Source organism: Rattus norvegicus, chromosome 3 (genome assembly GCF_036323735.1).
Source record: "Rattus norvegicus strain BN/NHsdMcwi chromosome 3, GRCr8, whole genome shotgun sequence".
NCBI lineage: Eukaryota > Metazoa > Chordata > Mammalia > Rodentia > Muridae > Rattus > Rattus norvegicus.
In genome coordinates, this window is record NC_086021.1 from 88,355,155 (window position 1) to 88,499,333 (window position 144,179).

General features: G+C 37.4%; 1 protein-coding gene across 2 annotated transcripts; it reads left to right on the forward strand.

Annotated features, from left to right (window-relative positions):
- Window positions 1–14,063: 14,063 nt before the first annotated feature.
- Fsip2 (fibrous sheath-interacting protein 2) lies at window positions 14,064–84,602 on the forward strand. 2 transcript variants are annotated; one of them, XM_039106443.2, is made up of 23 exons: window positions 14,064–14,282; window positions 14,542–14,667; window positions 17,252–17,413; window positions 18,545–18,634; window positions 20,418–20,557; window positions 21,666–21,807; window positions 22,454–22,564; window positions 25,881–25,998; window positions 28,727–28,813; window positions 32,856–32,971; window positions 33,777–33,813; window positions 34,327–34,430; window positions 37,701–37,761; window positions 39,990–40,047; window positions 49,391–49,424; window positions 51,142–60,079; window positions 60,819–70,387; window positions 74,951–75,445; window positions 76,721–76,812; window positions 78,591–78,637; window positions 81,250–81,293; window positions 83,117–83,186; window positions 84,406–84,602. In XM_039106443.2, exons 1-23 carry the CDS (start codon window positions 14,184–14,186, stop codon window positions 84,540–84,542), a joined length of 20,877 nt encoding a protein of 6,958 aa, XP_038962371.1. In that variant the 5' UTR covers window positions 14,064–14,183; the 3' UTR covers window positions 84,543–84,602. The 2 variants fall into 2 exon arrangements, with proteins under 2 accessions (XP_038962371.1, XP_038962372.1); XM_039106444.2 differs by lacking the exon at window positions 14,542–14,667 and having other exon boundaries at window positions 14,077–14,282.
- The last annotated feature ends 59,577 nt before the right edge of the window (window positions 84,603–144,179 follow it).

Below are 144,179 nucleotides of genomic sequence, written 5' to 3' on the forward strand. Positions count from 1 at the left end.
AATAAATTTGAATCAGGCCTGTGAAATGACAACTTGAGTTTTAGAATTCCTGCTTTATCTTGCCACTGAAAGACTTTGCCATTCTTTATCAGGATAACATGCTCTCTGCTACCAATGTCGCTAATGTTAAATGTCATTAACAAAGTTTAGATGTTCAATGCTTATCTAATTAATCTATCAAATATAACCGTTTTAAAATTTTAAATTATTTGGTGCTTCAATAATATAGGAAATTTATACGTGAGGTTTTGATATATTTTTCATCGTCTTGAATACACAAGAGTAAGTTACATTCATTTAAGTAATACATTGTATTATAGCTGTTTCTGTGACAGTAGTCCATTTATGTAACTTCGTTGCTTTTGTTACAAACTCTTTACAAATTTTAGTTCTTTGAAACTTTAGATTAGCCAAGGAAATCTTGAGGAAAAGAGAAGACAGTTGGAGACACTGTAATGTGGAATCCATGGCAACCAAATGCTATGGTACAGGCATGAGAACATGGTAGACAAAGAGAGTGTAAAGGAGAGTAAAGACAAATTCATACATCCACAGTCAATTAGTTCTTGACAAAGTTGATAAAATCATATGTGCTAGCCTTACATATTTTATTAAATAGGATCATATACATATTTTGTAACATTAACACTTTTAATGCCAGATTGCTATCAAATAGAAAATGTGTCCTTCATGTAAAAAGTAGGAATTTAAATGATTGTCTCATGTCTGAATATCTTCACAAAATTAAAACTTCACAAAACTGTGAAAGTTTTCTCCACAACAATAACATAGCATTCTCAATGGAAATAGGAACATTCTCTCTTAAGTTATTTTGATAAAACTGGAGAAAACTGAAAGTCTGATTTATTTGAGTACAGACTCAGTGAAAAAAGTTAAGAGCATTCAAGAAAATGAGTATTCATTGAATTATTTTGGTCACGGAAAGTATAATATATTAAAATTAATGCACTAATGCTTGATTCCATAGATAGATAAAATGCTAATGAAATGAGAGCAAGAAGTAACATGTACTAAGTCACATCTGTTAACAACTGCACAGAATCTTCTTGCATATTATTAAAATGAGCTATAATAATTCCAAGTAGTTTTATAATTGTTACCTTTCATAAATTGAGATTCTGATGTCTAGTACTCATTGGATTAAAAATAGGCTCTGATGTTTGAATTCTTAGTTTCTCTGACAAAGATACCTACCATATAGGGTTAACAACTGAAAACTGTGTGACTAAAAGAGGATTTTGAGAGTTTAAAGACTCCAGCCAATTCTAGTTTGTTATCTCTGCTTTGTGCTTGCAGTTAAAGATGTGCCTAATGCCACACTAGTAGCTTCCCAATGATGAAAATAGGCTCTTCTCCCTTTGGAACTGTAAAACTAAATAATTCAACTCTTCCTTATATAAGTTGCCATGGTGTCTTATCACAGACATAGAAAGGTAAATAACACATGATATAAATTTACAACCCTATTATATAAATGCCTAATAGATTTTGCTTCGCTTTATTGCTTGTTTTTGGTGTAACAAAGAAAACTTGTTTTACTGAGATAACATACAAGAAATCGGAAATATGACAAACATTCCTTTTCTATTCTGTGACACTGTCCGATCTATTAAGTCTTGAGATAACTCTAATGCTTAGATTTTCAAATAAAGCATACAGGATTCGTGAACCTTATTTATTGTAATGATGTACTAGGAATTACAAATGTATACACAATTAATAGCACAGGCAAATCAGATTTAGTATTTATCTGTTTTTACTTTAGTCTTGTTTTATATAAAACCTTCCAATTAACTATAAGCTAAGAGAGACACTAAAAAAACTTCAAATTGCAATAGAAGTTAGGGAGTAATTGCAAACATGATCCAACATACAACAAAGACACTATGTTCATAGCAGCCTTATTCATAATATCCAGAAGCTGGAAAGAACCCAGATGCCCTTCAACAGAGGAATGGATACAGAAATTGTGGTACATCTACACAATGGAGTATTACACAGCTATCAAAACAATGACTTTATGAAAATCATAGGCAAATGGAATGAACTAGAAAATACCATCCTGAGTGAGGTAACCCAATCACAGAAACACACACGGTATGCACTCATTGATAAGTAGATATTAGCCCAAAAGCTCGAATTACACAAGATGCAATCCACAGAACTCAGGAAACTCAAGAAGGATAAGCAAATAAGGATGCTTCCACTCCTTCTTAATAGGGGGAACAAAAATATCCATAGGAAGAAATATGGAGACAAAGTTAAAAGCAGAGATTGAAGGAAAGGCCATTCAGAACCTGCCCCACATGTGGCCTATATATACATAGCCACCAAAACTAGTAAGATTGATGAAGCTAAAAAGTGCATGCTGACAAGTACCAGATATAGATCTCTCCTGAGAGACACATCCAGAGCAAATACAGAGGTTAATGCTAGCAACAAACCACTGAACTGAGAAGAGGACCCCTTTTGGGGGGGGAATTAGAGGAAGGATTGAAACAGTTGAAGGGGCTTGTAAGAACAACCATGCCAACCAACCAGAGTTTCCAGGGACTAAACCACTCCCCAAAGACTATACATGGACTGACCCAGGGTTCCAACTGCACATGTGGCAGAGAATAGCCTTGTTGGGTCACCAGTGGAAGGGAAAGCCCTTGATCCTGCCTAGATTGGACCCCCAGTGCAGGGGAATTTCGGGATGGTAATAAGGGAGGTGGATGGGGGAAGGGAACACCATTATGGGGGAAGGGGAGGAGATAGGTGGCTTATTAACAGGAAACCGGGAAAGGGAATAACATTTTGAAATGTAAATAAAGAAATATATTCAATAAAAAATCATTACACACATGTTATAGTTTTACTTATACGTCACAAGGGTGGTTAGGAGAAATGAAATATATAATAAAATTAATGAAAAAATTTAAAAAATTTGCTAAGAAAGCTGCAATATATCACACAACCCTTTCAAAGAATGTATGACAGTCCTGTTAAAACATACTAGGTTGCATTTTTGTTTTGCTAACTTTTTCTTTTTCTTTTTTTTTTTCTTTTCGGAGCTGGGGACCGAACCCAGGGCCTTGTGCTTGCTAGGCAAGCGCTCTACCACTGAGCTAAATCCCCAACCCTGTTTTGCTCACTTTTAACCTTTATTTATTTTTTAAATTTAATTATTTTTATTGGATATTTTATAATTACATTTCAAATGTCATTCCCTTTCCAAGTTTCCTGGCCATAATTCCCCTATCCCATCCCCTTATCCTTCTTCTATAAGGGTAACCTTTATTTTTATGTAAGTGTTTTGCCTGCTTTAGTGTCTGTGTGCCTTGCAGGTGTAGTGGCCCTAGAGGTCAGAACTAAACTTACAGAAGTTTGTGAGCTTCACTGTACAAACTACAAATTGAACCCAAGTCCTCTGAAGAAGCAGCCAGTATTATTCTTCTTCCTCTTTTTTTAATTGATCCTTTGTATTTTTTTAATTGGATATTTTTATTTACATTTCAAATGTAATCCCCTTTCCCGATTTTCTGTCCACAAAACCCCTATCTCAACCACATTCCTCTTCTTCTAATGAAGGTGTTCACCACCCAGCCACACGCCCCTTCCCACCTCCCCACCTGAAATGACCCTACACTGGGGAATTGAGCCTTGGCAGGACCAAGGGCTTCTCCTCCCATTGGTGCCCAACACAGCCATCCTCTGCTACATATGCAGCTGAAGCAATACAGACGATCATGTGTACTCTTTGGATTGTAGGTTAGTCCCTGGGAGCTCTGGTTAGTTGGCATTCTGGTTCTTATGGGGTTGCAAACCCCTTTAGTTCCTTCAATCCTTTCTCTAACTCCTCCAATAGGGACACTATTCTCAGTTCAATGGTTGGCTGCAAGCATCCACTTCAATATTTGTCATGCTCTGGCAAAGCCTCTCAGGAGACAGCTATATCAGGTTCCTATCAGCATGCACTTCTTGGCATCAGCTATATTGTCTGGGTTTGGTGGCTGTATGTATATGGGCTGAATCCACAGGTGGGGCAGTCTCTGGATAGCCTTTCCTTCAGACTCTGCTCCAAATTTTGTTTTCATATTTCCTCCCGAGAATATTTTTGTTCCCTCTGCTAAGAAGGATTGAAGCATCCACACTTTCGTTGCCCTTTTTCTTGAGCTTCATGGGGTCTGTGAATTGTATCTTGGGTAATTCAAGCTTTTGGGTTAATATGCACTTATCAGTGAGTGTATATCATGTGTAGTTTTTTGTGATTGGGTTTCCTCACTCAAGAATATATTTTCTAGTTCCATCCATTTGCCTATGAATTTCGTGAAGTCATTGTTTTTAATAGCTGTGTAAATGTACCACATTTTCTGTATCTATTCCTCTGTTGAAGGACATCTGGGTTCTTTCCAGCTTCTGGCTATCATAGGTAAGGCTGCTATGAACATAGTGGAGCATGTGCCTTGGTTTTATGTTAGAGCATCTTTGTGTATATGCCCAGGAGTGTTATACTGGGTCCTCAGGTAGTACTATGTCCAGTTTTCTTAGGAACCTCCAGACTGATTTCCAAAGTGGTTATATCACCTTGCAATTCCACCAAAAATAGAGAAGTGTTCCTCTTTCTCCACATCTTTGCCAGCATCTTTTATCACCAGAGTTTTTTATCTTAGACATTCTGACTGGTGTGACATAGAATCTCAGGGTTGTTTGATTTGCATATCCCTGATGACTAAGGATGTTGAACATTGCTTTAGGTCCTTCTCAGCCATTCGATATTCCTTAGTTGAGAAATCTTTGTTTAGCTCTGTACCCCAATTTTATAGGGTTATTTGATTCTCTGGAGTGTGACTTTTTGAATTCTTCGTATATATTGGGTGTTAGAGTTCTATCAGATGTAGGATTGGTAAAGATCTTTTTCCAATTTGTCCATTGCTGTTTTGTACTAATGAGAGTGTCCTTTGCCTTACAATAGCTTTGAAATTTTATGAAGTCCCAATTGTCAATTCTTGATCTTAGAGCATAAGCCATTGGGTTCTGTTCAGGATATTTTCCCCAGTGACCATATGTTCGAGACTCTTCCCCACTTTTTCTATTAGTTTGAATGTATTTGGTTTGATGTGAAGGTCCTTGATCCTTCTGGACTTGAGCTTTGTACAAGGCAATAAAAATGGATCAATTTGCATTCGTCTACATTCTGACCTCCAGTTGAACCAGCACCATTTGTAGAAAATGCTATATATTTTTTCTATTGGATGGTTTAACTCTATTACAAAAGATCCAGTGTCCATAGGTGTGTGGGTTCATTTCTGGGGCTCCAAATCTATTACATTGATATTCTATTCCACTGCCTGTCTCTGTACCAGTACCATACAGTTTACACCACTATTGCTCTGTAATACAGCTTGAAGTCAGGGAGGGTGATTCACCATAAGTTCTTTTATTGTTGAGGATAGTTTTGTTATCATGCTGAGAAATCAAGATGTTCCAGGACAAAACCAAATTTACACAATTTCCACAAATCCAGCCCTACAAAGGATAATAGATGGAAAACTCTAACACAACAAGGGAAACCACACTGAAGAACAAGCAAGAAAGTAATCTGATTTCAACTAACCCAAAAGAAGATAGCCACACAAACATAATTCAACCTCTACAACATAAATAAGAGGAAACAACAATCATTGGTCCCTAATATTTCTCAACATCAATGGGCTCAATTTCCCTATAAATACATAGACTAACACAAAGGATACATAAAAAGAACACAGCATTTTGCTGCACATAGGAAATACAAATCAGAGACAAAGCAGACGCCATCTCAGAATAAAAGTCTGGAAAACAATTTTCCAAGCAAATGGTCCCGAAAAACAAGTTGGGGTGGCCATTCTAATGTCGAATAAATTGACTTTCAACCAAAGTTATCCAAAAAGATAAGGAAGAACATTTCATATTTATCAAAGGAAAAATCCACCAAGATGAACATTCAATCCTGAATATCTATGACCCAAATGCAAGGTCACCTAACCTTACTAAAGCTCAAAGCACACATTGCACTTTGCACACTAATAGAGACTTCAACCCCACACTCTCATCAACGGGAAGATCATGGAAATAGAAAATTAACAAGGACATAGAGAGACTAACGGAAGTTACGAACCAAATGGATGTAACATATTAATAGAACATTTCTTCCTAAAACAAAAGAATATACCTACTTCTCAGTACCTCATGGTACATTCTTCAAAATTGACAATATAATTTGTCTCAAAAAAGCCTCAAAAAATACAAGAAGATTGAAATAATCCCATGCATCCTATCAGATCACCAGGGACTAAGGCTGCTCTTTAGTTAACAACAAAGATGACAGAAAGCCCACATACACATGAAATCTGAACTATGCTCTACTCTGTGATAACTTGGTCAAGAAGAAATAAAGAAAGAAATTAAAGACTTTTTTAGAATTTAATGAAAATAAAGGCACAATATACTCAAACTTATAGAACACAATGAAAACAGTGCTAAGAGAAAAACACGTAGCTCTGAGTGCCTCCAAAAGGAAACTGGAAAGAGCATACACTAGTACCGTGACAGCACACCTAAAAGCTCTAGAACAAACAGAAACAAATATACCCAAGAAGAGTAGACTGCAGGAAATAATTAAACTCAGGGATGAAAGCAAACAAGTAGAAACAAAAAGCACTATACAAAGAATCAATAAAACCAGGAGCTGGTTCTTTGAGAAAATAAACAAAATAGATAAACCCTTAGCCAGATTAACCAGAGGGCACAGAGAGAGTATCCAAATTAACAAAATCAGAAATGGAAAGGGAGACATAACAATAGAAACTGTGGAAATTCAAAAAATCATCAGATCTTACTATAAAATCCTATACTCAACAAAACTGGAAAATCTGGATAAATTGGACAATTTTATCCAGAAAGACAGATACCAGATACTGAAGTTAAATCAGGATCAGATAAACTATCTAAACAGTCCCATAACTCCTAAAGAAGTAGAAATAGTCATTAAAAGTCTCCCAACCAAAAAAAGCCCAGAAAGAGATGGGTTAATTGCAAAATTCTATCAGACCTTCAAAGAAGAACGAATACCAACGTTGTCCAAATTATTCCACAAAATAGAAACAGTAGGAACACTACCCAATTCCTCTGTTAAGCTACAATTATGCTTATACCTAAACTACATAAAGACCCAACAAAAAAGAGAGCTTTAGACCAATTTCCCTTATAAATGTTGATTCAAAAATACTCAAAAATTCTCGCAAACCAAATCCAAGAACACATTAAAACTATCATCCATCATGATCAAATAGGCTTCATCCCAAGGATAGTTCAATATACGGAAAACCATCAACATAATCCAATATATGAAAAAACTCAAAAGAAAATCACATGATCATCTCATTAGATGCTGAGAAAGCATTTGACAAAATTCAACACCCATTTGTGATAAAAGTCCTGGAAATATCAGAAATTCAAGGCCCATACTTAAACATAGTAAAAGCAATAAACAGCAAACCAGTATCCACCATCAAACTAAATGGAGAGAAACTTGAAGCAATCCAACTAAAATCAGGGACTGGAAAGCCTTCCTACTCTCTCCTTACCTAATCAATACAGTACTCAAAGTCCCAGCCAGAGCAATCAGACAACCAAAGGAGATCAAGGAAATACAAATTGGAATGGAAGAAATCAAAAATATCATTATTTGTAGATAACAGGATAGTATACTTAAGTGATCTGGAAAATTCCACCAGAGTACTCCTAAAGTGGCTGTGTATAAAATTAACTCAAACAAATCAGTAGCCTACCTCTACTCAAAGAATCAACAGGCTGACAAAGAAATTAGGGAAACAACACCATTCACATTAGTCACAAATAATATAAAATACCTCAGTGTGACTCTAACCAAGCAAGTGAAAGATCTGTATGACAAGAACTTCAAGTCTCTGAAGAAAGAAATTGAAAAAGATCTCAGAAAATGGAAAGATCTCCAATGCTCATGGATTGGCAGGATTAATATACTAATATTGGCTATTTTGCCAAAAGCACTCTACAGATTCAGTGCAATCCCCATCAAATACCAACTCAATTCTTAATATAGTTAGAAAGAGCAATTTGCAAATTCATCTGGAATAACAAAAAACCCAGGATATCGAAAACTATCCTCAACAATAAAAGAACTTCTGTGGGAATCACCATCCCTGACCTCAAGCTGTATTACAGAGCAATAGTGATAAAAAAAGAAAGAAACAAACTTGTATGATATTGGTACAGAGACAGGCAGGTAGATCAATGGAATAGAATTGAAGGCCCAGAAATGAACCCATACACCTATGGTCACTTAATCTTTGACAAAGGAGCTAAACCCTCCAGTGGGAAAAGACAGCATTTTCAACAAATGGTGCTGGTTCAAACTGGAGGTCAACATGTAGAAGAATGCAGATCAATCCATTCTTATCACCCTGTACTTAAGCCCAAGTGGATAAAGGACCTCCACATCAAACAGATATAGTCAAACTAATAGAAATAAAAGTGAAGAAGAGCCTTGAACACATGGGCACTGGGGAAATTTTCCTGAACAGAACACAAATGGCTCATGCTGTAAGATCAAGAATCGGTAAATGAGACTTCATAAAATTGCAAAGCTTCTGTAAGGCAAAGGCAGTCAGTATTTTTTTTTAATTGTATTTTTTTAAATTTACATTTCAAAAGTTATTCTCTTTCCCGGTTTCCCAGACATAATCCCCCTATCCCTAGATAAGATTGATGAAGCTAAGAAGTGCATGCTGACAGGAATTGGATATAGATGTTTCCTGAGGGACACAGCCAGAGCATGTCAAATACAGAGGCAGCCAGTATTCTTAACCACTGAGCCTTCTCTCTGCCATGTTGGTGGTTTAACTCTGCTCCAAGTTCCCCATACCTAAGGGGCCATTCCAGGGAAACACTACCTGTTTATCTGGGGAGAGCTCAGTTATTTACATCTATTTTACCTAGTAAGATTTTAGGAATCACTACCTCCTCCCATAGGAACATTTACCACTTTTACTCTTAAATGAAAGGGAGATAGATTTACTGTCGTTATCTGCTTTGTAAAGGTCTAGTGAAATAATTCAGGCAAGGAAGTTAACTTCGTACTCACCAAAATTAAAAGTACAGTTAAAAGTTATGACCATGCTGTTGTGATGCAAGCTTGAAATCCCAGCCACTCAAGGAGTTGAGTCATTAGAAGTGTACCCACAAGGATGATGCCTGCATCCACAAGGCTGGCTTAGGTGGGAGTTGGTGAATCCTGGAAAATCTGTAACTGAGAGAGCCTGCCACAAATAAAAGCTGCAAGTAGCAATAATTATAACCATGAACTACCTTCCTCTATTCATTCACACTTTACAAATGATTGGCCATAGTGTAGGTAAAACAGTCATATTTAATGTGAGAAAACAGACTTGTTGCTATCTTTCATTCACTTTTCGTTTAATCACTAAACAGAAAATATCCTAGCAGCAAGCACGGTTCTCCTTTTTAAAGATACTAACTGTAAATAATTGTCCCGATACCATGAAAGTATAAAAGGTAACAGCTTAATAGTAATACATTTAAAATATGATACTGATCATCATTACCAGTTTTCTGATACAGACCACCAAAGCATAAAACCAAGTTTTCTAGCACATCTTTGTAACAGAACAAAATCATAGACTTGCTTTGAATTTTTTTAAAAAAAATTTAGTTTAAGTACATGAGCCTTAAAATCAAATTTATGAAAATCAGCTATCTAATTGTTTCTGTTATAAAAGCAAGGAAAAGCACTTGGGACAATTAGTTTAAGTACAGTATTTTAAGTCCTCCACTGTAAGAACTGTTTCATAAGAGATAATTGTTTCATAATTAAATTCACATCAAAACAATGCTCAGGATTTGAAGGGTCTCTAAAGCGTAACAACTTCAGTTTTAAATAACAACGGATCTGAAACAGCTGTAGACGATATTTGAGATGAAGCACCTGTGTGGCATGGGCAAACATACAGGGTATTTAACCTTCAAAGGACACATTTCCTCTGAGCTTTCTTCAAGAGAAATTTTACTTTTGCATCGGTAAAATCACAGAATAAAACCCGATGCTTCTAATGGTCCTTTAATAGAATTTTTTTAATAGTTCCTAACTTTAATAATATTCACTGAACTGGCCAGGACAGGAAAGAAGTCATTAAGACTATTAAGATGATTATACCATGAATGGTAGGGTAACACATGCTATAATCCCAGTCCAGAGACTGATGCTGGCTTGTGAGTTCAACAGCCTGGGCTACAGAGTCAGACCCTTTCTCAAGTGCACACATGTACACAAACAAAAGAGCCTATCTTTAGGAGTCGATATCTTTTTATTGTGATATTTTTGCATACAGTTCTCAGAAATGCAGGCAGTATTTGTAGTTCAACTAAGATTCTTTCTAATGAGAGTGAGAGAAAAAGAGAGAGAGAACCGAAGATATACAAAACCCAAGTGGAGCAATGTGAGGGTGTATGTAGTATTTACACTAATGAGTGAAAATGAGTGGCAAGGTAAGTTACGAAGACTCAGCGTGCACTGTGAAGCAAAACCCATCAATGCTCTGCTTGTAGCTAGCTAGTTAGGGTGTCCATCACTGTGATGAAGCACCATGACCTAAGGCTGCTTAAGGAGGAGAGGAGTTGTTTGGCTTATGTATTCTGAGTCACAGTTCACTGAGGAAAGCCAAGGCAGAAATGCCAACAGGGAGGAACCTGGGGAGACAGAAGCTGTGCAAAGGCCAGGGGGAGTGCTGTTTCCTGGCTTGCTCTCCAAGATCAGCCTAATCTTTTATACAGCCTCAGACCATCTGTGAAAGGGTGGCACCATCCTCAATGGCGTGGATCATCCCACATCAATTATTCATTTTAAAAATATGCACCCCTGGCTCGCCCACAGGCCAATCTGGTGGGGCACATTTTCTCATGCGATGTTTCCCTCTCTCCAATAGCTAATGTGTGCCGAGCTGACATTAAACTAGGCAGCGCTTAGGGACTATATCTAAAATAACATGATTGAGAAGAATTTTTCAAGAAGGAAATTAGAAAGGGTATGAAAAACATACAGAGGTACTGTACAACAGAGTGAATAGCTGACAGCTGACAACGTATTTCTTTTTATGGAGAATCAGCAAGAAGAGGGTGGATTGGGTTTCATCATTTTCTTCAGGTTTTGTTTCATTTTTTTTTCTTTGTTTGTTTCTTACAGAATGTCCCCAAAGATTCATCTTATTTTCAACTTCATTACACGTGGTGCCACGTTAAAGATAAAGCTTTTCTCAGACCATTCACTAATTAGGTGAAAATATTAGCAACAATATAAGACCAAGCCATAACTGATAAGGAGCTACCTTAAATAGCACTGTGATCCCCTGCAGTGTTAATATAAACAGCCAGCTGGCAGGAGATGATAAGAATGTAGTAATATTTTAATTGGCACTTGTTCTGAGCACATGCATTAAAATGGTTACAATACCAACTACATGAATCAGTGACAATTATTCCATGTTAACAAAAAACAAATTTCCTTTAATTTAGTATGAAGATTAAAAAGTAAGGAAATTACAAAACCACAATTAGAGACACTTTACTTAACTGTTAAAATGAATGTCTATTCTTTGAAAAGTGCCACCTTGTTTCTGTGGTAGCTGTACCTAGTATAATGTGGTTTTGCAGAATAAGACCAATAAAAAAAACCTTCTGAACTAAATACTCATTTCAATTTAATAAGAATAAACTTAAACTTAAATAATTGGATAATTAACATGAGCCTCTGCTCTGTTAAAATTTATTTGAGTTATAACTTTAAACACTATTGTATTTTTATGCTTTTAATTTTTCATATAATTTGATCATAAATTATCCTCCCAACATCCTCCAAATCCTCCCCATCTTTCTATCCACCCTGTTATGCTCTTTCTCTCAAAAGAAAAATAAAAAATACACAAAAACAAAGATCAAAACATTCAATGAGCCAATAAGACAAAAAAAAATTCCAAAATAAAGCAACAGTCTAAAAACAAAACCATTCACTATGGCACTCATTTTGACTTGGTCAGCTACTTCTGAGCATAGAGGCATGAGGCCTCCTTGGAGTGTGATTGATATAGACCTCTCAGTGTTGAGACTCTGTCTAGCTTAAAACTGTACAGATCTTGTACATGCTTGGCCCATTTTTGAGTTCATATGTCTATCAGTTGTTGGGTCTGGAAGACACTGGTGTCTTTTTCCCCTCTAGCTCTTTAATCTTTTCACTACTCTTAAAGTAGATCCCTTAGCCTTCCAAAGGAAGCTTGATGTACATATGGCATTTAACACTGAGTGATCCAAAATCTGTCCCTCTCTATCTATTGCCCACTTGTGAGATTCTGTGTTATTATCTACTGTAAGAAGAAGCTTCTCTGATAAGAGTTGAACAAGATACTGATCTGTGGATTATCAATCTATTATTAGACGCCATTTAACTGCTGTGTTCTTTTAGCAGAATAATAGTATAGGCTGTCACCTGATGCCTATGACCTACCTAGCCTCAAGTGTTTGGACACTTTAGCAGTGTCAGGTATGGGTTCCATCACATGGAATAGGCCTTACAACCACTAAAAAGTGGTTAGTTACTCCCATAACTTTTGAATAACCACTATTGAACCACTATGTCTTGCAGGCAAGTTGCTGTTGCGAGTAACAGAGTATTGTCTTTCCTCTCAGTGTGTAAAGTGCACTCCTGCACCACAGAATCTGGTCAGTAGGAATGGAGTTTCTATTAGACACCAGATCTGTTTCTGCTTGATCAATGACAGAAGTAATGTCATCAACGGTAGGGCCTTACCATCAGGTTGTAAAAATCAACCAACAGCATTGACAACAATCGAGGATATGTGGAAGTTTCCATAAGATTCTTTTGGTCAATTATTTTACAAAATATAATCTATTCCTGCACTGGAAGTTTTACTTGTTGGTGTAGAATGTCATTAGGGCATTATTGCCCCCCCCAACCCCCTTAGCTGTTATAATTTTCAATTGTGAAAGGAATTCCATTTTCCTCAATCTCTGGATCCTTCTTATACAAGTATTCAGTTAAATGATATACAATAGGAATTTCTATTGTCACATTTGGAAAGATGTTGGTTTTTGAGTTGTCCTTCCTTAATCTTTGAAAATTAAAAGCTAGCTCATTGATGAGGTATAACAAATTTATGGAATAATTTAAATGTGGAGATAATAATTTTAAATGGCCCAGAAAGAGTAACAGTGGGTCAAGGAACCCAGACTCAACAACTGATAGACATATAAACTCAATAAATATGCCAAGCATGGTCAAGGCCCATACAAGTTTAAGCCAGATGGGGTCTCAGCACTGAGAAGAGTATATCAACCACATCGCAGCAACTTTTGAAATGAAGACCTAGTTCTTGACAAAGCAGATCAGTGCCTAGTACCTACTATTGGATGTAGCTGCTCAAAGATGAGCACTATATTTTATAGTTACATTTCCCTGTTCAATCATGACTGACTCAAAGCTGAGAACGTTACAAAATTTGGTTGGCTGGTTATCAACTGAGGGAAGAAGTGTAAAATAGAGAATACAGAAAGAGTTAAGAGATACTAAAGGAAAGGGGAATGGTAGAGGAGGAAGGAGACAGAAAGGAACAAGATTCTCTGTGGGATGTAGACATGACATTGAAAGGTATGAGCGTTTGGGTATTGGGTATGAGGAGGTACAATGTGTTCATTGGGATATGGATGAATAGGCAGGCTTCTGTGTGCATTGAAGCACTGTAGATTTTTGGTGAAGGAGATATTAACTACCTTGGCTCTCTTATCTCATCCCCTTACCCTGCATAATTTTTTGTTTGTTTGTTTGCTCGTTTGGATTGTTCGAGGGAGGAGGGTTTCCAAGAGAACCAGACTTTGGATAGAGGTCGTCATAGTCCGAGTCTCTTGGCCGAATTTCCCAATTGGAGGCACTCTATCTCCTACGTGCTCTCCACTGTTCCATGTGGAACGTAAGCACGTGGGTCCGCAGAGGGCCGGCACCGGTCATTCGGAACTGAGGGACCAAGGCGAAGGAAGCCAGGAAGCATCAAGGGAAGACTTGAGCCCAGGCTGCTATGGAGCTGTACCTCAGCGCCTGCTCCAAGACTGCCAATGTGGCTGCCAATAAGGCAGCCTCCAGCACCGTGGCAGACGACAGTCAGCAATGCGGAGATGTGAGTGGGGTGGCCTCACGGTGGTGTGGATGTCCTGGCCTCAGGCTCGAGTAGCCATCGTGGGCTTGGGAGCAGTAATCACCTCATCAGCTCTTGTATTGCTATAACAGGCAGTCTTAGGCTGGATGGAGACAGGGACTATGCAAGCGTGTATAGACCTTACACGTTGATTCTTGGGTTTGTGTCCTTGTTGTGTGAGAATTTGTGTCGAAGCAAAAGACTATTACCGAAAGACAAATTCTCTGATTATATTTGACAGGGAGCACACAAAACCCCAATTCCAGGGGTAGGAGCTGCTCAGCTCCTAGATCTTCCTCTTGGGGTCAAGCTGCCTATGATCCCAGGAACTGATACTGTATATTTTACTACGAATATCAGTGAAAAGGTAAGGCAGCTTCTTATAATTATGTTAATTGTCTTATATTTCTGTTCTCTTTTCTCCTTGCTGTTAGAGAGTATAGCAGAGTACATTAGGAGAACGGGTACTAACGGAAATCTTACCACAAGTACTGTTCAGATGATATATAAAGCGATTCCACCTAATATGGTTTTAAAGACTCATGATCCAAAGGATTTAGACACTCGGCCCTGTTTTAATTTATGGTACATAGCAACACATTAAAATTTAGTTATTAGCCCCTCTCATGCCTATGTATTAAGTTTTTCCTTAGAAACATTTGATTCACTATTGGCTACTAATTATTGTCTTAGATTTTTAACCAATACTAACTGGTTTAATATCTCTATGAATGACTTTTGTGTTGGCTTTGTTTTTTCCTTTGAGCCAACTGCTATTCCATGTAATAAGCTTTTTAATATAGATTTGAAGTCATTTTTCATGTTTATTAACTTTTGTAAATGGGAAAAGGACCTGATTCTATGAGGACAAAGACCCCTGATCATCTTTGCCCTCTTTCTACTATAGCTTCAGAATGAGCTCTTCCAGGACATGGTCTTGATGCCCAGAGAACAAACAAACACTCCTTTTTTATCCAATTTGTCTCCAAACTTGGTTTACTCCCTCTCTTTTTTCTTCTTCTCCCCCCCTCATTTGTTAATCCAAGTCATTCTATAGGATCTCCTGTGAACTACATCACAGTTACCAATTTAGAATTCACTTTAGGTTGAATGCCTATACTCATCACTTACAGTAGATTGCATGGTGTTGCTTACTTCCCTTAAAATACTTGGCTTTTTGTCCCAGTCTTAACTAAGTGATTCTGAAGAAAGCCTAATATATTTTTGTTGATTGGTTACTTCGATTATTACTGGGAAACATGTTTGTCAACATCAAATTAACAGCCAAATATTACTACCATCTAAGAGAAACAACAGATTCCTTTGCTTTATTGTTTCCCTCAGGATAAAATGTTTACTTCCTATATGGTCTAATTTACACTGAATTAGACTTTGTGCTATAGGATTTTGGGAAATGGATGTTCTCTGGGAAGCTTTGGTAGTCATTCAATTTACCTTTCTAATTTGGCCCTTTGAAAGGTATTAAAATTTTGGCAAGAGTTCAGGGATGGAGGGAGGAGTACTCTCTCTGAGGCAAAGGGGAAGAGGAATTAGGGAAGAATTCTGCTGAGGGGGAACTGGGAAGGCAGCAACATTTGAAATGTAAATAAATAAAATAATTAATTAAAAAATAGCTCAGGGACTTAAAGGTGTATTTTCTTCAAAGGAAGAGCCATTTTGTTTATCTTGCTTCCTGGGACTGCTCCTTAAAAGCACTTCTAGTTTCTAGTTTATTTTAGAGCCCCACTCTACCCAACTCTCCAATATTCAAGATGTGACCTGAACTTGTAGTCTTAGGAAAACTGAACAGAGGTCTCTCGCTGGTATCTTCAGAACCTTTGGATCAGTGCAGAACGTTGTGTGGTAATGTGCATTGAATTAGATGCCTTAAACAGGACACATGCTCTCTGCTTTTTTAGCTACCCCTACACTTCCCACATCCTCACCCACCCCTTTGCAGTCTTGATGTTACATTAGTAACCCTTAAAATACAGAGATGACATTAGCACATTTTCACACAGTCTTCTCTTAATCTGCCTTCCTTTGCTTGTTCAGAAGCCCTGTACACACTATTATCATTCTCCCTTTGAAAAACAGAGCTGAGAACTCGCACCAACATCTTAATCTGATAATGAATTAATTGATAAATGAGATTAAATATCAGGTATTTTCTTCATGATACAAGAATAGTAATAAACATTAAATGAGTGTTTTTCCATTCTTTTATGTGGCTATGTTTTATGGTATTTATATGGTAATATTTATATTTATTTGGCAAAATTGTATTTATAAGATAGTATTTTATTGTATGAGGTTGTGTTTGGTATTAATGTATATGATGAAAATCCATTTTCTTTAAATTTGCCTTAAAACTAATATTTCAATATGTTGACTTATATTACTTTCTAGATGACTATCATCTCAAAGTGCATTTGCTTTGTTCAAGTCCCTAAGACGCTATGATTCTTTATCCTTAGTCCTTAACACCTGAGTTCTACTTCTATTGTTATATGTATTATTTCCATTTAATCATAGTAAAAGATTTTCCACTTTAAGATTGTTAAAACAAAATAATTGCTATTATCCTTTTTCCTTCTGAGTATAGTGTTTCAATTTAGGGAGGAAAAGAAAAGACAAAATCCTGGCATTGGCTTTATTTCGTACAACAAATTATACACTATTTCCTTCTTTTTCTTCCTCTCTGTTCTTGTCTCATGGCCAGAGGCTGATACATCAGGGAAAGAAGTGATTTAGAGAGGCCAACTGTTTAAATTACTTCACGTGGGCAGGGGAAGAGGGAAGCCTGCATGAGTAAATCCTCCTGTTGCTTGCTTATTCCCAGTTCAAATTTAAATTTCATGTCTGATTTTTCTAGTCATGTCAACAGGTTAATTAAAAGTGAAAAATGCATTAATTTATATTTGTAATATTTTAATATCTGCTTTTTGCAGCTTTTTCGACCTTCCTATGGTTTTAACCTGACTGATCCTTACTGTCGACTTTTGGAAACCCAATATAAAAGTCTCCATGATCCACATTTAAGAACATATTATAAGCGCAAAGATATTCTGAGGAGACTAAAGAAAGGTGGCTATATCACCAGCAATAATAAAGTAAGTTGAAGGTTGCTTGCTTGTTTTTTTTTTTTAATGAATGCGATCTTATACTATTTTGTGTTTGCTTTTTATTAGAAGTCAGTCTCTTGATGCAAAAACACAGCTCTCACCTCAAAGGGAATAAGAAGTAATTCCTTCTAGAGCCAAAAATGAGTGACCGTAGCTCAGAAGCACAGACATAAGTTACCCACAAATTCCATGATCTAATGTAGAAGTAACTTTTAAAATAACCAATCAGAGAAATCATAAATCAGGAGGTTTTTTAGAATACATTGGTGGAAAAATCCAAAAAGTTGTTATAGCCAAACTACAAAATCTCAGCCTTACATCCCGAATGCAATACGGATAATAACATCTTAGCCCTTTGTTGAGTGGAAAACTGGGTTTCGTTAATACATTTAAAAAGGGATTTATCTATTAGTGAGAGTAGGTAAGGGGAGCCAATACAGGTGGGCAAGGAGCGTGTAAGAAAACAATGTCTCCATGCCACTCAAGCTGTAGTCACTAGGTCAGCCAGTCACTAGGTCAGCCTTCACAGCCTCACAGGAACTGTCTTTCAGAAGTGTCATCATTAACTCTTACAACCAGGTACTTCTTGGTCAGATTTAGAGAATACTCAGGGATCAGACAATGAGAGCTTCCACATCTGATAATTTCAGTCACCCTCTTCTTTTTAATAAAAAAAATTGATGAGTATTCTGAAGAGGCAAAGGTAAAGTAATGTTTCCAGCTGAATCATGGCTCTCTTGTTGTGTCTGTAATGATACTGTTCTCTTTTTTATGATTTATATTTTTAAAAACTTGAAATAGGAATGTAGGAAATTTAGTTGCTAGCATCCTGCAAGATTAATTTTACTGCATTTGAACATTATATTTACAGTCATAATTCAGGTATAATTATTGGAATTATTTTAATAATTACAGTTATTTATGAATAATAATTTTTAATACAGTAGAGTAGTGTAATAATGTAAGTAATAAATTTCATGTAGAAATTTCTTTCTTACTCTTCACACCCAAATGCCATCGCATTGTCATTGCTTTTTTTGTCCTCTAATAAGCAATTGTCATGACTGATTAATCTTCATGTATATGTAAAACATTTATATGACATGGGTTTTGTTTTAGATTGTATGCAGCTTGAGGGAGCTGAATAAATATCGGCAATACCTTACCAGCCTAAAGTTAGACTTTGAAAGAAACTACTTAAGAGAACAGGTAAATTATTAATTTAAAATTAGTTTAAATAGAAGCTAACATTTTACTTACACGTGTAATATCCTTATAGTATGAAGTTTAATTGCTTATTAAATAATATTGCATGTGAAATTTGCAGCCAGTAATGAACAATATTTGGAGCTTGCAAAATTTGCCCAATTAAAGAAAAGGGGTTAGATCATATCATCAGTATACTAATATTTAGTATTTTTTATATTTAGCTGTTAATTTAGTAAGTAATTCAGTAAACTCAAAATTCAGTAAAGCAGATAAACTACTGAGTACCTGGCACCAGAAACTGTCTATTGTATTAAAAGATTTAAAGCTGAAAACAAGCCGTTTTAGAAATGGGTGATTTGTTTTGTCTCATCTAAGATATCCTATGCAATATTTAAAACCAGGTAAACTGTATGTTTGTGTCTATATACATACACCAGTATTCATTCACAAAAAGTCATAAAAGTGAAGAATTCTTAGATTATAGACAATGAATTTCTTTTAGTCTTGAACCAAAGCTGTGTCTAGAATGCACCTCTCTCTCTTCTGCCTCTGCTTCTCCTTCCTCCCTCCTCCTTTTCTCATTTTCTCGGCCCCCTCCACTGTCTGTGGATCATGTATAAATGGGTTCAAGTTTTTCTTAAGAGTCAGGAGACATTAGATATATTTCTTTACTTACATTTCAAATGTTATTCCCTTTCCTGGTAATAAAAAAGATGGAAAAAGAAGAAGAAGAATTCAGGCCAGCCTGCCCAGAACTACTCATACAATGCAGCAGGCCCTCTTCCAACAATTAAAACACCCTCACAGGCCTAAGCAGGCCGTGAGGAAGAGGCAGAGAAAAGCCAACAGAGAATATACCCAGCTTCTTTGAGAGTAAAGGAAAGCTAAGACAATAGGAAAATGAAAGGCACACTCTGAGAGACACTTCAGAAAAGAATAGCCCATATATCACTGACTGTGAGAAGCAGAAAAAGAACTCTATGCTTTAATTTAATTAAGGAATGTGAGGGTTGAGAGGGTTTTATAAATGAGTGTTTGAACAGGGGTTTTACACGACTGCACACATCATGTTTTGAGACCAGAACTGGCGATGAGTACATGTGAGAGTAAGTCTCAATTAGACATCTGAGAGAAAGGATATAAACAGGCATTAACTGGGAGTAAAAATAGTTATGTAAATCTTTTGGAAATATACAAATATATTACAATCAGTGATAATCTTTTAGAGGGATACTTCAGATTGGTATTGAATGTAAGTAGTGATAGCTTCTTGTGCTTTGATGTGGCAAAACAGAAGAAAATAATATTAAAGGTATATGAAAATTAAAAATAGTCAAGAGACATCAGAATGAAGCAAATCTGGGGTCCCAATTTTATATTACAAAGTAAGAATGTTAAAAAAAATGAGAATGGCTAAGATCCGCAGGCATTTGAAATTGTAGAACTTTGAAAAATTGGAGCAGGAGAACATGAGTTCAAGTCCAGCCTGAGCTACAGATCGTGAGGCCTTGTGTCATTTAAAATACATTTGTAGACAAATGAATAAATGATAGAATAAACATAGGCAGGAAATGTAGTATTAGTGACCCAAAAACTATTTGTCTTTTATTTGTAGAGAGTCAAATTCTTATTTTAGTTCACCTGCCCACATTTGTAATAGATTCAAAATAGACTTAAATACCTTTTAACAATTTACCATTTATAAAATATGGGAATTTTAATGATGTGATTTCTTGGATATGTAAAATCATATATTGCTGACTTTTGTCCTGAAAAAAAATAGCAATTGATTTCGAAACAACTACACAGACTTCAAGAAACCAGCCAACTTCCTCATTGTTCTGATGTCACACGATTCCAGAACTGGCTGTTACAGGACAACTCTCAGTGTATTAAGGACCAAGAACGTTTGTTAAGGCACAGGTGAGACAGAAGTGTGTGTGTGTGTGTGTGTGTGTGTGTGTGTGTGTGTGTGTGTGTGTGTGTGTGTACCTGAAAAGAATTAAGCTGAAAAGCATTGCAAGCTTTTATTTTTTTTTAAGTCGTAGATAGTGTTTAATGGTTTTCAAAGGGGAGAGAAAAGAAGGGAAATTGGGGAATTGCAGGAATTAGGAATCCTGAACATAAAAGCTGTGAGTGGAACCTTCTTCCAGGATAGTTCAGTTTTCTGGGAGTCTAAGGGATATAAAGTTATCACTGAAAGCACCAGATCCTAGAGCCTTTCAACAGAAGAAATTATCTTAGCATCAGTTAAACAACGGAAAGCAACATTTTACAATTGCTTTTTAAAGACTGACAATGGAAAGAAATAAGTCCAAGTTTAAAAACAGGAGCTTTAAAAAACCTGAAGAGAACATAAACTAAATAGCTAGGTTTATGCAGATATTTCCCCATTCATAATCACTAATTAGCACCTCATTCACCTGATTGATGTATCTGAAAGCAGAATGATGTCCCACCCTTTTTCCTTTACTGAATGAGAGCTTTTATGTCACATGACTTTTTTTCACTGTGTAGTTTTGTTTCACAGCAGTAACATAAGATGCACTGCTGTCCCTCCCTGAGACCATCAGTGAGAGTTTTGTGTTGCTTTCAAGAGCCTAGTCCTCCCTCTGTTCCTTCAGGGAATGCGTTTGAAACCTCGCTTGTTTTCTGTTATAGAGCAAAGGAGTCCAGGGTTAGGAGTCCAGACTCCTAAACCCACTGAGGTTTTATTTCTCCCTGGGCAGAACAGTGACTCAGTTTGCTCCACACCCCACCCTTTCTCGGGTCTAGATAACAGACTTATACTCAAAAAAATAATTTAAAGTGAGCCAAGCATTGTGATTACATTCATTCTGGAGCGCAATGAATGGATCTGATAAAACAAGAGCAATAAAATTAGGAGAATCCTATGACATTTCTGGGAAATGTAAAAATATATATTGCTGACATATATTGCAAACCATGACAAGCAAGGGAGGGCTAGATTTAGAGTGGGAAGGATAAAGGTCCCCAAATCACCTGCAACCCTGTGTTCCTCCTAACTCAGATATTTGGATATGATAAGTAAGGAATTAGAACAACTTGAGCGCACAGCGGAAGAACAACGCTTACTCCGCATGGACAGAGAGGAGAGACGACAGCGGGAATATGCAAGGAAAAAACTTAGTCTTCGTAGAAAAATTGAAGAGGTAAGAGGTAAACTTAAACGTTGTAAGGGAAACACGTGTACAGTTTCCCCAATTGTAAACAATTTTAACTATTACATTGGAAGCATTCAAGTTTTAAACTTTCATACCCCTATAGCACACAAATTACACTGTAAAATGTGGAGGCAGATAACACAAATTGCCTAATGAGCCAGTTTTGTTTTTAAAGACGACTTTACAAAGTTATTGAGCATTGCTTCATTTCCAATTAGACCTCGGCGTGCACCAGAAATATTTTTTTAAATTATTCTTAGTGAAAATTAATCATCGCCAATTTTGTTTTTTAGTTAAAATTATTCATCTATGTGCACACATGTCATAATGCAGGGGAGAAGTCCACAGCTATGAGTCAGTTCTTTCCATCTACCAGCCGAGTTCTGGGAATGGAACTCAGGTTAACATGCTTGTCAGCATGACCTTCCTCCAGTAGGACCCCCGCCACAGCTCCTTATCCACCTTCGTCACTCAAGTGCAGTAAGGAGAGTCCACTCACAAAGCAAGCACTGGATGACTTCTGTGTATAGGCTGAGCCCATGACCTGTTAGGTTTCTCTTGGTGGTGGGCAAAGAGCACCTGCCCTGAAAACAGATCGCGCATGCACCAGTCTTCATACTCCTCTGGTCCCTAGGAATGGAAGACAAAGGAGATGATGCTTCTCACAAAGATCGGAGAAGATGTTAAGAGAGAACAGAGGGTAGAAGAACAAAGGCGGAGAAGCCGAGAAGAGAGTGACCGAAAGGTAGGGTGAGCTTTAAGTTCTTCCCTAGAATGTTTAAAGAGAAATTAGTGTTTCAAAGTAAATATATCTGTGACCAATTTATTATAATATATATTAATATAATAAAATATAAAAGTAAGTGATAAAATTAAAAAAAAAAACTGGGACATGCTATGTGGCCCAGCCTGTTCATGAACTCCTGGCTCCAAGAGACCTAGTGACCTCAGCCACCTGGATCACATGCTGGCTTTGTATGCACTGCTAGAGTCCCTTTACCCAGATAAGAATACTCTCACATGTCGTGTCTAATGCATTTTTATAGTGTACAAAGCACTGCCCCTTGATTTGTTGTAACGTCTTTCGGATTTATCTTCAAAGCAAAATAATAGCTGTAGTTCCTATAAAAATCTTACTCTTACAATTATGTTCTTTTAGAGAACTAAAAATTTTTGTAAAAAATCTTTGTTCTTCATGTTTTAAAAGTTTTACCCTTTTTCAGCTTAATAGCATGTTGTTCTTTGATTTAGAATGTAAAGCAGAAAGAGTAAAAATGGCAGAATATAGAATCCTTTCACCAGCTTACTGTTAAGTACAGCAAGACCAATGCAATATAATTGTTCTTATGAATATTCATTTAACCTCAAGACTAAGCACATTTTTTGATATTTTTAAAAGAGTTATTTTTAGTTTATAAGTGCTCCAAAGCATATTTCTATGCACACCACATGCGTGCACGAACCTACAGAGGCCAGAAGAGAGACACAGATGCCCTGAAACTTGAACTACATGAGGCTGTGTACCACCAGATCGGCTGTGTACCACCAGATCAGCTGTGTACCACCAGATCAGCTGTGTACCACCGGATTGGCTGGGTACCACCAGATTGGCCGTGTACCACCAGATCGGCCATGTACCACCATATCGGCCGTGTACCACCATATCGGCCGTGTACCACCATATTGACCGTGTACCACAATATTGGTTGTGTACCACCATATCGGCTGTATACCACCATATCGGTTGTGTACCACCAGATCGGCTGTTTACCACCTGATCAGCTGTGTACCACCAGATCAGTGCTGGGAACAGAACCCAGGTTCTCTGTAGGTGCATCTAACCCACGAGCTTTGTCTCCTGTTTTCACTTTTGCATTTTTCATATTATTTTGTAGGCTGATTCTTTGATTAATAAAACACAGTAAATAATTATTACGGCAATAAATGGAGATGTAAAATTCTAAATTTGGGGTAACTCATTCTTGACAAACGTAGATGTAAAATTTATAATTTGGTTTGTATTGCAGTTTTCATTTTACTTAAACTTCTTAAAATATTGGAATTGAAGTATCTATTTTATTTTCCTATAAAAATACCATGGATTGAACTTTCCATTTCATTTTACATTCAGCTTCTCACATGCATGTCTTAGCCTTGTCTGGGATTCACTGTTGGTGTAAGCGGGCGTGTCTTATTCAGTATAGTCTGCACATCACCTTATGTTCCGTGTTTCAACAGCTCTTAAACACCTAGAGAGAACACACACAGATAGACATACAATAGTTAATAACAGTAGGTGTGCTATGGATCTAAATCAAAAACAAAAACAACAACAAAAACCAGCATCTCTACTCTAGTTAACTATGAGATCTGTGTCACTCTCATACATACATGTTTTAGGTTTGAAACATTCTATTATTGCACTGCCAAAAGTTTTATCAAGAAGGAATGTGGGTGGATTGGGAAATATATTTTACATAGTGTCCTTGTCTAGATCTGCTGTCAGTGTAGCACTGTTTCATTTAGTTGGCTTGGAATACTGTTCGGGTTCTCCTGAACCTCCAAATTCAGTGAACTTTTTAGACAGTTATTCTCCGATATTTCTGTTATATCTTCTGTTAGTTGCTTTTCTCCCCATGATCAAATGTCTGACAAGAGTGATTTTAAGGGCGGGGGGTTCATTGCAGCTTTCAGTTGGAGGGAAGACAGTCTATTGTCTCAGGTAAGCAAGAGCGGAAGAACACGACCGCATTGCATCCACCATGGACACAGAGAAAGGAATGCTGTGCTCTGCTCACCTTTCTCCCTTTACTCAGTCCGAGGTCCTCTCCCCTGGGATAGTACTGCCCACATTTAGGGTGTGTCTTCCTTTTTCAGTTAAACCTTTAAGTAAATATCCTCAAAGACCCACCATGTGGTTTATGTCCATAGTGAGTCCAAACCCCAACAAACTTGCGATGAAGATCAACTGTACATGCACATGAACGGTTTCCTCTTTTCAGGATATTAGCTATATTAAACTGTCTCGTACATCTCTGAAAGTCAGATTCTCTCCCCTTCCAGTGTTTCCTTAAGGTACTCTGTATTACTGAATTCATACAGCTCTACTCTATAATGTCAGATCTATTAGTGACGTGTCCTTTGTATTCCTCATCTCACATACTAAATTATGCAAATATTTGTTTCTCTTCAATATCATTTTATTTTGCAAGCTCACAGAATGCAGCTATGCTGAGTATACTGATATTTTTGGCTTGAATTCTAACTTTATCTTTTCTAAGTTAATTGGAATTGAGCGATTTATTTCTTTGGTCGGATGGCCTGTTTCCTTACAGGCCTAGCAGTCTTCAATTTGATGCCATATACTGACTTTGTGTATTAGATCTCTTTATATCTTTGGAAATAGTCTGATTCATCAGGTTTTTTTTAATGATTTATTAGCTCAGGCTAGTGTTACTTTTTAGCTGAACTTGTTATTGCCAATTATGAAGCAAGACCCATTTTCGTATTCCTGTCAGAATGGACAGCAATGCCTCTATATTGTAGCTTGTGAAATACATATAATTTTTATCTTTGTGGAAATGCAAGCTCTCTTCTTTGATCTTACCTCCTAGGATGATCCTCGATGCTATCTTTAGTATTACTTTATGTGTGCTGATTCCTTCTCTTAATGAATAATCAATAAAAATTTCAAGGCGCTCTCTGCACATTTCTCTCTCTTCTGCCATGCCCATGGTCAGTAGCATCCCAGAGATTCACAAAGAAAGTTACATTTCAAAGGATGCAATAATTCTACCAAAGTATTCAGGCAGGTACATTTCACCTAAATATTTGATCAGAAATCAAAATTGGCTTCTTAGTTTACTCTCTAAGTTTTATGCTCTTTAAATTTAAGTAACAGTGGAATCCTCACTCCTTACTAAGTTTTATTCTCCTTAAACTTACAAGCCACAAGACAAGAATAATTATTTATTTCTACTATGCTACATGGTTTAAAAGTTCGTCTTGGATTTATGGATGTCAAATTAATACTAATCAGTGCGCTTTCTTTCATATTTTAGAAACAAGCAATGTTAGAGAAGAAAATGGCTTATCATTTACAAAAGATGCAGGATACTGGCTTAAAAGATGACATGGGAAGAAGTGGATTTGAATATAAAGGACAAACTATGTTTGAATGTGAGCCTATTATGCCACTAAGTAGGAAGCATTGATCTCTGTTACATGCAATATCTTAGATACTTGTACCTGCTGCCCACTTTATATGAAATGCTAAACTTACCATTTCCACATTAATGCCCAAGTTGAAAAGATGACATATTCACATGGATACAAACATCCACCAAAACTAAAACAATTTTATCTACTGCTTTAATAGACAAAATTGATTGCATTACAGTTTTTACCCCAAATTCTCTATACTTAAGTTACGCATATTTTACTATGTACTAATGCATATTTTACTAATGTACTAGCACATTAAAAAAATCAATGTGTAAAGTCATTGTCCTTATACATCAACATGGTGCTTTTGTATGTTGTCAACTAGTAAGAACAGAAAGAACCTGAGAAAATAAGAAAATAAAGATGGAGGGCAAAGTAGTAGAGAGAAGAAGGAAGGAAGATGATGGAAAGGAATGGGAAAAGGCGTAAGAAGAGCAGAGCCTGACTTGGCTGCTCTCCACACCAGCTGCATGCTGTGTGACATCAAGTAATCACAGCAAGACTCGCTCTCTTAGTTATTAGTTACCATGGTAGAATTTTAAGAAAATTTCTGGGGATGCATACTATTGAGAATGAGTAGGGCTACCATCAGTCTTTCCCTCATCAGCCTCACTTTCCAGTGAGACGGTCCTTTTATTACCCCATTTCCTCATTATTTGGCCTTAGCTGCATTCTGTATTTTATCCTCGCCCAGCCCATCTTGAACATCTATTTAATTCTGATAATGCGTTGCTAAATCCGAACTCCTATCCGTTAGGTTCAGTTTAAGGTATATAGGCAAGCACTAATTACTACGTGGAGTCAGCCCTATTTTAAACCTCTAAATTTTGTTTAGCACTATATGCTCGACTATGGCAGCTGTCCTCTACTGCTCATAGAGCAGGCCCTTGAGCCTCCTACTGTATAACTCTTCTATATAATTCTCAAGATTTTTATTTTTCATTTTGTCATTGGTTATTTTATTTACATTTTAAATATTATCCCCTTCCTGGTTTCCCCTCTGCATTCCTCCTCCCCTCCATGCTGCTATGGAGGATCTCCCCGACCCACCCACCCATCCACCCACCCACCCACCCGCCCACTCCTGCCTCATCACCCTAGCATTCCCCCATGCTGGGACATTGAGTCTCCACAAGACCGAGGCGCTCCCCTCCCATCGATGCCAGACAAGGCCATCCTCTGCTACATGTGCAGCTGGATCCATGGTTTCTTCCATGTGTACTTTTCAAGATCTTTAAATGGTTTTAGCAAGTTATTTATCCATCCTCATACTTTCACCATCTAAAACTGAACATAATACATGAAACAAATTTATGAAGACCTTCCTTCAAAACAGGAGCACATTGTCAGGCCTCATGGTTCTGTCAAATAGGAATGAGAATCATTACTAAACAGATTGTTTCCCTCTTTTTGTCTTTCTATGTCTGTTTTCTCAGCCCACAATCACCTACTCACAGTTTCTTTCTAATCTTTCACACTCCATTTATATTAAATCACATATTTCTTGATACTTTAATTACGTGTTCCCTCTTTGAGTCCCTGGAAGTTTGCAATATCCTACGCAGCTACAGATTTATTACAATTTTAATCACTTCAATACTAATCTTCTATTTTTGCATGTCATAAATTTTGAGGAAAATAAATAGACTAAATAAGTTCCCCAGATAAATTAACTCAATCTATTTACTTCTGTGAATGAATGCTGCAGCCCCATGCTTCAGATTACAAATCACTTTACCAGCTTTGTAATACCAATATCTATTTTCCCATGCCATAGAAGAATGTGAATTGTAATTTTTCATTCATTTGAAATTATTTTATGTGTATAAGTATTTCTGTACATATGTTTGTACACTGTGTGCATGCCTGATCTCTATAGAGGTAAGAAGAGGGCGACTTACCTGGAACTGGTTGATTGTGAACCATGTGAATCCTGGGAAGCAAACTCAGGTCTTCTACAAAAGGACCAAATGCTCCTAATTTCTGAGCCATCTCTTTACCTCGTGATGTAGCAGCCTTGAACATTGCTGCATCAATCACCCTTAGAAAACAGTATATTAATATTTTTATACTACTGAAGTGACAAGGAACAAATCTTCACTTCATAACTGTATAACACTGCAGTAGTATCCTCTTCTATCAAGTAGAAATCTAAGAAACTTGTACACACACACACACACACACACACACATACACATACACATACTCACACGCACATGCGCATACATACACACATACACACACGCACACAAACAAACACATATACACATACACACACATGCACACACACACACACACACACACACACACACACACACACACTTTTGCTCATCTCTAAGGCAATCCAATAATGTCATAGGATATTAGGACCAGTGGGTCTTCATCCATGTCACCTATGTTGGCATGTACTTCTACAGAAAGCAAACTACATTTTCCAGCAGACTACAGTGAAGATTTCCTTCTTTCCAAGTTATAAAATATTAGTCTCTCTGACTCTGCCCCTTAAGTTATAGGCATATTACATAAATAATTATCTCCTCCCATTTGACAATACTTTATCCTCTATTCATCCTCCAAATCCCACATATAGATTGACAAGAATGTACTTCTTGAGCCTGAAAAGATAGTTGATCTTTGGTAATTTCACTGTCACTATACTAATATGTTTCGTTACATTTTTAAGCTTCCCCAAAGAAGAAAAAGAGGCCGCTTGATGATATAAAAGTAGTTTATCCCGATAGCGACCAGAAAGCATATAAAGGAGCATCAGGTAATTAATATTTTAATAAACACCAAAATTTTAAAGTAGTGATATGGAAGAATACTGAGTTGTGGGTGACCTTCAGTTGAATGTATTGAAACTTGGGTTTGTTATGATAAGTGACTGATATCCGAGGCTGCATACCATGTACTATTTTCAGAATAGATAACTAATTTGGTGTTTTCATCTGGTCATCTGACTATTCCTTAAGAACAGCTAAATGCAGGATTTATTAGTACTAATTGTAGATACAGATTGACAGATTGTAAAATACTTTAAATTCTTAGAATGAGTTTAAAGAACTCAAAAATAGTCTCAAAGCTAAATACTTTTATTCTAAGCTACTGTGAACATTTGTTGAGTTATCACGGTCTGTATTTCTTATGCTGTGTCAGTTTAGGTTCTCAATCTTAAACTCACAAGATTATACCACGAGCCCTCAAACAAGAAGTACTCCAATAATAAACTATGAAAATAAAAATTAAATGTTTCTTTCATTAATAACTTGAAGTTACAGTTAAAGACTTAGAATTTACTGATACAAACCTACATAAAACTACATCCATTTTTTTCTTCCATATGTGTAATCTTGTTTTTTACAAAATCCAGAAACAAGAAAGCAATGCTACCTAATCGTCATCCATATGTTCTACCACAGGGATTACGGAGTGTGAGGGGATCCATCTCTATGATACCTTGAATGAGGATGCCTTTGCTAGGCTCATTTTTGAGCTTGTTTGTTGAACAGATCATATCACTGGGGTTGTGACAGCTTTTGGATTTCAAAACCTACCCCATTCCCAGTTAGTTTTTCTCTGCCTCCTGGTAGAGTTTGATAATTGTATCATTATCTTTAAGTAAATCTTACTCCTCTTCGGCCAACTGTCACAGCTAATAATCACAGTTGCTTCCATGCTTAATGCTACGGTGCATGTGTTGTTGCTGTTGCTGCTGTTCCAGTTGTTTTAATCCCCAGAGTCTTGTCTTGTAGCCCCAGTTAGCCTCAAACTTCTAGTAGTCCTCTTGCCTCAGCTTTCTTTGTGCTGGGATTACAATCCTAAACCGTCAGACCAACAAGCCTATTTTCAAACTGGTTTCCATTTTGATTATGTTTTTTGAACAGTATTGTCAGGGATAGTCTGGTTAAAATATGCATTTTTCTTCTGAGTAAATGATGAGTAAACACTATACTTCTTTCAGTGGACTGTATTATCCCTATTACTTTATTATAATCTTTTCTCCATTAGAATTTTCTCATGTAATACATCTACATACATCCCATACTCAATTACATATGGTAAATTTCCCTTTTAATTTTGTAAATTGGTTAAGAGAAAATATACATTGTTTTTCATGCTTGGCACCATTGCTTTTGCTTTAATACTTTTGTGGCACGTATTATTTTATCTCTATCTGCTTTTTAATTAATTAATTAATTCTTACACTTCAGATTTTATTCCCCTCCTGGTCCACCCCACAACTGTTCCACATCCCATACCTCCTTTTTCTGTGCATTGCTATTCAAAATCAGTGCTGAATTTTTTTAGTAAATACTTTTATAACTGTAAGGGCTTTTACACATTTCCTAGTAAATAATCCAAATGCAAACAAAACCCAGTAGGAGGTGATAATAAAGCCTTTGACTACAATTTTCAAAAAGGCATACGGAATTTTATCTGTCTTTATCTGTTGCCAAATTATTCTGAAGCCCATTCCACCTATAACATCATCATCAAGGTTTCAATATGCATTTTAAAATAAGTAACTTTTTTAGTAATTGGGACCAAAATATCATTATCATACCATATATACTAATAATTCATAATTTGATTTCATTAAGCATTTATAAATTTTTCAATAGTATCAAGTATCATAAAACTTTTCAATTTAGTTTGAATCTCTGTTGATCAAAATAATAAACAGGTTGTTATGCCTTTTCCTTCCCTCTTTGAATAAACTCCAATTAATTTTTTGTTTTGGTTTATTTGTGCCTTATTTCTATATGTTGATTATGAAATATTAGGCTTCATTATGATTTTATTTCAAATGTAACATCGTATAAACTGACTCAAGAACAAAAATTCATGATTTTCCAATATATAAAACTATGATTTTTGACAGAAATCCCTCCTCTCCTCATGGAGAAAGTTATGAAGAAATTAGGAATATAAAGAACCTGTCTCATCATAAAATGGCTATGTGTGACAAATATGTATCTAACAGGGTACTAAGTTCAAACCTCAAAGCTTTCCCACTAAAATGAAGTACAAAACATGGCTGTCTACATTTTAAACCCTTTTATACATACTAGGCTTGGAATCTTACCTAAAGCAATAAGAAAAGATAAGGAAATTAAAAGGATATAAATGGTAAGGAAAGAAGTCGCATGATGAATCTTTGTAGTCCTGTGATCCTATGTATAAGAAGACAATAAGGCTATAACTACAAGCTCTTGAACCTTTGAACATTTGGAGAATGTAGAAGGATGCATAGTCATCATACTTTCTCCAGGAGACTAATATTCTCCTACTATTAACACGAAACATGCTGAGAGAGAATACAAGGGAACAATATCATTTGTAATAGCTTAAAATTATCTGCATGTAAGCATAATGAAGAAAAACTCCATAGTGAAAACTTTAAAATACTGAAGAAATTGAAGATTAAAGAATATTGAAAGTGCTTTTACGTTGTGGATTAGCATAATTAATATTGTAGAAATTGCTATTCTTTAAAACACAATCCACAAGTTTAATACAATGCTTATCTAAATTCTTATGCAATTCTTAAGATAAATAAAATAATCTCTAAATTCAAATGCAAACACAAAAGATCTTGAATATTCAAAACAATCCTGAGCAGTAGAAACTTAAGACAGACACAGTAACAAAAATAACATGGTATGGTTACAAAAAAAGAAAGAAAGAAAGAAAGAAAAGACATGTAGAATAATGGAATAAATTCAAAGGTTCAAAGGACCCTCTCTACACTGCTACACTATCAGATAGACATTTGGTTTTGACAACTATGCCACAAAACAAAAATAAACAAAACAAAAACAAACCCCACCCCCAAATAACCCAATCCCAATCAACAACAACAACAATGACAAACAAAAAAAAAAAGAATGAAGAAACAAACAAAAACACTATCTTCAGCAAATGAATCTGGGAAGGCTGTATATGTACCAGTATAAAATAGATCCCAATTTCTTATATAAAAGTCAATTTCAACATCAAATAATGTCAAATAATCTGAAACTGTTAGGTGAAAAATAGGGAAAAGATTTAAAGAAATAAGCATAAACAAGGCGGTAAGTTAACAAGAATTAATAAACGTGATGGCACAAAATTAAAAGGCTTTGCTCTCTAACGTTTCTAGACCATACAGCAAAGTACCAAGCAGAGGAAAATCCTTTCCAACTACACTCTTAGTTTTGGATAAGTGCCTGAAATACACACACACACACACACACACACACACACACACACACACACACACACACAAAATTTTCGGAAGTGAATTTCAGAAATGGCTGGCGTTGAGAACAGCAGAGATGTCCATGAACTAATGATAAAATACAAAGTGCCAGGTATACAATTAAAAAAGGACCAACTTGATACATGTCACAGCATTATGTTGCATAAAATAAATCATGTTATTCCCTCAAAACAAAGACAAAGGAAAAGTACACACATTGTAGGAATGAATTCAGGTATAATTTCTGAAAGCACAAACTTATCTTAAAAGTTACCCTTGGGACTTGAAAGATGGAGGGGACACTGGGAAAGGGGATAACATTTTTAATGTAAATAAAGAAAATATACAATAGAAAAAGAAAAAGAAAAATGGATTGATTGCAATGATGTGATGTAGAGGAGCACGTATATGAATAATCGCAACACATGATTGAGTGAACGATGCTTCAGTTATACCTCTTTCAGAGAGATTGTTATTTCATGAATATTTTAGAGATTAGTTTAAGAAGATAATTTTTTTGCACTTAATAAAATGGACAAATAGAAAAGATTTCTTTCTCATGTACTCCTAGGACAAGTATCATCCACTGTCAATCAGTCCCAGAGTAGTTCAAAGAATGTTACAAAAGTGTCAGGATCCTCAGTTGCTTATCCGGCAGACGTACAAAACAGCAGTTCAGAGCAAAAGGTAAACTGTTTCAAAAGTATATCATTTCATCAGCTTCAATTTTATTTGCATGTGTTCTCCTTTACTAACAGTATTGATTCATTAGGGGAGATGAATTCGTGCAAGGGAAAATGATTCATCTCTGGAGCAAGAAGAAGTCAATTAAGCTTGATTATTGATATAGTGTAAAACTTGGAGGAACAAATCTGAAGGCCATTATCCATTCTGATGATGGCGTCGCTATTTACTGGTAGCATACGCAATCAAATCTCAGCTTGGTCACTGAGTTCTGGGATGAGCCAAACATGGGAAGTTAAGAAAACTGGGTACCTAGAAATACAAAGGTGATTACGACATGCGCTCATCTCAAGAACACGCCTTCTAGTGAGGCCTAGTCTTCTGGAAGTTACACTAATCTGTAGGGACTAATTGTTACTCTGGTTCTCGCTCTAAGGAGTATTTTAAATAAACATTATATAGTACCACATAGGGTTTGAATTAGAAGAATTTTAATCTTCTGTATCCAATAGAATGACTTCACACACACACACACACACACACACACACACACACACAGTGGTTTAAATAAAGTACAGAGTAGAAGAACAGTAAGCTCTCTATTCGGTTTTGAACAAAATTGGAGATAGTGAAAGGTATCATAGGAAGTTAATGATATTTACCATGTCTGGTATGCTTTTTATCACAGACTAAGGGCATAGGGGTAGAAAAGGATTTGGATTCATTTGGTTATCTGACAGAAGACAGAATCTCTTCCAAAAGTATTGTTACTTACGAATACTTTTCTCTTTAATATTTTGCCATATAGAGAAATGGAATAACGAAAAAACTAAGTGATGAAAGAGGTAAGACTGTGAACAGTACTGATGATTCTGGTACGAAGTACATAGTTACTCCATTGTATACCTTTGAAAGTCATGTTTTTCTTTATTATTACAGAACCCTTCCTTCCTCCATCTACTTCTTTTTATTGACTGTATATCTTGCTGTGTAAAAAAAGCAGCTTTTTTATAGCTTTCATGCCTTTTGCCTAATAAGTTCTAAATACAGCTTTGCTTATGCCTTTGGACGAGCTGTAAGTTGTCACTGCAGAGTGAATAAAATTAATCCATTCTGCAAATAGGCCCTGTACCTTTCATGAGACTGAGATAAGGATTTCAGATTTTTCTTTGGGAGCAAACATCCAAAAAAGATTTGTTATTCTTGAAGCAGCTTCTTTAACTTAAATAAATTGCTAATAATGATTTTTCTAGTCAGGGTAGCAGCTTACTGAGTAGAATGCTAGAGCAAGCCTTCAAGTTATGACTCACCTTAACACTACAGTGCTTTCATATTAAAGCTATCTCTTATCTCTCTAGTCCCTGGAACTACATCAACTAGAGACTCAGTTATTTCAGCTCAAGAGTCACCCACAAAGAATGCTAGGCTTTCACAGACATCTTTGATACATCATAAAGAAGAGGTATGTATATTTAATTTACTCTAAATTCAGTCAGATGAAAGGAGATATCTTATGGACATTTTAATACATGAAAATGCTATCCTTTAACCTTACAGTATAACTTTGCCCCATTAAATTTGTTATACCATAGTAAAAATGCAATACCTCCTACAACAGATAGAGAGCTTATATCCAAAATATACAAAGAACTCAAGAAGTTAGACTGCAGGGAGACAAATAACCCTATTAAAAATAGGGTTCGGAGCTAAACAAAGAATTCACAGCTGAGGAATGCCAAATGGCTGAGAAACACCTAAAGAAATGCTCAACATCTTTAGTCATAAGGGAAATGCAAATCAAAACAACCCCGAGATTTCACGTCACAACAGAGAGAATGGCTAAGATAAAAAACTCAGGTGACAGCAAATGCTGGTGAGGATGTGGAGAAAGAGGAACACTCCTCCGTTGTTGGTGGGATTGCAGACTGGTACAACCATTCTGGAAATCAGTCTGGAGGTTCCTCAGAAAATTGGATATTGAACTACCTGAGGACCCAGCTATACCTCTCTTGGTATGTCCCAAAAGATGTCCCAACATATAACAAAGACACGTGCTCCACTATGTTCATAGCAGCCTCATTTATAATAGCCAGAAGCTGGAAAGAACCCAGATGCCCTTCAACAGAGGAATGGATATAGAAAATGTGGTACATCTACACAATGGAATATTACTCAGCTATCAAAAACAATGACTTTATGAAATTCATAGGGAAATGGTTGGAACTGGAAAATATCATCCTGAGTGAGGTAACCCAATCACAGAAAAAAACACATGGTATGCACTCATTGATAAGTGGCTACTAGCCCAAATGCTTGAATTACCCTAGAACACATGAAACTCAAGAAGGATGACCAAAATGCGAATGTTTCACTTTTTCTTTAAAAGGGGAACAAGAATACCCTTGGGAGGGAATAGGGATGCAAAGTTTAGAACAGAGGCAGAAGGAACACCCACTAAGGGATTGCCCCACATGTGACCCATACATATACAGCCACCCAATTAGATAAGATGGATGAAGCAAAAAAGTGCAGGCTGACAGGAACCGGATGTAGATCTCTCCTGAGAGACACAGCCAGAATACAGCAAATACATAGGTAAATGCCAGCAGCAAACCACTGAACTGAGAATGTGACCCCCTTGAAGGAATCAGAGAAAGGACTGGAAGAGCTTGAAGGGGCTCGAGACCCCATATGTACAACAATGCCAACCAACCAGAGCTCCCAGTGACTAAGCCACTACCCAAAGACTATACATGGACTGACCCTGGGCTCCAACCTCATAGGTAGGAATAAATAGCCTAGTAAGATCACCAGTGGAAGGGGAAGCCCTTGGTCCTGCCAAGACTGAACCCCCAGTGAATGTGATTGTTGGGGGGAGGGGTGGTAGTTGGGGGAGGATGGGGAGGGGAAGCCCATATAGAAGGGGAGGAGGAGGGGTTAGGGGGATGTTGGCCTGGAAACCGGGAAGGGAAATAACAATCGAATTGTAAATAAGAAATACTCAATTTGGGGTTGGGGATCTAGTTCAGTGGTAGAGCACTTTCCTAGCAAGCTCAAGACCCTGGGTTCGGTTCTCAGCTCCAGAAAAAAAAATACTCAAGTTAATAAAGATAAAAAAAATGCAATACCTCATGTTCAGTATACCTAAATATAATCTGCAAGGTTTAATGTTTATTTTGTATATTCAGCCCTCAGATTTATCAGTTGGGCTTCCTTGATATTCTGATAATAATGCTGATTTAGCACTTTTCACCAGTAATTGGGTATTTGCTAATGGAAACTTATCAATATTGATCAATCAGTATAGTACAGCCAATACATATAAAATAAATACTATCTATAACTAGTCAGCCTGTTATCTTAGGAATAAAATCAATACCATTAGCTCCAATATTAGCATAATATTAACTGATTCACTATGCTAAGGAGTTTACATTTTTATCAATTTTCAGTACACTAACAATTTAATAGACTCTCTCCAAATGAATTCTTCATATTAAGTAGAAAATAACATTTTATGTGATATAGAATGCATAAAACTTGATATAAAATAATCCAGAATATCTGAAATGTATTGACTACACAGATTTTATGTGTCTGTGATACAATTTATTATGAATAAATATTTAATTCTATTTTTTAATAGTTCACTATTGTGCTATGCCACTAGCCCTGTTAAATGTGCGTTAACAATCATGGCATTTTCAACTGCTGGAATAGTCTGTTTGTTTACTATATTTTAAATCCTCTAACATTAAAGAAATGACACAAACCTGATAAAATGCTCTTTACATACATTGCAGTACACATCTTTGTTTTGTACATTTTCAAAACATTATGAGGAACAAGAGACAGAAGGGCATTCATCAATTTTGTTCATGGGATTGGGAATGAAAAGTGGCATGATAATATATTGTGAATGTTGATTATTTCAAAATTCCAGACTTCACAATGAAAATACTACTGTATTATATCTAGATAACCTCTAAGTAAAGGATAAGGAGACAATCTACCTCAGTATACAGAAGTCATATAGGTAAACTGTATCACTGACCTCTCTGTTACATATTCTATTGCCTCTCCATATTAATCCCAAAGGGGTAGCAGCTGTTCACAGATAACAAATTTATGACAAGAAGTTTAATTGTTCTCCAGCATACTGTGAAAAAGTCTAAAATTGTCAGGCATTTTTCTCAGTGACTGCACTCCCATTTCAAATATTGAAAAATGAAGACACCTATTATCGTGATATTTTGCAAGCAGATTTAGTCCACAGGAAAGAATGGAAACTCACAGTCAGTGGTGAAGGGTGCATGCCCTTTCTTTTTCAGTAACACTGAACTGCTTTTTTCAATAATATCCTGCACTACCGCTAATTACTAACCATCTAAACCTTCACTTTTCACCCCTGATGCCACTTCCAATTGTGTAAAAATTCATTAAATTAGGTAATGTTCCTGTATTATACATGAGTACAACTATAGGCTGAGCATCAAAGTTGGAACATCATCAGATGTGTGAATGGTATTGTGGACAGTTTTGATAAATGTTCATTTTAATGACAACATATAACATCTTAATAATAACGGGTAGATAATAACGTAAGTACAAAACATGAATATTTCTTATAAATGGAGGTTTTAAGAAATTTAACATTATATTTTTGAAATGTAAACATAGAAATAGGAATTGATGGTAAAATGTGGAGAAATCTCTCTTGTTCTTTATGTAGAAGATGCAAAGTGATTGGAATGGAAGACCAAGCAAGAAATCAAGCTATGTTGGAGAACCAGGTAAACGTTAGCAATGCACTATGCAGCTATGAAAACATTCTTTCACCTGCTGCTTATTATGCCCATTCCAAACTTTTGCCGACTAATGAATCAATGCTAGGTTTCTGCTAGGTCTGTACAAAGTACAGATTATAGAAGGTAAAACTAGCCAGGACTAGTATCCTGAGCTTTTCCTCCGTAGTGGAGGAAATACTCCTGACAAACACACAAGCCACACGACATGTCCCTCACCTCAGTTACAGCTGTGTGTATATGTTTGCATATGTGCCTGGCTAAAACTCTGAAGGTCTTCTCTCCTAACAGTTAAGTATATAGCAAAGGGCTGATAGCAACATACATAGTACATAGTAGATCTGTAATATTTGCTAATTTTACAAAATGCAAAACTGCAACCAATATCTCTCCATATCCCTTTTATTCATTCCCGTATAACTCTTGTTATGGGTTTGACAATCCATATTTCACATATAAGGGAAGACACATGACAGTTTCTTGTCTGCACTTTTGACTTCTTTCATTTAATATAATGGCCTTCAAATTTATGGGCACAGTTTCAAATGGCCTGTTCCTTTTCCTTTATATTTTTCCTGCTAAGAATGTCATTAAAATTTTTGTGATCCTGCTTTCACACTAATACCCACTTTTCAGTGTACACAAAATTGTCCGTAACAGCATATCTTGCATTTGCAAATCCACATAGTTAGTTGTACACGGTATATGTCAGTGCTAGATGTGTGTGTACTTTTATTGTGCTACTATTCTGTAAACAAAAGAGAACAGCAAATATTTACGCAATATAGTGTTATTATTTATCTTTTAGTAATCTATAAAGTATCTGGAGAACATGTGCATAAGGTATAGCTAGGTTGTGTGCAAATTCTATGCTATTTTATGTGAAGAGCCTTCAGATGCATAGGCTTGATCCTCAGAGGGCCCTGCCTCTTAATGAGACCTTGGTTAACTCTATATACCAATGTTCTTTATCTACTTATCAACAACAGAATTTTTCTCTAAGTACATTTTTGTCCTCTAATAAAATACTGATATTGAAATAGGACTGGAGTTTAAATTTTCTTCATATCAGGCTTGAGGAACTGGTTCAGTAATTCCTTGCTGCCCATGAACCAATGTGATTGTGATGATTATTGTTCTTGAACACTCTTTATGGTACTTTTAATTTTGTGTTGGGGACAGGTGTTCATGTAGGAGAGTGTGTACATTTACATATATGCAGGTACACATGCGTGTGAGAGTATGTGCTCATATGTACAAATCCACATTTGTATGTAAGTCTCATGTGGAAGCCATAGGAACTACTATTTTTGCATATCATACATCAGGCAACATATTTTTTTTCTTTTTAATCAGGGATTCTCAGTAGCCTAGAAGGCAAGAAATAGGCTAAGCAGTCTCTCCAGAAATTTCGGGGGATCCATCTTAGTCTATCTCCCTAGCACAGAGTTCATAAACACATGCCACCATGCATGACTTTCCTCTATGCATTATTAATCTCAGTTTCTTCTCCCAAACATGCAAACACACACACACACACACACACACACACACACACACAGAATATATAACTTAATAGTAATTATAAGTTTTTAGTTTTTAATATTTAATAAATCTATTTCATTTTTAAAACATATTTGTGTGTATATCTGTGTGCATGTGCACAAGTGCAGGTGCCTGAAAAATATAAAGGTTGATACCAGATCATCTAGAGAAGGATTTGTACACCTTTGTAAGCTGCTCTACAGGGTTTCTAGCAACTGAACTTGGGCTCTCTATAAGAGCAGCATGTGCACTTACCTAATGAGTCCTCTCTCCAGCTCCGATAAATGAATGATTAGATATTTTAACAAAGACTCAGCAAAACCTTACAATATAAGAAGTGTAAATACAATTTTCCAAAAGGAAATGGACATAGCAAGTCTAATTGCATCGAGAGACCATTACAGTAGGATATTAAGTTATATTCTAAGTCTATAGGTCATAGAATACATACCAAGACTAGGTATCACAAGGTGTTGCAGAGATCGGCAGGAGCTGAGATTTTATTGTATACTAAATTGTACACTAAGGACTTTGGAAATTGCTATGAAATGTTCTTAAAAGCCTGTAAACTAGTCAGTTATAAGTGACAACAGGTATTCGAAAGTGGTATTGGCATTCTAAAAGTTACTGAAGATGAATATAAATTACAGTTTTCTTTTCCTGATGCTTAGGGTCACAGAGTTGTGCTCCGCCCCCCAATATCTTTTCTTCTCCCGTTTACTCAAATATGTAAGTATTTAATTTATTAGTGTAGAATTATGAATTCATATTTTAATAGTTGCTTAAGCATATGACAACATGAAATCTTCCCCCTTTGGTAGTTTTGTTTAGACTCAGTGAAATGTTATTGCTTGAGAATGTTCAGAACTGATTTTGAATTGTAAACGGAGTGAATGCTGTCCTCCTGTCTGTCTAGTACTTTGTCCTCCTGTCTTTGCTTTGATATTTTATTGTTATGAGGCATACTAACTCCCTGAACATGACCCAGTTTTATTCATGTGCTAAGGATCTGAGTCCTGGTCTTATGCACAGCAAGCTATGTACACACGGGACTGTCTTCTTAGAAACCCAGTGCTAACATCTTAAAAAGAAATCAACAAATCAAATGAAGTTTATACTAAACTACATTCTTCACAAATCTAGATTTCTACATAAATGGCTATATAAAAGAAAAGATCTCTGGAGCCAAATGATTTTTATATTCAGACTACACTTTCTTGATTAAGACTTTCAATGAGGACAATGGGTACCAATATGTATAATTGAGTGAATGCTTATAGAATACAAAGCTTTGTACTACAGCCAGAATGAAGGAATCTCATCTCAATGAGATAAAATGAGGAGAAAAGATCTCCAGACAATGTGCAGACAAAAGATCATTTTATTATGAAATAAATAAATGTTAAAGGAAGAATATTACAAAGCCTTTTACTGTCTGCCCTGACTGCTCGTCACACATACTGATTTATCTGTGTATCATGAAAGGCTAACATGGCGACTCAATGTTTGTTCCATTGCCATTGTCAAGCACCTTTCCCCTCCTCAAATATTTCATTTATTTGTCTTTTTAAAAGTATAAATACAAAACAGTACTAATATAGAAATAAAAATTCATGCTAGAGAATGAAGATAAGTTGTCTTAGCAGTGGAAGTAGAATTGTAATACATACATTTGAAATTCTCTGACATATAGACTATGATTAGAGTCTTATTGTTTATTAAATAAAACTTAAATACTTTGTATCAACAATATTATGATCAAATTATCATATAATTAATTACTTTGTCAGCAATACATGGGTAAAACCATAGGCAAGAACCCATTCAATAGTGCTCTTCATTTACGATTTGATGTAGGTAGGCATAAACCTATTTACCTTAAACCTTAAAACCTATATACCAAGCATCTATTGAGAACACACTGTGGGACTTGATAGATGTCTCAGAGGTTAAGAGCACTAAATGCTCTTCCAGAGGTCCTGAGTTCAATTCCCAGAAACCACATGGTGGCTCACAACCATCCCTAATGGGATCTGAGGCCCTCTTCTGGTGTGTCTGAAGACAGCTACAGTGTAGTCATATTCATAAAATAAATAAATCGAGAGAGAGAGAGAGAGAGAGAGAGAGAGAGAGAGAGAGAGAGAGAGAGAACACTGTTTAAGGAACAGTGACAGATGTTAGGCAAATAGTGAGATTCACAGAATTAGCAATTGTGGTCATGCCGAGTTATTTGAAGGACTCAGTACAGGCCAGTTTAACTCTCCATCTTCACATCTTTCTAAAATAAATGTTTGAGGTACTGCAGGCATCCAAATATTTTTCCAAATTGCAGAATTATAATTCTGACTACTGGGTTTTTAGCAGGAGTCCCAATCTCGTGCTCCCTGCCTCCAGCTCACTGCTTGCAAACCCCGTGAAAGAGAGAGCTCACTGCCTGGACAGGTGGGCACTCCTAAGACTGCAGAGCGGAAGAGACCACCAACACTGCCCACCCCGGCCCGCATCCCTGGCCCAAGAGGAAACTGTATAAGGCCTCTGGGTTCCCATAGATGAGGGCCCAGGAGCAGCAGGTCCGCTGCGTCTGAGACACCTCCGGAACTTGAAGGGACCGATCGAATAAACAGTTCTCTGCACCCAAATCCCATGGGAGGGAGAGTTAAACCTTCAGAGAGGCAAAAGGCCTAGGAAACCAGAAAAGACTACACTCTGCCCACATCTCTGACTCCAGAGTAAAACACCAAACGCCATCTGGGACTCTGGTGCACGGGGGCTCCCAGAGAGAGTGGCGCCAGTCCTCCTGGTTGCTGCCCCCACGGAGAGCTCATAAGCAACACCCCAAGAGCAAACTTGAGCCTCGGGACCACAGGTAAGACCAACTTTTCTGTCCAAGGGACCTGCCTGGTAAACTCAAGGCACAGGCCCACAGGAACAGCTGAAGACCTGTAGAGAGGAAAAACTACACGCCCGAAAGCAGAATACTCTGTTCCCATAACTGGCTGAAAGAAAACAGGAAAACAGGTCTACAGCACTCCTGACACACAGGCTTATAAGACAGTCTAGCCACTGTCAGAAATAGCAGAACAAAGTAACACTAGAGCTAATCTGATGGCGAGAGGAGAGCACAGGAACTCAAGCAACAGAAACCAAGATTACATGGCATCATCGGAGCCCAATTCTCCCACCAAAGCAAACATGGAATATCCAAACACACCAGAAAAGCAAGATCTAGTTTCAAAATCATATTTGATCATGATGCTGGAGGACTTTAAGAAAGACATGAAGAACTCCCTTAGAGAAATGCAGGAAAACATAAATAAACAATTAGAAGCCTACAAAGAGGATTCACAAAAATCCCTGAAAGAATTCCAGGAAAACACAATCAAACAGTTGACAGAATTAAAAATGGAAATAAAAGCAATCAAGAAAGAACACATGGAAACAACCCTGAGATATAGAAAACCAAAGGAAGAGGCAAGGAGCCGTAGATACAAGCATCACCAACAGAATACAAGAGATAGAAGAGAGAATCTCAGGAGCAGAAGATTCCATAGAAATCATAGACTCAACTGTCAAAGATAATGTAAAGTGGAAAAAGCTAAAGTCCAAAACATACAGGAAATCCAGGACTCAATGAGAAGATCAAACCTAAGGATAATAGGTGTAGAAGAGAGTGAAGACTCCCAGCTCAAAGGACCAGTAAATATCTTCAACAAAATCATAGAAGAAAACTTCCCTAACCTAAAGAAAGAGATGCCCATAAGCATACAAGAAGCCTACAGAACTCCAAATAGATTGGACCAGAAAACACCTCCTGTCACATAATACTCAAAACACCAAATGCACAAAATAAAGAAAGAATATTAAAAGCAGTAAGGGGAAAAGGTCAAGTAACATATAAAGGTAGACCTATCAGAATCACACCAGACTTTTTGCCAGAGATTATGAAAGCCAGAAGATCCTGAACAGATGTCATACAGACCCTAAGAAGAACACAAATGCCAGCCCAGGTTACTGGATCCTGCAAAACTCTCAATTAACATAGATGGAGAAACCAAGATATTCCATGACAAAACCAAATTTACACAATATCTTTCTACAAATCCAGAGCTACAAAGCATAATAAACGGTAAAGCCCAACATAAGGAGGCAAGCTACACCCTAGAAACAGCAAGAAACTAATCGTCTTGGCAACAAAACAAAGAGAAGAAAAACACGCAAACAGAACCTCACATCCAAATGTGAATATAACAGGAAGCAATAATCACTATTCCTTAATATCTGTCAACATCAATGGTCTCAACTCCCCAATAAAAAGACATAGATTAACAAACTGGATACGCAATAAGGACCCTGCTTCTGCTGCCTACAGGAAACACACCTCAGAGACAAAGACAGGCACTACCTCAGAGTGAAAGGCTGGAAAACACCTTTCCAAGCAAATGGTCTGAAGAAGTAAGCTGGAGCAGCCATTCTAATATCAAATAAAATCAATTTTCAACTAAACGTCATCAAAAAAAGATAAGGAAGGACACTTCATATTCATCAAAGGAAAAATCCACCAAGATGAACTCTCAATCCTAAATATCTATGCCCCAAATACAAGGGCACCTACATATGTAAAAGAAAACTTACCAAAGCTCAAAACACACATTGCAACTCACACAATAATAGTAGGAGATTTCAACACCCCACTCTCATCAATGGACAGATCATGGAAACAGAAATTAAACAGAGACGTAGACAGACTAAGAGAAGTCATGAACCAAATGGACTTAACAGATATTCATAGAACACTATCCTAAAGCAAAAGGATATACATTCTTCCAGCTCCTCGTGGTACTTTCACCAAAATTGACCATATAGTTGGTCAAAAGACGGGCCTCAACAGGTACAGAAAGATACATGGAAGTTGAACAATGCTCTACTCAAAGATAACCTGGTCAAGGAAGATATAAAGAAAGAAATTAAAGACTTCTTAGAATTTAATGAAAATGAAGGTACAACATAACCAAACTTATGGGACACAATGGAAGCTGTGCTAAGAGGAAAACTCATAGCTCTGGGTGCCTGCAGAAAGAAACAGGAGAGAGCATATGTCAGCAACTTGACAGCACACCTAAAAGCTCTAGAACAAAAAGAAGCAAATACAGCCAGGAGGAGTAGAAGGCAGGAAATAATCAAACTCAGAGCTGAAATCAGCCAAGTAGAAACAAAAAGGACCATATAAAGAATCAAAAGAACCAAAAGTTGGTTCTTTGAGAAAATCAACAAGATAAATAAACCCTTAGCCAGACTAATGAGAGGACACAGAGAGTGTATCCAAATTAACAAAATCAGAAATGAAAAGGGAGACATAACTACAGATTCAGAGGAAATTCAAAAAATCATCAGATCTTACTATAAAAGCCTATATTCAACAAAACTTGAAAATCTGCAGAAAATGGACAATTTCTTAGACAGATACCAGGTACCGAAGTTAAATCAGGAACAGATAAACCAGTTAAACAACCCCATAACTCCTAAGGAAATAGAAGCAGTCATTAAAGGTCTCCCAACCAAAAAGAGCCCAGGTCCAGATGGGTTTAGTGCAGAATTCTATTAGACCTTCATAGAAGACCTCATACCAATACTATCCAAACTATTCCACAAAATTGAAACAGATGGGGGTTGGGGATTTAGCTCAGCAGTAGAGTGCTTGCCTAGCAAGTGCAAGGCCCTGGGTTCGGTCCCCAGCTCCGAAAAAGAAAAAAGAAAAAAAAGAAAAAAGAAATTGAAACAGATGTAGCACTACCGAATTCCTTCTATGGTGCCACAATTACTCTTATACTTAAACCATACAAAGACCCAACAAAGAAAGAGAACTTCAGACCAATTTCCATTATGAATAAAGACCAAAAAATACTCAATAAAATTCTGGCAAACCAAATCCAAGAACACATCAAAACAATCATCCACCATGATTAAGTAGGCTTCATCCCAGGCATGCAGGGATGGTTTAATATACAGAAAACCATCAACGTGATCCATTATATAAACAAACTGAAGAACAAAACCACATGATCATTTCATTAGATGCTGAGAAAGCATTTGACAAAATTCAACACCCCTTCATGATAAAAGTCCTGGAAAGAATAGGAATTCAAGGCCCATACCTAAACATAGTAAAAGCCATATACAGCAAACCAGTTGCTAACATTAAACTAAATGGAGAGAAACTTGAAGCAATCCCACTAAAATCAGGGACTAGACAAGGCTGCGCACTCTCTCCCTACTTACTCAATATAGTTCCTGAAGTTCTAGCCAGAGCACTCAGACAACAAAAGGAGATCAAAGGGATATAGATTGGAAAAGAAGAAGTCAAAATATCACTATTTGCAGATGATATGATAGTATATTTAAGTGATCCCAAAAGTTCCACCAGAGAACTACTAAAGCTGATAAACAACTTCAGCCAAGTGAAGTTAACTCAAAATTAACTCAAATAAATCAGTAGCCTTCCTCTACACAAATGAGAAACAAGCCCATAAAGAAATTAGGGAAATGACACCCTTCATAATAGAGCCAAATAATATAAAGTAACTCGGTGTGACTTTAACCAAGCAAGTAGAAGATCTGTACAATAAGAACTTCAAGTCTCTGAAGAAAGAAATTGAAGAAGACCTCAGAAGATGGAAAGATCTCCCATGCTCATGGATTGGCAGGATTAATATAGTAAAAATGGCCATTTTACCAAAAGCGATCTACAGATTCAATGCAATCCCCATCAAAATACCAATCCAATTCTTCACAGAGTTAGACAGAACAATTTACAAATTCATCTGAAATAACAAAAAACCTAGGATAGCTAAAACTATCCTCAACAATAAAAGGACTTCAGGGGGAATCACTATCCCTGAACTCAAGCAGTATTACAGAGCAATAGTGATAAAAACTGCATGGTATTGGTACAGAGACAGACAGATAGAACAGTGGAATAGAATTGAAGACCCAGAAATGAATCCACACACCTATGGGCACTTGATTTTTGACAAAGGAGCCAAAACCATCCAATGGAAAAAAGATAGCATTTTCAGCAAATGGTGCTGGTTCAACTGGAGGTCAACATGTAGAAGAATGCAGATCGATCCATGTTCATCACCCTGTACAAAGCTTAAGTCCAAGTGGATCAAGGACCTCCACATCAAACCAGATACACTCAAACTAAAAGAAGAAAAACTAGGGCAGCATCTCGAACACATGGGCACTGGAAAAAAATTTCCTGAACAAAACACCAATGGCTTATGCTCTAAGATCAAGAATCGACAAATGGGATCTCATAAAACTGCAAAGCTTCTGTAAGGCAAAGGACACTGTGGTAAGGACAAAACGGCAATCTTACCAATCCTACAACAGATAGAGGGCTTATATCCAAAATATACAAAGAACTCAGGAAATTAGACCGCAGGGAGACAAATAACCCTATTAAAATGAGGTTCAGAGCTAAACAAAGAATTCACAGCTGAGGAATGCTGAATGGCTGAGAAACACCTAAAGAAATGTTCAACATCTTTAGTCATAAGGGAAATGCAAATCAAAACAACCCTGAGATTTCACCTCACACCAGTGAGAATCACTAAGGTCAAAAACTCAGGTCACAACAAATTCTGGCGAGGATGTGGAGAAAGAGGAACACTCCTCCATTTTTGGTGGGATTGCAGACTGGTAAAACCATTCTAAAAATCAGTCTGGAGTTTCCTCAGAAAATTGGACATTGAACTACCTGAGGATCCAGCTATACCTCTCTTGGGCATATACCCAAAAGATACCCCAACATATAAAAAAGACACATCCTCCACTATGTTCATAGCAGCCTTATTTATAATATCCAGAAGCTGGAAAGAACCCAGATGCCCTTCAACAGAGGAATGGATACAGAAAATGTGGTACATCTACACAATGGAATATTACTCAGCTATCAAAAACAATGTCTTAAAGAAAATCATAGTCAAATGGTTGGAACTGGAAAATATTATCCTGAGTGAGGTAACCCAATCACAGAAAAACACACATGGTATGCACTCATTGATAAGTGGTTATTAGCCCAAATGTTTGAATTACCCTAGATGCCTAGAACACATGAAACTCAAGATGGATGATCAAAATGTGAATGCTTCACTCCTTCTTTAAAAGGGGAACAAGAATACCCTTGGCAGGGAATAGAGAGGCAAAGATTAAAACAGAGACAGAAGGAACATCCATTCAGAGCCTGCCCCACATGTGGCCCATACATATACAGCCATCCAATTAGACAAGATGGATGAAGCAAAGAAGTGCACGCCGACAGAAGCTGAGTGTAGATCTCTCCTGAGAGACACAGCCAGAATACAGGAAATACAGAGGCGAATGCCAGCAGCAAACCACTGAACTGAGAATAGGACCCCTGTTGAAGGAATCAGAGAAAGAACTGGAAGAGCTTGAAGGGCCTCGAGATACCATATGAACAACAATGCCAAGCAATCAGAGCTTCCAGGGACTAAGCTACTACTCAAAGACTATACATGGACTGACCCTGGACTCTGACCTCATAGGTAGCATTGAATATCCTAGTAAGAGCACCAGTGGAAGGGGAAGCCCTGGGTCCTGCTAAGACTGAACCCCCAGTGAACATGATTTTTGGGGGGAGGGCGGTAATGGGGGGAGGGTGGGGAGGGGAACACCCATAAAGCAGGGGAATGGGAGGGGTTAGGGCGATGTTGGCCCGGAAACCGGGAAAGGGAATAACACTTAATTTAATAAAAAAATACTTAAGTTAATAAAAAAATAATTCTGACTACTTTTGCCAGGGTCCATTTCTTTCATAAAAATGAATTTTGAAAGCTTTTATCTTACATTATTGTTAATTCTATTGCTTGCATAAAAAATACAGCTGCTTCTGTTGATGCTGTGCATTTGGTGATTTCATACATCATGCTCCCTGCTTTGATATATGGGACACTTATAGTGGACAGAGCTATAGGAGACTATTCTATGCCTTAAGACAGAAAAAAGTCTAAAAGTTAAGTATAGAAAATCTAGAACAATAAACAAATAAAACAAGGAAAATATGGCAGAACTTTGAGTTGATTTAACAAGCCAGATCTGAGAAGAAATTGTAATCTATAGACTTTTACTCCTTCTCCCTCTCTCTCCCTTTTCCTTCCGCTCTCTTGAAGCAACATTCCCTCTTTCTAATCTCCCCCTTTTCTCCTGTCTCTTCTCATGCCATAGTCCCAGTGACCTGGGAACTCATGGTCTCAATCTTCCTACCTTCCTGAAAGTCCAGACACTATGCCAGACTCCCAAACCCATTTCTAATCTGCAATGATTGAAGTTTTTTTCTCACAAGTAAGTTGCAATATTTAGACAGCTTTTGTTTTCAAAATTTAGCTTCAGATTTAGAGAAAAAAATGTTTAGATTGTATAGGCTTAAGGAAATTATAGGGGGTGGCAACTAGACAAAAATTAGGAATTAGGTCTAATTGTAGCTATGAAAAAAATAGGTTCATCACATCATTGCACAAAGACGATTGAAGTTAGCATTGAATGTAGCCAGAAACCATCAGTCTAACCAGTAGTTACTGAATAGTGACCTACAGATTCTTTTTCTACTATGAAATTTAGCAAAAAGATGGCGGGACTGTATGATCCTAAAAGGCAGAAAAACAATTGCCAAGAACTACGATCAAAAAATTACTATCCCATAGTTTCTGTTAGCAGATCAAAGAGACTAATCATCTTGTTCCTTCACAGAATAAACATAGCTAAGTTATATCAGAGCCCCAACTATCAGCATCAGGCATTGTTTATGTATGTATTGGGTACGGTGATTCCACTATTCTGAATAAGGGAAGCCCAGTTTTTAGACTGTAGGCCCCCATCTTAGTAGAACACAAAATATGAACATTGAATAATGCAAAATAAAGTTATGGTATTTTATATTTATTTAGAAAGATTTACAAAAAGAAACTGAATAGATAACAGGACTTTTGAAAGTATCTTCATAAATTATTTGTTCTAACTTAACTCAATTATAACTATTTTCTTGATTTTACAGGCAACAAAATTTACAACATTGCTTGAAGGAAAAAGTATGTATTATAAAGTGAACCAATAATACATTATTTAATTATTGTGTGCCATTCTAGAAGAAATGTAAATCATATACTAATAATCATCTACTGATATTTGTTGTTATTACCTTTTGCCTTTTATTGTAATAGAAGTTTATTTTGGGGCAATTTTAATAGTCTACTGTTAGTCCAAAGTTGTTATCAAAAGATACTCCTAACACTTTCGAAGGGCCTCTTGGGTGTAGAATAGGAGAACATTCAGAGTCCAGCCTTGATGAGCAGCATGAGATAACAGAACGTAATCTCTCATGGGATATTACTAATCAGCATAGCCTTGCAGGTGTTGCTGGTCAAGTCTGCAGAGACTGAGTTGAGATGTCTGCATTTGTCTACAGCAATGCTCATGGGAAAAACCTGCTACCTCAGATTACAGGCACAGATACTTGATCACCTATGCACTAAGAACCAAAACAGAAAAAAATAAAGATGGCATATTTTAATGAGACTGAACTCTAAGTATAGACAGACTCATCGGGAACATTGAAGAATATCATAGCAGTGGGCATTTCCCCATGGAGTCCTGCGCAGTCCATAGGGAATGAGGCTCACACAAAGCTTCAAGTTAAGGAAGGTTTCTATTTTCCATTAAAAGAGAAGTGGAAAAGCTAAGAGTCCATTAGCCTCATTTTGCTACATGCAAAACTTTAGGAGTTGCCCTCTTTTTTATATTACAAACAGAAATGTTTTGTCTTTCCCTTAGTTTAATAAAAATATTGCTCTATTGTTCATTATATTTTGTGGTGATAGAAAAGTTTAGATTTCTATATATACATTCTCGATTGTTCATTTAGAATAATTTTCTTCTCAGTGAAATGTATGTTTTATTATAATTATCGGTTAAAGAATTATTTATGTAAGCAATGCTTTTATATTTGCTGTCAATAAATCTGGGCCAGCTATTATTTAATGGCAGTAGTAAAAACTATTTTAACTATTAGGGGAATTGGAGTGAGGTGGCCTTTTGTGATGTCCAAGGTCTCCAAAAATGTATCAGGGGAGATGGTGCTACATTGATTTTAGCATTTCCTGTAACAATGACTTAAAACACAAATATTTTCAGTTTAACTTAGATATATTTTGAGCAAGAACAACCTGTTAGCCTTGAGATCATGTCTTGTGTTTTCATTTCATCTATTTTCCCGCTTTCTTGGATAGTTTATATTGATAAGTCAGGTTAGCCACAAAGCCAGTCTAAAATGTACAAGTTTTTGTATTCCATGAAAAGAGATTGTGTACTAGAATGTTGTGGCATGGAATAGATATGAAGTTGATCTTTTATCCTCACGTATAAGGTAGAAAGGTGCTTCAGAAAACTCCAACGCACTTTTATTCAGATAAATACGTAGAAATATTTTAACTGTTTTCAAAAGTATAACAGTAATGAATATCACAATGTTTTTTGAAAATAAATGAATAAATGTTGGGATTCAACTTATATAGCTTCTTAAGTCATATAAATAAAATGAAATTTTATACTCAGAATATTTCTCTCTAGTATGAAACAAGCCAGTTTAGAACAGTCTGAAATTCTGAATAGATTCTTTGTCATTTTCTTTTAAATCATGCTGACATTCTACTTATGAACTCTTTAATATAAAGTTTTGAGTGAAATCCTCAATTTTCCAAACTCAGAGTAAGTAATTGTGTTATTTTATTATGGTTATCTTCTTTCTAGGTAACTTCTGAAGAACTAAATAGCATAATCCAAAATATAATGACCTGGGTTGTAGCTACAGTAACCAGTATATTATATCCAGCCATCACAAAATATGAAGAACGAGTACAGAGTAATACATACCAAGTGTCTGATGACTCCGACCTTTCTTCAGACAGTTCAAGCTTCTGTAGTACATGCAGCGAAGGTTTTACATACAGAAGCTATACAGCTAAAACATTTCAAGCTGATCCGTGTGCATTTGCCACTGACGTGCCATTGAAAAAACCACCTTCACCTGTGAAAACTCCTTCTGCACATGTGGAAAAAACAGTTATTGACCAAACATATGAAAAGAAAGGACAAGATATAGCTTCACAAGTTAATTTCAACAAAACCAGCTTGGACTACCCATTTCCTAAGATAGGAAGCAGTAAATCGGATAGTCATCTCTTAACATCATTAGAAACATGCACTAAAACGTCCAAAGACGCTACCACAGAAACAGAGAGTTTAGAGATCCCATTTCTATATGATAAAAAAGCAAAGGCCATGGATGAGATGAAAAATTTAAAGAATGTCTTTGTAAACTTTAAATGTCATTTGAAAGGAGAAACACAACTTATTTTAGAAAGTATTTTTCAAGAAATAATGTCTGACTTAAGCCAGGCCATTCCCTCTCTTTCTTCTGTGACTGCTGAAGTTTTTGTCGATCAGACTGATGCTGAAAGAGAAGAGTTTCTCTCCAATGTTGACATCTGTTCAGTAGCTTCAGAGATTGTGGAAAACATGCTCGAGAAGCTGGAGTGCGCTGTTGAGAGAAAATATGTGCAGATCTTTTCACAAGAAGACTTGTCAGTTGAGATTAAACCAAGTTTATCAACTAGTGGTGAATATTTTTCATCCATAGAAACAAAACCTTCAGAAGATACGCTGAGTTTTACTTTGGAGCCAATGTGTGATATTGCAGATGATATGGTACATTCTATTTTAGAAAAATTGATGGTTCTTGCATCTTATAAGAAAACTGAAGTTTCTCCAGAAGACAGTACTAAACATTTCCACCAACCAACCAAGACAGAGCCAATCCATAAAGTCTATCAAAAAACGGACCAAAAGAAAGCTAGCCCTGCATTTGATGCTTCTAATCTAATTGCAAAAGAAGACATTCAAAACTTAATATCAGATATTTTTTCACAGTCGTCTCTAGTTGGTTATGTGGAAGAGGCAATCAGCACTATACTAGGCTATGTCCAAACAGAACTCAATAATGAGAGACTGATTGCATCTGAAGAAACTGTAGTACTTCTTCAGCTGCTGGATGATGTCTTAACTCAGCTTCACCAGCAGCCAGAAAAAGCAGCTGTTAAAAAACAGAGACGACCTAGAGTAAGAAGTTTTTCTGAATCTGAAGAAAAGTATAGACTCACTGGCACCACATCATTTAATAATCTTAGGTCTAAAAAACCATTTCCACCTGTTAATGTCCCCGGAATGGTTCTTTATTCTGAAGATGATGATGAGGAAATAGATAACTTTGTGCGAAGTGTGCTTGATTCATCTTTCAGTGATGAGAAGGTAAAATCACCAGAGCAGATTCCCAGCCATTGGCCTAAAAGGAGAGATACTTGTTTTGAATCCAGGAGAAGCAGTAAACCTCCAACGAAATCTACTTTTGAAAGTAGAACGAAAAACAGAGTGGAGTCTCGTGACTGGGGATTAAAATTGGAGCTGTCTCTTAGTAGTGAAGATATTGTGAAGACAAAGCACGGCTTGAGTGGCGAGGCTTCAATTTTCAGCCAAGATCAAAAGCACCAAATACAGAAGGCTTCAGAAAACATAGTGAAACACATTTTAACAGAGATGCTCAAGGATATATCTTCTGATTCATCTAGCCACACGGGAAGCCAAGCTGGTGAAGAAGGCTCTGCTTTCATCTCAGACAAATTTCAAGGACTATCAGATCAAGACTGGATGGAACAGATATTCTCTGGGTCCGAAATTTGTGCATTCGCACATGAGATAACAGATTCTGTAATAAATATACTTCATAAGGCCTCAACGTACATTCCAAGTACCATTAAAAATGCCTTTACATCAGTTCATCATACTTATGTAGATCCTTCTGATACTGCCCACACATCCAAAGAGACATCGAGTAAAGTGCCATTTAAAATATGGTTTGACAGTGAAAAGAAAGTGAAATATTTATCTTCTCTGAACATGGAGCAAGAAAAGACTTCCAAGTTAAGATCTGGAAAATGTGAACCTAAGCGTGTCAATGATATTACTGATAAGATCATTAATACAATTTTTAAAAGGCTGAAGCTATTTGTTTGTCCAAAACTGCAGATAGGCAGCAAATCTCCACTGATAGAAAAATCATTTCATTCTCAACTTAGTACTTACACAATGAAAATCGTCAACATTGTTTTGAATGCCATCCAAAGTGAGCTCGAGATGGAGAAAATAAGCCCAAATCTTAAGGAGACAGACCAACACAAGAGTCGTAAAAACAAAGGGTTCTTCATGGATTCCAATAAAGTCGTAGAGTCCCATGTTGCCAGTGTCAATGATGACATTATGGAAAGTCCATTACTGGCATGTATTTGTGAAATGATAGCAAGTACAAATGAAAATAAAAAACATACTCCCACCTATACAGATAAGGCAGTACCTACAACTACATGTGGGACTGGCAGTGCTCCTAAACAAAATATTTTGTCAGATAAACAACAGGAAAAAATTTCCTTCCGCGAATTGTTAGCTAAACCTTGCCTTCGGCACAGCTTCACTGATGAAGAGGATTTCAAGGACAGTTCCAAATTGGAGGTTTTAGATCAAATTGGGGAGACGCTGCATGAAATGTTAAGCAAACTCACAGGTGAACACCCTGATTCTCAGCCATCTTGCAGTCATCAAAACAAAGAAAACTTAGAGAAGGACCTTCCAACACTGTCTAACGTTCAGCTCATTTCTAAAGGAATTTTGGACTACGTCCTTGCCAAATTATGCGATATTGACATAGACACCAGCATCATAAATTCTGGATTGAAAACTGTGTCTGACACCCTTGACATAGAAAACCTATCACTTGCTTCAACTATGGAGGAAATGGCCAAATGCACCAACATAATCTCGAGCATAATTTCCAATATTATGGAGGAGAATAAGGATGAGACCAAAAGCAAAGAAAAAAGTGATCCTCCAGTGTCTACCAAAACAGAGATCCCAGAAGAAATGTGCCCCCAAAAACTAAAAAATATTGCTTCAGATATTCTTAATGCGGTTTTTGCAAAACTGGAAAATTTTGCAAATGGAAGTGTAGAAAAGGTTGGTGCTGTTGATGATGAAACTCAAAAAGAACATACAGTAGGTTGGGAATGTGAAAGCAACAGTTCTCCTGCAGATTCTCAAGATCAATCATTGCAATCCACTTTATACAGTCATGCAAAGAAGGTATCAAGTGGTATTTTGAAAGCCATTCAAACGGAATTAAATGTGAACCCATCTGACAGTAAGATAGATAAAAAGAGCTCACAGGAGGAGACACAAATACTTACAAATATTGTTGATTTAATTTTAGGTGTAGTATCTTCAGATATGTTTGCTGAACCTGAATCTGAGAACACAGACAATGAAAACTATGGATACCGACCAACCTATGGAAATTTTCTTCCTGGAGGAGCAGAATCAGACTCATTTTACGACGATGAGACACAAGATAAAGAACTTATGAGTGATACATCATTATTAAGGGAGGAAACTAGAGCCCTTTCTACTGACGAGATGGTTCTAGAAAGAACCTTAAGCAAAATTGAAGTAAAGCTCAAAGAACCACACAGATCTCCAATTGTTCCCATTATAAGGAATATTTTGAACGAAATTTTTCAAAGTGCTCTAATCAGTCAGTTAAATGTGGTTTCGCTCTCACGTGCTCATTTTGGTGGGATGCCTCACAATGCCCCTGCATCCTCTACTCAAACATCTTCTCGTTTTATAAATCAAATGATGGGCCCATTGGTATCTGACACAGATGTGAGTGTAGTAGTAAATGATGTTGTTAGGACAGTATTCCACAAACTTTATTCAGCTGCCATGACAGAAAAGCATGTAAGTGAAAACAGATGCAAAACCATCATCTTTTCGGCCAACGTGTCTTTCCATGAGCGTACCTATGGAAGAAATGGCCCTGCCAGTGGGTTAAATGGAAATGCATGTGATCTTCAGTCCAGCTGGAATGTTGACAAACAGACCAAAATAAATGTAGTTGAAGACATTGTTCAGTCAATATTAGGAAATTTAGAAACTTTTGCTGCTTCCAAAGTAGAATCTCTCTTCTGTCCCCAAGTCAACTTCACAGTTCCAGTGACTTTGCCAGTCCAGCAGGAAGGGGGATCATTAAGCCAAGCTTTATCAGACAAAGACTCTGACAGTCAGCTTCCCTGTTCACTGGATCATAGGAATCCAGAACAGATGGACCCGTGGTGTCAAAGGTCTCTGTCCAAATTAAATATTTATGCAAAAGAAGTGGCTAGGAAAATTTTACAGGGTATCAAACATGAGTTAGATAAAGAACAAGACAGTCCTCTCTTGACAAATCATATTGTGGTTTCTGAGAATATTGCAAGTCAGGTTGTTAACGCAGTGCTTGATATTGTGTCATGCAAAACCCAGGGTGACAAAAACAGCTCTGACAAAGAGAGTCATTCCGATCAACAAGCTGGTATTATTGAAAGGCTAGTCAATAAAACAGAATACCGAAAAATACTTGAGTTTCAAATTCAAGATACCATTGAAGGGATCTTATGTGAAATTTATGGAAACATTGTGCATCAGAATAATCTCTCATTTGCCACACCTACTCCGAAATATGGTGTACCTACAAAATGCTCAGAAGCAGATTTTGAACCAGTAGTTATGGGTACAAATATTATCCCTAAAGTCTCAGTTCCTAAAGCAGATGTCATTTTGGTGTCCAAAGACATAGTGGACATTGTGCTTCATAACCTTACAAGTTTGGTCATGCTTGCCGTAAATGCAAAGGACTCTACTTCTGCAAGATTGGCCTTCTATGATATATTTCCAAAGCCACCGTGCCAGCAGCCTCTTTCTATAACACAAAGCACTGAAGGAAAACCAGGGCACCCGTCACTCTTAAAAAGTAAGAATTTAGGTTATCCTGATGTTCATCCGACGCCCATAAATGGCAAAGAAGACACCAAGGAACCTGCTGCTGACCCATGTGAGGAAAATGCAAACTGCATCACTGAAACTATTTTCAATCGGTTACAGTCTTTTGCCACAGAGAGAATCAACTCATTAACGACTCTTGCCTTTCAGCCTGAAGGAAATGGATTCGTTAACCCACAATTTCAAAATGATAAAGACGACAACTGCATTTTTCATGAACCAGGCCAAGCTGAATCTGATGTGAAAGTCCTAAAATTATCAAAGAATAAAACAGTCCCTAGTCAAGCGCTTGCAGAACCCATTTTTGCCAGGTGCAGAGAAAATTTTGGAACTACAACCCATTTGTCACAAACCAGCCTTAAGGACTATGCTGCTGTCATTGCCAGCACTATTCTGAAGCTTATCAAAAATGATCTGGACTTAGAACTGCAAAGTATGCACACATATGCAAGTCACATTTTATTTCAAAAGAATATGATTGTGAGTGAAATTGTTAATAATATCTTAAAGGTTTTGCACAATAAAGAAACTGTAAAGGAACTTCTTCTATCCTCATCAGAGAACTCTAGCTGTTCCCAGTTAACCATATCAAATGAGGTTTTGCTGGGACATAAAGAGAAGGAAAAAACTACCCCATTGCCCCAGTTTACGGCCAACTCCTTAGAAGAAAGCCGAATAACAATGGAAAAAGAAAGCCAGAGAGATGTTTTGGAAGAAATATTTATGAGAAGAGGGGACTCTAAATCAAGAGAAAGAACGGAAATCCTCAGGACAGTGGAAGAGGTTTTGAAGAAACTAAGTCAGAAGATAATGGATATCATAGGCCACATCTCCCCGTTCAATGAAATCCCCTATATAGTGTCTAAGTCTAAAAGTAAAACAGCAGCTGTAAGACACAGGAAATTCTTTCAGTCGCATATTAACAATGTATCAAATGATATACTGGAAAATGTTTTGGGCGAGATGCACTCTGTGGTTGTAACATCCCTGTACAAGAAAAATAAAGGCAGGAGAGAGGGAGAGATGCATGACACCAGCGGCAGCTCAGCAGGAAAAGCACCGTGCTTCAGAGAAACTAAGCCAACGAGAAAACGGATACCACAGACGCATCCGTATGCTGACAATTTAAATGCTCTTGTGTTAGAAAACACCTTTTTTCCATACTTGCCATCGCAAATTGGAAAATATTTAGTTCAAATAGTCCTTGATAAGTTGTCAAATTTTGTCTCCCTGCATCTAGAAGAGGGATATCCACCTGAAGGTAGTTACGATGACTTGTACCTTCTTAGGATACATAATTCTAAACTCAGCCCAAAGAACAGTCCGAGGCCAGGATGCAAAACAAGTTTAAAAATGAGATCAAAAATCACCTCTCTCTCTAAATTTAAAACAAAACCACACCTTGGTATTAGCGGTACTAAGACCAAAAGCAAGACCAAGTTATCTGCTGGAGAGAAGACTCCAAGAGAGAACAGATCCAAAACCGCCCTTGGGCTGCCACAGACGCCACAAGCCGAAGATGCCAAAACCACACTGAAAACAAAATTACCAGTGGCAGAATTAAGAGTCTATGCCACGAACATAATAACTGACATTTTAGAAGTAATTATGGGCTCTCTCGAGAGAGCATCACAACACAGAGCCATGTTTAACATGAAAGTCTTATCATCTAGTCAAATCCTTGAAGCCAGTAAAATTGTTAACGCAGTGTTACAAGAGCTGTATGCGACGAACAACGACAATTCGGATTCTCCAACTAACAGTTCAAACCCGAGTGATCATCGCCTAGCCAAGCAGAATCTGGGTGCAGGTTACCCTTCAGAGCAACCGTGTTTTTACTTAGAAAATGTTTCCTCACAGTTAGAACAGATTTTTCCTAAAGAAGGTATATTGAAGAAAATGTTTGACAAGTGGCAAACAGAAACAAGTGATACAGAAACTGAAAAGTCTAAACTTTTAACTGTAGCCGAAAACATTTTAACCGAGATTTCAATTAAAGCCAAAGATTTGGAGTACTCACTTTCACTTCTAAATTTGCCGCCTCTTGAAGAGTGTGAAAACAGATTCTATGACCGCTTTAAGGGTGGAGCTACAAGAGCTGAGGACACAAAAGCCCAAATCAATATGTTTGGACGGGAGATTGTCGAAATGCTCTTTGAAAAATTACAGCTGTGCTTCTTGTCTCAGATGCCTACTCAGGATGGTAATGGAATGCTAACATGTAGGAAAGGACCCGTTGCTGCGAAAAGTAAGCATGGTGTTCAAACTAAGCCCATCCTCAGTGGCATGCAGACCTGTAACCTGAAAATGAAAGACCAGGTGTCTATGAGCCGTAGCAATCAAATTGTGCACGAGATTGTAGAGAGAGTCTTAAACATGTTAGAGTCGTTTGTGGACTTGAAGTTTAAGCATATATCTAAGTACGAGTTTTCTGAAATAGTAAAAATGCCAATAGACAATCTCTTTCAAGTGCAACAAAGACAATTAAGCAAAAAGATGCTGCCAAAATTACCATCTAGAAAGTTTGGTGATGAGTGCAAGTCAAGCGCTATTATATCCAAAGAAAATGTACAGAACACACTCTTACAAGTCCATTTATTCCATTCGGAATTACTTACATATTCTGTCACTACTGTCAGTGGCATGCTTAGGATAATCAAGAATAAGCTAGACAAAGAAATAAGTCAAATGGAGCCATCTCCAGTCAGTCTATTGAAAGAGAACATGGCTGCAAGCGAGATCATTGGTACACTCATAGACCAATGCTCCCATTTCAGTGAGTCCTTGGTCAAAAACCTTCCTACCAATAACTGGTTCAAAGGAACCGAGAATGTTTACATTGTTAATCAGGTTGAATTTGCACCTTCTGTGAAAATGCCTCCAGGGAACATGAGTGACACTCCTGGGAGGAGTAATAGTCCACCAAGGAGTGTGCCAGGCTTGGAGTTCACGTCTGACGATGATATGAAAGAAAAATATAACCTCGCATCTAATTCATCTTCCCTCATCAGTTCCTATGTAGAAAATGCCAGTAAAAGCTCAGAGGCAGCCAGGAGGCCCAGTTCGAGAGCCATGCCATCATGTTCTAGACACAAAACACAAGACCACAGCTGGAGGAAACCAAACTCTGGACCATTTGAGGAAGTCACAAAAGCTCACAGCTTTCTCCCTGAAGGGAGTGTGTTACAAAAATTGTTTAAGAAAGTAAATGATTCCACAGAAGAGTCACTAAAACAAGTCTTATCATTTATAGAAATGGGCAAAGGTGAGAATCCAAGGGTTTTTCATTATGAGGCTACCAAACCAGCTGAGCCAAAGGAAATTAGGACAACTGCTTCCCCGCTGAAAATATGCTTAGCTGCAGAAAATATTGTAAACACAGTACTGTCAAGTTATGGCTTCCCACATCAACCAGGCACTAGTGAAAGCACAGAGACTATGAAACCATTTTTTATGTCAAGTCAAACTCCTTTGTCGGACATATGTGAAGGACAAAAAGATATGGAGAAAACTTTGCTCACAACATGGTGTACCCGAATGACCGACCTGCTGGAGGAGGAAAGTGAAAGTTCTGAAACCTGCCAAGAGGATTTTTCTTTATTATACAAATGGAAAAATAAAAACTCCAAAACAACAACAGAGGCTTCGGAGGAAGCCTACGCCATTGATTTTGCTGATCATGAACTTGGTCCAAATGAAATGCACTTGGTTGCAAGACACGTTACAACATCTGTGATCACACACTTGAAGAACTTGAAAACTTCAGGTAAGCAAGAAAAGAAACCTTAGTTTTCAAGCTGGAGTAACTTAGGGAAAGCAGGAAAAGATATATTTAAAGCACCTGTTGTCTGAAAGTGTACATTTTGATTTTCTGAAATTAGCTTTAGAAAGGTAAAATGACTATTTGATGCTTTGAAACGTTCATGGTGTGTTATAATGTTGCTAACTTACTTGTTAATGCATTGAACCTAGAAGATATTTTCTTTCTCTAGGCCTGCAGATAAAAGGGTAATTAAAAAGGTAGAGAATTTTTGTTGAGCACGCACGCACCATGAATTAGAAAGTTTACAAAGCACTTACCGTGTCTGTGCTGCTTCAATCTACCATTAACTATCTGGAGTTGATGCACTGCTATTTTATTCCAGATGATAGTATAACACAAATCTTTATACCTTACAAGTAAAACACACCATAGCATCAAATATTTTGATCTAATATATCTGTAATAATCATGTCACTGGAGCTATGGCAGGATGTGTCCGTAAACCAGAGAGTCTGGTCTCTTAGTGCCCATTACAATTCAATCAAGGCAGAGACACCACCCTAAGACTTAGACATTTGCATATGGAAGACCTACTTTCTCAATGTACACGCCGTGATTTCTCAATTGAGAAGTATTTAGGGAAATCCTATTTCTTTTGTAAAATTTTCCACATTTCCTATAACCCATACTAAAAATGCTTTCATGGTTCTATTCTTTCCTTTTTTTTCTTTTTTTTTTTTAGTTTCTACTGAGAAGTTGTTTCATATATCTTCACTCTCAAAGAAAAACGATGATGCCAAGCAGCCTATTAAAAGCATTTACAGTAATTCTTCAGTTTATCAGCTTTGTGAACATCTTTCTGAAGCAGTTATCTGCTACCTAAGTTCAAACCTTTCTGATGGCACCAGAGAAGGCAGCAAAGAGAAAGCATGGGAAATTCACGATGCAATACTTGACAAAAACATCTTAATTCATTCTCAACTGCATAAAACCAGGTCTATTTCCATTGGAGATCTCGCCTTAAGTATTTTTGAAGTTATTGTTGAAGTTCTTTTTTACAGAAACTTGATAAATGCTGACAAGGCACATCAGGCTTCCATAAATGCAAAGTACACTCTCTGTCCAGGAGTGACTTCTTCTGACTTTGACGATATGTTTCAAGATCTCTTAAAAGGAGTGATCTGTGTATTGTCCAAAGTCCTAGGAATAAATCATTTTGAAAATAATGTAAGAAACAAGTCATATGCCCCACTTAAAAGTAGTTTGCCCATTTTAAACAAAGTCAATACCATGGAAAATCATACAGGCCCAAGGGACTTGGAGTCATCCCCTCACCTAACTGATCACCTTGTTCAAAAAAATAAACTAAATTACCTAGCACGTAGGTTAAACAGTCTGGTTGGCAGCCTAAAATCTCATGAATCCAAAGAAGTCGTCAATGAAGTGTTTAATATCGTTTTAGATTTATTTTTACCGGATGAATTTCCTGATGGTGATATGAGTTCTGGTAAACTAGCAAAAACATTTTCCCCCTCAAATATCCAAGAAAGTCATAGAACCCTTACCAACAATCTAGGGCTTTCCTCTAAATCAGTTTTTCTTCTCAATGTTGTGTGTGAGAAACTTATCCGAACACTTCTAGAAAAGTGCACGGGGGGTGCCGCATTTTTTGAGGAGAATACGCTTTTGCGTGAAGTACCAGAAGAATGTCAACATGTCAAAGTTCTTTCAAGTGTTAAAGGTGGAGGTTTTGATTATCTTAAGACACCAACGGACTGTGAACAATTTCAGGGAGATTACATGTCAGACCTGTTGGAAAACCTGGCAGACATTGATCAAGATTCATTATCATCAGACTGTATACTTAATGTTATTTCCCACAGCTTGGTTAAATCTTTGATGGACAAGCTATCTCATGGTTTACAGCAAGCTCCTTTTGAAAACAAATACAAGAACTACAGAATGAAAGAAATACAGCCATTTGTTCCAAAGACAATAAGGCAAGAATTAATAGACCCAGAACAGACGAAAGCCCATGTAGGGTTCATGAGCTCTGACAATAATTTTTTTACCAAGTCCTTGAATAACCCCAATGCAACTAGCTTTAAAATGCACACACCATTTGGCAAACAACATGCAGGAAAAACTATCTCTTTGTCCTTTCCTGACAGGAAAGAAGCAAGGAGAATCAACAAAGTATCCTCTCATAAGCTATGTCAAAGAGGTGTAAATGGTGCTGTTTTTTCAGCCATATTTTTAGAGGAGATAATTGCAGAATTATTTTTTAATTTGTCTACATCATTGTGGAAGAAAAATCTGAACATCACTGAAGCCTGGCTCAATGAGATAAATACATTACTTATCAACAATGTAGTGAAAGAGTTGAATAATGCTCAGATTTCAGTTCTAAGGTATCCTGAAGAAAGACTATATTTTCCATCAGCCCATAAAGGATGTATTACTAAGATTGTTGATTCCATTTATCTTGATGTTTTACAGCAATATGAATTTACAGTAACCAGTGGTAATCTACCATATGATAATGCTCCAGTAGCTGAACGAATAGCTAATAGCATATTGTTAGAGATTATAGACTACCAGCTGCCATCGTGCTTCAAGGGAAAGCTCAGATCAAATTTATTTCACACGCTCAATGCTGAAATCATACTGTATAAACTTCGAAATAGTTTAAAAAAATGTAACTCTGAACCCATGTCTTCAAAAGGGTATAGTACCATGTTACCACACTCATTTTTAGAATATGTTATCAGAAGACTCTTAGCTCAACTTATTCCTTTGCCTGTTAAGTCTTCATCGTTAGACAAAACATATTGGACAAGTTCAGATTTCAGTGAAATGTCCAACTGCATAACAAATAAGGTTATGTCAGCTATTTCAAAACATAAAATCTGGTTCACCAACTGTGACAATCAGTATCTACATACAGATAAAAATCTCCAAAAGATGGTAGATTCTGTTTACAGTAATATTTTGCAAATGTCTGATTCTCTTGATTTAATACAGAAAAATATAATTAGTCGAAGTCCAATTATGATTGACCAAATAGCCAGTTTCATTATTCAAGAGATTATTGAAAGCCATCTTCAACCATTTTTGTGTGGAGAGACTTTACCTCGCCCCAAAACTCCTCTGGATGAAGTGTCTTACATGGTCAAACAAGTTATCAATGAAGTTGTAGAGTCTCACAAGTCCCGGAAGACATCACCTTTTGGCATTTACCCTGATAAGTTTGTAGGAGAAGTTGTCACAAGAGTTCTATCAAAGATTTTTAGTCCTAAGTCAAAAGCTAATGTTGAGCTGGAAAATATGACCCAAAAAATAGTAAGGTCAGTGAATAATCATTTAGACAGAGCTAAGATTCCGATTCTATGCGATAGGCAAACATCCCTTCCCTTTAGTAATACAGATACTGTGGATGAACTTGTTGCCTCAGTATACAGGAATGTTTTGAAGCAGCATGGACTAGATCCTGACATTGATGAGTCTGAAAATGGTGAAGTTTTTGTGGAAAATATTACCAAATTTATCACAGCAGCTATTTCAGACTACCTTCTTCACCCCCTGTTTTCTGGTGACTTGTCAGCTTCTTCTTGTTCTAGTTCAATGACTGATCATACTGTTTATGACATTCTTGGTGACATCAATAAATCTAGTAAGTCAAACCAGACTTTACCTCTATATAATACATTACTACCATATACATTTTTAGAAGATATGATCAGAGTACTATTATCTAAATTTTTTCCTTCTTCCCCTAAAATCGCTTCATACAAAGCAGCTTCAAAAGATAAAGAAGGAGTAAATTTTAATGAAATTGCTTCCAACCTGATCAGTGATATTAGGAGAAAAATATCCCAACATGAAATTAGATTTTCAAAAGACGAAGAGAGAACGAAGTCCTTTTACTCAGAAGATGATGTTCAGCATCTGGTCGATGCAGTTTTCACAAATATTTTAGAAAACTCTGGTTCTCAAGAATCAGTGGAACAAAATATCACAAAAAGTAATGCTGTTTTAATTGATCAAATAGCAGGTTTCATTATTAAATACATCTGTGAACACCATCTTCAGCCATTTCTGGAAAGAAGGCAATTATCTTCCTCATCACGAAAATATTACGATGATGACAGGCAGGAGTTGTTATATGGGAGTGCTTATTCCTCAATGTTTTTAGAAGATGTGGTCTCTGGAGTAGTTAGCAAAATATTTCACAGGGTAGTTGGCATTGTACAAGTGGACTCAACAAGGAACTCAGAAAATGTCTTGTTTGATAAAGCCGAAAGCCTCATATATTGGATAACAGAGGAATTTTCCAAAGCTCAGGTTACCACTATAGAAAACGCTGAAGAACAGTTGTCTTTGTCCCCAGTAGAAGGAGATATACTCAAAAACATCATTGACACGGTGTACAGAAAAGTTTTAGAAGAATATGAAATGGAAATTATGCCTGATAAAGATTTTCTAAGTAATACAAAAGCATTAGCTGCCCAGATAACCAAAATCATTCTGACTGAAATTTCTTATTTTCAAATTCCATCAGATCTTGTGGCAAATCTTCCTTTACACTTGCATTCCAAACTTAGTCAAAATGTCTTGGTGAATAGAGTCCATTATGACATTAGTAAATCAAGATTCCGAAGACAGGCTTCAACAATGTATTCTACCATGCTCTCACATGTTCATATAGAGAAAATAGTGACTCAGCTCATGTCTCAGATAAATCCATCACATTCCAGTGTAGAATATTCTGACACTTCTCAATCAGAATTAAATAACACGGTCATAAAACTGATTAATGAAATCATGTCAATAATTTCAAAACATGCAATATGTATTGTAAAACATGGAAATGAAAAACAGAGTATGATTTCAGAGAAAGACATGCAGTCGATGGTCGACTCCATTTATGCTGATCTTTCCCATTCAAATCTGTATCAGTCCCTTACAAAAGATAAAAAGGGCCTAAGTAGCATACCTGTTTCAAAAATTGCAAGTTTTATAATAAAGGAGATCTTCAATCATCATCTAGAGTCATTCTTATCGGGTGATAAAAGTATTCTTTCAACTACAGTGGCTCAAACGTGCAAGAAGAAGCCCAAAACAAGCACTAAGCAAAGAGAGCTGTCGATCATTGTGAACTCTGCCGTCTTTTTGGAAGAAGTAATTACTGAGCTTTTATGCAAAATTCTTCAGACATTTATACAGAATTCCTTGGATACTGAAACCCCAGAGAGAGCAATAGCTAAAATAATGGACATTGTTACAACCTTAGTAAAATCAATTGTTTTAGAATTCACTACATCTGAGATTTTAGTCGCAGAACATTTGGATGAGAGTCTGAGGTTTTCAGAGACATATAAAGAAATGGTTCAAAGAACAGTCGACTCTGTTTACAGAAATCTATTTGATGAATGTAAGTCTCTGACTCAACTACACAAGGCTGTACAAAATGACACTTCATGTTTTGGAGGGAAAATATATCATTTTCTATTGGAAGAAATGTATGATTATCAAGTGCAGTCATTAGTTTCAGGAGAATTAATGCCTTCTTGCTATTCTTCACCTCAAGCTGCAAATATCATCAAAAATGTACTCAATGTCATCTTGAAGGATACCAATGCATTACCATCATGTATTACAGTGCTCCCTTGTTCTGTGATAGAAAATATGATTTACAAGCTTTTAGAAAACATCTTTCCTTCAGATGATACTGAAGATGAACTAAAGGAGAAAGAGGCTGGGCCAGATGATGATGATGATGAGTTCATGGTTGCAGCTTCAAAACTGACCGATGAAATTATGCAAGAAATTTATGAACACGAGATCAAATTTACCAACGCAGAGGAGACAGCCGGTATAATATATGAAACAACTGAGAATTTCATTGACTCTGTATGTAAAAATATTTTGAAGAAATCTGAATTCCAAGAAGAAGAAGAAGAAGAAGAAGTACAGAAAGATGCACACAAAGAGGGAGGTTCATTTCTCGGTAAAATAGCTGGCTCCATTATTAAAGAAATCATGGATCATCATTTGCAGTTATTTTTATATGGTGAAGACTCACCTTCTAGTAACTTACCTCATTTTGGTGTTGCTTCTCTTATTGCTAAATCCATGAAAGAGAAGGCACCATCCTCTCTATTTTCAGCTGCATTTTTAGAGGATGTAATTGTTGACCTTGCTCACAAATTTTGCTCTTTCTCAACTCTTACTGAAGATGCCAGGAAAAAGGATATGCCAGAGGCAGAAATTGTAAGCTTGGCTATTAAGTTTGCAAACTCTCTAATACGAGATTTTAGGAAAAGTGGAATTAAAGTATTACCACATGCTGAAGAAATATTTTCTTTCCCACCAATTGCAAAGGAGACAATTGATGAGATATCTAATTTTGTCTATGATCAGTTTATAGGGAAATTCGGAGCTGATGGTATTCAGAAGGATGGCACTGGGAACATTGTTATAGAAATGGTTTCTTCTTTGGCACAAAAGGCAATCTCTACATTCAAGATTCAGCCACTATTTTCAGGAGACTGGTGTTCAACTTTCTTCTCATTTCTAGATCCAGAAAATATCTCCCAAAGGGTTCAGCTCCTCCCACAGAACACCTCCATGAAGATTAGTGACTCCTTAAAACAGAACCAGCTTGCTCTATCTAAAGACACATCAATTACAAAAGATGAGACCCAAGATCCAGTACTTAACTCTATAGCTACCATTATGAAAAGCAATATCATCAATCTCCTGTCAGGACCAAGTGAAGGCGACACAGATGCAAAGAAAGAAGAGGAAAGCCAAGTCAAACCCGCCACTCCAGAAACCACCTCACCAGCTCGGTCCCCACTCACCAGCATGAAAAGCCAAAGTACTCAGGTGCAACATTCCGCTACATCTCCATCCACCAGCATGAAAGGCAGAGGTGCTCAGATGAAACATTCTGCTACATCTCCACACACCAGCATGAGAGGCAGAGGTGCTCAGATGAAACATTCTGCTACATCTCCACACACCAGCATGAGAAGCAGAGGTGCTCAGATGAAACATTCTGCTACATCTCCACACACCAGCATGAGAGGCAGAGGTGCTCAGATGAAACATTCTGCTACATCTCCACACACCACCATGAAAGCCAGAGGTACTCAGGTGCAATATTTGAGTGACAAATGTAAAAGGACTGAAACTGGAAAGGAGAATTTAGTTCTAGTCAATGAGCAGGGGCAGATTCTTGAAATATTCACCCATTTTGCAGTTGCGAAGACAGTTGAAAACAGTCCTGAGAAGGAGGGGCTTAGATCAGATTTGAAAATGCAAAATAAAAAAATTGATGTGAGTGAAAGTTCAGTGAAAAGAGAAGACAAGCCCAAGGGTAAGACTAAAGAGACCATGACAGAAAAAACTGTACTAATACCCCAACAACCAGTCAAGGAAGAGAGGAGACAGTCTGTAGCGGAGACAGATATGGAGGACGAATCGTACTCAGAAAGTGAACATGTTGAAAATGTCATTGAAAATATTTATGACAATGTTTTAATAGTATCTTCTCAAGAACCACTGGATTTTTCCAGACCAATGTACAGCAGAAGCCTCCTAAGTGATAAAGCCTTGGTTATACTTCAAGATTCTGCACAGCTTGTTAAAACAAAGGATTTACCCCCATCAGTTCACAAAGACATTGCTTCTAAAGGGAAAACAAGAAAAGAAACAGAAACCAGAAGAAGAGAGGAGAGTGAGACCAAAAAATTAAAAGAGCTTAAAACTAAGTCCAGTATGACAGACCCTCCTAAGTCCTCATCGGAAAGTAACATTGTTCCTGCCAAGTTTCTAGAAGATGTGATCATTGAACTGGTGAACAAACTGGTATTTACATCTTCGCCAGAAACAGAAAAGTGTGACAAAAGTACAGCTACGAGTGATCAAAAGCCAGTTGAACTTTATGACACAGCTATGAGACTCGTCAATTCAATGATGAAAGAGTTTTCAGATGCAAAAATTAAGGTATTTAGGCCAAAAAAAGAAAAGGAGGTACTTCCAAAATCAGTCAAAGAATCAGATCTTGCAGCACCTCCTGAGATTAAAGAAACAACTATAAAAAAGCCACCATCGAGCACAGATATTAAAAGCAAGGATAAAATGTCGCAAACGCAGAAAACACCTGAACAGTCCTTTTCTGACAAGTTGTCGTCCATAGAGAAGACACCATCGACTGAAAAAACAATAGTCAATAAAATTGTTCATTCTTGTGTTTGCAGTGTTTTAAAGGAATGTAAATCTCAAGAGTCTATTTGTGAGAGCATCAACAGTAATGGGGAGAATCTAGCAAAAAGGCTAACGAGCACAGTGATAAATGAAATTTTTCAGCATCAGCTTAACTTGATGTTTTCTGATGAGATACCAGCTTCAGCATGTGTGCCTCTGGAATCAAAAGATGTTGAGAAAAAGGTCCAAACTGCCGTGAAAACAGTCAGTAAAGAATGTCAGACCTCATCTCCCTATACCATACAGTTACCTTACAAATTTTTAGAGGATGTATCTTCCGGTCTTTTAGCAAAAGTCTTTTCAAAACTATCCAATGTCAAGACAAAACTAACTCCAGAAAATGTGTTGACGCAACTAGACTTCATTCAAATGAATTTAGTAAAAACGATTGCAGCAGAGATTTCCAAAAATGAAGATCTGATTATACAGTACGTAGAATCCTTGCATCCAAATGATGATGAAATTGTTCAACTGGTGGTTCAAACAATTTATAATAATCTTTTGCCACAGTTTGGATCACAGGAAATCTTACAAAAATGTTTAATTAGTGGGTGCAAAGTCCTTTCAAAAAACATAGTTGACTTAGTTCTACGAGAAGTGACTGGCAACCAGTTGCAGAACTATTTTGGTGGTGAGTTGACTCCATATCAGTGTGCAGAAGTTGACACTGTTGTTGAAAATATCCTCACCAATGTGATCTTAACAACTCCAACACAGCCACCAAGTCCTCGTAAACTCTCTTACAACGTAATAGAAACAATTGCTGTAAAGTTCTTATCGAAGCTTTTATCTGTCTTTCCAAAAGGCAGTACAGAAAGAACTAAATCTCAAGAAAGTGAAATGCAAAAAATAACCTCAAAAATATTAAATTCAATCCAGGAATTTTTCTCCAAAAGTAAAATCGAAGTTGTACAACCGGCTAAGGCATCAGAAGCTGTGCCTTCAGCTGACAAGGCAACTATTGAAAAGGTGGTTAATTCCGTCTATGCCAATCTTTTGAAACACTCAGGCTCCCCTAATTCTGTATTTGAAGATTTAATGGGGAAGAGTGATGTCCTTTCTGACATAATAGGTTTTTCAATGGTAAAGGAGATTTCCAATTCTGAATTTCAACCTCAATCAGAGGAGGAACTTTCAAGTTCAGAGTTAGTCCTAGAAGCTGTCAAGATTATGGAAAAGGTGGTGAAAATCATTGATGACCTTAAGTCCCAGGAAAAAACCGCATCCATAAGAGATGTGGTGTTAGACTCCAGAGTTTTAGAGGAAGCTTTGGCCTTGTTCTTGGCTAAACTAGTAAGGAAGCCTGGTCCTGCAAGCAAAGACACAAACAGTTTAACAAAGCCCGAGTTAAATAAAATTGCATCTCAGTTGACAAAATCTGTAACAGCTGAAATTTCCAAAAGTAACATTAGTCTTGTGGATTCCATTCCCGAAGAAAAATCTTTAGATCCAGAAAATATTGAAATGATTTCTCAGGTTGTTGAGTCTGTTTACAGTGACATAATAAAACAATCCGGATCCAAGAAAGAACTCTATGATATAAAAGGCACAAAGAAGGCTTTCCCTAAGAAGGTCGCTAGCTTGATTGTCGATGGAGTTTCCAGTGTTTCGTCATGTAGAGTTAGCACAGGGAGTTCTTCCGCTGCGGCCTTAGGAGATTTAGACACAAACAGAATCATTGAAAAGGCACAAAAGCACGCTGCACTGATGAGCTCTGACTCAGACAAAGAATCCGAAGATGTATTAGAAGATGAACTTCCAGTTAAAATAATTCCACATGTGAGGAATAAACCGATGAAAATAGATCCAAATATCGTCTCAGAACACTTGGCTGTTATTTCTATGAAGACTCAGCCTCTGGAGACTCTGAAGATGGACTGTATAAAGAGAACTGGATGCAGTATAGCCGAACTGAGAAGAGCTTCCATAAGTGGCAAAGGTCCTTCTTGCACAGATGTGTCTGAATCAGAAACAAGGCAGAAAGAGAGACGCATCTCACTGGATAGGACTGGACGACTAGATGTGAAACCCTTAGAGGTAAGAATCACAGCAATGCATAGGTAGCAATGAATAGCCTAGTAAGGGCACCAGTGGAAGGGGAAGCCCTTGGTCCTGCCAAGACTGAACCCCCAGTGAACGGGATTGTTGGGGGGAAGGGCGGTAATGGGGGGGGGAGGATGGGGAGGGGAACACCCGTATAGAAGGGGAGGGGAAGGGGTTAGGAAGATGTTGGTCTGGAAACCGGGAAAGGTAATAACAATTGAAATGTAAATAAGAAATACCCAAGTTAATAAAGATGGAGGAAAAAACAAAGAATCACAGCAATGGGGGAAATGGGCAAACAGCAAGCAAGTTCTGTCCTTTCCTCCCTCTCCTAGACACATGGAAAGCCTTGCTTGCTCTTTTGCCACCAGAGCAGGGAGTTGGCTATACCAGCTCATTTCTACAGTCCTGATTTTCAAGGACTCGCTATATCTAGATGTCACAGGGAAAGGCCTAACTCTAGTTTTTAATGAGATAATACACTAAAACTAGTCTTTGAAGCACGGACATAAATGTATCCTTATTTATGCTGGACTGATAACAAATATAATTTAACTGGACATTTCTAAGAACATGTGTATAAAAGGCACAGCAAAACTCTTTTTTTTTTGTACATATCCCTGCACCCAACTTCTCCTAGAAACTCCACACCTTCCTACCCACATAATTTTATATTCCTGTTTCTGTCTCTCTTAGTAAAAAGAAGGAAACAAACCAACAGAAAAAAAAGCAAAAGACAAATCAATAAATAAATAACACATAAAAATACAGAGAGTTCAGCTTTTATAGATCAATTACTCCTGTGCGTGAGGCCTGCCCTGGAGTGTGGTTGATATATCTAGGGATATTCCTTTAGAGAAAACTGGTTTTCCCTCCCAGTATGTTATTAGTCACAGAAGGCTTCTTGCTTAGGGGCAGTAATCTGTGTCCTCTTTCTCTTCTCACTGCTGGAATTTTGTTTTGTTTGAACTTACATGGGTCTTGTGCATGCTGTCACCTTCTCTGTACATACGTTTAAAAGCCCTGCTGTGTGTTTTGTAGAAGATATGGTTTCCTTGTAATCATCTGCCCCCTGTGACTTTTACACTCTTCCCCTCTTCTCCGTAGATCCCTGAGCCTTGAGGGTAGAAGTTTGCTAAAGACATAGCTTTTAGGGCTGAGTGCTACAAGGTCTCTCACTTTCTGAATATTTTTCACTTGAGAATCTCTGTGTTAATTACCAAGACTATTTTCTGATAAGGGTTATGTGAGTCACTAATCTAGGGGTATAGTAATATGTCATGAGAAACAATTTTACCGAATTAATACTAACTGGTTTCTCCCTAAGCTAATGATATATCTATTCTTAGGCCACTTGGGCAGTGTCAGGTATGGCTTCTATCTCACTTGATTGGGGTTTACATCCAATCAAAAAGTAGTTAGGCAGTGTGCTATATTTTGTGCCACTGCTGCAACAGTATATCTTTAAGCCAGGTCACTGTTTTCAGGTTTTGTAGACAGATAATATTGAAAGCTATTCTTTTCCTCCTGCAGCTTGCAAAATGCCGTCCTGGATCACGAAAGTTAGTCAATGGACATGCAGCTTCTTTTTTAGGCACCAGCTCTATTTCTTTATATTTGAGAACATACGTTTGTGGTGTCTAGAGCAGTATTAATTTACTGTCAGCTTACGAGAAGTAACCAATACCCTTATCAATATCTTCTGATGTTTTGAGCATTCTGTAGGACCCTTTAGATCAACAGTTCAATAAAGTGTAACCCATTCCTGGCATGGGGATTCTATTCAAACTCTTCACATTGAATGTGTGAATTTTTGAGAGTTCTGTGTTTTTAATAATCTCCACCATGTCGCTGACCCAAGTATAAAACTGTATTCTCTGAAACATAAACACTTCAATTTTCCAATATGATTCTGAAAAATCTTAGAACTAAGTCTTAATGCTTAATAATTAACTAGTCATTAAATTTTTAGTTAGTTATTTATTTTATAAGTTAATTAGTTAAAACTTCATTAATCAATAAGTTAATTAGTGATTGATTGGTTGATTGATCGATTGTTAACTTAAAAACAGGGCCACTGTTCAGCCCTGGTCAACCTGGAACACACTATGCAGGCTGGAGCTATTTAGCAATTTCTTCAAAAATACAACATTCTCTTTTAGACAGAGATATGATTCAAGAATTAAATAAAATTTAAAGTCTCAGGAAGTTCCTGAAAATCATAAGCTTCACAAGGTTCTCCTCAGCACGATTTTAGCAGTAACAACAACTACTAAAATGTGGAAAGCTGCTAGGATGGTGCACAGGGAGCTCAGAGGACACAACTGGGGCGAGTCATCATCCATGCTGGGTTAGAAGTTTTACTAATCAAGCTGGCTTTGGGTACTGTCGCCTTCTACATCCTTACCAAATCTCACTAATCTCCCACCCACATTCCTGTAGATAGACCCAAATAAAATCACTGCTTTCAGTGAAACTAGTAAGCGAGAGTTGGATATAATTATGTTTGGTTTTTGTTTGTATTATATGTTGCAGTCTATCCCTGTGCTATCTCTGAGATGAACAAATATTTGTTCATGTAGCCCAAGAAAAATTTAACCCAGGCTCCCTCCAGCTCCCTATGGCTACCATATCTCTGCCTCTATGTGGTAAATTGCAAGTGTGTGCTTTATGTTTTCTAACTGAAATACTAAAATTTTTGTACACTTATACTCCTGTAATCTTACTTAGTTTTATTTTTAAGAACATATGATAGTCCCTTGAAGCTTAAAATTTCTTCTCCTTTCTGAGTTCTCATTGCTACATTAGCATTTATTGTATGTAGTATTCATTTATATATGATTCCCTGACAGTAAACATTTGTGCGAATATCCTATAAAATTATATTTACTAAAATAAAATTTAATTATCTATTAAACCATCCAGAACAATTTCTTTTCATGGTTACCAACTTTATGTAGGTCACATATGAACTATTGAAAAAAGATGATTTTAAACACGGACAAATACCACTTTTTTTTCGAGGGAAGAAAATTCCATTTGATACTACTACTACTACTACTACTACTACTACTACTACTACTCCTACTACTACCACCACTACTACTGCTACTACTACTACTAACAACAACAACAACAATAATAAACAAAGAGAGTGCAGAGCACAGAAATCTCATGTGCCACATTGAGTATGATCAGGTCTTTTTCAACGGAGACAAACAATCCTGTAGGGTAGGTGAAGTACTTTAGGCTCTTGCTTTGCATCATGGTTTAATATTCTGCTTAGAGATACTATACTTTTCAACTAACCAGACATACTTAAACCACGTTCAGTAACAAATCTCCAACATATTTCATATATTAGGATTTTCTAAGCTTATTAACTTTTTACATGTAATCAAGTTGCTTTATTTAAAGAGTCACTTCTAAATAGTTTATTTCTACAGAAGATACTTTTAAGACATTATCAACTTGAAAATAGAGCTTAGAAAGTTGCAAAGAAAGGTTGAGTCACACAATAATTATAACTAATTAATAATAAAATAATACAACATTTGTTGATAATTAAAAATAATTGCTGTTATATAGCCAAAGGCTACAGAAATAAAGTGGTTTGGTTACTGGATTATAGTTACCATTATCCATAATAATAAGAACTGTAAATGAGAAAATTTGAGTGGAGTATGAGAATGAAATGAAGATTACATAAGTTTTTGCAAAAAACAAAGAATGGTATTATAGAGTAAAAGGGGTAGGATAACCATCACAATTCCAATGTGTTATGGCTTTTATAAGTAGAATTAGGTATAATTTTAAAATCTTGACTTTTTTTTTATTAACTTGAGTATTTCTTATTTACATTTTGAGTGTTATTCCCTTTCCCGTTTTCCGGGCAAACATCCCCCTAATCCCTCCCCCTCCCCTTCTTTATGGGTGTTCCCCTCCCCATCCTCCCTCCACTGCTGCCCTCCCCCAACAATCACGTTCACTGGAGGTTCAGTCTTAGCAGGACCCAGGGCTTCCCCTTCCACTGGTGCTCTTACTAGGATATTCATTGCTACCTGTGAGGTCAGAGTCCAGGGTCAGTCCATGTATAGTCTTTAGGTAGTGGCTTAGTCCCTGGAAGCTCTGGTTGCTTGGCATTGTTGTTCATATGGCGTCAAAAAGAATATATTTTTATAGAGTTCCCTATTGACTTCATAAAAATGCAAGTAGTTCTATAACAAGTAGTTTAACAGAAATGACAAAAAAATCAAAAAGTGAGTTCATTTGAAAATTGCATCTAAAGCTCAAGCCATTCTGTAAGACTGAATATTTGGAATAAATTATGATACATTTATATCGTGTCAATGTTAAAATGATGGCATGTACAAGCAAATATTACATATGATCTTTATCTATATCATTCTTTTAAAATAGTTAAAATATATGAGTAATGGCATTTGAAGATATATTTTAGATTAAAGTTAAGAACCATAAATAAGTTATGATACAAAGTAAAATCAGAAAAGTGACTAATATATTTATTTTTAATACTTATTGTGCTTTCCATCCTAGGCTGTTGGCAGAAATTCGTTTCAAAATGTAAGAAGGCCTGATATCACCAGAGTAGAGCTTTTGAAAGATATTAATAACAAAAAAGATCTGATCATTCGGCTAGTAGCTCATGATATTGGTCAAAAAGATTCAGATATTAGCTTAAGAGAGGACACGGTTTCTGATGATGAGGAGGTTGTCCTAGGAGAAGTTGTTGGAGACCAGTGCTTAAGAAACGTAGCTGGAGATTATGTTGAACAAGTTGTGAAACCTCCAGAAAGCCAAGTTGCTTCTCCTAAGACAGCAACAAGCTCAAGCAGTCTGAAAAAGTTCTTAGCACTGAGCAAATGTTGTCAGCCCATATCTGGCGAAAATATTGAAAGTATTGAAGTCACTGGAAATCAGATAACGGAACCTAACAAGACAAATGTTAAAAGAGCTGTTGCTGAACTTGATATGCCTTATTCTAAACACTTGGCAGAAGCACCGCCTTCAAGGGACAAATTACAATATAAGGTGGGTGACATGCCTAACTCCCCACAGCTGGGAAGGTAGACAACCTCATGAATTTTGTTACTAGGATGCCTCTTGATTACGCCACATAGTATCCTGAAGTAGAATCATTGCCTCCATATGACATACTGTGGATATACAGTTTAGGTTAGGTAATTAATAGAACATGAAGCTCAATCAAGTATTTGATAGAAAGAAACCTAGAACTAGCTGAAACAAAATGGGAAAAAAAACTGCTCAAGAAAAATTCAACTTTATTGATTTATTAATTAAACAATATATCAGATTTTGTATTTGGGCTGTAAATATTTGTTGGACGTCCATAAAGAGCTTCATGTCAATAGGAAGAGTCCAGATGGGCTGGCGAGGTCATAAAGTAGTTATGAATCATCTGGGGAAAGTCAAATTGCTACATAACATTTGCTAAGACCTGGTCCCAATCCGCACCACCAGAAACAAATAAATGACAACAAGAAGAAAACCATTACCTAGGTTTCAATTCAGATTTTCATTTAATAGATGCATTAGCTTTCAAAATCTTACAAGGTAAATGCTTTTCTTGCATAGTTTTTAAGACCTTACCTAAATGTAACAGAGTATTGACAGCATTGTCAACATCCATTAAACTTCTTAATCATGATGAGGTACGTTTGTGTTACAACATCCAAGCTTCCAAATGATGATAAGAAACTCAATGATGCCTTTATTTCACCTTGTCTAAAAGTGCATACTAATAATAGTTTTGGAAATCATATGATGTGGGATTCCGTAGTGAGACAATTGCCTTAATTAAACATCCTAAAGGAGCTTTTGTACTTTTGTGTTTGGGCTAACAGAAAAGCTGCAGGAAACCACAGGCATAAGCACATGTAATTTAGGTCAAATCACAAGCACAGGGTTTCCCGACAAATAGAACAGGGTACGTGTTAAAATGTCTGATCAAACGAGGTTACGAGATGCCTAGAACTCCATCTCTGCTCTTTTATTTAATACAACCAACTGCAATTAAAATATTTTAAAATGTAAAAATTGAATTTTACATTCTTTAACATCCGTGCTACATTTATGCTTAAACAGTGTTCAAAACCAAGTATCATAACTTAGAATGCCTTAACAAAACCATTTCAAAAACTTTCACTACTATTAATTTTTAAAGAATATTATAAGTACTCTATAAAACTGGTTTTTTAAATATTTATTGGAATGCAAAAATGCCAATGAGGGTGAAAGTATATATTGAGTTCTGTTGTTTGTAATAACTGATTTATAATATTGCAGAAAGAAGAAATCCTTCCTACTGAACCAACACATTACTTCATACACAGAATTATGAGCACATCATCATACAACCAAGAAGACCTCATTTCTGGGTACATAAAATTTAATGCCGTGCAAATATAGAAACATGAAATGAAAGTAGGTTTTAGGGCAAGAATGGGGCTGCTAGTAAATCTGTACTTGACCAAGTATCCAGCATCAAAACCTTCTCATTTCTGATATTCCATCCCCTGACTTCACTCTAACTCTTAAGTTTCCTCTTGCCAGTGATTCTGTATATCTAGTTACCTAGTCTCTCTGCATATTCATTTCAACACTTGTGGTCCAGTGTATAAATGTCTTTGATCAGATATTTGCTGGTGTAATAGGGTATTGTTGTTTATAGTTGTTATTAAAACCTGAAGGATATTGATAGGTCAGTAACAGAAAGTATACTGTCAGCACAGAAAGATCCCTGCTCACTTTTGTTAAGTAATCTGAAGGTTATAGTATATAGCTCTGACTTACAAGAAGAATATGAACTAGAGATGGTAAAAGGCTTAGTTGGAACACTCAGATTAATTTTAACAATACAAACTAGCTATATTAATATAAAACACACAAAAGTAAAAATAAAAACTATTAGAATAAGAAATATATTGTGTTCTGACAAAAATGGTCAATTCAAAATCAGAATAAAAAATCAATACAAAGAATAGGAAATAGTTGCAAATTGCACAGCAGACACATACACATATATGCACATACATATCAATGTATATATATGTATATATATTATATTTGCATATATATGGTGTCAATATCCAAAGCACTCCCCATACCTAAAAAAAAAGTAAAAAGAAAGCAAAATACTTGAATAGAGCAATCCTCTAAAGTGATAAAGTGATGTAATAAAAGCAGATGAAAGGTACTCCACACTACTACTCACTAAGGGAAGCACATGAAAGATGCTCTACATCACTAATCACTTAGGTAGCACAAATTGAAATCACGGAGGATGCTATTCTGAACTGATGAGAATAGGTGAAGAGAAAGGTAGAGATAAGAGAGCAAGGAAAGGGAAAGAAAGAAAACCAAAACCTTTATGCACTGATGGTAAAATTAGAAAATTGCAAAATCACTGTCAAAAACAGTATGGAGCTTTCCTAAATAAGTTAACATAGAATTGCCAGGTGAACCAGCAATTCTGAGTCTATTCCACAAAGAATTGACAGCAGGCACTGCAGTAGGTCTTTGTGAACCTATATCAATTACAGCACGATTCATGATAGACCAATGAGGAAGGCAAATGACAATTCATCAGTGAACAAATTCACGAGCAGAAGCTGTATTAGGAATTCCTCAGAATATTATCTACTATTACAGAAAATCCTCACATGCTATGCTATTTGTGAACACAAATGACACTGATCTAACTAGCATAAATCACAAAATGACAAATATGAAGACTCTACTAATCTGTACTATTCAAAATTTTAAGGACACAAAGTAAAATAATGATTTCCTGGGGTTGGTAAAAACAAACAAACAAACAAACAAACAAACAACAACAAAAGCAAAACTGAGTGTTAGTGTTGAAGCTCAAAACATGGTCAGGAGGTAGAAAATAGCAATGTTTGCACAGCCACAGAAATGTTCTTAATGCCAGGAAACAGTACATTGCAACATTCTAAGGTGTTAAGTTTTATGTCTATTTAATCATAGATTTAAAAGTGGAGCGATCGATTTATAAATCATTCCCCTTCCATTTTGAATTCTAGCAACATAGTATCTGTGATTTGCTTCCGTATGAAGAATGGCAGATTGTTGTTAACCAGTAGCTTCTTCATTTATTAAATATACATATTAAAATCTGTTCTTTCTATTTTAGCGAAGCAGAAGAATTTATACCAGATCCAAAGGCTAATGCATTAGAAGGTTGGATTTCTTTTTAACTTTTAAAAACTGATGAACAAGAAACTTTGTTGATTATTTTGATTACTTAATTGTTTCCCAGTAGTAAGATGTTAGTTATCAACCTTGAAAGTGATACTGGCTTAATTTTCCATTAGTTATGGCTACTTTTAGGAGGTGATCGTTATCAGTTCAACTATGTGTTAAAACAAGCTTACTACTTTGTCTTATATGAACTTCTATGGTATGAAGTATGTAAATTTCTTCTGACTGTAAGGAGAGAAGCATGTATTACTCTGCTAACTTGTCTCTAGACTATGACTGGATTTAACTTTCTTATTTAAAACGTGTGCTTCTTTTCTCTCAGAGCTTACCATGACTAAAATGGAAAAGACCTTTTGAAGACCAACTAGAGTTGGTCACACTAAAATCAGGATAGCATGAACTACTTAGTGTTTTTAATACCTTTTATGGACTGCTAACCATATCATTAGGATGTTTTAGTTCAATATTTGTTCAGAACTCAGAAGATGAATCTGATTAAATAATAACAATATACACAAGAGGTAAAGGGATCATTTTTACTACTGCAACTTCAAGCCATTCAAGTTTTCCCGGCTATTGCTCTGCCTATTCAAGAAACACCTTCTCTCAAGTTTTCACTGCTTTTAGTGATTATCCTGGCTGAACATCATTCTCATACAAATTATGTATGTTCATCTGCAGTGAGATTCTGAGTTATGGATCAGAGATTATAAGATCCAGCAAGGAACTGCTTAGCTCTGTTCTTTGTTTTCATTCTGTAGTGTAAAACATTTTTTAAGAGTCCAAATGAGGCTCATTCCCTGTGGTTAAATTTTGTGTTGTGTTTTGTTTTGTCTTACTTTGATATTTGGATTATCTGTATTTATTATATTCTTCAGTGATATTGTCCCTGACCAAGTCATCATCTCATTAATTCATCTGAAGATTCACCAGTTTTCTTTTTTATTTTGGTATAATTCCATGTGTTAACAATATTGACCAAGTTTGTTCTTAAGGAATTTACATGTTAACTTGAGGTAGAGAGTCCAATGATAAGAACATAGGATAAATCCAGAGGTTGAAAGTCCTTCCCTTTGTACTACCAACATAATTACTGAACATTACAATGCTTACAAGACTCTCCATCATTAGTTCATACTAGCCCAATTGCATTTTTTACCTCTTCCAACATTTCTTTTGTAGCTTCCTCTACTAAAGCAAACTCTATTTCCTAATTCTTTTGCTGTCCTTCAATGCAACAGGGCCTTTCTCTTGCCAAGTTCTGGGGTATTTCCCTTTAGTCTGCCTTATTCTTTCCACTCCTTTGATTTTTCCTATTTAACTTTCCCAGAACAAGTCTTCTGATCACAACCTCCAAAAAGAAACTTAGTGCCTGTTCTGGCATTATCTAGACATAAACTGATGTCTATGAAACCAAATTATTTCCTATCATTTCAAAGCAAAAGTCATTACAGTTCTATAGAATGTAAAGTAGAATCAAATCCTTTAGGAATATAATTGATCAATCATAAAGCTACTAATTTTTTAGATATCTCAATCATCCTTATTTATTTGAAATTTGCCTTTTATTCTTTTTACTAGAATTTACATTACTCCCAAAGGATCATTTATATTTATTTGTGATGGCTTTTGATGACTTCATATGTATAGAGTATATAGTATTTGATTGTGCTATATTTCCAGATTTCCTGTCATCTTATAATCAAAATAAATAGTGTCATTTTTATTTTACTTATGAGAAAAGTAAGTCAAAAAAGTTGTATTTATTTTTTTTCACCAAGTTACAAGCAACAAAGCTAAGGCTCAGCAGAGCTCCTTTGCCTGCAGATCACTTGCCTCACTGACAATGGGTCTCCAGGAGACTTTGCTTGCAAAGTTATTTTTTTTAAAAAAATATTTTTATTGGATATTTTTATTTACATTTCAAATGTTATCCCCTTTCTTCACACAACCACCCACCCCTTCCCTCCTCCCCGCCCTGACATCCCCCTACAACGGGGGAGTCCAGCCTCGGCAGGACCAAGGGCTTTTCCTCCCTCCGGTGTCCAACAAAGCCATCCTCTGCTACATATGTAGCTACAGCCATAGGTCTGTCCATGTGTACTCTTTGGATGTTGATTTAGTCCCTGGGAGCTCTGGTTGTTGGTATTGTGGTTCTTATAGGGTTGTAAGCCCCTTCAGCTTCTTCAATCCTTTCTCTGACTCCTCCATTGGGGACCCTGTTCTCAGTTCAGTGGTTGACTGCTAGCATTGGCCTCTATATTTGTCATGCTCTGGCAAAGCCTCTTAGGAAACAGCTATATCATGCACCTGTCAGCATGCACTTCTTAGCATCAGCAATAGTGACTGGGTTTGGTGGCTGTATGTATATGGGCTGAATCCCCAGGTGGGGCATGCTCTGAATGGCCATTCCTTCAGTCTCTGCTACAAACTTGTATATACACTAAAAATATTAATTCTATATGCCTACCTTATATGATTTAAGGTGAAAACATTGCATTTGTATCAACAAATACATGTATGTGTATATTCATATGTGTGTGTGTATTATTTATATATTTTTGTAAGAATTTTTTTTCTGCCTTTTACAGAAAGTTGTCAGGAACCACAAGAAGGAAACTCAAACAGTGTTGAGGTAAATATTTTTTCAACATCCTCTAATTTCTGTACTCTGGGGTCCAGCGATGATGCAGTAGATGTAGACAAGGCCTACAGGGTAATTTCAAAGATGGGTGAGAGGGCAATGAATGCCTGGCTCCAACATGCTTCTGTGTTCTTGACAAACTAACTTCATGTGCAGATAACTCTTGCATGGTATGGGCTGAGGAATTTTCCTCTTCCTCAATCCTTTTAATTTAATGCACCGAACTGAATCTTCTCTTTGTTTGGTTCTTTTTCACAGCATCTTCTTAGTTTATTTAATTCAGCTTTGTAATTTTTCCACATCCATTAATAGGGAATAACAAATTCGCCAGAGACTAAGTAGTTTTCCAGTATTATAAAATAGTACCATTTCAGACCCAATTCATAAACTACTCTATAACACTTAAGAAATTTTTGCGAATTTTTCAAAAAAACTCTTTGCTTATTTATGGACATAAGCATCTATTTAATAATCTCCAATTTCATTTAATTCATACCTTGCAGAAATTAAAATCATATGTCAATGGAGTAGGGGCCATGAAATTATAGTTTGAGAGTCATTATCATTCTTTGGATGATACTGAACTCCTAGCTGTTCATCACCCTTCCACTCTTGTACTTTTTCCTTATTTATTGGCTTATTTGTACACAAACTATGGTTAAAATTGTTACTCAGTGCATTTCTAAATAAAGTAGCATAAGCTCCCTTCATATACACGTATCCATTAGTCGATTACACATGAAAACTGTTGACAATACTCAGGACCTGAAAAATGAAGAGTAGATGTTTAGTCTTGGAAATCAATGAAAAAAAATAGAATAAAGTTTGTTTAGAAGGCCTTGACACTTAAACTCATGAGCAGGAGGGAATGGGCTGTTTTCTGCTGCCCTCCTTGCTTTGGGAAAGGTTGGTCATGACAATAAGATGGCATCTCAATTTCTAAATGAAATTTATTCTTTCTTATGAGAGAAAGTACAGCTTCCAAGCTGGTCTAAAGTATGGTGTGGACCTGTTGGTTTCGTTTTGTTTCTGTGTTTTGTTTGTTGTCCTAGAAAACTGGAGGTGGATGCAATCTTATGAAACCTAACCTATAAGGAGACCAGAGCCCTAGGATATTTTAACCAGATGATTAAAATGTGGAGGTTCTGTAAAAGTCAAAAGTTGAGGGAAATTTGTATACACACTTAAGAAAAGCAGTACTTAGAAGTCTGTGTGAAGTTTCTCTTGAGTACTTGAAATTACATTGAGAAAACATTTTAAGAACTTAAATTTAGCAGTGGCTACATCTTGCCTTTTAAGGACAATTAACTGCTCTTTTATTCAAAGGAATGACACAAGTATCCAGAATAAATCCAGAATCTGGCATGTTCCTTGTAAGGCCAAAACAAGTGATTTTATCACTTCAGAACCTGTAAATTGCCAAATTCTCCACAGAGAAACCTGAAAGTTGTGAAGTGAAGCATTTCAGCGTCTCCCTTATCATTTTATCATTTCTCATAAACATGTTTGCAATATATTGCAATTAATGCTAAGGAGGTGGTCAATAAGCAGCTAATAGTCCCCAAGAGTCAAGAGAATCAGCCTTTGGTTGTCATGAGATCTATAGCCAAGATCAAAATTCATCACAAGGACAAATGCTAAAACCTATAACTGGCAAAATTCACTTTTCTGGGTCTTAGAGGGGGCTTATTTGATACAGAAAATGACAGATTTCACTTATATGAAATTGTGCAATGTTGATACATCTTTAGATATTTTTTGATATATGTAATCTTTCCTGTCCAAAGACTAAGTATGTCAATGTGTTTTGGCAGTTTGTCACCATCTACGAAGAATCAAAAAATATGGCCAGCAGTGCACGTCTTTCAAAGGAACACGTTTCAGGTATGAAATGCTCTAAACTTTTAACCATCAATGAAATAAAGCACTTACTACTATAGTTGTGAATTAGAAAATTTTACCATTGATCTTTCCAACATCTTTTTCTTGTTTATTATTAATATGGGATTAAAATAATATCCATACCATTTTATAAAAATCTACAGGTTACATTAATTGTCTTTAACTTTGAACAACAAGGGACAATAGATGGTGTGACTAGAATTTGTTAGGCCATAGCTCTTCTCCCATTATGAAAGAATAAAGCAGAAATATTGAAGAGAAAAACTATAATGAGTTCTCTAAAGTTATATAGCTGTGGTACTACAAAAAGCCCTGTGATTTCTTTTCTTAGGGGAAAGGTGGCTACAGTAATTTAGCAGTAACACTATTCCCATGAATGTATTGCTTCCAGAGCAAGGGGGATGGCATAATAAAGATATAGTAAGTCGCCCAGGAGAGCTACCATGATGCATTGACCACTGAAATATGCTAGATTCTTAGCAGCCTTCTCAGAGCTTACTTTTTCAAATGAGAAATTAAATATGCACTGTGAATGATTCCCAACTTGTGAAAGTTATATATAGTGCAGTTAGTAAAATATTACAAGTTATCAATCATAAGTCGATATATTTTCTTACAGACTCAGATTATTAATGGCTGACACAGAAAACTAAATCTGAGCACTGACATTTTCCTTTTCTATGCAGTGTATCTTACGAGACAAAGAAATAAACCTATAAACTTTCAGAAGGAAATTTACACAATATAAGAGAGAAATGATAGCACTTTAGTATATTTCTGCCTTTACTTGAGAACTATACACTTGAACCCATGTACTGAGCATTGAGATGGAGCTCCCTGTTCTGCTTATTAGGTATTTTCAAATAGTTTTCAGGAGGGATAAGAGATGGACTTCGCACACCTTTCTAGAGATGCCTCAGGGTACTACACCCTGAGAGACAGAAATCTTTGCACTGTATTGCCTGCTTATACTCATCTTACCTGTATGATCCTAGGCCATGGTCTTCGGCCTCACCAAAGTTGGTCAGGCAATGAAGACTTTGCTGTGCACAGTTCTTTTGGGAGAGCACAGTAAATCAAACGAAAACATGCCAGCTTTGCTTTTTCCTTCACAGATTAATTTACAAATGCCAACTCTGAGTTCTGAATTGTTGCTGCAGTGTAACTGGGTAACTGGTTTTACTAATATCTTTTCCCACAGAAATGCCTAAGAGCAGTATTTCCAAGCAAGGTTCTAAAGTGCTGGCAAAGGTATCTTCCACTCTGTCAAAGGTGTTCTCCCGATCGAGCGGCAGTGTTCCTAAATCCTCCTCACCACCTCACCAGGATAAGTGCTGAAGCTTCTCCACTTGATAAAATTGTGATTCTCTATAAAATAAAATGATATTTAAAGTAGAACACGCCATTCAATTATTATAGTATATGGGTTGCTCCTGTTTAATTTTGAGAAGATGTGGCATTATAATGTTCAGTATGTAGATGGCAAAATTAATGTGAGTGATTACAACACAGTTATGCAAAAGACTGTTCACTGTCTAGGACACATTCAGAGAGTTCATGTGTCAACAATTTATACAGCTCCATCACCTGTGAAGTGTTATTTGCAAACTTCTATCTTTATCACTGGAAAGGTAGAAAAGAAACTAAGAAAATGACCTTGCTTTGTTTCTGTTGTGATAAACGCTATAACCAAAAACAATTTGGGATGGAAAATATTTATTGTAGCTTATAAACTCTCAGGTAATACTCCATCATAAAAGGACGTATTGACAGGAACCAGGAGACAGAGACTACAACAGATCCTTGAAGGAATGTGTCTCACTGACTTACTCCTTGTGGCTTGCTTAACCTATTTTCTTATCCAGACAAAGATCACATGCCTACTAGTAATACTGTCCACAGTGATTCACTGGGTCCATCTATACCAAATATTAATCAACACTTCCCTACAGATTATCTTACTGAGACATTTTCTCAGCTAGCTTTCCCTCTTCCCAGTTACGTTTAGGTTTATGTTAAGTTAGCATAAGCTTACTGACACTGGAAGTAAAAGTATTTAGATTTTAAAAAATACTGATGCTAAATTCATTTATAATACGTAAAAGAAAGAATTTGGAGGAAGAAAATATGAGGAAACTGTATGCAAGAATTGTGTGAGTCTTGGAATCAATTAAAGGCTAACTGCTTGTCATTTCTTTGAGGGATTTTCTTGGTCAGATTATTTGAGCTGGAAGAGCTGGAAGAGTCAGTCGAAAATGCGGGTAGCCCAGAGAAAAGGCAACAGGGAGCTTTGCTTTGGCTGCTTGCTTTGCTTACTCTTCCTGGAAGCTCATCTGTTTCATCCCTGTTACTGCTGCATTTGTTCTTTGATATTAGGGCTCACCTCCAGTCTTCCAATGTGTGAAGTCAAGGACTTCATTCTGGAATATTCTGATAATTTTTGGAGGATCTTTCCACCAATATTTATCAAAGATGTGGATTGGTGTTTTAAGGTATCTTTATTGAACATAGTAATAAAATGTGAAGTAACCAATAATAAGAAGTAATCCACAAATCCATAGAAACCAAACAAAATTCTTTTCAACCATGACTGAAAGAGGAAATAAAATGTACTTTAACGATGGTTTGAGAAAATTAAGAAGAAAATATGATAAATCAGACCTTCTTAAATTCAAAGAGCACTAAGGGGAAATTTGACACAGATAAACGTCACCATTAAGAATATAGAAAAATCTGAGAAAAGCATCACTTTATCTCCCAATGATTAGGATATATAAGTTCAAATTTATCCCAAAATTATTTTAAAAAAGGAAATATAGATAACAGATCAGAAATAATTCATATAGGTAACAAACGTCTGCAAATAAAAAGTTTCATGGAAAAAAATAAATAACCTCCTACCTACCAGAAGAAGTAAGAGTGTTAGAACATATGTCTCAGAGGCAAAAAAAATGATTATGAGCTATTGTGAACAATGCAGCATCTAATGAGATGTTCATGTCATTTTTCTATCACTTTATTTATACATCAGCTTTTTTTATATGGAAGCATCCCTGTATCTCTGGCATGAAGCATACTTGATCATGGTGGATAATGTTTTTGATATATTCCTGAATTCAATTTGTGAGTATTTTATTGACTATTTTTCATCAATGTTCATAACAGAAGCTGGTCTGCAATTCTTTCTTTGTTGTTTTTATATTACTGTTGCTTCAGTGAGTGAGTTTGGCAATGTTCCGTCTGTTTCCCTTTTGTGGAATAGTTTAAGGAGTATTGCTATTAGCTCTTTTTTGAAAGTCTTGTAGAACTCTGCACTAAATCCATCTAGTTCTGGGAGATATTTAATGACTGCCTTTATTTCCTTAGGAGTGATAGGGTTGTTTAAATAGTTAACCTCATCCTGATTAATTTGGCAAGTTGTATCTGTCTAGAAAATCATTCATTTTATTAAGATTTTCTAATTTTGTAGAGTACTGGCTTTTGAAATAAGACCTAATGATTCTTCAAATACCTCGGTGTCCTTATGCTTTCCATTTACTTCTGCTTTGTTTATTTTGACACTGTATCTCTGCCTTTGGTTAGTTGGGCTCAAGATGTGTCTATCTTGTTGATTTTCTCAAAGAACCAGCCCTTGATTTTGATTCTTTGTATTGGTTTCTTTATTTCTAACTGATTGAGTTCACCCCTGATTTTGATTATTTCCTATCTTGTGTACTCACTTCTTCCTCTTCCTCTTCCTCTTCTTCTCCTCCTCCTCTTTTGGCTTTCAAGTGTGGTTTTAAATTGCTGGTAGGAAAACTTTATGGAGACACTAAATACAGTGAGCTTTACTCTTAACACTTTCATTGTGCCCCATAAGTTTATGTTATGGTTTGCCTTCATTTTCACTGAATTCTAGAAAGTCTTTAATTTCTTTTTTTCCTGAGCCAGAGATCATTGAGTAAAGATTTGTTCAGTTTCCATGAGTGTGTATGATTTCTGCTGCTTCTGTTTTGTTGTTGTTGTTGTTGTTGTTGTTGTTGTTGTTGTTGTTGTTGTTGTTGTTGAAGTCCAGCTTTAATCCATGATGGTCTAATAGGACACAAGACATTATTTTAATTTTCTCATATCTGTTTAGGCTTGCTTTGTGACCAACTATGTGGTTGATTTTGGAGAAGGATGAATAAAGTGCTGATAAGAAGGAATATTCCTTTGCGCTTGGGTGAAATATTCTGTAGATGTTTGTTAGGTCCATTTGATTCATCATGTCTGTTACTTTCATTATTTCTCTGTTTAGGTTGTACAAGATGTTCTGTAAATTGATGAGAGTAGGGTATTGAAGTCTCCCACTATTAATATGTGGGGTCTAATGTACGACTTAAGCATTAGCAATTTTTCTTGCAAAACTGGATCCCTTTGTGTTTGGGGCACAGATGTTCAGAATTGAAATATCATTTTAGTAGTTATTTTTTCTTTGATGAGTGTAAGTGTCCTTTTCTGTATCTTTTGATTAATTTTGGTTGGAAGTTTATTTTATTAGATATTAGAATAGCTATTCCAGTATGCTTCTTGGGTCCTCCTGCTTGGAAAACTTTTTCCAGACCTTTTCTCTGATATATATCTGATATATATATATATATATATATATATATATATATAGATATAGATATAGATATAGATATAGAGATAGATATAGATATAGAGATAGATAGATAGATGAGATAGAGATAGAGATATATATTCTTTATTGCTGAGGTGAGTTTCTTGTATGTAGTAGAATGATAGAAAGATAATGTTTCTGCATCCATTCTGTTAGCCTGTGTCTTTTTATAGGGGAATTGAGCCCATTGGTATCGAAAGATATTAATGACCAGTGATTGTTAATTCCTATTATTCTGACCTTGGTGGGGTTAGAGAGAGAGAGGTAGAGAGGGGGGAAGGGAGAGGGAGAGGGACATAGGAAGAGAGAGAAAGACACCCTGTTTTTGCTGGTATAGAATTAATTTGCTGTAGTTTTGGATATATTTATACTCTTCGGATTGGAGTCTTCCTTCGAGTATTTTCTGTAGAGCTGGATTTGTGGATAGATATTGTTTGAATCTGGATTTGTCCTTCAATCTGCTTTCTCCATGTATGGTGATTAAGAGTTTTGCTGAAAACAACCCTGAGATTTCACCTCACACCAGTGAGAATGGCTAAGATCAAAAACTCGGGCAACAGCACGTGCTGGCGAGGATGTGGAGAAAGAGGAACACTCCTCCATTGTTGGTGGGATTGCAGACTGCTACAACCATTCTGGAAATCAGTCTGGAGGTTCCTCAGAAAGCTATACCTCTCTTGGGCATATACCCAAAATGCCTCAACATATAAAAGAGACACGTGCTCCACTATGTTCATTGCAGCCTTATTTATAATAGCCAGAAACTGGAAAGAACCCAAATGCCCTTCAACAGAGGAATGGATACAGAAAATGTGGTACATCTACACAATGGAATATTACTCAGCTATCAAAAACAACGACTTTATGAAATTCGTAGGCAAATGGTTGGAACTGGAAAATATCATCCTGAGTGAGCTAACGCAATCACAGAAAGACATACATGGTATGCACTCATTGAAAAGTGGCTATTAGCCCAAATGCTTGAATTACCCTAGATCCCTAGAACAAACGAAACTCAAGACGGATGATCAAAATGTGAATGCTTCACTCCTTCTTTAAATGAGGAAAAAGAATACCCTTGGCAGGGAAGGGAGAGGCAAAGATTAAAACAGAGACTGAAGGAACACCCATTCAGAGCCTGCCCCACATGTGGCCCATACATATACAGCCACCCAATTAGACAAGATGGATGAAGCAAAGAAGTGCAGACTGACAGGAGCCGGATGTAGATCTCTCCTGAGAGACACAGCCAGAATACAGCAAATACAGAGGCGAATGCCAGCAGCAAACCACTGAACTAAGAATAGGTCCCCTGTTGAAGGAATCAGAGAAAGAACTGGAAGAGCTTGAAGGGGCTTGAAACCCCATATGTACAACAATGTCAGGCAACCAGAGCTTCCAGGGACTAAGCCACTACCTAAAGACTATACATGGACTGACCCTGGACTCTGACCTCATAGGTAGCAATGAATATCCTAGTAAGAGCACCAGTGGAAGGGGAAGCCCTGGGTCCTGCTAAGACTGAACCCCCAGTGAACTAGTCTATGGGGGGAGGGCGGCAATGGGGGGAGGGCTGGGAGGGGAACACCCATAAGGAAAAGGAGGGGGGAGGGGGATGTTTGCCCGGAAACCGGGAAAGGGAATAACACTTGAAATGTATATAAGAAATACTCAAGTTAATAAAAAAAAATGAGGAAGATGCTAGTTTTCAAACTGTTGAAATCATTTTCAAAACACCATTCTAAAACTTACTGAAATCATGACACATGGTAAGGTATTCAATGAAGAAAAAACCCTGAGCTTGCAGCCAATTATACCTGCATTTAAACATGGTAAAATTTACAAAATTTTGAGACATTTTATGACTTGTGTGACTCCTGGTTACCTCTCTGTTAAGTCTCATTATTTTAAAAAAAAATGTCATAACAGGCTTTATAGAGACATCTGCTTGAATTTTATCAGAATTAAATAAAGCAATTCACAGAAACAACTAAAAAAAGAGAGTTTTGCTGAGTATACTAGTCTAGGTTACTACCTGTGCATTTTAGAGGTTGCAAGATATCTTTTCAGGTCCTTCTAGCTGTTATGGTCTCTGTTGAGAAGTCAGGTATAATTCTGATGGGTTTAACGTTGTACGTTACTTGGCCTTTCCCCCTTACTTCTTTTAATATTCTTTTTTTATTCTGTAGATTTTGTCTTTTGGCTATTATGTGGCAGGAGGATTTTCTCTTCTGGTTCAGTTTAATTAATGTTCTATAAGCTTCTTGTATATTTATAGGCATCTCTTTCTTTAAGTTAAGATAGAGCCAGGGTTCAATTTGGACAGTTTACACTAACGTACATGTGTCACATCCCCAATAGGAACAGAAGAGAATGAAACTTTGTCTCTTTAGGAGAAATCTCATCTGGAACTAAATATTATTTCCACTACTGTTGATATTACCTTTCTTCTACTTGTCGATACACACACAGACATACAAACACATATGTTAAAGAAAGTTCCACAATATGGTTTTGACTTCTTTGTCAAAGATCAAGTGTCCGTGGGTATGTGGGTTTATTTCATGGTCTTCAATTCTATTCCATTGATCGACCTGTCTGAAAAAGGAAGCATCTTCAACAAATCATGCTGGTGTAACTGGTGGTCTGAATGTAGAAAAATGCAAATTGTTCCATATTTATCTCCTTTTACAAAGCTCAAGTCCAAGTGTATCAACCTCCACCTAAAACCAGGTACACTGAATCTAACAGAAGAGAACATAGGAAAGGGCCTTAAATATACTGAAATGGGGGAAGACTATCTGAACAGAACACCAATGACTCAGGCTCTAAGATCAATAATTGACAAATGGGACCTCATGAAACAGAAAAGCTTCTGTAAGGAAAATACACTGTCTATAGGAAAAATGGCAACCTACAGATTGGGAAAAGATCTTCAATAATTCTATATCCAATAGAGACCTACTATCCAAAACATAAAAAGAACTCAAGAAGTTAAACTCCAAAAAACAAATAACCCAATTTAAAAATGGGATAGAGAACTAGATAGATTTCACAACAGAGGAATCTCGTATGGCGGAGAAGCACTTAAAGAAATGTTCAACATCCTTAGCCATCATGGAAATGCAAATCAAAACAACCCTCAGAGTCCACGTTACTCCAATCAGAAAGGCTAAAATCAAAAACTCAAGTGACAGCACATGCTGCCAAAGATGTGGAAAAAGAGGAGTATTCCACCATTGCTGATGGTGGTACAACCACTCTGGAAGTCAACTTGTCAATTTCTCAGAAAAGTGGAAATAGCTCTACCTGAAGACCCAGCTATACCACTCCTGGGAATATAATTCAAAATATTTTCACCATACCACAAAAACACATGCTCCACTATGTTCATAGCAGCCTTATTTGTAACAGCAGAAGCTGGAAACAACCAGATGTCCCTCAACTGAAAAATAGATACAGAAAAGGTGGTTCGTTTACATAATGAATTGCTATTCAGCTATTAAAAACAAGTACATTGTGAATTTGGCAGGCAAATGGATGGAACTAGAAAATATCATCCCGAGTGAGGTAACCCAGAACCAAAAGGACGTGCATGATATGTATTCAATGATAAGTGGATATTAGCCAAAATGTATAGAATGCCCATGATAAAATTCATAGACTGTAGGAAGCTTAACTAGGAAGGCGCAAGTGTGGATTCCTGAAACCCATTTAGAAGGGGAACAAAATCATCATGGGAGGTAGAGGAGGGAGAAAAGTAGACAGGAGAGGGAAAGGGAAAAAGAGGGGCAGGATCGGGTATGGGGTGAGACAGGAGGGACTTCCAGAGGGCCAGGAGAATGAATCAAAATATGATACATGGGAGTTAGTGGCCAAGAGGAACCTCGAAAAAGTCTGAGACCTGGGATGTGAAAGGCTACCAGTGGGGTTATGGAACCAGAAGAGACCACCTTCAGTAGCTAGGCATGGCCCTCAGTTGAGGAAGAAGGCTACCCACGCATCTTCAAAATTTTAACCTAGAATTGTTCCTGTCTAATGAAAATGCAGGGAAAAAATGGAGTAGAGACTAAAGGAAAGGCCACCCAGTGACTGTCCCCACTTGGGATCCATTCATGTACACACCCCAAACATACCAAATCCTGACACTATTACTGAGGCCATATTGTGCATGCAGACAGGAGTCTGGCATGGCCGTCCTTGCAGAGGCCCTTACTAGCAACTGACTGAGACAAATGCAGATACAGACAACCATTGGATTGAGGTCAGGCACTCCTATGGAAGAGTTAGGGGAAGGACTGAAGGAGCTGAAGGGGATGGCAACCCCATAGAAAAAACAACAATGTCAAGTAACCTGGACCCTCAGAACTCCCAGAGACTAAACAAAAAAAACCAAGGAGCATGCATGGGCTGCTCCTTAGCCCTGGGCACACATGTAGCAGAGGACTTCTTTGTATGGCCTCAGTGGGAGAGGAGGAGCTTAATCCTGTGGAAACACGACGCCCCATGTTGCTGTAAAATTAGTAAAAGAGGTTTCTTTTAACATGCACTAGATCTGGCACCATAGTGACCCATGACATCTATTTGATATTTTCATCTCAGTCAGCAACATCTACCTCCATGTTCTCTCGGCTGCTTCTCCTTTCATCCCAGTCTCCTCCTCCTCTCAAAACCTTTTTTCCTGCCCATCCTTCCTTCTTGTCCAATGACAGGCCTCATTCTATCCTGTACCTGCCTCACCTGCATAATGACATCATCCTACATTTCACCCTTTCTATCTGATGAAAGAGAACTTTTCTCTCAAATATAAGCTGAGCACAGCTATCATTATTTTGTAATTAAAAGCATAAAATATACCTAACACCCGGTCCAAGGTTTTATCAGTTAAACAGAACATTTAATTATCCATTCCAGATTAAGAAAGGCTTCAAATCTATCATATCCTGGCTGGCTTGTATACTATCTGACAACTATCTAATAAAATATGTATTTACAAAGTTAAACAGCTTTATAGGCTATAAGACTGTAATCAGTCTTCAACCCTGTCAGAAATCTGAGAATAACCAAATAAATATAAACATAGGAAGCCTAACATGGCTTCCACAGCTGAGAGAAAGAACTGGAAGAGCTTGAAGGGGCTCGAGACCCCATATGAACAACAATGCCAAGCAACCAGAGCTTCCGGACTAAGCCACTACCTAAAGACTATACATGGACTGACCCTGGACTCTGACCTCATAGGTAGCAATGAATATCCTAGTAAGATCACCAGTGGACGGGGAAGCCCTTGGTCCTGCCGAGACTTAACCCCCAGTGAACGTGATTGTTGGTGGGAGGGCAGTAATGTTGGGAGGATAGGGAGGGGAACGCCCATAGAGAAGGGGAGTGGGAGGGGTTAGGGGGATGTTGGCCTGGAAACCGAGAAGGGGAATAACAATTGAAATGTAATTAAGAAATACTCAAGTTAATAAAGATGAAAAATAAAAGAACCTATAAATGTACAGAGTGGAATCTTACAAGGTACATCCATGTTCTCTCGGCTGCTTCTCCTCTCTTGCTCCAGTCTCCTCCTCCTCTCTAAAACGTTTCTCCTGCCCATTCTTCCTTCTCGTCCAGTGACAGGCCTCATTCTATCTTGTACCTGTCTTTACCTGCATAATGACATCATCCAACAGCCCCAGGCAAGAGGGATGCTGGTGGGGGTGAACTGGGAATGGGTGGAGAGGTGGGAGGCACCCTCTCAAAGGCATGGTGGGTAGGGAGGGTGAGATGAAGAACTCAGGGAGGCGGGACTGGAAAGTGGAACAACTTTGTAATATAAATAAATAGTTTCATTAATAAAATGTTCCACAAAACTTTTTGGAAATTCTGATTTTTATCGAATGTTGCCATTTGATAGATAATTAATAAACCATGTAGATGTAACATGATTTTAAATCACACATCTAGATGGAAGAATTGTTCCCATTGGAAAATGTGGTACTGAAAGGCTAAATGTCAGCTATAAAGTATGTGAGTTGATAATAACAGCAGAAACCTTCCCCCAAAACTTTGATCTAAATCCCATATGTATTGTTAACTAAACTCTATCTGTTAACATTGTTCAAAATTCTTGGAATCAGACAATTTGACAGATAATTTAACTGTCTTGTGTAATGTGTAAAAACCTGCGTCTAACTCATGTAGCCCACTGCTTTAACATACGGTGCTTACAAAAATTATTAGATGGTGCACTAGCAGAAAGATGGCACCCCATATATTTTATTTTACCCAAAAGCATAAGCCAATAGCTATGACCTTTAGATCAAAGAGTAGCCTACCTCAAAATCCTTAGTCTGGATTCTGGAGTGCAGTCCTGTTGGCCCTCTTACCACAGCTGCAGGATCAACAGACACAGAGAGAAGTATGGTTGAGACTGTGCTTTGTTAGAGATGCCCAGAGGGACTTTGATGTCAGTCAAATCTTAGAAGATAGAGTCTAAAGATTCCCATGGTAATTGTATGACAATTCCATGAATGAGCTGTTAGACACTTGCATGTCCACTTTTCATGTAAATCTGAAAAGTTTGTCAGGAGAGTTTGTCTTTCCAGCATATTTACATATTACATTCATCTCAAGCAGTTTGTCATTTCATGTTTTCATTTTGTCTTTCTTTCTGTTACCTTGTTTATGTCGTGAAGCTTCATTCTGGATACATCAAATCAAAACACATATGTTTACCATTTTGGCACGGACATGTCTGTTCCTTTAATGGGATCAGAGGATAAGTATGCAATGCTGTCTCGTGCCTCATGTCAATTTCTTCTGCATGTAGGTTCACATACTCTTTGACGGTATTTTGGGGATACCTGAAAAAAAGTCCTTCCTTTAATTTTTCTCTAAATGTGGGTCTCTTTTTTTAAGTCTCTGTTTATTTAAAAAGCATTATTTAAGCTTGTTCCCAAAAATGTGTTTTCATGAGTATAGAATTTTAATTTGAACTCTTTTTTGGATAGCTTTATTTTTTCTTGTTTTCTTCTTTATTTCATTCATACATTCATTTGACATCCTGGTCACTGCTCCCCTTCATCCCTGTCCCCTTCTCACACAACTTGCCCCAGCCATACCCATCTTCCCCTTCTCTTCTGAGAGGGTGTAAGCCTACCCCCTCCCCCTCCCCTGGCACATTGTCTCTTCAGGACGAGGAGGATCCTCTCCAACTGAGCTCAGATAAAGCAGCCCAGTTATGGGACCCGGATCCACAGAAAGGCAACAGATTTAGGGACAGCCCCCCTGCTCCATTTGTTCAGGGACCTGAATGAAGACCAAGCTGCACATCTGCTATGTATGAGTGGGGGCTCTAAGTCGAGCCCGTGTATGTTCTTTGGTTGGTGGTTTAGTCACTGAGAGCCACCAGAACAGTCATTGGTTGGCCATTCCCTCGGTTTCTGCTTCATCTTTGTCCCTACATTTCGTGTAGACAGGACAGATATTGGTTTGAAGGGTTTGTGGCTAGGTCGGTGCCCTTATCCTTCCAATGGAGGTACTGCTTGACTGCAGGTAGAGGCCACTTCAGGTTCCATATCCCTACTGCTATGACTCTTAGCTAAGTCACCCCTATAGACTCCTTCCTGGGAGCCTCTCTGTCTGGAACATCCTAGAGAAGCCCCCTAGCCAATGTACTCCTGGCCATCTGACCTCTCTCCTGTCTTTCCCTGTACCTAATCCTAAACACTCCCCATTCCGCTCGACATTTTCACCAGTTTGTTTCCTCATATGACTATTCTTCCTTCTAAGTGAGTTTCAAGCATCTTTGATTGGGCCTTCCTACCTGTTCAGCTTTTTACGGGTCTGTGGATTGTGGCCTGGGTCTCCTGCATTTTATGGCTAAAATCCACTTATAAATGAGTACATACCATGCTTGTTCTTTGGGGTTTGGATTACCTCACTCACATTTTCTTTCACTTCTTCATTCTTTCTGTGACTTTACTCTGGGTCTTTATATTTCATTTTGGCTTCTATTAGCAGAGAGGAGAGCTCAGTATGTAAAGACCTTGAACCTCCTATGCAGCCTAGACTGGCCTTCAATTTAGGTTCTTCCCGCCAGTCAGTGTCAAACACTGGAATCACAATTACGCAGCAAAATGCCTGGCTTATTCTGGTTCTTTTTCTGGATTTTCATTTTACCACTGGATTAGAATCGGATTAGATCTGACTTTTGTGACTATATTCCTTGTATAAGGAATTATTACTTTCAACAACTGTGTGGAAGAAAGGTCCTTTTTTTCCTTCCGATTCTCTTTCCCTCCTTAGGGTGCCCCATTTGTTCTTTGATAAACCGTTTGATATAATTTATCATCTGGGTTCACTACAATCATTTATGAATGTCTTCTGGGCTTTAGTACCTTTGCTAGCTGTGCCTGCTGGTTTCTTTCAGTCCATTATTCTTTTCATTTGGCCACATCCCCTATCTTTCTGTTTGTTTATTTGTCTAGAAGTTTTTTATTTGCTAGCAGATATTATGACCTTTAGATCAATGACACCAAGATTTTGTGATACAATTTAAGTAGTATAGGACCTAATTTCATAGTTACTTATAATCAGCTTCTCTATGTAGGCTTTTCGGTTAGATTTTGATAGTAAAGTTTCTTGCAATTACACTACAGGGCAAAAATAGTCTTTTACAGAGCAATAACTTTCTGAGTAGTCTGCTAATTATTTTGTATGCTATAGAATCCATGTTAGGTGGCACATCAAAAACATTATACTTGTACTGTTTGTACATCACTATCTTAATGTTTTCTGGGAGCTTCTATCCTGATCTTCAGTGCTTTCCTTTTAAGCATTCACAGACCTGCACAAATCAGTAGCAAGTTAGAAGTTCTAGAGCTTAAGGTTTTCTCTGCAGACTTTGAAAGTCTATTCTCTCCTCTCTCTCTCTCTCTCTCTCTCTCTCTCTCTCTCTCTCTCGTTTGTTTTGGTCTGTCTCTCTGTCTGTCTTTGTCTGTCTCTGTCTCTGTCTCTGTCCTCTCTCTTTCTCTCCCTTTCCCCCGCTCTCATATCCAGTCTCTGACTTTTCCTTGTCAGAAGAGCTTCTGTCTTCTAAGCTTAGTGGTAGTTTATGGCAGTCTTGTTTATTTTGTTTCTTGTGCAAAACACCTTTAATCCCAACACTTGGGAGCAGAAGCAAGTATATCTTTGTGAACCATCCTGATTTACATAGAAAGTTCCAGAACATCCTACAACTGCTTAATGAGACTTTAAAAAAAGAAATGGAAATAAGGAAAGAGGAAAAAAGGAAGGAATGAAGGGAGAGAGGGAGGGAAAAGGAAGAAAGGCGGGTAAGAAGGAAGGAAGGAAGGAAGGAAGGAGGGAGGGAGGGAGGGAGGGAGGGAAGGAAGGAAGGAAGGAAGGAAGGAGGGAAGGAAGGAAGACAAGGACAAGCTCATTATTGGGATGCCTATAGATCATACCTGAATTTTCTTTCCTCAAAGAACATAACCTTAAACTGTTTTTGTTCAATATCTGAGAAAAATTATTTTATATAAATTTGTCTGTCTTCTGGCTGTCACATAGGAGGCAGGACACATTTGGCCCATTGCTCTGTCATATATCAAGAAGGAAGAACTTAGATACATTCTTTATTTTGCCCATGAACCCCATTGAGCTTGGACATACCAAATACAAATGAGTTAGACCTTTGAAAACAGCGACGAAGACATTCAAATACTTGCAAAGCGAAGCACAGAGAAGCACATGAGTTCAGCTTTTTACTGACAAGAGTAGTGGTTTAGATAAGCCATGTTCTTGGACTCCTAACTAGCTTAGTACATCATGAGAAATGTTTGACATTTTCCAGATTGCCACTGCTAATATGAGCTCTGATGATCTGGGAAACTTTTAAACAAGTCTCATAAATGATCATCTCTGACAGATGACTGCGTGAAGGATTCCAAGATTCACAAGTATAATTTTCTTTAATGCTTAGTTCTAAAACATGTATTTTGTTTATATTTTACTGAAGAATATTTCAAATTTTTACTACAACATGCTTAGAACAATTGATCATTATTATATCATATATAATATATATTCATTTTCTGAGAATAATTCATTTCTAACTTGCAGAAATTCAAATCTAAATACTGAATGGACTATTTTATTGTCTAATGCATTTTCCTTCTGGTTATCTTATTTGCAGTGTAAGGGTTTGGAAAGCAGCTGAATTTTCCAGCTGTGGCAAAATGCTTCAATAAATGAGACGAGCAACATCAGTATTAAATAAAGCTGTTTGTTTGCTCCTCAAAATGGCTATCTCTATTTTAAAACAAAGCCATAGCTACTGGTGGAGCCCAGCAGCTGTTATGGCTAAACTGAACAGTTATGGAGAAATTAAGCTGCCACTGTATTAGTGATATAGTGAGAAGAGAGCACTAGACTGCTGTGGAGGCATTTAAAAGTCTTCCCTTTTAATTCATTACAAAGAGTGCAAACAATGTCATTTTGTTTTGGTCATTGATACTGGTTAAGTGATAGACTCCATTTCTATTGTAAGCAATCAACTTCTTTGTAGACAGAGTTTCCAGCAGAGCCTTTAATAATAGATAGGAAGAAATGTAGTGAATCCACATTAGTGGTGCAGAAAGTAGAGATGATCTTACGTCTCCACAGGCTGCTGTCTCTAAGAGTCATGGAAATGGAGAATCTTCCAATACAAAACTTGCTTGTTCATCATCCACTGCTTTTATATACACACTTCTGGTTCTCCAATATCACAAGGTGCAGTTCTATGGCAAATTTAAACTTGCAGATACGTCTGGAAGACTGTTATCTAATGACCACTAACACCATCAGGATATCAGACTCAACAATTAAACAAAATTCTCCCTAGAGTAAAAAATATATATATAATTACAATATACATGTATCAAATTCCAAATTTCCACACTAAACTTAAGTCATAATTTATTTATAGCTCCATCTACGTGCCTTAAATAGTCTCATTTCTAAAAATTGGTATCATTTTCATAGTCCTCTGAAATAATTATAGTTTATGCTTTCATGCCACTTGCACATTAGTTTATGATATACATTTTAATGTTCTATTTGAGATATCAACAATTTTAATAAGTAAATTTCCTTCCTTTTGCTTGATTTAGATTCTTCCTGTTTCCTGAAATGGAGACTGGATTTGTTTTGTGCTTCTGAACAAGAATGGGTGGGACAGAAAGAACGGAAGACAGAATAAGGTTGACACTGGGCAACGGGCAGACCAACGGCATTTAATACTAGTGAACATAATGGTCTCTTAACTGAGAACCTTGGAAAACTGTCTTATTAATTTATAAGAGCTAGGTGCCTACTATACAAATGGGAAGAAAAATATCTTAACCAAAGATAATAATAAACTTTTAACAGAGCCAGTTAAAAAGTGATCACACAAAATGAGACCCACAAATGGAGACCACTGGGTTTTGTTGGCAAATGAACATAGCTTTCCCAAGGATTCAAGAATGAGGTTTACTTTTCTTGGCATTTCTCTCTATGCACTACCCAGGAAAGATTTTGACATCACTTGACAATTGTCTGTGAGAAAAGCCATTGTCTTCTTTCTGTCACTACTTTATGTAACCATTGTTACCCATGCTCCAGTAGATAGTTCCACATCCTTGACCATGCTGATAGCCCTGGTTGCAAATAGTAGGTGACAAAACAAAACAAGAAGACTAAAAGTCATAAGGAAACTTGAGAGGAGAATGGAGCTTGGAAATGTAGCAGGAGATGGATAAGAGAGGGTATGGGGGTGATTGTGTCTAAAATGTATTAGATACATGAGTGGAATTGTCAGAAGAATAGAATACTTACAAATAGTAATGACAACACAAAATCGATGTTTATAAATATATCATTCCAACTATATCATTCTAAGTATTTATATTATAAAACCAACTAAACAGAAATTATCAGTCGATTAATAAAGGATTTGTGAAACTAAATAAAGCTCACCTAAAGGGATCACAAAAGCAATGGCCATTCCATTTCCCATGTATCTGTAGAGAAAACAGCATCCTGTTCTTTTGACGGAGATGAGTGGAGGAAAATGAGCAGCTGTATCATTTTGTATAGAAGATTCAGAAGGCTTCATGAGTCTTAACTTGTGTTAAGCTAGTGAGAAAGAAGGATTTCTGGATGACTAGCTCAGAAAACCTACTTAGCTCTCTTAAATACTTTTAATGTTTGGCAAGTTCCAACACCCAACAGCTACTAGGAGAGGGGGAGTTCTGCTGTGGAGGTGGTCTGGCTATCATCTGACTTTACTGTCAGTCTCTCTCAAATAAAACAAGTATTAGCTCATAATTTTTGAGCAAATTAGCTCAAAATCTTAAGAATGCATTATACTATCAATTACTATAAAGTAAATATATTCTGGAAATACAGATCATATGTAGAAAAGAACAGAAACAAGTCATGCTTTTAAAATTAAATTTCCAAGTAAAAATGTTTCAAAACACCAAATTATCTTCAAGAACATGAAGGCAGTATAAAATTTGAGGAGAAGTCTCAGGGTCTGGAATAGTCCAGAGGCTGTGTGATGATGCAAATAACTGTAATAAAAGAGAAACAGACTGGAGGCTTAGGCAACAGATGATACAGTTTTAATTCATTGTGACTGTCAACACCAATGGTAAATGTTAAGTTGTGGTAGCCTGCTGCAAAAGATATCTACTCTAAGCTACTAACAGCAAATAATGCCTGAGGAAACTACACAGTGAAGCACTAGTGCAAGCCCATTGTCTCGCTCTCTTTACCTGAAGCAATGAAGAATGTGAAGCCTCAGTGAAAAGAAAGTTATGTTTTAATTTGCCCCATTTATGCATTTTGGGTACTGGGGCTAGGGGTGAGTATGTGCACATCACAGCACATCTGTATAAGTCACAGGGAAGCCTGTAGGAGTTGGTCCTCTCTTTCCATAATGTGGCTCCTAAGGACTGACATCAGGTCCTCAGGCCTGATGGAAAATGTCTTTCCCCACTGAGCCATCTCACTGGACCAGCATTTTATTTTAAACACTGAAAGTCATTTCTCACTTTGTAGTTTGATACGATGTGTAACCACACATCTCTAAAATCAAATCCTACCTCTCCTACTTAAAAGCAGTCAATTTCCTTATAACATAAAGCCTAGCACCTAGATTTGTTGGTGTATCTTCAGAGTCTGCTGCGCATGTACTGTTCTTGTAAGAAATGGCTACTGTATTTACTATTTTACAGTCATTCTTTATAACACTCATGGTGGAATACTAAGCTGCATAGTTTCTAGATTTAGAGAGGTTGCACTGTAGAGCAATATAAGTGCTATAAAGAGGATTAAGACAAAGAAAGGCCTGAAGAGACATAGTGAGAAGGCACGTTATAAATAGAAGGACCAGGAAGAACCATTCAATAAATAACATGGAGTCAAGACTAGAAACAAGTGAGGAGAAAACCCCACAGAGAGGCAGAAAACCCTATAAACTGAGCATGATTTGTTGTCACTCTAATTCATGTTGAGGTTTGGTTCCCACTCTGCTGAGAAATGGCACCTAATGAGAGAAGTCTATGTCATGGGGCAGAGCCTTTATGAACAGAATAATGTCTTTCTCATATAAATGAGTTTTTGCTCTCCTAAGTCCTCCCCTGAGAGGAAGCCATATAAAGCAAGTCATCATGTCATCTCCTTTTTGCAACTATATTTGATTTTTTAAAACTATTTCCAAACGCTAGAAGCCCTTACTTCCTAATGGAACCAACTTCTCAAAGTCAATAAAATTCTGTACACCTATCAGTCAATGTTAATAAAGCTCTTTACATCTACCACTCAGGTTAAATTTAAAAAATAAGTTTAACTGTTTTTTATCACATAACAGTTATAAAACTAATATGTACAAAATCTAAATAATTTAAGGAAAATATTGATTGGTATTTTGATTTAAAAATACACATTGACAAACTCTCAAAAATATACATTAAAGGCATATGGATATCAATGACAACTAAACTTCTTTATTCATTCTACCATATAAAACATTTAAATTAAGAATTTGTGACACAGATTATAATATAGTTCATCTACTCTCTTTGTTCTAAAACAATTTGGGAACCAAATCTTGAAATAATTAGACAATATTCAAACTGTGTACAATGAAGAATGGAACATGCTTCATGAAGCTTTATGATATTTTTAAATTTACATATTTTAATGAGGATGTCAGCACATAAATTGTAACCTTTGAATAAATGGATTGCTTCTGGAGACTTGAAAAATATAGCTGAAAATAATATAAAATGTAGCTGTAGCTTTTTGCCAAGCAACCTGACTTGATAATAAACAATAATGGAATTTTCAAAATAAAGAAAAAATCTAATTCTTTAAGTTAATGGAATTCAAACTTTAAAATAGAGGAGAGATTTGATGTAGTAAATAATTAGTTCTTCTCTCAGAAAGAAAGCCTCCAGCTAACTACCTTCTGAGTATATTTCATAGTTCTAAAATATGTAACATGAAAATGTAGTGCTTAAAATTACAAGTGCATTTCATAAATTAACATTAGAATATCATGTTTAAATACCACTTAAAATATTAACAGTGGAATATGTTATAATTTATTAGTGAATTTATGTTTTGTTTCTATTACAATTCATAATTAGGCAAACTACAGTTGTAGTTTATGTAAGCATTGAAATGTAAGTATTTCATGTAATTGAATCATAAATTTTACCTATTATACCTGGACTTTACATCTTTATTCTGCATAAGAGTTCTAACTTCCTTAATTGCATCCTATGTTGCTTTTTATAAAATGCTTTGTTTTGTAGATTTATTGCACAATTATTTCAGAACAATATGAGCACATAGAGATATCAAATTCACTTCATACATACATTTTTCTTCTCATTTTGTTTTATGGTTGAGTAGGGAACTGTTATTCTATATTTCATGCTTTATATGAATATTAGATGGTACATTAATTTAATTGAAATTGTAAAAATAAAAACTAAAACTTAGCCTTCACAGAACTCTGTAAGTAGGAAACTTTATTCCAGCTCTTGGTGGGAGTAGAGACATACTGCTAGATTCTCCCACATCAGCAAACCCAGTCTTTCTATGACAGAATATCACAGATTACACTGCTTTTCTTCTGCCATACTTTTGTTTAATAGATATAGGGGTTTGCAACCCATAGGAAGAATAACGATATCAACCAACCAGACCCCTAGAGCTCACAGAGACTAAAGCATAAACCAAAGAATACACATGGAGAGACCCATGGCTCCAGCCACATATGTAACAGAGGATAGCCTGTCGGACATCAATGGAAGGAGAGGCCCTGGGTCCTGTGAATGCTCAATGCCCCAGTGTAGGGGAACACCAGGGCTGGGAAGCAGGAGTGGGTGGGTAGCACCCTCCTAGAAACATGGAAAGGGAGAATGGAATAGGGCATTTCCAGAGGGGAAACCAAGAAAGGGTAAACATTCGAAATGTAAATAAATAAAATATCCAATAAAAAACGGTAAGCACAATATTTAGGAAGGAAATAACAGTTATTGATATTTGCTATTGATACAAATGGAACCATGAAAGTAGAATCTAAAAGTGAAATTAAGTCATACTATAGAATATGTGTATATAAGTATCATTAAAAAATAGATATAGGTCAATCTGTAGAAGAATGGGTAAGGGCACCAATAGATCTTAACTTCTTCACAGCCTAGCTCAACTCCAGATATCAGATTTTACCTAACTCCCTGGATTTCTCAAAGTGCCTCATCTCATATAAACTGAGAAATCTAAGGATTATGGAAACAAGGTGACGAGATCACTGTAGTCCACCAGAACACAGCAGGCTGTCCTCTCTGGAAGATCTCCCTTCCAGGCTTTCTAGTGAGTTACAATACTCATTTTAGTTTTCCTCTACACAAACAAAAATTCTAGCACTATTAATATCTATGAACATTTTTTATTTTCTCTGATATGAAACCCAAGACATCAAACCCTAAGAAACCAGACCAAACCAGAGCTCCCAGGGACTAAATCACTACCCAAAGAGTACACATGGACAGACCCATGGCTCCAGCTGCATAGGTAACAGAGGATGGCCTTGTTGGGCCCCAAGAGAGGAGATGCCTTTGGTCCTATCAAGGCTGTACCCCCAATGTAGGGGAATATCAGGACAGGGAGGTGGGAAGGGATGGATGGTTCAGGAGGGGGAACACCCTCATAAAAAAAGGGGAGGGGGGAATGGAATAGGGGTTTATGGACAGGAAACCAGGAAAGGGGATAAAATTTGAAATGTAAATAAAAACTATTCAGTAAAAAAAATGAAAAAAAAAAAAAGACTTTTTCAGAACAATGGGGGAAAAAGAGAAAGAAACCCAAGACATGTTTAGTATTTGAAATTTCAGAATCACCAAGTTCCCAGAGTCTGCCTTCCAAACACTAAACAGAACTGAAAAAATAATTTCAGAAGTCTAAACAATAAGATGAGACATGTTTGCCTCTAGCTTCAGGGCATGCCCATCTTCCCTCGAATTTCCTATGACAGAGTATGGACCCATGGTTCTCGTTTATACTTTCCTTATACAAATATGTTCTTATATTAAACTTTTAAATTTGTAATAAACTCAGATGGACATAGGATGTTTTCGTTGAACTGGGTTTAGTTTCTTATACATCGAGAACGTTTACTTTAAGAACTTAAATACTGTGAAAATATAGTGTAAAATCATATGGAACAATGAGAGTTAAGAATAAATTTGAGGAGAGAGAGACCCAACCGCCTGGTCAGGTGGGCACTCCTGAGGCTGCAGAGCGGAAGAGACCACCAACACTGCTCACCCCTGCCCACATCCCTGGCCCAAGAGGAAACTGTATAAGGCCTCTGGGCTCCTGTTGGGGAGGGCCCAGGAGCGGCAGGACCCCTGCCTGAGACACCACCGGAACCTGAAAGAAACAGACCAGATAAACAGTTCTCTGCACCCAAATCCCGTGGGAGGGAGAGCTAAACCTTCAGAGAGGCAGACAAGCCTGGGAAACCAGAAGAGATGCTCCCTGCACACACATCTCGGACGCCAGAGGAAAAAGCCAAAGACCATCTGGAACCCTGGTGCACTGAAGCTCCCGGAAGGGGCGGCACAGGTCTTCCTGATTGCTGCCACTGCAGAGAGCCCGTGGGCAGCACCCCACGAGCGAACTTGAGCCTCAGGACCACAAGTAAGACCAAATTTTCTGCTGCAAGAAAGCTGCCTGGTGAACGCAAGACACAGGCCCACAGGAACAGCTGAAGACCTGTAGAGAGGAAAAACTACACGCCCGAAAGCAGAACACTCTGTCCCCATAACTGACTGAAAGAGAGGAAAACAGGTCTACAGCACTCCTGACACACAGGCTTATAGGACAGTCTAGCCACTGTCAGAAATAGCAGAACAAAGTAACACTAGAGATAATCTGATGGCGAGAGGCAAGCGCAGGAACCCAAGCAACAGAAACCAAGACTACATGCCATCATCGGAGCCCAATTCTCCCACCAAAACAAACATGGAATATCCAAACACACCAGAAAAGCAAGATCTAGTTTCAAAATCATATTTGATCATGATGCTGGAGGACTTCAAGAAAGACATGAACACACTTAGGGAAACACAGGAAAACATTAATAAACAAGTAGAAGCCTACAGAGAGGAATCGCAAAAATCCCTGAAAGAATTCCAGGAAAACACAAACAAACAGTTGAAGGAATTAAAAATGGAAATAGAAGCAATCAAGAAAGAACACATGGAAACAACCCTGGATATAGAAAACCAAAAGAAGAGACAAGGAGCTGTAGATACAAGCTTCACCAACAGAATACAAGAGATGGAAGAGAGAATCTCAGGAGCAGAAGATTCCATAGAAATCATTGACTCAACTGTCAAAGATAATGCAAAGCGGAAAAAGCTACTGGTCCAAAACATACAGGAAATCCAGGACTCAATGAGAAGATCAAACCTAAGGATAATAGGTATAGAAGAGAGTGAAGACTCCCAGCTCAAAGGACCAGTAAATATCTTCAACAAAATCATAGAAGAAAACTTCCCTAACCTAACAAAAGAGATACCCATAGACAGACAAGAAGCCTACAAAACTCCAAATAGATTGGACCAGAAAAGAAACACCTCCCGTCACATAATTTTCAAAACACCAAACGCACAAATTAAAGAAAGAATATTAAAAGCAGTAAGGGAAAAAGGTCAAGTAACATATAAAGGGAGACCTATCAGAATCACACCAGACTTCTCGCCAGAAACTATGAAGGACAGAAGATCCTGGACTGATGTCATACAGACCCTAAGAGAACACAAATGCCAGCCCAGGTTACTGTATCCAGCAAAACTCTCAATTAACATTGATGGAGAAACCAAGATATTCCATGACAAAACCAAATTTACACAATATCTTTCTACAAATCCAGCACTACAAAGGATAATAAATGGTAAAGCCCAACATAAGGAGGCAAGCTATACCCTAGAAGAAGCAAGAAACTAATCGTCTTGGCAACAAAACAAAGAGATTGAAAGCACACAAACATAACCTCACATCCAAATATGAATATAAAGGGAAACAATAATCACTATTCCTTAATATCTCTCAATATCAATGGCCTCAACTCCCCAATAAAAAGACATAGATTAACAAACTGGATACGCAACGAGGACCCTGCATTCTGCTGCCTACAGGAAACACACCTCAGAGACAAAGACAGACACTACCTCAGAGTGAAAGGCTGGAAAACAACTTTCCAAGCAAATGGTCAGAAGAAGCAAGCTGGAGTAGCCATTCTAATATCAAATAAAATCAATTTCCAACTAAAAGTCATCAAAAAAGATAAGGAAGGACACTTCATATTCATCAAAGGAAAAATCCACCAAGATGAACTCTCAATCCTAAATATCTATGCCCCAAATACAAGGGCACCTACATACGTAAAAGAAACCTTACTAAAGCTCAAAACACACATTGCACCTCACACAATAATAGTGGGAGATTTCAACACCCCACTCTCATCAATGGACAGATCATGGAAACAGAAATTAAACAGTGATGTCGACAGACTAAGAGAAGTCATGAGCCAAATGGACTTAACGGATATTTATAGAACATTCTATCCTAAAGCAAAAGGATATACCTTCTTCTCAGCTCCTCATGGTACTTTCTCCAAAATTGACCATATAATTGGTCAAAAAACGGGCCTCAACAGGTACAGAAAGATAGAAATAATCCCATGCGTGCTATCGGACCACCACGGCCTAAAACTGGTCTTCAATAACAATAAGGGAAGAATGCCCACATATACGTGGAAATTGAACAATGCTCTACTCAATGATAACCTGGTCAAGGAAAAAATAAAGAAAGAAATTAAAAACTTTTTAGAATTTAATGAAAATGAAGATACAACATACTCAAACTTATGGGACACAATGAAAGCTGTGCTAAGAGGAAAACTCATAGCGCTGAGTGCCTGCAGAAAGAAACAGGAAAGAGCATATGTCAGCAGCTTGACAGCACACCTAAAAGCTCTAGAACAAAAGAAGCAAATACACCCAGGAGGAGTAGAAGGCAGGAAATAATCAAACTCAGAGCTGAAATCAACCAAGTAGAAACAAAAAGGACCATAGAAAGAATCAACAGAACCAAAAGTTGGTTCTTTGAGAAAATCAACAAGATAGATAAACCCTTAGCCAGACTAACGAGAGGACACAGAGAGTGCGTCCAAATTAACAAAATCAGAAATGAAAAGGGAGACATAACTACAGATTCAGAGGAAATTCAAAAAATCATCAGATCTTACTATAAAAACCTATATTCAACAAAATTTGAAAATCTTCAGGAAATGGACAATTTCCTAGACAGATACCAGGTATCGAAGATAAATCAGGAACAGATAAACCAGTTAAACAACCCCATAACTCCTAAGGAAATAGAAGCAGTCATTAAAGGTCTCCCAACCAAAAAGAGCCCAGGTCCAGACGGGTTTAGTGCAGAATTCTATCAAACCTTCATAGAAGACCTCATACCAATATTATCCAAACTATTCCACAAAATTGAAACAGATGGAGCCCTACCGAATTCCTTCTACGAAGCCACAATTACTCTTATACCTAAACCACACAAAGACACAACAAAGAAAGAGAACTTCAGACCAATTTCCCTTATGAATATCGACGCAAAAATACTCAATAAAATTCTGGCAAACCGAATTCAAGAGCACATCAAAACAATCATCCACCATGATCAAGTAGGCTTCATCCCAGGCATGCAGGGATGGTTTAATATACGGAAAACCATCAACATGATCCATTATATAAACAAACTGAAAGAACAGAACCACATGATCATTTCATTAGATGCTGAGAAAGCATTTGACAAAATTCAACACCCCTTCATGATAAAAGTCCTGGAAAGAATAGGAATTCAAGGCCCATACCTAAACATAGTAAAAGCCATATACAGCAAACCAGTTGCTAACATTAAACTAAATGGAGAGAAACTTGAAGCAATCCCACTAAAATCAGGGACTAGACAAGGCTGCCCACTCTCTCCCTACTTATTCAATATAGTTCTTGAAGTTCTAGCCAGAACAATCAGACAACAAAAGGAGATCAAAGGGATACAGATCGGAAAAGAAGAGGTCAAAATATCACTATTTGCAGATGACATGATAGTATATTTAAGTGATCCCAAAAGTTCCACCAGAGAACTACTAAAGCTGATAAACAACTTCAGCAAAGTGGCTGGGTATAAAATTAACTCAAATAAATCAGTTGCCTTCCTCTATACAAAAGAGAAACAGGCCGAGAAAGAAATTAGGGAAACGACACCCTTCATAATACACCCAAATAATATAAAGTACCTCGGTGTGACTTTAACCAAGCAAGTAAAAGATCTGTACAATAAGAACTTCAAGACACTGAGGAAAGAAATTGAAGAAGACCTCAGAAGATGGAAAGATCTCCCATGCTCATGGATTGGCAGGATTAATATAGTAAAAATGGCCATTTTACCAAAAGCAATCTACAGATTCAATGCAATCCCCATCAAAATATCAATCCAATTCTTCAAAGAGTTAGACAGAACAATTTGCAAATTCATCTGGAATAACAAAAAACACAGGATAGCTAAAGCTATCCTCAACAATAAAAGGACTTCAGGGGGAATCACTATCCCTGAACTCAAGCAGTATTACAGAGCAATAGTGATAAAAACTGCATGGTACTGGTACAGAGACAGACAGATAGACCAATGGAATAGAATTGAAGACCCAGAAATGAACCCACACACCTATGGTCACTTGATTTTTGACAAAGGAGCCAAAACCATCCAATGGAAAAAAGATAGCATTTTCAGCAAATGGTGCTGGTTCAACTGGAGGGCAACATGTAGAAGAATGCAGATCGATCCATGCTTATCACCCTGTACAAAGCTTATGTCCAAGTGGATCAAGGACCTCCACATCAAACCAGACACACTCAAACTAATAGAAGAAAAACTAGGGAAACATCTGGAACACATGGGCACTGGAAAAAATTTCCTGAACAAAACACCAATGGCTTATGCTCTAAGATCAAGAATCGACAAATGGGATCTCATAAAACTGCAAAGCTTCTGTAAGGCAAAGGACACTGTGGTTAGGACAAAACGGCAACCAACAGATTGGGAAAAGATCTTTACCAATCCTACAACAGATAGAGGCCTTATATCCAAAATATACAAAGAACTCAAGAAGTTAGACCGCAGGGAAACAAATAACCCTATTAAAAATGGGGTTCAGAGCTAAACAAAGAATTCACAGCTGAGGAATGCCGAATGGCTGAGAAACACCTAAAGAAATGTTCAACATCTTTAGTCATAAGGGAAATGCAAATCAAAACAACCCTGAGATTTCACCTCACACCAGTGCGATTGGCTAAGATCAAAAACTCAGGTGACAGCAGATGCTGGCGAGGATGTGGAGAAAGAGGAACACTCCTCCATTGTTGGTGGGATTGCAGACTGGTAAAACCATTCTGGAAATCAGTCTGGAGGTTCCTCAGAAAATTGGACATTGAACTGCCTGAGGATCCAGCTAAACCTCTCTTGGGCATATACCCAAAAGATGCCTCAACATATAAAAGAGACACGTGCTCCACTATGTTCATCGCAGCCTTATTTATAATAGCCAGAAAATGGAAAGAACCCAGATGCCCTTCAACAGAGGAATGGATACAGAAAATGTGGTACATCTACACAATGGAATATTACTCAGCTATCAAAAACAACGACTTTATGAAATTCGTAGGCAAATGGTTGGAACTGGAAAATATCATCCTGAGTGAGCTAACGCAATCACAGAAAGACATACATGGTATGCACTCATTGATAAGTGGCTATTAGCCCAAATGCTTGAATTACCCTAGATCCCTAGAACAAACGAAACTCAAGACAGATGATCAAAATGTGAATGCTTCACTCCTTCTTTAAATGAGGAAAAAGAATACCCTTGGCAGGGAAGGGAGAGGCAAAGATTAATACAGAGACTGAAGGAACACCCATTCAGAGCCTGCCCCACATGTGGCACATACATATACAGCCACCCTATTAGACAAGATGGATGAAGCAAAGAAGTGCAGACCGACAGGAGCCGGATGTAGATCGCTCCTGAGAGACACAGCCAGAATACAGCAAATACAGAGGAGAATGCCAGCAGCAAACCACTGAACTGAGAATAGGTCCCCTATTGAAGGAATCAGAGAAAGAACTGGAAGAGCTTGAAGGGGCTCGAGACCCCAAAAGTACAACAATGCCAAGCAACCAGAGCTTCCAGGGACTAAGCCACTACCTAAAGACTATACATGGACTGACCCTGGACTCTGACCCCATAGGTAGCAATGAATATCCTAGTAAGAGCACCAGTGGAAGGGGAAGCCCTGGGTCCTGCTAAGACTGAACCCCCAGTGAACTAGTCTATGGGGGGAGGGCGGCAATGGGGGGAGGGTTTGGAGGGGAACACCCATAAGGAAGGGGAGGGGGGAGGGGGATGTTTGCCCGGAAACCGGGAAAGGGAATAACACTTGAAATGTATATAAGAAATACTCAAGTTAATAAAAAAAAGAATAAATTTGATAGAAATTCCATACAAGAAGCTAATATGAAATCGATATGCCCAGTGCTGTGAGTCATAGCTAACATCACGCACATTGATTCTTGAGCACCTCCCTTATTCCAGGTTTCTGTCTCATCCTGGAGATGTCCCTTACTCCTCACTACTATCAGTTGCAGATTTCCATCTGTTTTCATGGCCATCTTTCCCTCTCCTGTCCTTCCACCCACCTGATCCTGAACCCTCCCCCCAATTCCATCCCTACCCCCTCCCTTCCAGTTCCCTACCTCCATTTTTTGCTTCTTATGACTATTTTATTCTCCCTTCTAAGGTGGGGAATAATGTTGAATAATTAGTTTTGAAAGGGAAACCTTCACTATTCTCAGCAAACTTAATGAACTATGGTGGTGAGAGACTGGAAGATAAGAATGCTGTAAGAGACATTGGGTAATAGAGGTGGGGCTCATGAGGTTTCATAGAGAACAAATACTCCATGAGGAGCTTAATGAGTCTTTCCTGTGATATTTCCCAAATAATCTGACTGCATTCTGACTCAAGTCCTGAGAACTTGACTTCAGTTGATAATGTATTCATTTATGTGTCGGATAAAATTTCAAGACAGAGAGTATTTAAGTTGTGCAATGTGTGCTCTTTCCTGCGCTTACTTAAGATTACAATGAAAACCAACGATAAGGAGAACAAAAAGATTTTTAAAACTTACAGTTTGGTTAGGAAAATATCTAGTACAATATGAAAGTTGCAAAACCCCAGGAGTTAAATATGCCAGCTCATGGGCCTGAGAAATGACTCAATAGCCAATACCTTGCTAGGAGATTTTTGGGATATTTTATGTATTTACATTTCAAATGTTATCCTTTTCTGGTTTCCCCCTCTCCTAGCCCCCTTCCCCTGCTTCTATGAGAATGCTCCTACTCCCATCCACCCACTCCCACCTTAATAACCTGGCATTCCCCTACACTTGGAAAATGAGCCTTCACAGGACCAAGGGTTTCTCCTCCTACTGATGCCAGACAATGCCATCCTCTGCTACATATGCAGCTGGAGCCATGAGTCCCACCATGTATATTCTTTTGTTGGTGGTTTAGTCCCTGGAAACTCTGGGAGGTGGGGGTAAGGATCTGGTTGGTTGATATTGTTCTTCCTATGGGATTACAAACCCCTTCAGCTCCTTCAGTCCCTTCTCTAACTCTCCCATTGGGGTCCCTATGCTCTGTCCAATAATTAGCTGCAAGCATCCTCATTTGTATCAGTAGGACTCTGGCAGAGCCTTTCAAGAGACATCCATATCAGGCTCCTGTCAGCAAGCACTTCTTGGCGTAGCAATAGTGTCTGGGTTTGGTGACTGCATATGGGATGGATATCCAGTTGGGGCAGTCTCTGGATGGCCTTTCCTTCAGTCTCTGCTCCACACTTTGTGTCCATATTTCCTCCTGGGAGTATTTTGTTCCCCCATTTAAGAAGGACTGAAGCATCCACATTTTGGTCTTCCTTCTTGAACTTTCTATGGTCTGTGAATTGTATCTTGGGTATTCTGAGCTTTTGGGATAATATCCACTTATCAGTGAGTGCATACCATGTATGTTCTTTTGTGATTGGGTTACCTCACTTAGGATGATATTTCCTAGTTCCACAAATTGCCTAAGAATTTTGTGAAGTCATTGTTTTTAATAGCTGAGTAGAATTCCATTGTGTAGATGTACCACGTTTTCTGTATTCCTCTGCTGAAGGACATCTGGGTTCTTTCCAGCTTCTGGCTATTACAAATAAGGCTAGCATGAATATAGTGGAGCATGTGTCCTTGTTATATATTGGAGCATGTTTTGGGTATATGCCCAGGAGTGGTATAGCTGGGTCCTTAGGTAACACTATGTCAAATTTTCTGAGGAATCACCAGACTGATTTCCAGAGTGGTTGCAATCTTACCAACAATAGAGGAGTGTTTCTCTCTCTCTACATTCTTGCCTCCATCTGCTGTCATCTGAAATTTTTATCTTGGCTATTCTGACTGGTGTGAGGTGGAATCTCAGAGTTGCTGTTTGTGCAGATGATTAGAGTCTAGTTTCTAGGACCCAAATTGGACAGCTAAATATATGACTTGTACTTCCAGCTCCAGAGGATCTTACATGTTCTTCTGGTTTTCTTGGGCATTCAAATGTGCATGTGCAAACACACATACATAAATTTTAAAGACTTCAGCTTATGAAAAAGCATATGGATTTGAAAGGAAACACCTAGGCTAAGAATACTACTAAGCTGTTCCTTGCTTGAAAACAGGAACCTAAGGAAGTGCTTCTCCGTGGCCACCCTGGAAGGTATGCAAAAGTTGAGCAACTAAGGTTCAAGGAGTCAGGCTTCACAGTCAGATGTGACAGCAGAACTTGGCAGTGTCACCCATACAATACTGCTATTGATGGCAAGGAAGATGCAATTATGAGAGGGACATGGAGTCCTGTCACGGTTCCAGAGTACCACTGAGGTAACACAATGTATGGCTGAGTAAAATCTTTGCAAACAGATCATAAGAGAACACTTTATGAAGCTGCAAGGGTGAAGTTTGAAGGTAGATCCTATATGTAGAAAGGCCAGAATCACAGAACTCCTGACCTGAAAAAGCACTAGGCAAAACGTGTAGCTGACCCCCCCTGCTGCCCCCCAAAAAGGCACCATGCTGCTGATATCAAAGCTCAAGAAATGAGTGTGCTCAGGGTCTTTGGTACCCAGATAATTCCATTACAATATACAAATGCTGGACACAAGATACAAATGCTGGACATGGAAGTGAGGGGTTGAGGAGTTTCATGTTGAGTTTCAGTCTTGCTTTGATCTAGTCTTTATGTGCTTGTGCTTCTGTTTTGAAACTGGAATATTTAGTCTATATCATTGTGTGTGGTGATAGAAAAATTTGGGACTTTTAAATATTTAATTTATTTACTTTTGGGAGATTGCTTTTCTTTTGTTAGTAGTTTCTCTTTGTAATACTTATAGTCACAGAACATAGTTTAATTTTATTGATGTACATTGACACTTCTTTGAAGTATTAATTGATTTGAAGGATACTTTATTGAAACCCCTCATACTCTATTTGTCATATGTAGATTATAGTTTAAATTTCATATTTTTGTCATCAAAGATAATAAGAAAAATAAACACTGAGAAATGTGGATTCTGAAGTTACTTTCTTTGAGTTTTCAACTACAATTCCAATTTGAGAATTGTTTAAAAAAGCAATGTTATCTATGTATTTTTTCTTATAATTGAAATAAAAATAGTATTATGAAATTCATATTATGCATTTCAATGTGATTCATTCAAATTAAAATAAGAACTTAGCATCTGGCATACACTCTATTTTTATTTTTCCTATAGCTAAATTTTATCTGATGGAAGCATCAATTGATAAAAAGTAATATGTCAAAATAAGCAATATTCATATTGATTTGTACTCTCCACATAATTGTATCAATTATTATTTATATATCTGGGAGCTATGTTACAAGTGAGGTGGTTAAGCAAAGTTAAAAGGTTGTTAAAATTAGCTTTTTCTATGTAATTCTATATATTCTATTAGTATTTCTATGTAATTAATTTGCTAAATAGCAGTATGGTATGCCACTAATAGCAAATTTAATTTTTAAAAGTTACCATGTATCCTTTTTCTTTCTTTCTTTTTTTTTTTTTTTTTGGTTCTTTTTTTCGGAGCTGGGGACTGAACCCAGGGCCTTGTGCTTCCTAGGTAAGCGCTCTACCACTGAGTTAAATCCCCAGTCCCGTTACCATGTATCCTAACAGTATCTAATCCAACCTAGCAAAGAAATGAAGCAATATAATATCTATACAAACAACAATGTGGTAACTACATTACTTATAAACTAAGAAATTGATGTGATTCTGATAAAATGCAAGAAAATTATTTACCTTATGAGCTTTACAAGTTATCGTCTATCAGCAATAAAATGCATAGATTAAAATATGTTTAATACAAGTTAGCAAATGGTATGTGACCTATATTCATTGAAGTAAAATGTCATCCTTATCATGTCTTTGTGAGTCAATAGTCAGAGCCACTCCTCTATTGACTGGCCCCTAACAAATATTGCTAATAGAAATATTCCTATATACTTGCCTCTTCTATTTGTGATAATCATAATATACACCATATGTTTGGGTATGCATTCTTTTACCTAATGTGTTCTTGAAAATTACTCTTTTTCATAGCTATGATTTTTCTTTCACAAGTATTCTATTCTACCTACTCATCAAATGGATTTTACTATTGGAAAAGGTACTGACTTAAATGTCTTTAGAGGATAGTTTATATTTTAATAACTCATTGAAATTACCTAGGTATAAAATGATTAAGTAACATAAATGTTCACTTATCTTTAATGAAAACTGCTAAAATATTTTCCAAAATGTCTGAAAAATTTAAAATGTTTACTATGCAAGTTAGTATCATGACTACTACAACAACACATATGGCCAAGTACATTTTGGCTCCTGGTTCCAGAGATTTTTATTTTGTATTTCTTAGCATCATTCCTGGAAAGGCAGAGCCTCATGGTAAAAGAACATGTGCAGAACAAAACTACCCATCTCTTGATGGACAGAAAGCAGAGGACCATATTTATTAGAAAGGTCCATAACAAGACATATACCCCAAGGACACACCTCCCCTAACCTAATTTCTAGGTCCCACCTCCCACATTTCCATGACCCTTTAATAATGCATCCATACTTGCCAACAACAATACATGAGTTGCTCTTACTCCAAATCCTCAACATGAATGATGTAGACAGTCTTTGTGAATGGCAATAATTCTTCAAAGCTTCAAGTGATATTTCATTATGGCTATCTAGATAGGTACTAATGACTAATATCTTTTCACTTACCTTTTTATTGATCACTTAAATATGGCTAAAGGTAAGGTCATAAGCTTTCTTCACTTTTTATTAAATAATGTTCTTCTAATGGAGTTGCTAGTGTGTTTTTTATATATCTATTTGAGTCTTCTTATGACAAAGGATTGACATTTTTTTCCATCCTGAAACTTCTCTTTGTATTTCCATACAGTGTCTGCTGGAAATGACTATGTGAATCATGGGCTCCCATTTATCCCTTTTCATGCTTATGTCTTACAGATCATCTAAAAGATCTTTACCTAACCCAATGACACAACACTTTTTTCATTATTTTCTTCTGTAATTCTCATAGTTTTAATTATTAGAATTAATCTTCAATCAATCTTCAATCTTGGATGAAGTATGAGTGGTAAAATTTTCAATTTTTATATTGTGTCTATCTTAAATTGATGTTTAACTTTCTCATAATGTTTCCATTAAATGACTGAATTATACCACAAAATTTCCTTGACATCATTGTCAGTTCTGTAATGACCTAGCAGTATAGTTCTGTATCTTAACTCTTCATTTTCTGTCATTGATCTGCATGCCTGAATTTAAGTTTTGCCACATGACTTGATGATAAAACCTGATATCAAATGGTGTAATTTCTTCAGTCCCAAATCCAAATGCTTTTTGCATCTTTTGGGTCTTCAAGGTCTATTGTATCTCATTCCCAATGTTCAAACCAACCTTCAGTCTTGAGAAAATTCACACACTGAGGTCTTAATTATAGCTATTGTTACTTTTTGTGTACTGTTACTTTTAAAATGTTATTGGATCATGAAAAAAATCTTTCTTCAAATTGCTCACCCCAGGAAAACCTAATTTATTATATACTAATATAAAGAAATATCTTAGTCAGTAGTTATTTTTCAATTAATAATTTTTTGGAGGTTGGAGAGACTGCTCATTGGTTATAAAAACTTTTGCTGTTCCTACAGAGGACCAGAGTTCAGTTCTCAGCACCTAAATCTCAGCACCTACAACTCCAGCTGTAGAGGATCTGATGATTTCCTCTGACCTCCATAGACACATGCACAGTGAACATACATACACACCAGCAAACATATATACATAAGTTAAAATAAAATTCATTTTAAAAATAATTTTCTTTATATAAATATTAATCCAGCAATAATAATTATTAAATATAGCAATATTTTTCCAATTCTTTTTCAGTTTGTAACTCACTTTCTATAATTATCCAAACTGATAACATAAAAATGTCTTCTTCAGTACATTACAGGTGAAAATTAAAAGTTTGGCAGAAATTAACAAGACTTATTGTGATAGGTAACATACACTCTTCTTAAATTTCTTAATATACATTAATGTGACACCAACACATTTTCTTTACATATAATCATTCATTATAGTCACAATTAACACTCATTTGTTTCACATGCACCACTTAATGAGTTTGATTAAGCAGTTCTCAAGAGAATACAGATATATATGACAGAAAGAAAAGTTTCAGCGGACAGTTTAATTTAGCAGCAGACCTAAAAGTACATTTGGCTCTAAGAAACATATTTAAACTCTGTTTCAATTACAGCATACTGATTTTAAAATAAAAAGTAGAAACAACATAGGTCTGTCGGGGTTAGAGTAACCAAGTAATTATAAAAAAAATTACTTCTTTCTTTTATCTTTTATCTTTTCTGGTCTATTTTTGCCAAGACAGCTATTTAATGATGTGTATTTAGCCTATGCCAGTATGATAACACCTTTGTTAGTAGGAATGACATAAGGAGATTGTGTCAAATAAACACTTGAAGAAATGCATAAGTATGCTATTCTCTGGGAGCCAAAGGCTATGAAATACATCGGTCTAATCAAGGTTCTGCTCAATAGGATGAGCTCAGTGGGTGTTGACAGGTGCAGAAGGCCATCAGCGAGTCTCAAGGTCATTCATTCTCATGCTGTGGATCACAATCCCTTAGGGATCATCAGATAGCCTTCATATCAGATAGTTACATTGCGATTCAGAACAGCAGCATAATTACAGTTATGAAGTAGTATTAAAAATAATCTTATGGTTGGTGGTCACCACATGATGAACTGTTGGTTGGAGCATTAGGGAAGTTGAAGACCAATGTCCTGGATTCTCAGCCTCTCTAATTGATTAATCACCCAGTGTGGTTGGGGTGTGTCTGAACTCTTCTTACCATATCCATGGCAACTGCCGTTTATCAATATTACTTCTCAGATAAATTGCTATGACCATTTCATAACCATCTTTTGCTTATATTTGCGAGATCTGGTTTCAACTCAAAACCATTGCAGCTTTCTCTCTCTCTCTCTCTCTCTCTCTCTCTCTCTCTCTCTCTCTCTCTCTCTCTCTCTCTCTCTCTCTGGCAGAAGTCAAGTTTTTTCCCGTAGTTTATAAAGACCCTAAAAATACTGTGATCATCAGTAAGGGTTACCTGCTTTATTTGTTGACTTAATTTTTTTCCTTTATATGCAATTGTGTCATATTATCTTTTCTACGTTTTTTTTTAATTTATTTAACACTTAATAATAATTCTTTGGTTTCCGGGCAAACATCCCCGTCCCCCCTCCCCTTCCTTATGGGTGTTCCTCTCCCCATCCTCCCCCCATTGCCGCCCTCCCCCCAACAGTCTAGTTCACTGGGGGTTCAGTCTTAGCAGGACCCAGGGCTTCCTCTTCCACTGGTGCTCTTACTAGGATATTCATTGCTACCTATGAGGTCAGAGTCCAGGGTCAGTCCATGTATAGTCTTTAGGTAGTGGCTTAGTCCCTGGAAGCTCTGGTTGCTTGGCATTGTTGTACATATGGGGTCTCGAGCCCCTTCAAGCTCTTCCAGTTCTTTCCCTGATTCCTTCAACGGGGGTCCTATTCTCAGTTCACTGGTTTGCTGCTGGCATTTGCCTCTGTATTTGCTGTATTCTGGCTGTGTCTCTCAGGAGAGATCTACATCCGGCTTCTGCCGGTCTGCACTTCTTTGCTTCATCCATCTTGTCTAATTGGGGGGCTGTATATGTATGGGTCACATGTGGGGCAGGCTCTGAATGGGTGTTCCTTCAGTCTCTGTTTTAATCTTTGCCTCTCTCTTCCTTGCCAAGGGTATTCTTGTTCCCCTTTTAGAGAAGGAGTGAAGCATTCACATTTTGATCATCCGTCTTGAGTTTCATTTGTTCTAGGCATCTAGGGTAATTCAAGCATTTGAGCTAATAGCCACTTATCAGTGAGTGCATACCATGTATGTCTTTCTGTGATTGGGTTAGCTCACTCAGGATGATATTTTCCAGTTCCAACCATTTGCCTACGAATTTCCTAAAGCCATTGTTTTTGATAGCTGAGTAATATTCCATTGTGTAGATGTACCACATTTTCTGTATCCATTCCTCTGTTGAAGGGCATCTGGGTTCTTTCGAGCTTCTGGCTATTATAAATAAGGCTGTGATGAACATAGTGGAGCACGTGTCTTTTTTATATGTTGGGGCATCTTTTGGGTATATGCCCAAGAGAGGTATAGCTGGATCCTCAGGCAGTTCAATGTCCAATTTTCTGAGGAACCTCCAGACTGATTTCCAAAATGGCTTTACCAGTCTGCAATCCCACCAACAATGGAGGAGTGTTCCTCTTTCTCCGCATCCTCGTCAGCATCTGCTGTCACCTGAGTTTTTGATCTTAGCCATTCTCACTGGTGTGAGGTGAAATCTCAGGGTTGTTTTGATTTGCATTTCCCTTATGACTAAAGATATTGAACATTTCTTTACGTGTTTCTCAGCCAATCGGCATTCCTCAGCTGTGAATTCTTTGTTTAGCTCTGAACCCCATTTTTTAATAGGGTTATTTGTCTCCCTGCGGTCTAACTTCTTGAGTTCTTTGTATATTTTGGATACAAGGCCTCTATCTGTTGTAGGATTGGTAAAGATCTTTTCCCAATCTGTTGGTTGCCATTTTTGTCCTAACCACAGTGTCCTTTGCCTTACAGAAGCTTTGCAGTTTTATGACATCCCATTTGTCGATTCTTGATCTTAGAGCATAAGCCATTGGTGTTTTGTTCAGGAAATTTTTTCCAGTGCCCATGTGTTCCAGATGCTTCCCTAGTTTTTCTTCTATTAGTTTGAGTGTGTCTGGTTTGATGTGGAGGTCCTTGATCCACTTGGACTTAAGCTTTGTACAGGGTGATAAGCGTGGATCAATCTGCATTCTTCTACATGTTGACCTCCAGTTGAACCAGCACCATTTGCTGAAAATGCTTCTTTTTTCCATTGCATGGTTTTGGCACCTTTGTCAAAAATCAAGTGACCATAGGTGTGTGGGTTCATTTCTGGGTCTTCAATTCTATTCAATTGGTCTATCTGTCTGTCTCTGTACCAATACCATGCAGTTTTTATCACTATAGCTCTGTAATACTGCTTGAGTTCAGGGATAGTGATTCCCCCTGAAATCCTTTTATTGTTGAGGATAGTTTTAGCTATCCTGGGTTTTTGTTATTCCAGATGAATTTGCAAATTGTTCTGTCTAACTCTTTGAAGAATTGGATTGGTATTTTGATGGGGATTGCATTGAATCTGTAGATCGCTTTTGGTAAAATAGCCATTTTTACTATATTAATCCTGCCAATCCATGAGCATGGGAGATCTTTCCATCTTCTGAGGTCTTCTTCAATTTCTTTCTTCAGTGTCTTGAAGTTCTTATTTTACAGATCTTTTATTTGCTTGGTTAAAGTCACACCGAGGTACTTTATATTATTTGGGTGTATTATGAAGGGTGTCGTTTCCCTAATTTCTTTCTTGGCTTGTTTCTCTTTTGTGTAGAGGAAGGCTACTGATTTATTTGAGTTAATTTTATACCCAGCCACTTTGCTGAAGTTGTTTATCAGCTTTAGTAGTTCTCTGGTGGAACTTTTGGTATCACTTAAATAAACTATCATATCATCTGCAAATAATGATATTTTGACTTCTTCTTTTCCGATCTGTATCCCCTTGACCTCCTTTTGTTGTCTGATTGCTCTGGCTAGAACTTCAAGAACTATATTGAATAAGTAGGGAGAGAGTGGGCAGCCTTGTCTAATCCCTGATTTTAGTGGGATTACTTCAAGTTTCTCTCCATTTAGTTTAATATTAGCAACTGGCTTTTACTATGTTTAGGTATGGGCCTTGAATTCCTATTCTTTCCAGGACTTTTATCATGAAGGGATGTTGAATTTTGTCAAATGCTTTCTCAGCATTTGAAATGCATAGTGAAATGATCATGTGGTTTTCTTCTTTCAGTTTGTTTATATAATGGATCATGTTGATGGTTTTCCGTATATTAAACCATCCCTGCATGCCTGGGATGAAGCCTACTTAATCATGGTGGATAATTGTTTTGATGTGCTCTTGGATTCAGTTTGCCAGAATTTTATGAGTATATTTGCATCGATATTCATAAGGGAAATTGGTCTGAAGTTCTCTTTCTTTGTTGGGTCTTTGTGTGGTTTAGGTATAAGAGTAATTGTGGCTTCATAGAAGGAGTGCTCCATTTGTTTGAATTTTGTGGAATAGTTTGGATAATATTGGTATGAGGTCTTCTATGAAGGTTTGATAGAATTCTGCACTAAACCCCTCTTGACCTGGGCTCTTTTTGGTTGGGAGACCTTTAATGACTGCTTCTATTTCCTTAGGAGTTATGGGGTTGTTTAACTGGTTTATCTGTTCCTGATTTAACTTCGGTACCCGGTATCTGTCTAGGAAATTGTCCATTTCCTGAAGATTTTCAAGTTTTGTTGAATATAGGCTTTTATAGTAAGATCTGATGATTTTTTTAATTTCCTCTGAATCTGTAGTTATGTCTCCCTTTTCATTTCTGATTTTGTTAATTTGGACACATTCTCTGGGTCCTCTCCTTAGTCTAGCTAAGGGTTTATCTATCTTGTTGATTTTCTCAAAGAACCAACTTTGGGATCTGTTGATTCCTTCTATGGTCCTTTTTGTTTCTACTTGTTTGATTTCAGCTCTGAGTTTGATTATTTCCTGCCTTCTACTCCTCCTGGGTGTATTTGCTTCTTTTTGTTCTAGAGCTTTTAGGTGTGCTGTCACGCTGCTGACATATGCTCTTTCCTGTTTCTTTCTGCAGGCACTCAGCGCTATGAGTTTTCCTCTTAGCACAGCTTTCATTGTGTCCCATAAGTTTGGGTATGTTGTACCTTCATTTTCATTAAATTCTAAAAAGTTTTTAATTTCTTTCTTTATTTCTTCCTTGACTAGGTTATCATTGAGTAGAGCATTGTTCAATTTCAACGTATATGTGGGTATTCTTCCCTTATTGTTATTGAAAACCACTTTTAGGCCATGGTGGTCTGATAGCACGCATGGGATTATTTCTATCTTTCTGTACCTGTTGAGGCCCGTTTTTTGACCAACTATATGGTCAATTTTGGAGAAAGTACCATGAGGAGCTGAGAAGAAGGTATATCCTTTTGCTTTAGGATAGAATGCTCTATAAATATCCGTTAAGTCCATTTGGCTCATGACTTCTCTTAGTCTGTCTACGTCTCTGTTTAATTTCTGTTTCCATGATCTGTGCATTAATGAGAGTGGGGTGTTGAAATCTCCCACTATTATTGTGTGAGGTGCAATGTGTGTTTTGAGCTTTAGTAAGGTTTCTTTTACGTATGTAGGTGCCCTTGTATTCGGGGCATAGATATTTAGGATTGAGAGTTCATCTTGGTGGATTTTTCCTTTGATGAATATGAAGTGTCCTTCCTTATCTTTTTTGATGACTTTTAATTGAAAATTGATTTTAGGGGTTGGGTATTTAGCTCAGTGGTAGAGCGCTTGTCTAGCAACCGCAAGGCCCTGGGTTCGGTCCCCAGCTCCGGGGAAAAAGAAAAAAAGAAAATTGATTTTATTTGATATTAGAATGGCTACTCCAGCTTGCTTCTTCTGACATTTGCTTGGAAAGTTGTTTTCCAGCCTTTCACTTTGAGGTAGTGTCTGTCTTTGTCTCTGAGGTGTGTTTCCTGTAGGCAGCAGAATGCAGGGTCCTCGTTGCGTATCCAGTTTGTTAATCTATGTCTTTTTATTGGGGAATTGAGGCCATTGATGTTGAGAGATATTAAGGAATAGTGATTATTGCTTCCTGTTATATCCATATTTGGATGTGAGGTTATGTTTGTGTGCTTTCATTCTCTTTGTTTTGTTGCCAAGACGATTAGTTTCTTGCTTCTTCTAGGGTATAGCTTGCCTCCTTATGTTGGGCTTTACCATTTATTATCCTTTGTAGTGCTGGATTTGTAGAAAGATATTGTGTAAATTTGGTTTTGTCATGGAATATCTTGGTTTCTCCATCTATGTTAATTTAGAGTTTTGCAGGATACAGTAACCTGGGCTGGCATTTGTGTTCTCTTAGGGTCTGTATGACATCTGTCCAGGATCTTCTGGCCTTCATAGTTTCTTGTGAAAAGTCTGGTGTGATTTTGATAGGTCTGCCTTTATATGTTACTTGACCTTTTTCCCTTATTGCTTTTAATATTCTTTCTTTATTTTTTGCGTTTGGTGTTTTGACTATTATGTGACGGGAGGTGTTTCTTTTCTGGTCCAATCTATTTGGAGTTCTGTAGGCTTCTTTTATGCCTATGGGTATCTCTTTTTTTAGGTTAGGGAAGTTTTCTTCTATGATTTTGTTGAAGATATTTACTGGTCCTTTGAGCTGGGAGTCTTCACTCTCTTCTATACCTATTATCCTTAGGTTTGATCTTCTCATTGAGTCCTGGATTTCCTGTATGTTTTGGACCAGTAGCTTTTTCTGCTTTACATTATCTTTGACAGTTGAGTCAATGATTTCTATGGAATCTTCTGCTCCTGAGATTCTCTCTTCCATCTCTTGTATTCTGTTGGTGAAGCTTGTATCTACAGCTCCTTGTCTCTTCTTTTGTTTTTCTATATCCAGGGTTGTTTCCATGTGTTCTTTCTTGATTGCTTCTATTTCCATTTTTAATTCCTTCAACTGTTTGATTGTGTTTTCCTGGAATTCTTTCAGGGATTTTTGCGAGTCCTCTCTGTAGGCTTCTACTTGTTTATTAATGTTTTCCTGTGTTTCACTAAGGGAGTTCTTCATGTCTTTTTGAAGTCCTCCAGCATCATGATCAAATATGATTTTGAAACTAGATCTTGATTTTCTGGTGTGTTTGCATATCCCATGTTTATTTTGGTGGGAGAATTGGGCTCCGATGATGCCATGTAGTCTTGGTTTCTGTTGCTTGGGTTCCTGTGCTTGCCTCTCGCCATCAGATTATCTCTAGTGTTACTTTGTTCTGCTATTTCTGACAGTGGCTAGACTGTCCTATAAGCCTGTGTGTCAGGAGTGCTGTAGTCCTGTTTTCCTGTTTTCTTTCAGCCTGTTATGGGGACAGAGTGTTCTGCTTTCGGGCGTGTAGTTTTTCCTCTCTACAGGTCTTCAGCTGTTCCTGTGGACCTGTGTCTTTAGTTCACCAGGCAGGTCACTTGCAGCAGAAAAGTTGGTCTTACCTGTGGTCCCGAGGCTCAAGTTTGCTCGAGGGGTGCTGCCTACGAGCTCTCTGCGGTGGCAGCAACTCGGAAGATCTGTGCTGCCCTTTCCGGGAGCTTCCGTGCACTAGGGTTCCAGATGGCATTTGGTGTTTTCCTCTGGTGTCCGGGATGTGTGTGCAGAGTGCAGTCTCTTCTGGTTTCCCAGGCGTGTCTGCCTCTCTGAAGGTTTAGCTCTCTCTCCCACGGGATTTGGGTGCAGAGAACTGTTTATCCGGTCTGTTTCCTTCAGGTTCCAGCGGTGTCTCAGGCGCAGGGTTCCTGCTGCTCCTGGGCCCTCCCCTAAGGGAACCCAGAGGCCTTATCCAGTTTCCTCTTGGGCCAGGTATGTGGGCAGGCGTGGGCAGTGTTGGTGGTCTCCTCTGCTCTGCAGCCTCAGGAGTGCCCACCTGACCAGGTGGTGAGGTCTCTCTCCCAGGGTGTACGTTTGTTGTTTTAAGTATGTATTTAAAGCCACAAGAATTAGCCAAACCAACTTCTATATCCAGCATTGCTCTATTTAGCTCTTGAAGCTTCCCTCCAAAGGATATTAAGTCACTGCCTTACCACCAAATAGAACTTTAAGTTTCTAGTGATTTTTAGTACATTAAGGTGAATCAAATGTGTAAGACATAATCCCACCTTCAGAATAGAATATAAGATACTATTAAAGGCAAAAAGAACAATAACTCTCAAACTATATCTATCAAATGAAGGGATGTGAACCCAGGTTTGCTCTGTTTTTCATCATAACTTTTCTTGTTACTATGTAGGGCTCCATTCCTAAGTTCCACCCATGTTCTTTCATTACTCAAACACCTGAGAGAAGACAACATTATATAGTTTAACACAATCACAGCGGTGTACCTCCCAAGCCCCTCTGAATTTTTTTTAAAGTTACACAAAGAATATCTCATTAGTGCTGTTAGGGTTTTTGAAAAGTCTTCTTGACAGACACTGAGAGAAAGAGAAACCACAATTTATTTGATATAGGGGAAGGTTGTGCCCCACACCTGGAGGTCTGGGTTCTCAGAGTGACTCATCCAGTTGCTACAATGTGTGGGAAGACGATTCTCTAAAACTCTTGCAAGCTAGGGATAGGTGTGATTGACAAGAGAAAATTTCCAGTTTTGTTTGTTTGTCTTTGATGTTACACATATCTAAAGTGTGATGAAAAGATGTTGAACCTAGTAACATTTATCAAGAGACTAGTTCTATATCTTTACTCATAAAAGGGCTTCTATCCTACAGAAGATGATAATATCCTTGTAGAAGAAATTAACTGCAGGCTCATGGTTGAAATTTTCATCTCAAGAAATGCTGCATTTAGCATACCACAGTGAAGCCTGAGGAAACTGCAGCCTCTATGCAGGTATTACATGACTTAAAGCTACACGCAATTTAAATCAAAACATTTATATTCTTTCATGCAAATGGAAACAAATGGAGTATGTTTAATGGAATAAGGAAATGTCTTGGATTTAATGTATTTATGTATTTGTAGTATTTTAATAGTAAAACAACTAATCATAACATAAAGGCATTTACCTATGAAAATATGTAGAATTTTTACTCATAATTTTAAAACTCCACTGTAAAGGAGATCAAAGGCTGTCTGTATAAATAAAATATAACACCCTAAACAGCAGAAAAAAATAGCTATTTTAATGTAACTATGTGTGATAGAAACACAGTGATAGAAACCACCAGCATTGCAATGTGATGTCATTTTCTTTAAATGAATATAAACACAAATATAGAATTATATAAAGGGCCCTAAAGTTTACACGAGGAAATAGATGCTCAGTCTCTTCGTTTTCTCTCTATGACAAATTTCTGATGGGTGGTGTCGCGAACATGTCTTTCTTACATCTCTTTTAGGGGGCAGACCCAAAAGACTGGAACTTTTCCAACTGGGCCATTTTTCTTTCTCTTCTTTGTTGTCTTCGTCTTCATCTTCTTCTCATTCTCCTGTTCCCCTTCCTCCTCCCCTTCTTTTTCTTCTTCTCTTCCTTTTCTTACTCACACAGAGAAAGTGCTTGCTTATAATTTCAAAGGGTTAGTTTATTATAATCATGGTGGGGCATGAAGTGAGTATGGTAGCACTCTTGGCACAGGAACATTAGCTAAGAGTAATGTCCTAATCCACCCACAAGCAGAGAGATGGGGAGTGGGTCTTTAATACATGAGTTGGAAGGCATGAATCCAAATCACAGACAATAATTTTCAACCTCTAAAAGACCAGGCAGAGAAATAAGATGGATACAAGTATTTCATTTTTGCTTACAAAGCATGGTCTATCAAACTTTTATGTTGGAGATAAACGAGAGTGTCCCTGAAACTGCAATAGAATAGAACATTAAAGCATCACCCATACTCAGAATAAAAGCCATCCATCCACATGAGCTCATCTTGTGCTTAGTAATCAGTTCTTGTTTGGCTGTCTTGAATTTGGCTGCATTGCTAGCCCATCTGCTTCTTAACTAGAATTCTGGAATTTATGACTCCTGGTACTGGTGTAGTTTCAAATTTGTTTCAGTGATGCCAGAAGAGAAGTTGGAACCTCTAAGTACCTGGCATGGTCCTTTTCCACGGAACTCTCAAGCAGCTTTTGTTTAAGACAAAGTGCCAGAGACTGCAGATGTTAGAAAGCTTTTGCAGGGATGCATTAGTGTAAAATTAAAAGCTGCCAGTAGGTGACAGATTTAAATTACTGCATTAACCTAATAGTGATATTTTTAAAGTGGAAGCTCTGATAGGTTTGTATATGGGTGTAATAATATAACTGATAAAATAAGTGGTGTTTCTGGGTTGTGAAATAAGACAGCAAAATCAATCTGGAAGCGCGTTAGACGGAATATCTCCGTTGGCCATACATTAGTAAGCACAATGACTAACCCTACTGTTAAGGATGACTAAAGGTCACATTCAATTTATGAACATACATACATAATTTTAATAATCACAGAAAAACTCTTCAGTCATAAAATATAAAATCCATGAAACATACTATGTCGTGGATATACTCAGGATACAGCTAGAAAATTCCAAGAATGCAACAAGTTGAAAAATAATTTCTAAACCTAAAGCATCATGAATGATTAAGTGATTGATAATTTGATAACTTTACTAGAGGATGGTAGAAATTAAACAGTAGTCTTTGCTAGATGAAATGTATCACTAGGCATTTTCCTGCAAAGATATACCCTGTCCATGGCCCTGATTTTTCTCCTATCCCTGTATTAGATGTTCTTCCTCACCATAGCTGAGAAACAACCTGACCAGCTCACCATGGAACATGGTTGAAAGACTCTGAATTCATGAGCCAAGATAAATCTTTGCCTCCTTTAAAGAGTTTCTTCCAGGTATTTGTCATAGCAATGAAAAATGGACTACAGCAACCATAGATTCAATTTCAATCCAAAATGGAGTTATATGAAAAAACAAGGCAACATGCAGGAAATAAATTTGTCATGGTGACTCATCCAAGTAAACAAGTTGCATTTTATTTTAGTGAAGAAAAGAGGCTCAGGAAACAACCTTTTGCTTATACATTTGTGTGTGTTTATCCCAAATACTCGCTGGGGACTGCTTTGCTTGAGATGGATAGTAACCTTGAGTTACTGAGGAGTCCATATAAGTGTCAATTATTTAGTTGCCATACTTAAAAATTCAAAAATATTGAAGGAAAATCAAGGACAGCATATGTTGGGATTAATGCCACCTTTTCTTGGTCTTTTTGCCTCCTAGAAACAAGCTTCTGGCCACACTCTCAAAACCTATTAGGGTCCAAGAAGATTTAAGTCAGCAATTATGGATTAAGTCTTTGATAATTCAAGATTGCATCCTTACAGAAAAGGAGAGGTTGAAGAGAATAAATGAGTTAATTACATCTAGGGGGTTTATCGATAACATTGGTTGTAATTTCTTATCTAGGGGCAGGAAAAGAGTTCACATGTATGCTAAGAGGCACTGTCTATACCACATCCGTTGCCTCAAAAAAATTACTGTGTGCATGTGCATGCACACACACTCTCCCACAAACATAACACATAGACACACGCACGCACGCATGCACGCATGCACACCGCATGCACACGCACACACAAAGTAACTATACATGTTTAAAAATAAAATTATAATTACATTTAAATGAATAAAATGTATAAAATGTATGCAAGGTATGTGGACAGGGTCAATATAACTAAGACACCTAAAGTTAGAAAAAGTACAGTTTCAGGCAAATAATATAACTTAACACTCTCATGGGAAACATTGTGCAGTCTGTTGAAAGTTTCGAAATGTTGACTTTTGTCAAAATGAGGGTCCATACTTACATTATCACTATTACTTGGGTTAGTATTTCTCCGAAGGCCTGTGGTCATTGGTGGATCATTTTAAGGGGTGAACACATTTGGGAAGTCTAGTCACTGAAGGAATGCCTTTAACGAAAGATATGATAGCCTGGCTTCCTTTACATTTTTCTTCTTCAGCTTACCTGTGAGCAGTTCTTTCCACCACACAACTGTGATGTGTGGTCTCCTTCAAAAACACAGAGCCTTTTAGTCATGGACTTAAATCACTAAAACCCTGATACAAAATAACCTTTTCCTCTTTTGAATATTTGAGGTGTTTATGTAATAAAAGGAAAAAATAAAAACTAAAACCAAGAAGTGGATTAGTACATGCCTATTTTATATTTTTTCATGAGAATGTGGAAGAGACTTCAATGTTGATATATAAGAGAAATTTGGAAACTTTTGGAGAAAGTAAAAAAAATCCTAGCATGCTCTAACAGACCTTAATCAGCTGTTCAGGTGGTGACTCAGAATACTGCAGGACCATGGCATTAACCATGACCATTGACCATGGGACTACTATGTTATGCTATAGCTGCATTTTCGCCTTCCTTGAGTATCTATGAAAATGTGAGCTTAAATGAGGTAGACCAGTTTACTTAGAAGAAGAAACCCTCAAAGAAGCTCAGCATTCAGTATAGCAGCTGTCAACACCTGTGTTTAGCCAAACAGGAGCACAGGGGCAAGTTTTAAGAATTTGGAACTTCACTGATCTACCTGTCTATCCATGTACAGTTTTTTATCATTATTGCTCTGTAGTACAGCTTGAGGAGAGGGATGGTGATTTCCTCCAGAAGTCCATTCATTGTTGAGAATAATTTTCGCTATCATGAGTTTTTGTTATTCCAAATAAATTTGAGAATTGCTCTTTCTAACTCTATGAAGAATTGAGTTGGAATTTTGATGAGGATTACATTGAATCTATAGATTGCTTTGGGAAAGATGGAAATTTTACTATATTAATCCTGCCAATCCATCAACATGGGAGATCTTTTCATCTTCTGATGTCTTCTTCAATTCTTTCTTCAGAGACTTGAAGTTCTTGTCATACAGGCCTTTCACTTTCTTTGTTAGAATCACATCAAGGCATTTTATATTATTTGTGACTATTTTGAAAGGTGTCTAATTTCTTTCTTAGCCTATTATTCTTTGAGTAGAGGAAGGCTACTGATTGAGTTAATTCTATATGCAGTCAATCTGCTGAAGTTTTTTTTTTATCAACTGTAGGTGTTCTCTGGTGGAATTTTTAGGATCACTTAAGTATACTATCATATCATCTGCAAATAGTGCTATTTTGACTTCTTCTTTCCCAATTTGTATCCCTTTGACCTCTTTTAGTGTTCTAATTACTCTGGGTAGGATGTCAAATACTATATTGAATAGGTAGGGAGAGAGTGGGCAGCCTTGTCTAGTCCCTGATTTTAGTGGGATTTCTTCAAGTTTCTCACCATTTAGTTTGATGGCGGATACTGGTTTGCTGTATAAATTTTTTTTACTATGTTACAGTATAGGTCTTGAATTCCTGATCATTCCAAGAATTTTAACATGAAGGGGTGCTGAATTTTGACAAATGTTTTCTCAGCATCTAAGGAAATGAACATTTTTTTTCCTTGAGTTTGTTTAGATAGTGGATTATGTTGATAAATTTCCGTTTATTGAATCATCCCTGCATCTCTGGGATGAAGTCTACTTGATCATGGTGAATGATAGTTTTGATGTGTACTTGTATTCTTTTTTGTGAGAATTTTATTGCGTATTTCTGCATCAATATTCATGGTATGAAGTTCTCTTTCTTGGTAGGGTCTTTGTCTGGTTTAGGTATAAGAGTAATTGTGGCTTCATAGAACTAATTGTTCCTCTGTTTCTACTTTGTGGAATAATTTGTAGAGTATTGGTATTAGTTCTTCTTTCAAGGTCTGATAGAATTCTTCATTAAACCTATCTTGTCCTCGGCATTTTTTGATTAGGAAACTTTTAATGACTGTTTCTATTTCTTTCGTGGTTATGGGACTGTTTATATGATTTATCTGATCCTGATTTAACTTTGGTACCTGGTATCTGTCTAGAAAATTGTCCATTTCATCCAGATTTTCCAGTTTTGTTGAGTATAGAGTTTAGTAGTAGGAACTGATAATTTTTTAATTTTTTTCAGTTTCTATTATATATCTTCCTTTACATTTCTGATTTTGTTAATTTGGATACTGTCTCTGTGCCCTCTGGTTAGTCTGGCTAACAGCTTATCTATCTTGTTGATTTTCTCAAAGAACCAGCTCCTGGTTTTGTTGGTTCTCTATTTCTATTTGCTTGATTTCAGCCCTGAATTTGATTATTTCCTGCCAGCCACTCCTCTTGGGTATATTTGCTTCTTTTGGTTCTAGAGATTTCGTGTGTGCTGTCAAGCTGGTTGTGTATGCTTTCTCCAGTTTCTTTTTGGAGGCACTCAGAGATGTGAGTTTTCTTCTTAGCACTGCTTTCATTGTGTCTCATAAGTTTGGGTGTGTTGTGCCTTCATTTTCAATAAATTCTAAAATGTCTTTAATTTCTCTATTTTTTCCAAGTTATCATTGAGAAGAGGGCTCTTTATCTTCCCACACACCTATATGGTCACTTGATCTTTGACAAAGAAGCTAAAACCATCCAGGGAGATGAAAGACAACATTTTCAACAAATGGTGCTGGTTCAACTGGAGGTCAACATGTAGAAGAACACAAATCCATCCATTCTTATCACCCTGTACAAAGCTCAAGTCCAAGTGGATCAAGAATCTCCACAAAAAAACAGATACCATCAAACTAATAGAATAAAAAGTGGGGAGGTGCCTCATACACATGGAAACTGAGGAAAATTTCCTGAACAGAACCCCAGTACTAGTGCTTTAATATCAAGAATAAGCAATTGGGACCTCATAAAATTACAAAGATTCTGTAAGGCAAAGAACATTATCATTAAGACAAAATAGCAGCCAAGAGATTGGGAAAAGATCTTTACCAATCCTTCATACAATAGAGGGCTACTATCCAATATATACAAAGAACTGAAGAAGTTAGACTCCAGAGAAACAAATAACCATATTAAAAAATGGAGATCGGAGGCAAACAGAGATTTCTCAACTGAGGAAATGTTAAACATCCTTCATCACCAGGGAAAAATGCAAATCAAAACCACCCTGAGATTCTATCTCACACCAGTCACAATGGCTAAGATCAAAAACTCAGGTGACAGAAGATGCTGGCAAGGATGTGGAGAAAGAGGAACACTCTGCCATTGCTGGTGGGATTGCAAGCTGGTACAACCCCTCTCTAAATCAGTCCGACTTGAGTACCCAGCTGTTCTACTCCTGGATATATACCAAAACATTCTCCAATATGTAATAAGGACACATGCTCTACTATGTTCATGGCAGCCATATATATATATATATATATATATATATATATATATATATATATATATGTCAAAAATTGGAAACAACAGAGATGTCCCTCAATGGAGGAATGGATATAGAAAATGTGGTACATTTACACGATAGAATACCACTCCACTATTAAAAACAATGACTTCATGAAATTCATATTCAAATGGATGCACCTATAAAGTATCATCCTGAGTGAGGTAACCCAGTCACAAAAGAACACACATGGCATGTACTCACTGATAAGTAGATATTCGGCAAAGGGCTTGGAATACCCATGATACAACTCACAGACCACATGGAGGTCAAGAGGAAGGAAGATCAAACAGTGGGTGCTTCAGTCTTAATTAGAAGGGGGACAAAATAATCAAGGGGAGTAGAGGGTGCAAGTTACTTGGGAAGAAGAAGGGTAAAAGCAGGACAGAATCAGGTATGGGGGCGAATGGAGGAGATTTACAGAGGATCAAGAAAATAAACAGAGGTGTGTGGCAATGGGAGATGAGGAAGTGGGGCCAAGCAGAAAGTCCCAGAGCCAGGAAAGCAAGAGTCTCCCAGAACCCCATGAGGATGGAATTAGCTAAAATACCCCACAAAGGGGAGGGAAAATCTGTGGAGACCATATCCAGAGGTTAGGCATGTCCCCCCAGTTGAGAGATGGGGCCACCCACCCATCTCCAAAATTTTAACAAAGAATTGCTCTTGTCTAAAGAAAATGCAGCGATAAAGAGTGGAGCAGAGACTGAAGGAAAGGCCATTCAGAGACTGCCTCACTGGGAATTCATCCCACATGCAGACACCAAACCCAGACTCTTGTTGATGTCAAGAAGTGCTTGCTGATGGGAGCCTGATACAGCTATCCCCTGAGAGGCTCTGCCACATCCTGACCAATACAAATGTGGATGCTCGAAGCCAACCTTCAGACTGATCACAGGGAGTTAGGAGAAGGACTGAAGAAGCTGACGGGGCCTTATCTGGCATCAGTGGGAGGGTATCCCCTTGGTCCTGTGAATGTTTGATGCCCCGGGGTAGAAGAATGCTAGAGTAGTGAGGCAGGAGAGGGATGGTGGTAGAGGAGCATCCTCATAGAGGCAGGATAAGGGGGCATGGAATAGGGGGGTTGCAGAGAGGAAACCGGGACAAGGGAAAGCTTTTGAAATGTAAATAAATAAAATATCCAACTTTAAAAATAAAGAAAAAAATAATTTGGAACTTCTCTAAAACAAGCATAGATGTGGCCAAGGAAAAGTGGGGATAATTTGGGTTCATTAAAAAGGAAAGAAAAGACCCAATATTTGCAACAGGGCAGTGAGAGACATATGGGGACTCCTGTGAATCAAGAAAAGGACGATTTTTTTGAAAGATATCCCACGCGAATTTCCTGATTTAAGGTCCTGCAAGCTTCCTTGAGTGACCAGGCAGTTGCAGGAGTTCTGCCTCTATTGTGTGAGCAGGCCCAGACATAGCCTCCAAAAGAGGCTGTTCTCAGCTGAACCCACTTGATGCTGGCATTCCATACTTGCAGAAGGAAGAGCTGGGACTTCATAGAGGTTTCATCTGACTTTTAAAAGGAATATCACTGTGAGAATGTTCACAAAGCAGCCGAGATCATAGAAATGTGTCTAGCAATGCCTGTGGCTCGCATTGTCCGCTAAGGAAAGATTTGAGTGTTGAGAGAGGCGGCTGCAATGATGAGCTAAGTGAACTACTGAACGAATGAAATGTTTCCTTCTGCCACCTGATTCAGCATCTACCTGTTACAAAGAGGGCAAGCTCACACAGAGAGTTTGAGAATAAGACAGGAATTTAAATGCCACCTCTCTGAATCATTGTACTGCCATTCTTAAACGATTAAAACAATACTCAAGGCGCCTGAGACACCGCTGGAACCTGAAGGGACAGACCGGATAAACAGTTCTCTGCACCCAAATCCCATGGGAGGGAGAGCTAAACCTTCAGAGAGGCAGACACGCCTGGGAAACCAGAAGAGACTGCACTCTGCACACATCTCTGACGCCAGAGGAAAACACCAAACGCCATCTGGAACCCTGGTGCACGGAGGCTGCCGGAAACGGCGCGGCTCAGATCTTCCTGGGTGCTGCCGCCAGCGGAGAGCTCATAGGCAGCATCCCACTAGCAAACTTGAGCCTCGGGACCACAGGTAAGACCAACCTGTCTGCTGCAAGTGACCTGCCTGGTGAACACCAGACACAGGCCCACAGGAACAGCTGAAGACCTGTAGATAGGAAAAACTACACGCCCGAAAGCAGAACACTCTGTCCCCATAACTGGCTGAAAGAAAACAGGAAAACAGGTCTACAGCACTCCTGACACACAGGCTTATAGGACAGTCTAGCCACTGTCAGAAATAGCAGAACAAAGTAACACTAGAGATAATCTGATGGCGAGAGGCAAGCGCAGGAACCCAAGCAACAGAAACCAAGACTACATGGCATCATCGGAGCCCAATTCTCCCACCAAAGCAAACATGGAATATCCAAACACACCAGAAAAGGAAGATCTAGTTTAAAATCATATTTGATCAGGATGCTGGAGGGTTCAAGAAGGACGTGAAGAACTCACTTAGAGAAAAAGTAGAAGCCTACAGAGAGGAATCGCAAAAATCCCTGAAAGAATTCCAGGAAATCATAAATAAACAAGTAGAAGCCCAAAGAGAGGAGTCACAAAAATCCCTGAAAGAATTCCAGGAAAACACAATCAAACAGTTGAAGGAATTAAAAATGGAAAAAGAGGCAATCAAGAAAGAACACATGGAAACAACCCTGGATATAGAAAACCAAAAGAAGAGACAAGGAGCTGTAGATACGAGCTTCACCAACAGAATACAAGAGATGGAAGAGAGAATCTCAGGAGCAGAAGATTCCATAGAAATCATTTACTCAACTGTCAAAGATAATGTAATGCAGAAAAAACTACTGGTCCAAAACATACAGGAAATCCAGGACTCAATGAGAAGATCAAACCTAAGGATAATAGGTATAGAAGAGAGTGAAGACTCCCAGCTCAAAGGACCAGTAAATATCTTCAACAAAATCATAGAAGAAAACTTCCCTAACCTAAAAAAAGAGATACCCATAGACATACAAGAAGCCTACAGAACTCCAAATAGATTGGACCAGAAAAGAAACACCTCCCGTCACATAATTGTCAAAACAGCAAACGCACAAAATAAAGAAAGAATATTAAAAGCAGTAAGGGAAAAAGGTCAAGTAACATATAAAGGCAGACCTATCAGAATCACACCAGACTTCTCGCCAGAAACTATGAAGGCCAGAAGATCCTGGACTGATGTCATACAGACCCTAAGAGAACACAAATGCCAGCCCAGGTTACTGTATCCTGCAAAACTCTCAATTAACATAGATGGAGAAACCAAGATATTCCATGACAAAACCAAATTTACACAATATCTTTCTACAAATCCAGCACTACAAAGGATAATAAATGGTAAAGCCCAACATAAGGAGGCAAGCTATACCCTAGAAGAAGCAAGAAACTAATCATCTTGGCAACAAAATAAAGAGAATGAAAGCACACAAATATAACCTCACATCCAAATATGAATATAACGGGAAGCAATAATCACTATTCCTTAATATCTCTCAACATCAATGGCCTCAACTCCCCAATAAAAAGACATAGATTAACAAACTGGATACGCAACGAGACCCTGCATTCTGCTGCCTACAGGAAACACACCTCAGAGAAAAAGACAGACACTACCTCAGAGTGAAAGGCTGGAAAACAATTTTGCAAGCAAATGGTCAGAAGAAGCAAGCTGAAGTAGCCATTCTAATATCAAATAAAATCAATTTTCAACTAAACGTCATCAAAAAAAGATAAGGAAGGACACTTCATATTCATCAAAGGAAAAATCCACCAAGATGAACTCTCAATCCTAAATATCTATGCCCCAAATACAAGGGTACCTACATATGTAAAAGAAACCTTACTAAAGCTCAAAACACACATTGCACCTCACACAATAATGGTAGGAGATTTAAACACCCCACTCTCATCAATGGACAGATCGTGGAAACAGAGACTTAGACAGGGTAGGAGAAGTCAAGAGCCAAATGGACTTAACAGATATTTATAGAATATTCTATCCTAAAGGAAAAGGATATACCTTCTTCTCAGCTCCTCATGGTACTTTCTCCAAAATTGACCATATAGTTGGTCAAAAAACGGGCCTCAACAGGTACAGAAAGATAGAAATAATCCCATGCGTGCTATCGGACCACCACGGCCTAAAACTGGTCTTCAATAACAATAAGGAAAGAATGCCCACATATACGTGGAAATTGAACAATGCTCTACTCAATGATAACCTGGTCAAGCAAGAAATAAAGAAAGAAATTAAAGACTTTTTAGAATTTAATGAAAATGAAGGTACAACATACCCAAACTTATGGGACACAATGAAAGCTGTGCTAAGAGGAAAACTCACAGCGCTGAGTGCAGAAAGAAACAGGAAAGAGCATATGTCAGCAGCGTGACAGCACACCTAAAAGCTCTAGAACAAAAAGAAGCAAATACACCCAGGAGGAGTAGAAGGCAGGAAATAATCAAACTCAGAGCTGAAATCAACCAAGTAGAAACAAAAAGGACCATAGAAAGAATCAACAGAACCAAAAGTTGGTTCTTTGAGAAAATCAACAAGATAGATAAACCCTTAGCCAGACTAACGAGAGGACACAGAGAGTGTATCCAAATTAACAAAATCAGAAATGAAAAGGGAGACATAACTACAGATTCAGAGGAAATTCAAAAAATCATCAGATCTTACTATAAAAGCCTATATTCAACAAAACTTGAAAATCTGCAGGAAATGGACAATTTCCTACACAGATACCAGGTACCAAAGTTAAATCAGGAACAGATAAACCAGTTAAACAACCCCATAACTCCTAAGGATAGAAGCAGTCATTAAAGGTCTCCCAACCAAAAAGAGCCCAGGTCCAGACGGGTTTAGTGCAGAATTCTATCAGACCTTCATAGAAGACCTCATACCAATATTATCCAAACTATTCCACAAAATTGAAACAGATGGAGCACTACCGAATTCCTTCCATGAAGCCACAATTACTCTTATACCTAAACCACACAGAGACCCAACAAAGAAAGAGTACTTCAGACCAATTTCCCTTATGAATATCGACGCAAAAATACTCAATAAAATTCTGGCAAACCGAATCCAAGAGCACATCAAAACAATCATCCACCATGATCAAGTAGGCTTCATCCCAGGCATGCAGGGATGCTTTAATATACGGAAAACCATCAATGTGAATCATTATATAAACAAACTGAAAGAACAAAAGCACATGATCATTTCATTAGATGCTGAGAAAGCATTTGACAAAATTCAACACCCCTTCATGATAAAAGTCCTGGAAAGAATAGGAATTCAAGGCCCATACCTAAACATAGTAAAAGCCATATACAGCAAACCAGTTGCTAATATTAAACAAAATGGAGAGAAACTTGAAGTAATCCCACTAAAATTAGGGACTAGAAAAGGCTGCCCACTCTCTCCCTACTTATTCAATATAGTTCTTGAAGTTCTAGCCAGAGCAATCAGACAAGAAAAGAAAATCAAGGGGATACAGATTGGTAAAGAAGAAGTCAAAATATCACTATTTGCAGAAGATATGATAGTATATTTAAGAGATCCCAAAAGTTCCACCAGAGAATTACTAAAGCTGATAAACAACTTCAGCAAAGTGGCTGAGTATAAAATTAACTCAAATAAATCTACACAATAGATTTCCTCTACACAAAAGAGAAACGAGCCGAGAAAGAAATTAGGGAAACGACACCCTTCATAATACACCCAAATAATATAAAGTACCTCAGTGTGACTTTAACCAAGCAAATAAAAGATCTGTGCAATAAGAACTTCAAGACTCTGAAGAAAGAAATTGAAGAAGTCCTCAGAAGATGGAAAGATCTCCCATGCTCATGGATTGGCAGGATTAATATAGTAAAAATGGCCATTTTACCAAAAGCGATCTACAGATTCAATGCAATCCGCATCAAAATACCAATCCAATTCTTCAAAAAGTTAGACAGAACAATTTGGAAATTCATCTGGAATAACAAAAAACCCAGGATAGCTAAAGCTATCCTCAACAATAAAAGGACTTCAGGGGGAATCACTATCCCTGAACTCAAGCAGTATTACAGAGCAATAGTGATAAAAACTGCATGGTATTGGTACAGAGACAGACAGATAGACCAATGGAACAGAATTGAAGACCCAGAAATGAATCCACACACCTATGGTCACTTGATTTTTGACAAAGGAGCCAAAACCATCCAATGGAAAAAAGATAGCATTTTCAGCAAATGGTGCTGGTTTAACTAGAGGTCAACATGTAGAAGAATGCAGATCGATCCATGCTTATCACTCTGTACAAAGCTTAAGTCCAAGTGGAACAAGGACCCCCACATCAAACCAGATACACTCAACCTAATAGAAGAAAAACTAGGGAAGCACCTGGAACACATGGGCACTGGAAAAAATTTGCTGAATAAAACACCAATGGCTTATGCTCTAAGATCAAGAATCGACAAATGGGATGTCATAAAACTGCAAAGCTTCTGTAAGGCAAAGGACACTGTGGTTAGGACAAAAACGGCAACCAACAGATTGGGAAAAGATCTTTACCAATCCTACAACAGATAGAGGCCTTATATCCAACATATACAAAGAACTCAAGAAGTTAGACCGCAGGGAGACAAATAACCCTATTAAAAAATGGGGTTCAGAGCTAAACAAAGAATTCACAGCTGAGGAATGCCGAATGGCTGAGAAACACCTAAAGAAATGTTCAACATCTTTAGTCATAAGGGGCATGCAAATCAAGACAACCCTGAGATTTCACCTCACACCAGTGAGAATGGCTAAGATCAAAAACTCAGGTGACAGCAGATGCTGGCGAGGATTCGGAGAAAGAGGGACACTCCTCCATTGTTGGTGGGATTGCAGACTGGTACAACCATTCTGGAAATCAGTCTGGAGGTTCCTCAGAAAATTGGACATTGAGCTGCCTGAGGATCCAGCTATATATCTCTTGGGCATATACCCAAAAGATGCCCCAACATATAAAAAAGACACGTGCTCCACTATGTTCATCGCAGCCTTATTTATAATAGCCAGAAGCTGGAAAGAACCCAGATGCCCTTCAACAGAGGAATGGATACAGAAAATGTGGTACATCTACACAATGGAATATTACTCAGCTATCAAAAACAATGCCTTTATGAAATTCGTAGGCAAATGGTCGGAACTGGAAAATATCATCCTGAGTGAGGTAACCCAATCACAGAAAAACACACATGGCATGCACTCATTGATAAGTGGCTATTAGCCCAAATGCTTGAATTACCCTGGATGCCTAGAACAAATGAAACTCAAGACGGATGGTCAAAATGTGAATGCTTCACTCCTTCTTTAAAAGGGGAACAAGAGGGGCTGGGGATTTAGCTCAGTGGTAGAGCGCTTACCTAGGAAGCGCAAGGCCCTGGGTTCGGTCCCCAGCTCTGAAAAAAAGAACCAAAAAAAAAAAAGGGGGTAACAAGAATACCCTTGGCAGGGAATAGAGGTGCAAAGATTAAAACAGACACAGAAGGAACACCCATTCAGAGCCTGCCCCACATGTGGCCCATGCATATATAGCCATCCAATTAGACAAGATGGATGAAGCTAAGAAGTGCAGGCCGACAGGAGCCGGATGTAGATCTCTCCTGAGAGACACAGCCAGAATACAGCAAACACAGAGGCGTATGACAGCAGCAAACCACTGAATTGAGAATAGGACCCCCGTTGAAGGAATCAGAGAAAGAACTGGAAGAGCTTGAAGGGGCTCGAGACCCCAAAAGTACAACAATGCCAAGCAACCAGAGCTTCCAGGGACTAAGCCACTACCTAAAGACTATACATGGACTGACCCTGGACTCTAACCTCATAGGTAGCAATGAATATCCTAGTAAGAGCACCAGTGGAAGGGGAAGCCCTGGGTCCTGCTAAGACTGAACCCCCAGTGAACTAGACTGCTGGGGGGAGGGCGGCGATGGGGGGAGGGTTGGGAGGGGAACACCCATAAGGAAGGGGAGGGGGGAGGGGGATGTTTGCCTGGAAACCGGGAAAGGGAATAACACTTGAAATGTATATAAGAAATACTCAAGTTAATAAAAAAAATACTCAAACATGTAAAGATTTTATGATCACTATTGGAGAATTGATGTTTTATTAAAATTCAAACCATACCAAACCCTGCAGCAATAAAAGTTTATATTTACAAAATTACTTTTAGGATAATTTAAAACAGGTTTATTCATAATGATTTAAGAGTGAAACCATGTAAGTGCTGGTTGACAGGTTTTTTTGTTTGTTTGTTTGTTTGTTTGGGATTTTGGGGAGGGTTGGGGTTTTTTTGTTTTTTATTTGTTTTGTTTTGTTTTTGGTATGGTCTTGTTACACTGATAGCACTAAATGGTATAAAATTCCTGATTTTGACACCAAGAAAAAATAACCTTCATAATAAATTTCTAAATGTCAAAAAAAATTAGAGACAACTCAGATGGAAAATATCTTACGATTGAATTTATATATAGTGCAATAAAAGGAAAACTGAACCTATGCTAATAAAAATTCAGATCATTGCCTATCTAGAGTCTTGGGCCTAAGGCTGGTCTCTCAACTATATTTTAGTATTCCAACATGTTGGAACTGCCTACTTATGAACAGATAGGAAACATTTTAGTGGTTATCGGAGTATCTTTAAATGATTGAGATTGTGGTATTTTCGTCATGGCATGGTAGTGCGTGACTATAAACCCAGAACTTGGAAAGCTGAAACAGGAGACAGAACTTGGGAGACTGAGATTTTTTTTTCTTGAGAAAAACCCTGTACTACGAATAGAGAGAAAGAAATGGGGGGTGGAGGGAGAGGGAGAGGGAGAGGGAGAGGGAGAGGGAGAGGGAGAGGGAGAGGGAGAGGGAGAGGGAGAGGGAGAGGGAGAGGGAGAGGGAGAGGACATCATTCTTAATCTGTGTAAAGTTATCAAAACTTGCCAAACTATTTCTTTAAATAATTTCATCATAATTTATACAACTATTAACTCAATTAAACATATTTTAATCAAACTTGAAGCACATTCATATAATGGCTTAATTCTCATGCATAAAAGACATTGACTATTGATTGATGCAGCATTACTGTTTGAAGACCCTGGAGTTAGATCAGACACAATGGCCAGGTACTGTACCATAGCATTTGCATGAATTTCCTCAGTGAGCAAAGGCAAGTCCAGTGACGAAGCGGGAGCAGAGCCTGCCTTTGGATAGTGCTATGAGAGCTGACGCAGTTGAGAATGAGCAATGAAAGGCTTCAGTGATAACCTCTTTCTCTGCCCCACAACTCTCCCAAAAGTAACAGTCTAGACTGGAAGCCATTGAAGATAACTCTTTAAAATTGTGATAGAGATGCTGGAGTGATTTCTTCACAGTTGATGGCTTCTGGCAGAAGTGGGAGTAGGGAAGGACTCACTCAGCTTTTCTTAAGGAGCCTGCCTCTGGGAGTTTGCCCATGCTCCAGTGATTTTCTGGGCAAAGAAAATTATACTTGATACAATTTTTCTTTCTTTCCTTCCTTCTTTCTTTCTTTCTTTCTTTCTTTCTTTCTTTCTTTCTTATTCCTTTTTCTTCTTTTTCCTTTGTTTTGAGAAGATTGTGAGGGTGGGGCATTGACCTGGGAAGACACAAATATATATGTGATCAGAATATATTATGAGAAATTTCCAAATAATCAATAAAAATATGTTGTTAAAAATAAAATAAAAAGAGTACTGAGTAGGAAGGAAAAAGGCATACATGTCTGAGATGATGAGAATATGGTCAAACTCATATAATCAAAATTTATAATTTACTCCCTGTTACTTGTAGTTCACCAAGAAAACAGGACATGAGATTCCATGGTTTTCTTTCTGAATATTTTTTCTTTGTAGCTATAAATGTTATTCTGAAACTTTAGAACACAGAAAAAATCCTGTACAGAAAGAAGCAGAATGAAAATATCAATATACAAACTGTTTTTTGCTAGTTCCAGCATGCAACTATCACAAAATCAACTCACATTTTAGTGTGCAATATGTATTTTTCTGAATACAAATTTAAAATTAAGAAGAGCAAGCAGAAGAATGTATGCACAGCCCTAAGTTTTGGGTGAAAAGCATGCTAGCAATATAAGGAGGAGACGCCCCTTTCCCTAGTAACTGAATAGGTTTGCTACTCTCTAGTAGAAATGAAAAGAAGGCAAAATATCAGTGCACAGCATTTTCCTGATGAGTTCAGATTCATCTTGAGACAGACAAGTGACTGCCGTATGTATCAAGATCTAATCATGCAGCTCAATGGCCTGCATCTGTGCGTCTACCACTGGAGAGTGAAATTTGCCCATAACTATAACTAAAGGCTAAATTGAAGCTCAAGTCAATCCATCATCTGTTTAAACTTTTTTTAACTCATGGTGACATAAAAATTACTAGGCAGATAATGTCTAACTCCTCTAAGACTCCTACACTACTTCTTATTTTATTTAGTGATTTAAAAAATATGTTCATACATCAATCATTCCTCTGCATCCTTCATATTTCAGTTTGGCTTGTTTTTTTCTAAATTTCAGCTCATATTTTTATTTTAGAGAGTCAGATGGAAATAAATTCCAATCTGAACTGGGAACCTCTGCTCATTTCCCAGAAGAGACTGTACCAGACCAAAGACTTTCTTCCTGTCTCTTGAATGTGTCCTTTATATGACCCCACAATTTCAGACTTGTCTCTCAGTTTTCTTTCGATAGTCTAACATGTTAGATTACCTACTTTCAGATCAATGTTAACATAATCTATAGTATACAGAACTTTACATTCTCTAGCTATAGTGAACAGATCTTTGAAAAGTTGCTTTCTATAAATCATTGTTTTGATCATGTTCTGGCTCCAGGAGGCTTTGAAAATGTGACAATAGTATGAAATCTTTATTTGGGAAGACACACACACACACACACACACACACACACACACACACAAGCACATTTTAAGTATATATGTGTTTACATGTAGGTATATATACAAGCCATCTAATTGTATCAGCTAATAATAAATAATATATACTACTAGCAAGTTCAATCCTCTGTAGATTTTGCATATTTTTCAAGAGACCAGATTGAGATGTTTCCTTCTAGCTGGCTTTTACATTTGTTCTTTTTTTTTTACTCTCACTATGAGTGATACAAAGGATTTATGTATCTCATATTATATCAAGTTTGATAAAACTGATAAGGTTTATTAACAGTATGTACACTTAGGATCAAGACCCATGAAAATAAATGTTATATTTTACCACTCTAGGCATAAGAACACCAGAGGTCTTTGGTGGCACATATTCAATTGCTCTCCTACACAAGTTCAAGGTTCTGGACTTTTATCATGACGATCTGGATCTTCTTGATCAAGGGGCACCACATGATGTGATACTGGCAAAATAATCTTAAATTTCTTTTTTTTTTTTTTTTTTATTAACTTGAGTATTTCTTATATACATTTCGAGTGTTATTCCCTTTCCCGGTTTCCGGGCAAACATCCCCCTCCCCCCTCCCCTTCCTTATGGGTGTTCCCCTCCCAACCCTCCCCCCATTGCCGCCCTCCCCCCATAGACTAGTTCACTGTGGGTTCAGTCTTAGCAGGACCCAGGGCTTCCCCTTCCACTGGTGCTCTTACTAGGATATTCATTGCTACCTATGGGGTCAGAGTCCAGGGTCAGTCCATGTATAGTCTTTAGGTAGTGGCTTAGTCCCTGGGAGCTCTGGTTGCTTGGCATTGTTGTACTTTTGGGGTCTCGAGCCCCTTCAAGCTCTTCCAGTTCTTTCTCTGATTCCTTCAATAGGGGACCTATTCTCAGTTCAGTGGTTTGCTGCTGGCATTCGCCT

Bases quoted from the DNA above. Each gene is read 5' to 3' on its own strand.
- Fsip2 (XM_039106443.2), top strand. From the start codon at position 14,184: ATGGAGCTGTACCTCAGCGCCTGCTCCAAGACTGCCAATGTGGCTGCC. The intron at 20,558-21,665 runs GTGAGACAGAAG...CTCCTAACTCAG, and splicing joins GAACGTTTGTTAAGGCACAG to ATATTTGGATATGATAAGTA. The intron at 49,425-51,141 runs GTATGTATTATA...TCTTCTTTCTAG, and splicing joins AACATTGCTTGAAGGAAAAA to GTAACTTCTGAAGAACTAAA.